Source organism: Pangasianodon hypophthalmus, chromosome 11 (assembly GCF_027358585.1).
Source record: "Pangasianodon hypophthalmus isolate fPanHyp1 chromosome 11, fPanHyp1.pri, whole genome shotgun sequence".
Lineage (NCBI taxonomy): Eukaryota > Metazoa > Chordata > Actinopteri > Siluriformes > Pangasiidae > Pangasianodon > Pangasianodon hypophthalmus.
In genome coordinates this window covers 1,920,535-2,044,287 of record NC_069720.1, presented here as the reverse complement: position 1 = coordinate 2,044,287, position 123,753 = coordinate 1,920,535, and the positions used below count along the sequence as shown (strand labels likewise).

Sequence of the window (123,753 nt, the reverse complement as noted above, 5' to 3'; positions counted from 1 at the left end):
ACCCTAAACATACTGCGAAAGCAACTCAAGACTTTTTAAGGCAAAGAAATGGAATATTCTTCAATGGCCAAGTCAGTCACCTGATCTGAGACCCACAAACAAGCAGCAACTGAAGGTGGCTGCAGTGAAGGCCTGGCAAAGCATCTCCAGGGAGGAAACTCAGAATTTGAGTTTTGAGAACATGGGCTCCAGACTTCAGGCAGTCATTGAGAATCAGAATTTGAGTCTTTGAGCCCCTGAAAATGGAAGTACTTTGTTGAAAATGGCTGTAATTCCTAAATGGTAAATGCCATATTTTTGTGGAACCTCTTAAAATAAAGCTGAAAGTTTACACTTCGATCACATGTTGATTGTTTTATTTCAAATCCACTGTAGTGGTGTATAAATGCAAAATCACAAAAACTCCGTCATTGTCCAAATACTTCCGGACCTGACTGTACATCAGCAACCATTCTATGAATGTTGTATATTTTTACACCGTGAAAATAGCTTGTGTTTGACCAAAATTCCAAGCTAACTAACTGAGTAATATGTGTTATGGTGTCAAAATAAAAGTAAAAAGAAAAAAAGAAAAAAGAAATATGTATGAATGAATCTGGCATCATCCTTGTTAAAGCCCCTGAAAATGGAGGTACTTTGTTGAAAATGGCTGTAATTCCTAAATGGTAAATGCCATATTTTTGTGGAACCTCTTAAAATAAAGCTGAAAGTCTACACTTTGATCACATCTTGATTGTGTTATTTTAAATCCACTGTGGTGGTGTATAAAGGCAAAATCACAAAAACATTGTCCAAATACTTCTGGACCTGACTGTATATAAATGAATATGACCAAAATGGCAAGCACTAACGATTAGCTGCATTTAGGAAAATGAACAAAACCTGTCATTCAGTACTGAAACTGTCCTCTCCTCTGCCATGTTGAAAGTTTAGGACTCCTCCCATCTCAGAAAATCGGGGATCAGAATTATGGTGCATTCAAGTCCTTCTGGGAAGTTTGCCTATACGAGTTGGGAAGTCGTAATTACGACGTCAGGTGTGTTTAAGTCACTTTGGTCAGACCAAGATGGCAGTGTACCTTCTTTTAATTAACTACAAAAAATACAGCAACGTTTTTTAACTCCACTTTTTTTAACAATTCTTTTAACAAAGAATGCACATTAGGTGTGTTTTGCTTTTTTATGTTTTTAATCAATTTATGAAGCCATGTGGACGTCTTTCCAGTAACTAAGAACTCTTAATTAGTATTATGTCAATCAGTATTTATACAGCAGTATTGTACTGTGTTAATGTGTTGAATCATGACCTCAAATCACCTCAGCCTAAGAATGACTCTGAAGTGCATTTTAATCATGAAGAGAGTGTTAAATCAGTATTTAAGCATAGTTTTAATCAAGTAATTAGAGAATAATATTATAGAGAATGTTTTGTATGTGAAATCAAGAAAACTAAGACAAAACTGATGTGACTCTACTCGTGGGAAATCACACAGCACACAGCTCTCATTCATACACTGGATCTTTTCAGTTCAGGCCTGTTCTATCCTTTCTCACAAGAAAGTGTTTTTCTTTACCAGAGTCCCGGAAGTTTGTATCTTTTTCACCAGTTTGACGTTTGTGATTTCTTATGGTGTATTGTTAAGAGTGTGAAGAAATGTTAACATTTTAAAAAAAAATAAACTGACTGACCTTCGCCACGGTTACAGCTAAGACAAAGGGACAGTGACTTAATTGTGGCGAGAGGCAGGTGTGTGAGTGAAAGAAAAAAGAGAAAAGTCCACCTAATGAGATCATTGTTTTAGAACTGTATAAAAGCATGAGCCACGACTATGTACTTTGGATGTTCTGCAGACCATCTCGGCTTTGTTGTTTGATTCAATAAAGTCTATTAATTTTTGGCATCCAGAACCCCTTGTCTTTGTAATTAATTTTCTTGTTCTGATTTGCAGAAGTATTTGCCAAGACAGCCACTGTAAACTTTATCATTACATATTATACTCCCATGCTTTTTTACTGACTCACCCCCCAACTTGGAAACTCAGAGCTCAGAGAAAATATTCTTTCCGACATGTCTTGAACACACCATTAGTTTAAGTGGGACACTTATCAGAGTCAGAATGTACGGGGTTTCTCTCGGAGCAGGGGCTGCGTCAGCCTCAGTTCGCCGTTCCATGCTAAGGAGGCAAGGCCCTGTTATTAATGTCTCTCTTTCTCTCTTCCCTGCAAAGAAAACTGCGCTAGTGTGTGGGGAGAGATTGATGTGCACCGACTGACTTGATTGAAACTGATTAAATGGGTGGAGTGCTCTTGATCTATGGTGTCTGGCCCTGAGGTCCTCGTGGTGACGGGTTGATATCTGCTACGTTAACTAACTTTCTGCACTTAACTAATCAGCAAATCTGTATCAGTGGCAGCAGCACAATGCCTAAAATCATGCAGATACAGGTCAAGAGCTTCAGTTAATGTTCACATCAAACATCAGAATGAAGAAAAAATGGGATTTCTCTGACTTTAACCGTGACATGGTTGTTGGTACCAGATCGGCTGGTTTGAGTTTTTTCATAAACTGCTGATCTCTTGGGATTTGCACACACAACAGTCTCTAGAGTTCACACACAGAATGGTGCAAAAAAAAAAAAAAAAAAACATTGAGTGAGCGACAGCTCTGTGGGTGGAAACACCTTGATGATAAGAGAGATCAGAGGAGAATGGCCAGATTGGTTCAAGCTGCCTGGAAGGAAATAATCAAATAATAACTCAAATAATCACTCTTTACAACCATGGTGAGCAGAAAAGCATCTCAGCATGCACAAAACATCATACCTTGACGTGGATGGGCTACAACAGCAGAAGACCACATCAGGTTCCACTCCTGCCAGCCAAGAACAAGAATCTGAGGCTATCATGGGCACACTCACTGTAACTGAACACTTGAAGACTGGACAAAGACCAGGTGATTTTGATTCTAATCTTCAACTGTCCAGTTTGGGTGAGTCTGTCCAGTATGGTCAGCAACAATACTCGGATAGGCTGTGGCATTCCTGAGACTCCTGAGACTCCTGCCTCACACCCGGGATAGGCTCCGGATCCAGCTCAACCCTGACAAAGATAAAGTGCTTACTATAGATTGAAAGAATGAATGATGAATCTGAAATGATATTCAATTATACTGATTATGCCTTTTTTTTTTTAGAATCAACCAACTAATGACACCACTTTTGATCCCAAACGTGACTTGCTGAAGGAGATAATCCATCTATCCATTTTCTGTACCGCTTATCTTACACAGGGTCGTGGGGAGCCTGGAGCCTATCCGAGGGATTTCGGGGCACAAGGCAGGGGACACTCTGGATGGGGTGCCAATCTATCACAGGGCACAGTTGCACACACACATTCTGGACAATTTGGAAACACCAATCAGCCCACACCGAACGTCTTTGGACTGGGGGAGGAACCCAGAGGAAATCCCAAAGCACCGAGAGAACATGCAAGCTCCACACACACACAGGGCAGAGGTGGGATTCGACCCCCCAACCCTGAAGGTGTGAGGCAAATGTGATAACCACTAACCACAAATGTGCTTACACTTTGCTATGAGGCCCAGTCTAGCAGTCCCAGTAAACCTTTTGACCACTGCGATGTATTTATTTAGATATTTTTTGCCTGAAACCCTCAGATCAGGCCACTATACTGTATGCCTCAAGAACTTACAGACAGAATGACCAGGCAGTAGGAGATGGATTTAAAAAGGATGCTGCAATTGAATAGTCCTTATGTGACACTTGTTCGCTGTTATGTATAATGTTATGTAGCTAAAGTAACATAAGAAGTGTGCACTGTATTACTATTATTATTATTATTATTATTATTATTATTATTATTATTATTATTATTATGGAGCGCTCTTTATAAAGGCATATCTGTGTCTAAATCCTAAATGCCTCCATACTCCCTATATAGATGCTCTATAAAGGGTGAAAGGGCATTTAGTTTGAATGACATCATTCAAAAATCCAATCCCAGTTTACACTCCGAGCTCAGTCCAAATCATGTCTGGCTGGCCTCCAAGGACTTCAGGCAACACACCTGCATTAAACAACGCTGAACTGCTATTGCATCAGTCTCAGCTCTCAGTTCCTGACAGCTTCCTTCCCACCATGTCACCCCCTGGTGACTTACCCTAAGCATCACATACAAGATTAGCCATATTCAAAAGCCTTTTTTGAATGCGTAATGTGAAATTATATTCTGCCCTGAGGGGTGGTGCATCAGGAAGCTACAGGGTCCTTGGCTCCATCCTGAGCTCAGGTTCCTGTTTGTGAGAAGTTTTGCATGTTCTCTCATGTCTGTGTGGGTTTCCTCTGAATTTTCTGGTTTCCTCCTACCTCCCAAAAACATGCTAGTAGGCAGATTAGCTATGTTAAATGTCCCCAAGGTGTGAATGAGTGTCTGACTGGTGTCCTGTGATGGAGCGGTGTTTTATCGACCATGTATTCCTGCATCACACCCAGTTTTCCCGGGATAGACTCCAGATCCACATAGCTTTTCAACTCTTTTAGCTGGGTCTAAACTCTTTTAGCTGGGTCCTAACAGCTTCTTTAAGTTGAATTGATAGCAGTCAAGCACAGTGATGATGGAAGCCAGGTGGACTTGAAGTTGTGCCTTGTGTTCTTTGGTGCTTTGTATCTTCAGTTTGACTGCATTAATGAGCATCTGCAGATAGAAATCTGCACCGTTGGTCCAGTGCTTCAGGGAGCGGGAGCTCATTTGGTTGTCATGCAGCATGGAGTTTTTCAGACAGGTTTTTCAGATGGTGCATCATGTCCAGCGTGCTGTCTTTACTCTCCTTTTCCTGCTCCTGAACCGTGATTATGAGCTCCAGGGCTATGGACAGGGCCACTGCGCCTAAACCCACAGCGTTTGGTACCTTTTTAAAAGCGGCTAAAGCAGAGCCCAGACTTTGCACATAGTCAGGAGTCCTGCTGCACATGTCTTTTAGTACATGAGTGATGGAGTTCTCTAGTTCAGCTGCTGAATTTAATCCGGAGTACTTCACCAAAGAGCCATGAAATACCAACATCAGGTATTAGATCAGATGACTCAGCAGCACTTAACACACAACGTAAAAGATCCTCTTTCTTTATTTCGTTACCCATAGTGTCAACAGCACCACGGTAAAGACAATAAAACTTTTCATTCTGAATTGATCCAGAAATTTATTTAGCGCAGTCCTGGCACTGAGCATCGTTTTGTAGAAAGTTAAGTTGCTTTGCTAAGCGTCTAAAAGCCACGCCCCTGAGATTTATGTGCGGCTAGATTAACCAAGCTTAACCTCAGTGCTACCCCTGCGCTTTTACTTTTGTTTTTCTTCCCCTTTTTGGAGCTATTTAACCCTTCTGTGGTGTTCAGCTCTATGAGACCCATTTTCAGTGGTTAATAATAGAAAAGTCCGCTCAAAACACAAAAATTGTTCAAAGAACTTTTGCCTGACAAATCCAACAAATATGGAGCCTCCTATCTTAGTGCCCATACCAACATGTCATGCTTTTATATCTATATATCTATATCTATATCTCTCTCTCTCTCTCTCTCTCTCTCTATATATATATATATATATATATATATATATATATATATATAGGTAGGGCCTCCCTTTACTCTCAAAACAGCCTCAATTCTTCATGGCATGGATTGCACAAGATGTTGGAAAGATTCCTTTGAGATTCCGGTCCATACGGTCCATCATGAAATTCCTGCAGATTTTTCAGATGCACTTTCATGCTGCGAATCTCTCGTTCTACCATGTCCCAAAGGTATTCTATTGGATTCAGATCCGGTGACTGGGAAGGCCACTGAAGAACATTCAGTTCAATTCACTTTTATTTGTATAGTGCTTTTAAAATCAGTTTGAGACAACTTTTGCTTTGTGACATGGTGCATTATCATACTGGAAGTAGCCGTTAGAAGATGGGTAAATTGTAGCCATGAAGGTATGCACACGGTCAGCAACAATACTCAAATAAGATGTGGCATTCATGTGATGATTGATTGGGCCCAAAGTGTGCCAAGAAAACATTCCCCACACCATTACACCACCTCCACCAGCCTGGACTATTGACACAAGGCAGGTTGGGTCCATGGATTCATGATGTTGGTGCCAGATTCGGACCCTGCCATCTGTGTGCCTCAGTACAAATCGAGATTCATGCTATGTTTTTCTAATCTTCAGCTGTCCAGGGTGGATGATTGTGTGCAGTGATGGCCTCAGAGTCTTGTTCTGGGTGGCTGACAGGAGTGGAACCTGATGGGGTCTTCTGCTGTTGTAGCTCATCCACTTCAAGGTTTGATGTTTTGTGCATGCTGAGATGCTTTTCTGTTCACCATGGTTGTAAAGAGTGCTTATTTGAGTTACTATAGACTTCCTGTCAGCTCAGACCAGTCTGGTCATTCTCCTCTGATCTCTCTCATCAACAAGGCGTTTCAGCCTGCAGACCCTCCGCACACAGGATGTTTTTTGTTTTTCGCACCATTCTGTGTAAACTCTAGAGACTGTTGTGTGTGAAAATCCCAGGAGATCCCAGGAGTTTCTGAAATACTCAAACCAGCCCATCTGGTACCAACAACCATGCCATGGTTAAAGTCACACAGATCATTGGCTATGCTAAATGTCCCCTAGGTGTGTGTGTTTGTGTGTGTGTGTGTGTGTGTGAGTGTGTGAGAGTGTTGTCCTGCGACGGACCAGTGTCTCATCCAGGGTGTATTCCTGCCTCACACCCAGGATAGGCTCCGGATCCACCTCAACACTGACCAAGATAAAGTGCTTACTGTAGATTTAAAGACTGAATGATGATTCTGAACTGATATTCAGTTATTTTGATTATGCCATTTATTTATTTATTTATTTTAAGAATCAACCAACTAATGACACCAGTTTTGATATCAAAAGCGTGACTCGTTCAAAGTGATAATCTGATTTGTAAATGAAAGGTTTTATTGACACAAACACTAAACCACAAAACTCAGTCATGAAGAAAAGCTCCTTGGTAAGGCGTGCACGCGTGTGTGTGCGTGCGTGCGTGCGTGCGCGCGCTGTGGGTGCGTGCGCGTGGGTGTGTGGCTGCGTGCGCGCTCCTGTGTGGGCAATCAGTCGCCTACGCACTGAGGTGCAGATAAATCAGTAAATTCACACGAGTTTCTCAATCTAACACTTTCTCTCTCTCTCTCTCTCTTCTCTCTCACACACACACACACTCGAGATGTCTGACACGGAGCCCAAATCAGCCCAGGATTTAACCGTGGTGGTGAGTAATAAAAATAATAATAATTATTGCTGTTATTATTACTATATGCCTGTATGAATTAAATTAGCTGTAATGTTAGCGTTAACGTAGCTACCTAAGACAGCTAGCTTCCAGGCTATCTACTGACGTCACTAAATATAAATATTACAACATTTCTAGTTAATGTGTGGGTTTGGATGTGTAATTTCTTAGCAAACCACTTAATTAGCGTTTTATTTTGTCCTTAAATATCCAGCGTTGAAGTGTTAGCAGGTAGCGTCTCCTTGGACACGAGAAAACAGGGTTGCCAGATTGGAGCAATCTAAACTCCATACAGCTTGGCGAATTACATTTAATCTAAACTGAATTTTTTCCAAACTAATGTCGTGAAATATATAATATAAAACTTCGAGACACGATTTAGCAACCATACCGTGTGTGTGTGTGTGTGTGTGAGAGAGAGAGAGAGTGTGTTAAGATTTACTAATTCCTTAAGAAGTTTCTCGTTAATGTTAATATAAAGAAATTTAAACATTTTAAATCCAGATCGTTTTCAGATAATTACGTTTCCTACGTCACAGTTTAGACTATTTTTTAATGTATTCGTTTCTTAAAACGAATGTTGATTTAATTAATTAATTAATTTATTTATGTAATTTTTTTAAATTAAATATACCACGTAGTTCGTTTACCGTTTTGGAATGACATGGCAACCCGTCCCAGGGGTTGACGGTTAGTTTTTAATTTGCTTTGAATTAAATTTGAAATGCCCTCGTGGCTCTTTCGTTGTTCGCTTGTTGCCATGGCTACAGCTCCGGCGCGTGGGCGTGGAGATCAGGATGGTTTTTATATATATATATATATTTTTTATTAGCTTTCCTTGCTGAAGACTTGGTGACCCCAAACTCCCACACACACACACACACACACACACACACACACACACACACACTCTCTCTCACTCACACACACACACACACTCATTCACTCACACACACCATTGAGAGATTTCATTTTTTTCTCCCAGTCTCTGTGATTACTTGAGTTCATTCTTGTCTGTTTTATTTTTATCCTTTCTGCTGTTCAGGTGCAGAGTTTACTGCAGCAGATGCAGGACAAGTTCCAGACCATGTCCGACCAGATCATCGGAAGAAATATCCTACATTCAGCCCTGTTCCGGGGTGACGCAGGTTTCAGGGGTGGTGTTTAGATGTTCCTGAATGTTCCACAACATTAAGAGTAACTATAAACGGATAAAAAGTACGAAGGTTGGATTTCCAGCAGCGAGGCTCTTTTCAGGTCGTGTGACAAAACCAGCACGCCACGTTCCCGCCACCTCGTCGTTGATTATTTTCCGACAACGACACGACATGACGGTGCGACGCGTCCCGTCATTGCCCTGAAGTTCATTATTCTCCTATAACCGCACGCCCCGGTGTGTTTTATTCCTCTTATACAACAGCAGTCTGCCAACGATTCGTGTTTGTTTGTTAAATAACGACATACTTCATGCTTTTTATCCGATTATAGTTACGTTTAATGTTGTGGAACGTCCACGAAACAAGTTGGAAAAAAAAAAGTTGAAAAAACAAAAACACAGACTTTAGGTTCTGCAGCAAAAAAACTTATTTATTTATTTATTTATTTATTTTTTAAACCTCTCTCTGAAAAAGACAGAAAGAGTAAACTCGGAAGTAAACTTTCCGAAGATGTCGGAAAACTTCCGGCTTTACCCCGGACCGTTGCAAAGCGCTGACGCTGGAGACTCCTTCCATTAACGTCAAATAAACGTTTCCTCACAGATCAGCGATCGCACACGCGTAAAATCCGCCGCACGAGTCCCTGTGAACGAGCCGTTACTATAGAAACGATAACGTATCAGAACCTGCGCGTTATTAATGATTAAACACGTGATTTGAAGCTGCGCTACCGTCAGAGGCCGCTGTTATAGGAAACTAATCAACACCTTCTGACCAAGAAACGCTGTTAAAGATTGTCCTTAATCAGCACACTCGACGAGATGAGCACCCGCATCGACGACCTGGAGAAGAACATCTCCGACCTCATGACTCAGGCGGGCGTGGAGGAGTTTGACGGAGAGAACAAAATCGGCGACGCGTCAGGAACGGCATGATGAAGACAAAGAGCCACCGATCCAATAAGTGCATGAGGTATCGGTCACGCGCTACGCTCTTACGATTCAGATTTGTACAGATTTGTTTTGCCTGTATTAAAAAAAAAATCATTTTGGTATTAATTCTGACGATGCGGTTTTAAACCCACTGAGTCGTAATGAAGATTTTTTTTTTTTTTTTCCCTGTAAGGTGGTAGAACCTTTATATAATTATATAATTATACAGCGTGTGTGTCATGTTTGTGAAGTGTAAATACTATTTTAAGAAAAACCTCTACAGTGTAGAACGTGTGTGGGTTTTACACTTTCAGTCTCATTCCTGTTCATGAAAAGCCTGAGTTACCAAAAAAAAAAAAAAAAAATGATGTTGGTTAAAAAAAAAAAAAAAAGGAAAGAATGATGAGCCGTTTTTACATAGACTTTGACATACAGTCTGACTGGAAAGTTCCTCTCACCGCCATCCTTCCTGTACAGCAATAAAACGATGACACGGGGTTTAGAAATCATCCAATCACGGCTCAGATATCTCTCAGTGAAATAACTATGCAAACGAATTCACTCCATCTGAACGATGAGCTTTTATTCATTAAAAAAAAAAAACCTTGTATCTGATTATCCGAGTCTTCGCGGCGGAAGCAGAGGTCCAGGAGGTCCAGGAGGTCCAGGAGGTGGAGCTGGATCGGAGCTATCGTCTCCCATGTCGCTTGTTTATTTGTTTTTTGTTTGTTTGTTTAAAATAAGTCTGAGCTTCAAATTTGACTCCGCCCACTTTTCAGTTTTGCATTAAAACGAATTATTTAATTTAGAAGCAGCACTGTTTTGATGGTACAGCCTCGTTTTTGTTTGTTTGTTTGTTTGTTTGTTTGTTTATTTGTTTGTTTGTTTTCGGCCACAACAAAGCTATCAAAGTTCACCTTTTCAAAAAAAAAAGCACTTTTTCACCTCCCAACTAATCAAGTCGCTAAGTCGGGGAGTAAGGAAAAACAAACATGGAGGACAAAGCGTCAAAGCGTGAACCATAAGGACATTTACGGCTGGACTGAAAATATTCCAGCGCCAATATTTTAACGAGGCGACGCAACTAAAAATAACGGCGTGCATATTTTTGGGGCGTTCGCCGATACGTGATGCGACGTCCCGCTTTAAGTCAAATCTCACAAGCTCCTCAAATTAATTTTCTCCCTCCAAAGCTACACCAGTCTGTATTAGCACACCTTAATTAAGACATCGCTGGAATTTCAGCTGATTACAAACATCTAACGTGAAAAATAAAAGTAATAAAAAATTTAACGCCCCTTAGCACAGAGGACTTGAGAACTGAGGAGCAGGAAATGACGATGAAACTGTTTTAAATTAAAAATAAAATCTGACACCTGTAAGATTTGAGCAGTGATGTGTGGGAGGAGTTAAAGCAGGTCTGACTCCACCCCCTGGTCTTCTGACTCCACCTTCTCGACTTCTGACTCCACCCCCTGGACTTCTGACTCCACCCCCTGGTCTTCTGACTCCACCCTCTCGACTTCTGACTCCACCCTCTCGACTTCTGACTCCACCTTCTCGACATCTGACTCCACCCCCTGGACTTCTGACTCCACCCCCTGGACTTCTGACTCCACCTTCTCGACTTCTGACTCCACCTTCTCGACTTCTGACTCCACCCCCTGGACTTTTGACTCCACCCCCTGGACTTTTGACTCCACCCTCTCGACTTCTGACTCCACCCCCTGGACTTCTGACTCCACCCCCTGGACTTCTGACTCCACCTTCTCGACTTCTGACTCCACCTTCTCGACATCTGACTCCACCCCCTGGACTTCTGACTCCACCCCCTGGACTTCTGACTCCACCTTCTCGACTTCTGACTCCACCTTCTCGACTTCTGACTCCACCCCCTGGACTTTTGACTCCACCCCCTGGACTTTTGACTCCACCCCCTGGACTTCTGACTCCACCCCCTGGACTTCTGACTCCACCCCCTGGACTTCTGACTCCACCCCCTCGACTTCTGACTCCACCCCCTGGACTTTTGACTCCACCCCCTGGACTTTTGACTCCACCCCCTCGACTTCTGACTCCACCCTCTCGACTTCTGACTCCACCTCTTGGACTTCTGCAGCAAAGGGTAGCTAGAAAGGTTTGCATTGGGAGAACTTTAATAGAAGAAACGCAGCTTTTAAAATCTTAGTTTTTTTTTTTTTTTTTTTTTTTTAAATAAATATAAACAACAATGCTGCATAATTACTACAAGCTCTTTCAGCACGTGTGGTTTGCTTTATTACTATTATTATTATTATTATTATTATTGTTTTTATTTTTTTTTTAAAAAAATGTCACAATCAATTGATGAACACTCATCTCTTAACCATCGAAACTTTTTATCACTTCTCACTATTACAGCGTACGCAGTTTTGGTACCGGAAGAATCCCCCGTACGTTTGGGGAGCGTCCTGCGATCTGTAGCCTGTGGTCAAATGAGACTGTGATGTGTGACGTCATGGATGTTCCTCTCTAGTTCCTCTCTAGTTCCTCCTTCCCTCCCTCCTTTCTTTCCTCCCTCAAAATCAAAACAACCTTTCGGTGTCTGTGGTGGTATTGATTGTTTCTTTATTCATGCGTCTTGCACAAATCCACGCTGCATAAATCCTACGTGCTGAACTTTAGCGCAACAGCGAAACAGAAGAACATAGATCTTATTAAACGCCTGATGTACTGTGAATTTACACTCAGATTTCCAGCAAATTTCTTGGTGCTGTTGGTGAGATTTTCTGCAAAGACCACCGGAGGGTTGATTACTCGAATGCCCAGTGTGATTACTGTATCTCAAATAAATAAAAGCATGTTTTCAAACCACAAACAAGCTACGTGTTTAAAAGAAGAAGCCTGAGGTAAGAGGTTTATATCGGCTATAACGGTTCGATTTCAGTGTCACAGTGTCGACTTTTCCTGAGTAAAATGTATGACTAGATGTTTAGCTGTTTCTGGTTGCAGAAGTTATAACCTAAATAGTTAAAAAAAATTCTAGCGTAACTTTAAGGCATTAGCATGAGCTTTACGGTATACGCAACAGTCTAAACACTGCTTTTAACATTTTCATATTTTTGTTTTAAAGCCACAGAAATCTGGAAACCATGTTCAATCTCATACTGTCTTTAATATAACAAAAGTTACAGTGACATCATGGGCTTTCTTTCTAAATAGTATTTAATAAATACTCTAAATTTATGATCGTTAGGATTCAAGAGGCCATTATGAGATTATTAATCATATCTTAATGAATCTATTATATTTATAGCTAAAGTCTTAATATATGTCCTTAAACTTATATTAAAACGTTACTGAAAAATATTTGAAGCGTGCATTTTGTTATACTTTAAATACATACATTAATAAAGCTGAGCAGATCCTAAAACACTAAACATTAGAGAATATGTTATTAGAAAACGTAGAGCTCCTCTAGGGTTCTCCGCTTGTCCCTCTAAAGTTTGTGTAAAAGAGCTCTTAATTATCAAACGAACCCCTAAAGAACTCTTTAACACTTTTTCCTAAGAGTATACTTTTTTTTTTTTTTTTTTTTTTTTTTTTTGGACATTCTGTAGTGCTCTGTTAGAATAAAAAATTTCTTTTGTAGGAAAATACAAAATTTTCTGGTAATATTAAGTCTAATTTGTGTATTAGTGCTGGATTTTTTTTTTTTTTTTTTTTAACTAAAGGAGAGTCAAGACACATTGAAGAAACAATTTTATCCTTAAACAAAATGCCTGTATGTGCCCCAACTCCCAGAAAAAAAAAAAAAAAAATCACCAATGAAGCCATAAATTTAAGGGAAACGTTTGTGAAAAATAAAAATCAGGCAAATATGAAATTTTTGTCAGAGACACAGAGCTTCTAAATGAACCGTATTCGACTATAACACTGCTAAAAGTTGCTTTTATGTTGAAAACAAACAAAAAACATCAAAACAAAAGCTTTTATTTACAGAACTCGTTCGATATTAGACGTAATATCCAGTCAATAAACACACGGTTGATGATCTCGGAGTATAATAATGTTACACACCTCAATAACGCGCTGACGCAAATTCATAACATTCCTAATTTGCTCTGTGCATGCGTAAAAATATAAAACCCTATAACATTAACGCTATGCATGATCCTGGACACCATACAATCTGTAATACATATGAATATTTATCACTTAACACCAAATATGGTGCTCTGATCTTTAGCTAGTGCATGCTTAATGATTTATCGGTTTATTGCGATGCTATACAACTCGGTTAGCTAGCTACAGGAAACGTACTTCTGCCATTTACTAGTTAACGAGAATAAAAATGTGATTGTGGTTTTGTTAAAATAGGACATTAACACAAGGGTACACTAAGTAGCATAGGATTAAAGAATTTTTAATCAAATTTTAATCACAGATGTATCAGAAGAGTCTGCAGTTGACTCTGAAAAACACCTCGGAATAAATATTTTTAAATGACGAGATACCTCTGAGTCTGCTCTACGCTTTCTGACGTAGTTTAGCTGGATATTTTTGCTCAGGATATTGTTACGTACATCCTAACAAACGTAAACGTATTCTCTACTAACAATCCAGAATTGTATTTTCATTTCTTTTTAATCTTTAATGATAGTCTTTTAACTAACTAACTAACTAACTAACTAACTTTGCTGTCCAGGTTTTTTTGGTTTGCGGCCCATGATCCCCGTGTTGGCTCAGGGAGATTTTCCGTGCTACATTTTGCCCTTTGTTTTTTTTTTTTTTTTTTTTAATTTTTTTATTTGTCTGTACAAATGTGTAGATTTGTACCGAAACTACATTCTAGAAATAAAACAGAATTGAATGTTTATATAACCGAGACCTTTAAAATCTAAGTAAATGGTCTAAATAGCAAAGTAAATGTACCCAATTTTTAAAAAAAAAAAATGTTTAATGGATTAACTATGACACTTATAATCAAACTGGGCATGTTTAAACAGTAGTTGATTGTGTAGTAAAATGCTGGAGTTATAACAGTACTGTTCCTTTCAACACAGGTGCTACTTATTTTATTATTATTATTATTATTATTATTTTTTGGTGGGTTGGAAATTAAAGATGACTTCTTGAGGAAATTACCTCCATATATATTGTTATATTCATGTATCTTTGACAGATATACTGATTGTTCAACAGGTTGGATGTACTCAATTTACTTGAATCAGTTTACTAAGAAAATAAAAACGTGCTATTTCTTTGCACCTTACACCTGGAATCGAATTTTTCCAGTTGAAGGTGCTGTATTTGGTGCCATCGAGACGTTTTTGGATTTGTAAAAATAATACTTGATTTGTATTATTTTTATCTTACTGTATGTAATCTGTGTTGTGTTTGCATGACAATATTCAGCCTGCTATTATGTTAGAGACAGAGATTCTTTGTGAATGTGACTTGTGGTCATTTTCCCTCCCTGCTAAATAATGCTTAATAAAGGAAATACTCTTTGATTTCTCTCTGATCTTAAATCATGTTTGTGGAGTGAATTTATGATGTATATAGTTAATCTTACCTGTACTTTGAAAGCTGGTGTGATGCCAAAATACATAGACAGTTCCCTCCAAAAGTATTGGAACAGCAAGGTCGATTCTAATTTTTTTTTGTTTTGTGTTGTTTTTTCTATACACTGAAGACATTTGGGTTTGAGATCAAAAGATGATTATGAGATGATGGATCATAATTTCAGCTTTCATTTCCTAATATTTACATCTATGATGTGTTAAACAACCTAGAACATGACACCTTTTGTGGCAGACCACCCAATCTTTAGGTGAGAAAAAGTATTGGAACAGATAGTCTTAAAATAAATAACACTTAATATTCAGTTGCATATCTCTTACTTGCAATAACTGCATCAACTGACACTCAAATACATCACCAAACTGTTGCATTCTTCTTTTGTGATGCTTTTCCAGGATTGTAGCGCAGCTTCTTCCAGTTATTGTTTGTTTTGGGGGGTTTCTCCCTTCAGTCTCCTCTTCAGGAGGTGAAATGCTGCTCAGTTGGGTTAAGATCTGGTGATGGACTTGGCCAGTCTAAAACCTTCCACTTTTTCCCCTGATGAAGTCCTTTGTTGTGTTGGCAGTGTGTTTTGGGTCATTGTCTTTGTCTCTGATGAAGTTCCTTCCAATTAGGGTGGATTAATTTCTCTGTAAATTGGCAGACAGAATGTTTCTGTAGACTTCTGAATTCATTCTGCTGCTACATCATGAGTTCCATCATCAGTAAAGATTAGTGAGTCTGTTCGAGAAAGAGCCATGCAAGCCCAAGCCATGACACTACCTCCACCATGATTGACTCATGAGCTCTTATGTTTTGGATCCTTTCTTTCTCCACATGTTGGCCTTTCCATCACTTTGGTAGAGATTAATCTTGGGTCCAGAACTTTTCTCAAAGTGCTCCCAATGTCTTCTTCAAACGGTGGATTGTGATACCTTCACCCCTGCCCTTTGGAGGTTGTTGCTGATATCACTGACTGTTGTTTTAGGGTTTTTCGTCACAGCTGTCACAATGTTTGTCATCAACTGCTGTAGTTTTCCTTGGCCGACCTGTTCCATGTCTGGTTGTTAGTACACCAGTGGTTTCTTTCTTTTTCAGGACATTCCAAATTGTTGTATTGGCTTTGCTCAATGTTTGTGCAATGGCCCTGATTGATTTTCCCTCTTTTCTAAGCTTCAAAATGACTTGCTTTTCTCCCAGAGACAGCTCTCTGGTCTTCATGTTGGTTTATCCTTTTTAACAGCAACTGCAGTCTTCACAGGCAAAACCCAGGGCTCAAACTAAGAGTAGACATTCAAAGCTATTAATTGTTTAAACAGTCAATCTAACAGGACAAACCTGGGCAACAAGAAACTCCTGTCAGTCACATGAAATTCTGATCTATCATCTCATATTCATCTACCTCAAACCCAAATGTCTTCAGTTTATAGCAGAAATAAAAGAATTGGCCTTACCGTTCCAATACTTTCGGACAAGACTATATATTGCAAAACACATCAAGTCCATATATCCTGCCAATCAAATGTTCTTTCACACGCTGCATTAACAATTTTGGTTAAACTTCATGAAATTGGCTACTCTATAATGATAATAATAGAATAAGTAATAGTAATTGTTGATAAATTGCTGTGGTATAAGTGCAGTAAAAAAAAAAAACTTCAAGATGTGCTGTTATAGGAAAATAATCAACTTTGGTGTTGTAACAGTAATTCTGCTTCTAATTCTGCTGTTTATATTTACTCTATTTACTTATATTTACAAATCTATATTAACTTATGGTCTCATCGATGATAATCTCTACCAGACATTTAATCCTGATTAATGCCTAAATAAAATAAATTAGCCGATCTGGTGTAGCTGCCAGCTAGCTAGCTAGGTTAACCGGCTTGCTAGCTAACTTTACCCTGCTTGAAAAAACATTAAATTTTTATTATTATTATTTTCGCTTATTAAGTTCAAGTTTAAATTCTAGTTAGTAGATAATGTTAGCAAGTATTTTATTTATTTATTTATTTTTAAAAACATACCACTACTTAACTTCGCTAAATTAATTCTTGAATTAAATAGCAAGCTAATCCTAGCTATGTAGCTTCATAGCTAGCCGAGTAATCGCTTTCGTTTCTACTACAAATTATAGCAAGTTTATCATATTTAATCTTTCTGTTATTGAAATATATACACAACTGGTTGGATTTAACTATTAAATATAAATATTATTTATATTATATGTGAGTGAGATTTTTATTTGTTTGTGAAAAGGGTGGAGGAGTTTATGGTCAGTAAAGCTAAATAGGAAAATAATCAACTTTGGTGTTGTAACAGTAATTCCGCTTCATTACACCACCTGATCATTGATTATTATCCTATAACTTCACACCACAGTGTTTTATTCTTATGGTCAAATACTTTTTTTTTTAAAATTAGGGCTAAATTGATTGTATTGAAAGGCACCTCAGTGAATTAAGAGGCATCTGGAAAATTTTATTTATTAAAGCACATTTAAAACAACAAAATGTGACCACAGTACTCGTGTACTAACGCTAATTGCTTTTCCTTTTACAGTTACTGTTTGAATTTTAAAAACCTCTCATGTCACCTGAAAACTTACCATAAGGTCTGTTTTGCGTACCAATCTTCTGAATTTTCTAGATTATTAAACATTTTTGAATGTAAGGTCAGAGTATTTTTTAGTTAGGACACAGTTCATGACAACAATCACGACAACAGCGGAAAGTTTTCACAGAGGCAGAAATCGTCAGTGTGTTTGATGTTATGGAGGAATTTCCTGTTATCTAAATCAATATCATTTGTTAATCAGTATTATATCAAACAGTATCTATGCAACAGTGACCTTAAATCACCTCATGTATTAACTTTTAGAGCTTCATTTATATGAGCTTCATCACTCTACCATTTCTGGTGCATTTAGAAGAGTGACTCTAGGCCTGTGATCCTGCAGGGATGTTTCTGTGAGAACAAACTGGTGTGACCTTGAAGATGGAGTTATTTTAAGGTGAAGGCTAATGTTGTTTTTGAAAAATAAACTGACTGAACTCTCGCCACGGTTAAAACTAAGATAAGGGGACAGTGAAATAATTGTGACGAGAGGCAGATGTAAAAGAAAGAAGAGAAAACTCCATCCAATGAGATTATTGTTTTAGAATTGTTGTTTGATTCAATAAAGTCTATAGATTTTTGGCATCCAGAACCACTTGACTTTGTAACTTATTTTTCTTATTCTGATTTGCAGAAGTATTTGCCACGACAATGTCACTGTGAATAAAATTGGGAAACATTTTACAGTTCGACTTGGAAACCTGACAGACGGAGACGTGACACTTTTCAATCTTCCAGATAGAAATAAGATATTCAGGGAGTGTGTGAACAATACCGCTTGTGTTACTGCTGCTTCTACACACACACAGAATCATGCACCAAGTATAAACCAGACTCTTTAGCTTGGCATAGAGCCGTAACACTACCACACCACCCAGGGGTGGATTATTTTCCTATAACAACACAACACTTTCCACTAGACTCATAAGTCAGTGCAAGGAATATTCCTTTGTTTTCATTTTTAGCCACTTAAGTTACACATCAGCTGCGTATGTTCCTGACACTCTAAAATATTCAAATATTCAAATGTTACAATAGTCCTATATTATAAATCTGGATTTTGAAATAATATAGGATGGTCAAGGCCTGTTTTTGTGGAAATTTGTCTAAAAACTATAGGAATTATTGTGATAATAACTAAGGTTTTCACAAATATAAAACATTGATAAATCTGTGTGTATAAAACTTCATTTCTAAATATCAGCCCACCAAATCCTAATGCATAATAATCCATAGGTCATTTTTCTCAATTTAAATGCAGATTTTTTGTGTGTGTGTGTGTGTGTGTGTGTGTGTGTGTGTGTTATATTTATGATGTTTAAGAATAGTGGATCTGGCAACCCGTTTTAAAAGGACTGCGGTTTGTTTTTACGGAACTACTTTCGTGTTCCTCCGAGTACGGGGTAGTAGTTCTTATCCGACTATTTTATCGCTTATTTAAATATTATGTTACTAACTAAATTAATGATGTTGAATTTTATAACTCACAAGTTTGTGTTTATATGATTTATTTTCCGTTTTTTGAGAAATATAAAGCATTAAGCTCCAGTTTTCGACACCGATTTGATGTGCGGCCTTTTCTTTTTCACGGACGGCCGCCATCTTGAATTTTAATGTTGATTTTTTTTAGTGTAGCTAAGTTAGATATATGTTTATCATTATTTTTTAAGGATTTTAATTACTTAGAATTTGGATCATAGTGAAAGATTGAGGTCTGATTCACCATGGCAGCCAATGACTAAGTGAGTATTTAATTTCTAACAACTTAAAAAATGCCAAGTTAGCCAGATAAGCTAGGAAGCTAACTGATAATTAGCATGCTAATACGCTAAAATGATTAGCGACACAACGGTGCTGTTTATATTTACTTTATTTACTTATATTTACAGATATATCTATATTAACTTACAGTCTCATCGATGATAATCTCTATCAGACATTTAATCCTGATTAATGCCTAAATAAAATAAATTAGCCGGTCTGGTGTAACTGCTAGCTAGCTAGCTAGGTTAACCGGCTTGCTAGCTAACTTTAATCCGCTTGAAAAAACATTAAATATTTAAAAAAAAAATTATTTTCGCTTATTAAGTTCAAGTTTAAATTCTAGTTAGTAGGTAATACGTTAGCAAATATTTTATTTATTTATTTTTAAAAACATACCACTACTTATCTTAGCTAAATCAATTCTTGACTTAACTAGCAAGCTAATCCTAGCTATGTAGCTTCATAGCTAACCGAGTAATCGCTTTCGTTTCTACTACAAATTATAACAAGTTTATCATATTTAGTCTTTCTGTTATTGAAATATATACACAACTGGTTGGATTTAACTATTAAATATAAATATTATTTATATTAAATGTCATGTGAGTGAGATTTTTATTTGTTTGTGAAAAGGGTGGAGGAGTTTATGGTCAGTAAAGCTAAATGTTTTATTTAAAAAAAAAAAAACAACAACATTATGTAACTATGAACAGTAACAAAGCCACGATATCTTCTTATTTAGATGTCATTTTAAACCCTTTTGGAATTTTTTTGGTCTTAAAAAATGACCCAGGTATATCTGTACACCTGTAGCCTAAACAAAATGCCGGGACTTATGAATATTCATGAATATGTAAATCAGGACACGCCCACACGTCTTCCTGCATTGAGATATAATTAACATTAGAGTCATTTGAATTAACTAGCCGGTTATTCATTTAAACTATTTGTCGTTTTCTGAGTGATTTATTTAACATAACGTTACCATGACAGTCAAAACTCTTTTGTTCACTAATTTCAGCCTAGACACGTTGTACTTTTTGTCCGTTTGTGGTTACATTAACTGTTGGTGAAACTGTAAATCATCTCCGTCGTCTTGTCTTCACGTCTTTCTCAGCACAGAGACTCGATGCGACTAACGCGGGCGCTCTGCGGGTATGAAGTGGATGAGTGGAGAATCCAAGAAGAACATGGTAGTAAATGGCAGACGACATGGCAGCAGGTTCAGCGAACAGCCGGGGAGCCAGAGCCGCGCTCAGCATCTGCGTCACAGCAAGAGCTCGCTCAGCAGCCGGAGATGCAGCCGCCGTGAGTCATTTCATTCCCCGTACGCTCCAAACACTCCACGTCTAACGCAGGCGTGAAAATCCAAACCATACGGTGCGTACGGTTCAACAACGACCGAACAACCGCGTCTCTTCACGTCCCTGCAAATAACAACAACACGACGACGTTTAACTCGAGATATTATTTTCCATAATCAGAGTTAATTATTATATTTATTTTTTTTGTTATTCATTATTCTACCTATAATCGAATGGCATAAAAACATAGGATAGTTTTACTAAAAATAAAATAATTAAGCATTTAAATAAATATACAGATAAATAGCCACAATGTTTGTGTACACAATTATATAATAACATGAATATTATGTTTTAAAAGTTCGTAAAATTATTATGTTTATAAATAAATCTGTACTGAAGGTGTTCAGGGATTAAAAAAAAAAATTAGTGTACCTCTATACATGCCAATAATAATAATAATAATAATAATAATAATAATAATAATAAATTATCTTTGTATTCCATATCTAGTGTATCTACAGTATATTCTGTAATAATCACAATAATAATATTAATAGTAATAACAATATTTATAATAATAATAATAATAATAAACAACTGTATTTTATACGGCGTCTTTAAAAAGACCTCTTTTCTCTTTAAAAAGAAAAAATAGAAACAGAAGCATATTGAACAAATCTCATGCTTGTCAATTTTTTTTTTTTTTTTTTTGGTGTAGCTGGTAGCTAGCTAGCTAGGCTAACTTTAATCCGCTTGAAAAAACTTTTAAATATTTTTTTAAAAATTATTTTCGCTTATTAAGTTGAAGTTTAAATTCTAGTTAGTAGATAATACGTTAGCAAATATTTTATTTATTCGTTTATTTTTAAGAACATACCACTACTTATCTTAGCTAAATCAATTCTTGACTTCACTAGCAAGCTAATCCTAGCTATGTAGCTTTTTTTTGTTCCTCAATAAATTTTTTTTTTAAATTTTTTTGTTTCTTCGTAAAAATAATCCACTCTCGTCTAATTATATATGTATTTTTTTTTCCCCAAGAGAATGAAGTTTTTATCTCCGTATTCATTCTGACCAGGATAAAGAGGAATGAATGAATAATTCGGTTATACTTTGGTGTAATCTTTTTTTATTTTTATTTTTTTGGTCGTTCAGGTTTCAACGGTGGTCCGATGGAGGTGGAAAGACGCCACGTCCCGTCGTCAGGAATGACGGCTAAGGAGCTGTGCGAGAACGACGACCTGACCACGAGCCTCATCCTCGATCCTTACCTCGGCTTTCAAACCCATAAGATGAACACCAGGTCGCTAACTTCTAGTGATTTTTATTCAGATTGATTTTATTTATCGTGCTCTAATGAAGCATTTCAGGCATCGATACCCTGAAAATTAAACATATCCAGATTCTTTAAAAGGTTTATTATTATTATTATTATTATTATTATTATTATTATTATTATTGCTTAAAATTGTATGTCATAAGGATTCTAACTTTTTCTAAATATCACTTAAACAGAATTAAAAAGCAAATGGTTGTCTGTCTGTAGCAATACCATGAGTTTTAAAAAAGAAATATTAAATATGTTTAAATTTTTAATGTTGACCAAAATTACAGAAAATATAATTTCTGAACAACGTTCAGCAAATAGCTGATTTCAAAGTTTAAAAAAATAAAACAACCTTCAATAAAAATTTGTTTTACACAAAGTTAAGCACACAAGATTACGTTCGATTGTAATAATGATCGAAGGAATTTGTAGATGAGTTACTTCTTATGTTAATGTTTTTCTAAAAATAGCTCGAAGTTCTGTGAATATATTCGTAAGCTTGGATTAATTAAAATAAAATAAAAAAAAATTGATTTTATTTATGATGTGCTGCTTAACTATTTCAGCCAGAAATGATCGAAAACGCATCCACATTCTTTAGAAGAGTTTTTTAATATTTTAAATTGTATATCTAAATTTTAAATATCTAAAATATCACTTATAGTAAAAGTAAACAGATTGTCCATGTGTAGGAATTTTTAAAAAATCTCTTTCTACTGTGTTTTTTTTTTTTTTTTTTAAACAAAAATTGTTCACATTGAAAATATTTAATATTTATTGCTGATCAAATTTTTTTTAATAGAAGTCTAATTTTTAACAAATTAATTAGCATTATTCTGTACAGATAAACTGATTACATAAGTTAAAAAAGTTAGGAAAAAAAAAAGAATTAAAAATTAATTAAAATTAAAAAGAAAACGCTAAGGCATTCATTCGAGTTTGGCCCAAAAAACTATTTTAAAATTTTTTTTATTTGTTTTTTTTTAATTTGAGAAAATTTGTCTATATGTGAAATTTACTTTTTATTAAATTATAGAATAGTAACAAGCGCTTTGGAAGGAAAATCTTCCAAATGTTTTCCTAAAAAGGCCCTAATTTTTTGTAGATATTCATAAGCGTGAACGTTCTGTGTGAAACGCGTGACGATCTCCGTGTTCTGATTTCATTTCCGTCCAGATTTCGACCCGTTAAAGGAAGACAAGACGAGCTGAAGGACATTATAGAGAGTTTTAAAAAACACAGCGACCTTGAGAAAGCTTACGAAGCTTTAACTTCTGGAGATTCTTCCAGAAATCATCTTCTGTCCAAGACGAAGGCTCAGGAGAAACTTTTCAAACAACACGTACGTCTTTTTAAAGCATGCTGCTCTTTCACGTGTGATGATGATGATGATGATGAGGTTTATGGTGTTTATTATTCCTTTTATATTCCGGTAGGTATTCGTTTATCTCCGCATGTTTGCGAGTGACAGCGGGTTCGAGATTTTGCCCTGCAACCGATATTCATCTGAGCAAAACGGAGCCAAAATCGTCGCAACGAAAGAATGGTACGAGAATAACGCCGACTTCGCTGTCGCTGTCGCTGTCGTTGTCGTTCCCGTGTCTGAACTCGTACTCGTACGTGATCTCTAAGTGTGTTTTACGTTCGTACAGGAAGAGGAACGATAAGATAGAGCACCTGGTGGGTTGCATTGCTGAGCTCTCGGCCAGCGAGGAGAACCTGCTGTTACGCCACGGCGAGAACGACTTCAGCGTCATGTACTCCACCCGCAAAAACTGCGCTCAGCTCTGGCTCGGACCCGCCGCCTTCATCAACCACGGTATCCATCACGACCCGGAAACAGCGCAAACCCCGACACATACACATACACAAACCCCGACACATACACAAACCTCTCACACATACACAAACCTCTCACACATACACATACACAAACCTCTCACACATACACAAACCTCTCACACATACACATACACAAACCCCGACACATACACATACACAAACCCCGACACATACACAAACCTCTCACACATACACAAACCTCTCACACATACACAAACCTCTCACACATACACAAACCTCTCACACATACACAAACCTCTCACACATACACAAACCTCTCACACATACACAAACCTCTCACACATACACATACACAAACCCCGACACATACACATACACAAACCCCGACACATACACAAACCTCTCACACATACACAAACCTCTCACACATACACAAACCCCTCACACATACACAAACCTCTCACACATACACAAACCCCTCACACATACACAAACCTCTCACACATACACAAACCTCTCACACATACACAAACCCCTCACACATACACAAACCTCTCACACATACACATACACAAACCCCGACACATACACATACACAAACCCCGACACATACACAAACCTCTCACACATACACATACACAAACCTCTCACACATACACAAACCTCTCACACATACACAAACCTCTCACACATACACATACACAAACCTCTCACACATACACATACACAAACCCCGACACATACACATACACAAACCTCTCACACATACACATACACAAACCTCTCACACATACACAAACCTCTCACACATACACAAACCTCTCACACATACACATACACAAACCTCTCACACATACACAAACCTCTCACACATACACAAACCTCTCACACATACACATACACAAACCTCTCACACATACACAAACCTCTCACACATACACAAACCTCTCACACATACACATACACAAACCTCTCACACATACACAAACCTCTCACACATACACAAACCTCTCACACATACACATACACAAACCTCTCACACATACACATACACAAACCTCTCACACATACACAAACCTCTCACACATACACAAACCTCTCACACATACACATACACAAACCTCTCACACATACACAAACCTCTCACACATACACAAACCCCGACACATACACATACACAAACCCCAACACATACACAAACCTCTCACACATACACAAACCTCTCACACATACACAAACCCCGACACATACACATACACAAACCTCTCACACATACACAAACCTCTCACACATACGCTGTTGTTGCACAGGTCTGGACTTAAACACATTCGGCTAAATCTTTATTTTCTCGTTTCAGATTGTCGGCCGAATTGCAAGGTAACTTTTTTTTAATCGTAAAACATCATCACGCACTTCCTGAGAGGAAAACACCGCTGAATATCTTTCTTTCTTTCTTTCCTTCCCTCCCTCCCTCCCTATTCTTTCTTTTTCTTTCCTTCTTTCTTTCTTTCCTTCTTTCTTTCTTTCTTCCTTCCTTTCTTTCTTTCTTTCTTTCTTTCTTTCTTTCTTTCCTTCCTTCCTTCCCTCTTTCCCTCCCTCCCTCCCTCCCTCCCTTTTCTTTCTTTCTTTCTTTCTTTCTTTCTTTCTTTCCTTCCTTCCCTCTCTCCCTCCCTCCCTTTTCTTTCTTTCTTTCTTTCTTTCTTTCCTTCCCTCTTTCCCTCCCCCCTCCCTTTTCTTTCTTTCTTTCTTTCTTTCTTTCTTTCCTTCCTTCCTTCCTTCCTTCCCTCCTTCCTTCCTTCCTTCCCTCCCTCCCTCCCTCCCTCCCTTTTCTTTCTTTCTTTCTTTCTTTTTCTTCTTTCTTTCTTTCTTTCTTTCTTTCTTTCCCTCCCTCCCTTTTCTTTCCTTCTTTCCTTCCTTCCCTCCCTCCCTCCCTCCCTTTCTTTCTTTCTTTCTTTCTTTCTTTCTTTCTTTCTTTCCTTCCTTCCCTCCCTTTTCTTTCTTTCTTTCTTTCTTTCTTTCCCTCCCTTTTTTTTCTTTCCCTCCCTCCCTTCCTTCCCTCCCTCCCTTTTCTTTCCTTTCTTTCTTTCTTTTCTTTCTTTCCTTCCTTCCTTCCTTCCTTCCTTCCTTCCTTCCTTCCTTTCTTTCTTTCTTTCTTTCTTTCTTTCTTTCTTTCTTTCTTTCTTTCTTTCTTTCTTTCTGTCTTTCTTTCTTTCTTTCTTTCTTTCCCTTTCTTTTCTTTCCTCCCTCCCTTTCTTTCTTTCTTTCCTTTTCTTATTTTCTTTTGCTCTTTTTTCCTTTTCTTTCTTTCTTTCTTTCCTTCTTTCTTTCCTTTAATCAGTTTGTGTCGACCGGCGCGCGACACGGCTTGCGTCAAAGTTCTCCGAGATATCGAACCGGGGGAAGAAATCTCCTGTTACTACGGCGACGGCTTCTTCGGAGAAAGCAACGAATTTTGCGAATGCTACACGTGCGAAAGGTAACAAAACCTAAACCTTTTTTTTTTTTTTCCTTTCTTTTTCATGTGTCCTGAGAATTTTTGTTTTATTTTGTTTTAATACACACCCGATTAACGCGTGACTCGTTTTCAGACGTTGCACCGGTGCTTTCAAATCAAAAATGGACTTCCCGTGCGGTTCCTGTGATCAATAGCAAATACGGCTTGAGGGAGACGGACCGGCGACTCAACAGGCTGAAGAAGCTGGGAGAAGCGAGTCAGAACTCCGACGTCCATTCCGTCGGCTCGCACACCGACGCAGACACTCAGGATTCACCAAAAACACATTCATGTAAGATCATTCGGCAAATCGAAGCCTTCGTATGACAGCTCACGGTTGGTCTAACTACAGAGTCTAAAGCCTGGCGTGCGTGTGAACGCGTCAACGTTGAAAGCGGATTTTCGCTTCGTAGTTTCAATACTCTGCGTGTCCACTAGGGGGGCAGAAAGGTTAGCGATGCTCTGCAAGAAACATGGATACGGCGTTTTAAACTAGAATGTATAATAAGCTCGCCTACTGAGTACCGTCTCCGAAATGATGTTTATCTATTCGATTCGATTCGATCGATTTAATTCAAGCGCTTTTATCATCACGAAGTGGCGTCACAGAAACCGGATGTAGGTTTAGATCTCTATTAAACACGGCGAGAAAAAATCTCCCTTCGACGACGTCAGGACGAAACCTTAACTCAGAAGGGAACCTGTTTTATTCCACGTGCCAGAAGAACATCTTTATGATTACAGCAGCAGTTCTTAGGTACAAATCTACAGTCAGTGTGGACGATATGATAAAAATATCACATCACGATACCTGAAGGTGTTTATACGATACACTGTATACAAATATCATCGTATATACAGTAGGATATATGTCACAAACTAGCTAGCATTAAAAATGTTATAAATATAACAGTTTATTATGATAAACAAATTTTTTGTCATTTTTTAATATAAAAATAGCAATTTTGTTTTATAATAAATACATAAAATTATGTAAGTATTTAGTAGTGCTGAACAGAGGAAAATTTAAAGATTAGGTACAAAATTCTAACAGGTGAAAAAATTACAAAATTTTGTATAAATTTTGTATAAAACCAACGTCACACAAACAAGAGTGCGGTTATACCGAATATCGACACGCGGCCGTAGCTAATCACAGCCGCGCCGATATCGGTGTAACCGCACGATTGCGAGTGTGATATTGGTTTTATACGATGATTCTATAAACAAGAAATTAATAATGAATAAATGACATTATGAATAATGAATAAGTGGCCAAATTCTTATTAACTGTTTATTTTTGCTTCGTTTGCGGAAATAGATCTCGAAGAATCCACACTCACTTTTTGCACGTCGGCTAGCTAATATAGCTAACAATGATTCGTACATTCCCATTAAAGGTGCTTCCGGGTGAAATTAGCATCCCTTCTATCTTTTCATCATCAGCTGACGAGCTTTCATATTTACATCAATCCTGAAAATTATCGTTTGCCTTGTCCGCTGATGATGTCACTAAAGGGTCTTTCGCACCGCTTTAGTTCCATAACTAAATTTTACGGTACTAAAGTACAGGGCGATTTTGTGCGAACTATTTCCCAGTACCGTTTAAAGGGTTGCATTCGCACCGACAGCGGGCACTAGGAAGTGACGTAAGCCGGTCGACAGCGACGTCATTTGTGCGCGGCGTTCAACAACGGAAACAAAGAACAACAACGTAAACAACCGGAGGATGGAGGACGCTGTGATCGGAGCTGTGTTTTTGTCGTTTCTCGCGTCCATCTATCGCTGTTCTCCATACTTGTGGAATAAGTCGACACTACAGTATGTTTACATGGCGTTTTAAATCATGGCGGGTGAGAGCGTTTTCGTACGCGTTTGGCCAATCAACACTTACGTCACAGATAGGACCAGTCGTGCTGGTTAGACCCTGCTCCGGAGTAGGAGCTCATTTGGTTCTCGAAAAAGGCAGTCGGTACTAAAATCGCACCCAGTTCCGGAGGTGCGAAAACGCCAAAAAGTGGGTAGTTCCACAATTAGTTCAGGTACTATGAAAAGGTTCCCGCGGTGCGAAAGGCCCTGATCTCTACTGTAGTAACCGTTTTGAACTAGGAAGTTGAATTTTACGTTGCGAACACAGAAGAACGGAGTGACATACGCAGTGAAACGTGTGTAACCCAGCACGGTTGTAGAAAATATAAGCACTCTTAGAACACCAAATTAGTGTCGTTGTAATTATTTATTAAATAGTAATAAAAAAGACTAAATCACAAAATCTCAGAAAAGTACAAAAGTCCATAAAAGCCTTGAGTTGTTTGTTTTTCTGTACCGTTCTCTTCATAGCAAGAGTTATTTTTATTGCGATTTTGAGATAAAAGACAAAAGTCGTTCTCGTCCAAGTCTCGTAAATAAACCTGACACGCTGTTAGGATCTTGGACCCTGTCAGTGCACCTCTGAGCACCGTGCTTACCCATAAACCCCTTCTCAGCGTTGTGACGCAAATCCACAGCCGTATAAACCAGACGTAAACCCATGAGCCGTCATTCTACTCATGTTTTCAAGAAACATGACCCGAGAGCCTCGTTGTATTAAATCAGACTTATACCAAATCACCAAGGCGGCGATCCTTCATCATATATTCTTCTGTTCCTCTACAAAGCTTCTGCTGATGCTTTGATCCATGATGACTTGGCAGTGAAAATGTGCTCGCAGCTGCTGTTAGTCCCGCACACCTGTCTGTGCTGTTTCCTTAACAGAGCTCTGTGGTGCATAAAATGTGCAGGATTTAAAAAAAAAAAAAAAAAAAAAAAAAAGGGTCTTTTTTTATACCGACAGCTTTGTTTAAGAGTCGCTCTTAATTTATGTACAGGGTTTATACAAAGGCTTAAAAGTCTTTCAAATCCGTCAACGTTCAGTTTAATGTTTAATGTTTAAAATGGGATTTATTCGGTAAAATGAATAATCTGTTACAAATGGACATTTACTAGGAAACAAATATTCATAGTTTTATTAAAAAGCAAAAAAAATCAAAAGCTATCTTGTCGCAGTTGGATGTTAGCCTCGATGGGCCTCATTTATCAAACTTCTATTAAAGTTGTGTGTAAATGTTTGCGTAAGTCAAACCGAATTAAAACATTTCTTACCGGATTTACAAAAGTGTCGGAAACGCAGATTTTCTTCGTGCTCGAGTGTGTGCGTTGATCACCCGTAAAGTGCAAAGCACATTCCTGATGCGGCTCATTTGCATTTAGTGACGCCCACAAAACTCCATAAAAGGTAACGTGCACAGAAAGCTGGGAGCACGAAATGAATGATCAGGGTAAAACCTGAAAAACAGAAGGGGCATTTTTTTTACTCACTTGAATGATAATAAAAATATTTAATAATGTTAATAATAATAAGCGAGCGCTAAATCTTTAGTCAGCTGAGGTTGTTTGTTTACAGCTTACGGCTCTGCGCAGACAGTCCGGGCCTGTCCTCCGTTTATACGCCGCCATTTCTTCTGTCATAATTGAACGATTAGTTTTATTTATGTTTATTTTCTAATATTCTTCAGTTAATGCCAATAAAATAAAATGACTCGTTTTCCACAAAACGTTTTCGAATGGTACTCTTAGTTCCTGACCTAGAGAACTAGCATGCGGATGTGTTTTTGTTTTCGATCAAGACTCCAAAGCATTTCTATAATTCGCCTTCGGATAAGAGCGTCTGCTAAACGCTGCAAACGAATAAAAATACAAAAACAGTTTAAAATCGAGCGATATTCCAGATATAAAAGTGCAGTAATTCAAGTGAATTATATGATTTGAAGTCGATCAAGTCGAGGTTTACGTTAGTTAGTCGTCTTATGCGTAAAATTTACACAGACTCAGGAGCACGAGTAGGCAAGAGCCATGTACAATCATCCAAATATTACCGGTTTTCTAATAGTTACGTCGTTATACCTTTCAATCTGTTCAACTTCTTTTATGGTGGTTAGAGTTCAGTAAAAGTTCTAAATTAGTAAGAAGGAAATTGACTTTTTTTAATATATAATTAGTGTTAAACATTCTAAAGAAAATCTTTGACGTTTTAGATTGTTCCGATGAAACGATGTAAACAAAAAAAAAAACTTTAGCAGTTTTTGCGTTCATGTTCTCTTTAATTTTTCTCCCATTTATATTCCCAGCTTATCTCAGTGATGTACATTGAGCGTAAACGTTTGCCGTTATACCGGAACAAACCCGATTAACCACCGTGAAAGACGAAAACGAAAAGCTTGCGTATATACTCAGTAAAAATAGATAGCATTTTAAACACTTCATTTAAAGGAATAAACCACTCTGTGTGGTGCTGTTAGAATAAAATAATCAACGACTGGGTGTTGGGAGGAAGCAGAGTCGCTGTGACCACCCTGAAGCTGATTATTTTCCTATAAGAGCAATGTCCCAGAGTGTTTTATTTCCTCTTATACCACAGCAATTCTGCCCAACACTGCATTCTTTTTTTATTTTTAATACATTTTTTATCCTTCTATAGTTACGTTTACTATTATGGAAAAGTCCGTGTTATTAACAAATTATTGTCATATTACAGAGAAACGTAAAAAAAAAAAAAAAAGCGTAAACTCGTCTGTCCTGACGATATCTGAAAATTTGAATCTTTACCTCTGACACTGGAGACTCCTTCCATAAATATGTTAAACAAATGTTTCCTTACAGATCAACAATTAAACACATTTTTAATCTGTTTATTATTAGTGGAGCGTTTGCCGTACAATTCCCTGTGAATGAGCTGTTACTATAGAAACGATAACGGAGCAGAACGAGCGCATTCGTGTACGTAAACCTGTGATTTGCAGCTGCAGTTATAGTAGATTAATCCACGCCTTCTGACCAATCAGAATTGAGAATTCAAAATTGCTGCAGTATGAACGATGTAGTGTGTGAAGAAAAACAGTCGGACAAACATTTCTAATTAAAGTCTTTTTTTCTATTTAGCGTCTAGGAAAAGAACGCCGGCTAGCACGAGGGTAAGTAAAACCAGGAGTCATGATGGACAGTCTCTCTCAAGAGCTTACACATCTACCTCACCTTCCAAACAAAGTCAAGCTAATAGCAGGGTACCAAAGAGACTGAAATCGAAACCCTCCAAGCCTTCGCTCACGAACGTAAGGTTACGGAGCCAAAACCGAGGGTCAGAGGCGAAGACCTCCGCTAAGGAGCCGAAGGCTGCGCTCTGCAGAGACGTCCGCGTTAAAAAGGAGAAGGACTCGCTTCGAACTTTTAACTCGGCGGGATCTAGAGACTGTTTAACACAGCACATCGCGAAGGAAAACAATCAGCCGTCTTTAAAATGTCCTGCAGAATCAGAGAGTTGCTCTTACAGGACTCGAAGGTCGATGAGGACTTTGCATAAGGCGCAGGAAGATGACGGCGTTAACGGTGAACGAAGCACTTTTGAAGGCCAAAACCCGGTCATTAAAACGGAGCCGGCTGACATGGAGGAGTACCTCTCCCACGGCTTGAGGCTGAGCGAGAAAACGCCAGAAGACTTGTACGTCCCGAGAGTTTCTAACTCGCAGCATCACCAGTTTACTCAGCTCCAGCTGGACAGGAGGATAAAAAGTGAGGACGAGCGCAGTGAAACTTTCATGCCAAGGTTTATGCAAAGTCCTAGCGTCAAGGACGTGCTGCTGGGGTTTCCCGAAAGGCCTCGGCATTGCGGTTCCTCCAAAAAGGACAAGTCTAAGGGAAGCAGTCGGAGTTTGGGAAAAGGGAAAAAGAAGCACAGAATTCCACACTACGACGCAGTGATTCTGGATAGCAGCACAGGGATTCCAAAGCTGACCTTGCGCAGACGTAGGGACAGCGGCGAGACCAGACAGGCTCACGTGAACTCCTCAAAGATCAGCATCAAGCTCGGCAAAGACCACGAACGCAACGAGGGAAGCTCTTACGGAGCCAGGTTCAACAACGGCTTCAGTTCCGCGTCCCGAACGAGCTCCAGCAAACTGAAGATCCAGCTGAAACGCGAGGACAGCGAACGCCTGGTGGCGCAGACGTGTCTCAACGGCAGTCACAGGAGCAACCATGTGGATGAGCAGCCTTCATCAGAGGAGGAGAATGATGATGATGATGATGATGATGATGATGACGATGATGATGATGATGATTACGAGGACGATTTCATCCCGCTTCCACCAGCAAAACGTCTCCGGCTCATTCTAGGCAAAGATTCCATAGACATCGATATCTCCTCCAGGAGGAGAGAGGATCAGTCGTTGAGGCTGAATGCATAAGCTCACCTTCAGACTCACTTGTACATAAACTTCAGGTTAACTCTGATCATGTCACTGAAAAGAAAAACATAATTAAAGGAATAACTTGAGCTTTTTTTCTCCCCCCCCCCCCCCCCCCCCAATCTAATCTCTATCCAGTGTGTCTGTAGCATGTGTGTGATTACTGTGGATAAGAATTTGAAGGTTTCCCTGAACAGAAAAATAGCAAATTTAAAATGGCACTTAAGATGGTGGTCTGTGGAGGTCTATGGGCAGATGTCAAGTTTAAAGTACATGACTGTGTAACGTAAATTGAAACCAGCAGTGGAAACACTAAAGGTATGAGGATGAGGTTGATGTGAAACATTTACGCCGTTGCTGTACCATTTACAATTTATGGCTAAACGTGAATAGAATTCACGTGGCAGAAAAGCCAATTCACTGAAGGGGAAAGGACAGATATGAATGATGTGCATTAGCATCATTTAGTTTCTTTCTTTTTGTAAACGAGGGCCTCAGGGTAGAATGTGCTGTTTATCGTTTACCGCGTTTAGCAGTCCAACGAGACACGCTGAGGGGATTGGTGGTGAAATATTTTCTCTCTTTGCATGCTAGGTTATTCTCCATCACTCTGATGAGAGAGATTCTTACCAACATTGTTCTTACGGTGTTGTGAAACTGGAGCGATACAGTAAAAAGTAGTTCCAGATACTTTTAGTTTCCAGATACACACTTTTCTGAAGTGTGTGTGGTATCGTTACACCACCAGAGTCTCACAGCGCCACTGCTTATTTTGTACAAATTGTTTCATAAAAAAAAAAAAAAAGTTCTCTAATAAAGACAGACTTGTATCATTCGCAGATACCTTTAAAAATCGCTTATGTTACTTAAACCATGTAGCATTCAGTTATTAATTAGGTATAAAGTTAGCGCAAATTTTATCCTAGCTTCGCACAAGCAAATATTTACATTCGTATTGTATAAATGATAAGAAGTGAAAACAAGCTGCTTAGAGAATGAAATCTAAACACGGGGCTTTTTAGATTAAATCATTGTCAGAAAAATCATTATGGTCGCCTTGTGGTCACAAGGTTCATTTTGGGGACGTTACAAAAGAATCGTGTTGCTAAAACATGACCTCTTTAAACATTTAAATAATTATTTATGCATAAATATGATGTAAAATTGAATAGTATTTGAGCAGTAAAATCCATCAGGACATCACTTATACAATTTTATTCGCTTTATTAACAAAACAGTTGGCTTACAAAAGGCGGGAAAGCGTTCGTCCTAACGTTCAGAAACCGCGAGTCCGAATCCCAACGATGCCACAGCCATTATCCATGCTTTCTGGGTGGGAGGGGCATACTCTTTCTCTCCTGTCAATCACAGCGACAGTAGCCGATCCCAGGCATCTGTGAGATGATGTATGCGGAAGAGGGCGGATAGCGCTTTTCTCTGTAACGCATCATGAGCAGCAGCCTATGACAAAACAGTTCCCAAAACATCTGCCCTTAGACTTGCGTTATAAGTGAATTTTAAGTAAACAAATTCTTTTTGTTGTTTCTTCTGTAGAAATTCTTGTCTGTCGTAATCACACACAGTATAGATACAGTAGAGAGAGATTGGATTAGAGTATTTCTTTAATTAACGTTTGTATATTGTTAAAATGCACTTAAAATGGACGTTGCTCTTGTAAATATTTTGTAAAGTAACAATACTTGCGTGACATCAGTCTGATGTTATTTTTAAATGGTGTGCTCTGCTGGAATCAGTTGAAGAAACCAATCTGATGAGTCATGTAGCACCATGGGACTTTTTTTTTTTTTTTTTTTTTTCTTTTCACACGTGGATACACTTTCGTACGCTGTCGTATTGTAAGCGTATCTACAGAGCACAGAACTGACGTTGTTTTATTTACTCTGTTGTTGTTTTTTTTTTTGTTTTGTTTTGTTTTTCTTCCTTCTGAAATGTAATTGGTGCTGATTCTCTACGCCATTGCGTCTGAGCGAACAGGTCATGGCGAGAAATGATTTAGTGTGTGAATTATATGGTGTAGGATTTGTGAAATGGCAGACTTCCATGCCATCGGTGCTCATACGTTGGGACTTCTGTGAATTTCTCATCACCAGGTTAACATTCCACACACGATGAGTTTTTATTTTATCGATTCAACGACATTTCAACTCCTCGTTCTACTCCGCTGGATATTTGGATCTCGAATGCACCTCGGAGTACGTTAGAAACTGCGCGTGTAATATTCACGTATGGCATTATATTTTGTCATTATGACAAATATGGGCAAATACTGAGCATGATTCGTGAGCTCCAATGATCATGTTCTCATTCTATACCTCTTCCCTGTAAATGTTAAACCTAATCATAGCACTAATCATCGCTCAGTCGTATTTTTTTTTCTAAATATGATAAAAGGAAAATAGTTAACGGAGATGACTATAGAAAATTTACAAAGTCTCAAGTTAAAGACTCAGATTTGTCGTACTTTTTTTAAAATCACACAATCTGCTGTTTATAATAACTTTAAAATAATATGATGTTAGAGGAAAATAATCAACGATGAAAGCGGTGGGAAGCAGCCCAGCCAGTGCAAAGCGGAAATACGGACCCGACATGGTTGATTAGTTTCCTATAACATCACTTCCTGAAGTGTTTTCTTCTTCTTCTTCTACCACAGCAATTTGTCAGTGATTACATTTATTTCTTCAAGAATGACACATCGTACGTTTTATCCGTTTACAAGTTAGTTCCTGTTCTCACTTGCGTTATAGCAGCTATAAACGGTCGTTCCCTCACCAGCCTCTTGTTTTTTTTTTTTTTTCTTTTTTCTCTCTCTTGAAGTTGACAAAAAAAACGCAGCTTGTCACGATACCGAGAAGCCGCAATGCGTAAACCCCTCTGTTCCGAAGATGTCGGAAAACTTACCCATCGTTAACAAAACGCTGACATTGGAGACTCCTTCCATAAATGATAAATAAACGTGTCCTCACAGATCAACGATTACGCACATTTTTTTTTTTAAAGGAAAAAAAATCCGTTTATTGTACAAATCCCTGTGAATGAGATTTGCACCTGCGCTAATGTCAGAGCTGCTGTTATAGAAAACGAATCAATACCTTCCGACCAATCAGAATCCTGAATTCAGAATTGAACCGCGCTGTGGTTTAAGAGAGATTGGAAGAGAGCTCATTCCTCTGATCGCACACGGTGCCTTGCATCAGGGCCCTGACATCTCCAGTTGTTCCTCTCTGCTGGTCGATGCTGTATTACATATCACAGGACGCTTCGAGATGAACGTGAAATCTTCGTGTCACCAGCAGCAGTGAACTGGACTTCATCCCGTCTTCCCACTAACTGTTTCCCCTCACCTCGCACCTAATCCTCTGTTTCTGCACCGTTTATTATTATTATTATTATTATTATTCTTCATCATTATCCTGTAAAGTTCCCTGTTAAGATTCCAGCTCGACTCTAAGTGTGTATAGTTGTTTATAAGGGTATGGGGTACAATTTAAATAGAAAAGCAAATGTGGCAAATGTGCAAAAGTTGCCCACTATTTAAAACTCGTTTTTATTTAACAGTTTTGAATACTTGAAATGAAGATAAAGTCCCGTTGGGGAAAGTAAGACCAGTTCTGTGTCCTGCTGTGAGTTTGGGTCAGTGTGTGAGTTCTGTTTAACACCCGGAGTCGGATTCACAGAGACTCCCGAAGCTAAACGTATCGCTTAGCTGCCTGATTTAGGAGAGTTTTCATTCTAAAATTAGGGCTAAAAGATATTTATTTTTGTCTGAGTGATTCACAAAGTATTTAAATGCTAAAGGTGCTGATTCAGTGAACATTTAATCCACAGGAATCTTAAATCACTAAAAGCACAAACAATCCTCTTCACCTCCTGCTGGAGATTACGTCATTTAATAATGACAAGCTTTTTAAAGGAGAAAAAAATAATAAGAAAGAAAACACTGATTGTGTGTGTGTGTGTGTGTGTGTGTGTGTGTGAGAGAGAGAGAGAGAGAGAGAGAGAGAGGAAGGAGGGAAAAAAAGTAAGAAAAAACATCAATAAAAAATACGGTGAAGGAAAGAAAGAAAGAAAAAAGCTCTAATAAGAAAAAGAGATAAAAGAAGGAAAGAAAAAACTGCCAATAGGAAGGAAATGAAAAGTTAAGAGAGCAAAAGAAAGAGAAAGAAAACTAATAAGAAAGAATGAAAAAAGTAAATAAAAGAATGAAAGAAAAAGAAGACTTTAATAAGAAAGTACAAATGAAAGAACCACAAGATAAAATGCTGATAAGAAAGAAAGAATGAAAACACTAAAGAGTAAGAAAGAAAATAAAAGAAAGAAGGAAGCAAAAAAAATAGGAAATAATCTTTGTAATAAGAATGAGAGAGAAAGAAAACACTAATAAGACAGAAATAAAAGAACTTTAAGGAAAAATAAAGAAAATAAACAAAGCAGGAAAGAGATAATGAAAACTAAAGAAAGAAAGAAAAAGAGAAAGAAAATACAAATAAGAAAGAAAGAGAAATAATGAAAGAACAAAAGAAAAAAGAATGTAATAGAAAAATCAAAAATGTAAGAATGAAAGAAAATACTAATGTGAAAGAAAGAGCAATAAAGAAAATAAAGGAGGAAGGAAAGAAAGATAGTACAAGAAAACATTAAAAGATAAGAAGGAAAGAAAAGAGCAATGAGAAGGAAAAAGAAATTATGAAAGAACTAAAGAAAGAAAGGAAAAAAACACTAAAAATTAAGAAAGAAAATACATTCATAAGAAAGTAAGGAATAACGAAAGAACTAAAAGAAAGACAAAGAAAAATCTGCGCACATATGAAGCTGAGTTAAAGTAAAACTTAAATTTTTTTTTTTAATTTTGCAATATTTGTTGCAAATCAGGTGTAATGTAGCAGCAGAAGCGGTGACTGAGAAAAGCGGAACATTTTTACTTCTGCAGCTCAAGATTCAAGATTTTTATTTGTCACATACACAATTATATACATTATATAACTCTAAGCTGGCCTACTCCTCTTTAGCTTGTGCATTAAATACTAAATTAAAGTTAAAATGTGAAAATCAGAAATGAATAAGAATAAGAAATAAGATAAGAATAAGAAATAAAATAAGAAATATGAAATATATGTACACATTAACTCACTGTTTCTCTCATTTCTCTCACACTTTTAAGGTTTGCATTTGACTCTCTCTCTTATTGAACATGTGAGCATTCAGAAGATTGTGCTTTGGAATTTTATTTAATTTTTCACAATCGTGATTTTAAAGAATTTTCCTGTAAGAATGTGATTAATCACATCGATCCACTTGGTGGCGCTGTTTTCTCTCTCTAACACTCCAGCGAAGGGAAATTGCAGTGCAGCAGTGCTTTGGTGTTTGCATTTCTAATATTATGCATTTTATTTTGGCATTGTTGCTGAGAAATCGACTCCTAATCAGAGCACCGTGACGTATTCAGATGGTTGAAGGTAAAATATTTGGCAGTAAAACGGTATGAGAGTTAATATTTTGTGCGTTTGCTGTGTAAAGAAGAGAAACTCATCTCGTATTTGTCTGCTGAGGGATTTCTTTTTGTCATCTGCTCTTCCCCGAGGCTTTAACACGCTTTATAAACCGTGATATAATCCTTCTGTGCTCTTTGCCAAAGTCTCTCAGCTCTCTGATTGTGATTCTCACTCAGGGTTGATAATGAGGAAGGAGACACTTCTCTACTCTCTGAAGTGCCCAGGATTTATTTTTCCGCTCTCTCCTCTCTACTGAAAAGGAACAGGAACACACTTTAGCTCTCGACTTTTTCAGTAAAATACATTCAAGTCTTTTTTTAAATAGCAGAACACCATACTGATGGTTGCATTATAACATTTTACTCAGATGGTGTACAGAAAGCTGTGCAGAAAATCCATTTGTGCGCCTTTGCTGAGAAAATTGCTAGTAAGTTGATCACAGCGTCACTTTAATGAGTAAACAGATTTTGTTTGAAAGGAAACCCAATGGGGAAAGTTAGCATCTAAAACATCTAAACATCTAAAACACGTCAAAGTTAGCATAGAAAACATCTAAACAGCCAAAACACGTCAAAGTTAGCATCTAAAACATCTAAACAGCTAAAACATGTCAAAGTTAGCATCTAAAACATCTAAACAGCTAAAACATGTCAAAGTTAGCATCGAAAACATCTAAACAGCTAAAACACGTCAAAGTTAGCATCTAAAACACGTCAAAGTTAGCATCTAAAACATCTAAACATCTAAAACACGTCAAAGTTAGCATCTAAAACATCTAAACAGCTAAAACATGTCAAAGTTAGCATCTAAAACATCTAAACAGCTAAAACATGTCAAAGTTAGCATCTAAAACATCTAAAGATGAGCATTAAAAAAATCTGAGTTAGCATCAAAAACATCGAAAAGTTTTTTTAAATGAAATTTTATAGAAAATCTGAAAAACAATGTGACATTCATTTCGTTTTTGTTTCTGACACTGTATACGACAATGACAATTGTTTTTAAGCATTTTTTATAAAAGTATTTTGGTGTTAAATTACAATATTGGCGGTAGTTAAGCAGTCATATAGGACCTCCAAACCACTAGAAGGCGCCGTGATTTTTTAAAAATAAAAATAGATATGCAAAAATGCACACTTTACTATTAATTGTTAAAAATGTTTTTGTATCAAGCAGTCTCAGTTGTGTGAAAAGAATAGAAACTGCAATTTTTACGTAACTAAATCAGGTTTTCTAACTAAAGTCGGAATATTACGAAGAAGTGGCGATCATGAAGCGTTCTCTCTGTCTCTTTCTGTGGCAGAAAACGCAAAAAAAAAAAATTAATGTTAAGAAATTAATGTTAATCCAGTGGATTTAGTCAGCTTGTTGATGGAATTGAAATGGCTAACTAGCTAGCTAGCATCTAGAGTAAGAAGTGTTAGGCTAACATAAGTCAAGTTGCTAGCACGTTTCTATTAGCAACGAATTCAGCTGCTCGGTTGGTTGAAACGTAAGTCACATGCACTTCTTTCAGAACTATAGCAGCTCAGATGATTACAAACAATGAAGACATTTTTCAGATTTTCCCAAGTTCAAACTTTTCACCAAGTTAATGATCTTGTAGGTTTGTTTTCAGATGCTGTAAGGAGAGGCGTCGTCAGCGTTAGAACCAATGGGTGGCTTCAGACTGTCCAGAAACGGCCCTGTGCGTAAGCCTAACTGTCGCAAGGTCATGAGTTCAAATCCCAGAAGCACCAAGCTGTCTCTTTTGAGTCACTGAGTAATAAATCGTGTCCCTCAACTGCTCAGCTGCATCCTGTTTCAATTTTAAGTCATTTTGGATAAAAGCAACAGCCAAAAACAACTATTCAATTCAGTTTTATTTGTATAGCGCTTTTAACAATGAACATTGTCTCAAAGCAGCTTTACAGAACATAAGAAACAAAAAACATGCAAACAGTCCTAGATGTTAGACAAAATTATCCCTAGTGAGCAAGCCTGAGGCGACTGAGGCGACTGTGGCAAGGAAAAACTCCCTTAGATGATATGAGGAAGAAACCTTGAGAGGAACCAGACGCAAAAGGGAACCCATCCTCATCTGGGTGACACTGGAGAGTGTGATATGAACAATGTCCTTTCTGTATTTATGTATAGTCATGTAGAATTTTATGTGTATATTAATTTGGAGGTTGTTGTCTTCCTCAAAGTCCACATAGGCTTGGCAGCGTTGCTTTGAACACCCAAATCCTCACGAGGCAGAAACCCGGCTGGAGCAGGTCCATCTCTAGATGCCTCAGGATCCTCGTAGGGTTGGCCTCGTCTACTGGAGCTGGCACAATCTCTACGTGCCTCGGGATGGGTAGAAGAAGGGAAACAAGTGGAAAGGAATTAGCGTAGCTGCTGTTCATAATATTAGTAAGCCCTAAATCATAATTTGCAATTAATCAGATGTACTGAAGTATCTACGTTTTGAACTGGGAGACTGTGTCTGAGCCCCGAACACTGTCAGGAAGGCTATTCCAAAGTTTAGGAGCTAAATACGAAAACGCTCTACCCCCTTTTTGTAGACTGTGATATTCTAACTATGACGGTCTATCAGGGGCAGAATAAACCTGCTTCAGAAAGCACACACACACACACACACACACACCACCAAACCCTCATCTGATCATCTGACGACCTGCTAAATGTTTACAGCACCTTCCTGCTGTTCCTGTGAGCCTCGGTTCCAGGTGTTCATCATGTTTTTCAGTTGCTCTGGGTTTCCTGTCTGAACTTTCTTCTCCAACCAAGTCACATTTCTGTATTAGTTTTAAACACAGTGTGGTGAAAAGCGGGTGATGACGAGTATTTATGTTTTTTTTTTTTAGTTTCACACATTCAGTCAGATGGTACTACTGCATTCCTGTTGCTGTGGAAGATAGACCAGACTTCCTTGCGCTAAAATAGCATTTAAACCATCCACGTCTGTAGGCTAGATGAGAAATAAAACAGCTTTGAGACAGTCAGAGGTAAAGGCTGGTGAGGGAACGAGTGTTTGTAGCTTTAACTTCAGTCATGAGAGGAACGAACTTGTTTCTCGGACATTCCATAGCGTTACAGGTAACTATAAATGGATAAAAAGTATGATATGTCATTCTGAAATAAGTTTTTCCTGACAGGGTGGTATGAGGAAGTGGAGTTACGATGAAGTGTTTTATTCCTCTTATACCACAGCAAACAGATATTTAATGACCAATGACTTGTACATTTTATCCATTTATAGCTACCTTTAATGTTGTGAACTGTTTGAAAAACAAGTTAGTTCCTGTTCTCACTTACGTTATAGCAGCTATAAACAGTCATTATCTCACCAACCTCTCTTTTTTCTCTCTTTTTAAGACAAAAAAACTTAGCTTCTCATGTTACCGAGAAAAAAAACGCAAAAAGAAGCGTAATCTCCTCTGTCCTGAAGATGTCGGGAAAGTTACAGCTTTACCTCTGACTGTTACAAAGCTCTGACACTGGAGACTCTTTCCATACATGTTTAAATAAACGTCTCCTGAGCATATCATTTATTGATTTATCTTTTCAGTCTGGTTATTATTAGTGGAGACTCTGCCTTACAAGTCACCGTGAATGAGGTGAACGTTACTATAGAAACGATAACGTATAAGAACACCTTCTGACCAATCAGAGGCCAGAATTCTGTGGTATAAATCAGTCTTAAACCCTAATGATGTTCGCCTGAAGCTCTGCATCCTGTGTTTCTTTCTGTCAGGAGCTCCCACTCTTTAAGCTGTTTTTCGATTTGGTAGATAAATGCCTTAAATCCTGACGTTGTTAGCTGTAACGACTGAAACACTGACCCAGTGCTCCTGTGATGGTGATGGAGATGGAGATGATGGAGACGGGTGAGTTTGTTTGTTTTTCTCCGGCTGAGCCTGTAAATCGTGGTAGTTCCAGTCTCCTGCTGAGCGTGGCAGACCCCCTTTTCATCCCACCTGCCCACCGCTGCACCGTGGGAGCCTGTTGCCATGGAGATGTTCCCAGTTCCTTATCATCCGAAAGCTCCGTGTTATGAAATTGCACAGAGGAAAACGGGAGAATCACAACAAGAACATGAGCTGAGAAGACAAGACATGCAGTGAATTCTTTGACACGACTTGAAAGTGCATGCATCTTTTTATTTATTTATTTATTTGGAATTATGTATTATTTTTTTTTCATTTGTCTAAACACCATCCTCCCCCCATCCTGATTAAATGCTTTAGTCTGTTCTTTCATTTTTCATGCTTGTAGGTGACCTTTTCACAGCTTCCCATCCTGTCTGCTGTACGTCAGATTCAGAGCAGATTGAAGAACGTTCCTGATGACTGGCATTTACTCAAACCTCATGATTTAGCTGTTCTCAACAACTGTCCTTCCTTCTTACAACTATTTCTGATCATCTTGTGTCACTCTGTCACTGCTGACTCCTGCACCCCCTTTAGTCACTCCAGAATTATTGGCACCCTTTAAGAAAATATATAATTATATAAAATGTTGAGGATACTGGAGAACCTCCTTTTTTTTTCCCCTCAACAAAAATTATTTCTAACACTTTCTACGGAGGTCATATGTTTAATGAACCTGTTATAACCTGTCATAAGGCATTATACATCTTGTTATACATGTAGACACAAAGGCATTTCACTTTACTGCAATGTTTATAATGCAATTAGAAATTATCTTTACACATTTGCATAATGCCTTTGAACATGTTATAATGCATTCATAAGGCATTGTACACATCTTTATAATTATTTATGTAAAATAATGCATTATAAGTAGTCCTTATAAAAGCCACATTAGATCTTCTCAAAGTGGGGCTTGGTGATATAACCTGTCATGAACACTACTTACTGTATAATGCTTCATGTTAATGTTCCATAATTCATAACAAAGAGGGTTATAAAGTGTAATGCATTTTCATCACTAATTATAACTACGTATAATGCCTTATGAAAGCGTTATAACGTGACATAAATGCGTTCTTAGTTTATTATAGCTACTGTATGACCTTCATGAGTAACAGAATGCATTATAAGCAGTGTTTATGAAGTTTTATTTATTATTATTATTGAGATTTACATGATATTCACAAGTTATAAGCTAAATTGTATCGCTTACTTGATATAAAAAAAAAAATCAGCGCAGCTCTCAGTGTGTCTACGAATCGACATAATGCACTGCACAAACTGGGGCTGGATTTCTTTGGTATTATTGATATATCACTTTATAAACACTGTTGCTTCTGGTCTATAAATCAAAACAAAATATTCTGGGTCCTGAATACATCTCTGAAATGCTTAAAAATAGGCTTAAAAAATGCTTAAAAAGCCATAAAGTCCTAACAGCTTAAATAAGCTTAAGAGATGTTTTTTACTCTATATTTTTAAAAAAATTTCCAACATCTAACATGTTCCTGGTCAGGTTTTGAGCTTCATAAAAGCTAAAAGCTGCTTCGGTGTGTTTAGTTTGGGTTCAGGTTACTACCATCTGACCTGCACACATGGATCTAAAAGATCTGCTGGGTTTATATTTTTGAGCATTTCCGAGATGTATTCAGGACCCAGACTATTTTGCTTTGATTTATAAACCAGAAGCAACACTATGAAATCGATTCTGTATCTAAATTCCAGTGTAAAGATTTTAGACCTAGAGTAATGTGCTCGGTTCTCCTGGTTTTGGCTCGAACTGTTGCAGCAGCAGCATTTTGAATGAGTTGCAGCTGTTTAATGGTCTTTTTTAGGAAGTGCGGTTAGGAGAGTGTTTCAGACGTCAACACTGCTGGTAATGAAAACTGTGGATTAGTTGCTCGAGGTCTTGTAGGGACAATAAGCCTTTAATTCTGCTGATGTTTTTATGATGGTAAAAATGCCATTTAATGCGCTATACAAAAGAGGGCTGGGTTATAAACACTGCTTATAATGCTAACAATTCATAATGCATAATAAATATAGCTGTAAAGTGTTCTGCATTTTCATAACTAATGATAAGAACATGTGTAATGCCTTAGGAATGCATTATAACAACATGAATGTGTTCATAGTTTATTAAGGATTTGGCCTTCATAGGAAGTTTTACCAGTATTAGCATCTTCTTTCAAAAACATGGGGCAAAATTATTGGCACCGTTAAAGAATCTTTAAAAGAAATGCAACATGTCATCCATGGGGGGAAAAATGTAAATCGCTCTCAGTCTCCAGGAATGTTTTTGTTTGCCCTTTAACCACGTCCAGTTTCCATGAGTTATAAATATCATGACATATCAAAGCTGTCTGGCTACGAATGCAGAATTTTCCCATGAGAGATTCTGCAATTTCACTGATTAATCGGATTAAGTTTCAATTTCTGTTTGTCTAACCATGTCAAAAGCTTTCATCTCATTATCTAACAATTATTGAATGTGCAGTAAGCACTTTATCTCGTTCAGTGTGGCTGAGAATCCGGAGCCTGTCCTGGGAATACTGGGCGTGAGGTGGGAATTCCTCCCGGATGCAGCGACAGCACACACACATTCACACGTAGGCGTAATTCAGAGTCCCTTCCTCCTACCACCACGTTTCTGGACAGAAGGAGTAAACCGGAGAACCCGGATGAAACCCACATGGACACGGCCAGATCATGTGAAGCTCCACAACAATCCTCAGCTTTTTTTGTTCTCCATTTTTTGTTGTTTTTTGAGCACTACACACTCCCATACATGTTGGTTTTTTTTTGTTTGTTGAATCCTCATCCAAGAAGACAAACATGTTTCATAAGCTGTATAATATCCCTGCGTGATTTCTCTCAGCTCTCAGCACGTCTCGAAAACACAGAGATGATGATCTCCGAGCAATTATTATTAAACATACTTCAATTGCGTGGCAGATTTATGATTATGAGAGCAATTATTTAGAACCATGTTGCCCGTTCCTGTTATTTAGGAGTTGAGAGAAGTTGAGAGAGTGAATTCATTTGGATACTTGTGTTTTTATTTGTTAGCACATAATGTTGCAATTCTGCTATATTTTCCTGAACATCTGGAGCTGTTACTGGTCGAGGCAGTGGAGATGTGTTGCTTCATAAAGGTCAACAATCTGTTAAATCCACCTTAAAATACATGGCCTTGGATTTCAGTCCTACAGGATTTTGCGCTTGTTTAATCAATGACATTAACAGCAATTTGTCATGTGATCGATATTTTTTGGCCAGAAGCTTTTAAGCAACATATTTTGATCAAACAGGCTTATCTCAAATGTCAATGGATCCCCTGGGTCTGGGACAACTTCCCGTGTTGTTCCCTCAGTAACAGCAGGGATATTTGTGGCTCCAAGGACATAAAGAGACAGTAGCACCCTTTTAAACAAACTTAGAACTGAATATGACATTCCCAGTGATTTATTCTTTCTTTCTCTCAAGTTTAAGATCTACTAAATAGCCCATTCTCCTCTTCAAAAATCATTATACAGGGTGTCCGAAAAGTCAAGAACCAATGAGAATATGTTGAGCGAATATGTCAGTGTGAACGAAAAACACGATACAGCGGCTAAGACGACGCGTAGAGCGTAACTCTGAACACGTAGAGCATATGCTGTAATTAATAAATACAATATTAAGTATATGTCGTTTTTCTCTGAGCTTCATAACGAGATGAAATCTTAGTCTTAGTCACATTAAATACGTTTATACACAACTTCTGATAGTTTCCAGCGGTATCCATTTTGTAAGGAATAAAACACTCCTTGTGTAGTAAAATATTGATTGTTGGGATACATCCTGAAATGTTTTACTCTTCTTCACCACAGCAATTTGTCGATGATTATAGTTAGTTTTTATTTATTAAAGAATAAACCCTGTTTTTTTTTTTTTAGAAAAGAAAAGAGATCTGTTTATAGTTGTAGTTAATATTGTGGAACGTCTGAAAAAAAAGTTACTTCCTGTTTTCAAATTCATTAGAGCAGCTATAAAGAGTCATTCCCTCACCAGCCTCTCTTTTTTTTTCTCTCTCTTGAATTTAATAAGACGAAAATGTTCATGTTACCAGGAAACCCATAAAGCGTAAACACTGGAGGTGTATGAACTTGGGGTTGAGGAAGAGAGCATAGATTGCGTTGTGTATATGTTACGGAAAAGTCATTTTACAAGTGGAACTTTATAAATCTCTATAGGAAAAAATGTCCATTGATGGTTTAATAAGAAAGTACACAGTCCTTCTGAGACATCCTTAAAGGTTAGAAATACTGTAATTGTCTTAACCAGCCACATGAATGTCATAATTCATGCGCTTTCTGTGTACGAGTGAAACAGTCTCCGTGCTTTACAGTGTACGCTTTTCATCATGATAACGCTGCAGCAGAGATAAATCGTGAATCGTGAAAGAATTTCTTGGTCCTGAGGTAAAACTGGTTTTCCTGGATCACTCAAAACATGCTCGTTTGTGACCAAACAAGTGCTGACAGGGTTGGAAAATCTCAGAACGTGATGATTGCTAAGACAAAAAAAAGGAATAAATAGTGCTATGTCCTCATTGCATCGAAGGACAATCTTAATCATATCATAATCATAATCATATAATCATATAATCTGACTTATAGCATGTGCTCATAACTGATATCACACAATCTTCTGCAGATTTTTAATGATTTTAAGGGCATCATCTTGTACAGCGTGACACACAGTAAACCCAGAAGACTGTTGGGTGTTTTCACACTCTGTAATGCTGCCATTAAATCCCTGGTATTCCTTGAACATTTCGAAATTAATGGCACACCCTGGCATGTCTCTAACCGAACGAAGCCAAGCTGCCAGTGGTTTGTGACTGGTCTTTTGAAATCTAATCTCACACCAACTCTTCCTGAGCTGTAGGTGGTTATTCAGCCACAAAATCTAATAGAACATGTTCCAGGCTTTCATGAAACCGACTCGATGCTCCCACTCAACATGAAGCTTATAATCTTTTATTTATCAGGTACAAGATGTACAAGGATTTTTTTTTTTTTCATAGTGTAGGTGTTACTATTTAGGAAAAGGTATGAAGATATGAAAAAAGTGTGAAGTGTGTGTGTACAATTATTCTACAAAACAGGAATTAAATAAGCTGAATATTAAAAAAAAAAAAAAAAACAGGCAATAAAAAGAAAGATAATGTTATGCATCATGGCTGTGTGCTTTGGGCTGACTCCAGACCGGAGAAGTTTGCATATTATTTGTTTGTTATTTATAGACAGTTAGTTCAGTAAAGGATTATATTATTTAAAGAGCACTCTGGGTGTTGTGTTACACTGAAGTCTTGATATAATTACCTTCTAATCTAGGCTTTGTGTGTCCTAAAGCCTATTTGGCCCCTTAATGAAACCTGAACTTCCCTTCATTCTTTTAATTCTACCTCTAACCCTAGATTTTGCGTGCGTAGAGTTTTCCACTAGAGGAGATCATCTCTGTGCGTATGACGCAAATTGCGGGTGTTTATACACTTTTTAGCTTTCCAAGTGGTCTCAGATTGATGATTTGTGCTTATGTGAACACAACAAATGGCACCCAAGTGCTCAGAGATAGACTCAATATGCTTCATTCGGGGTTCATTTTGTGGTCCAGTTGAGTTTGTGTCTTGTGAAAACAAAGTAGTCCCATTCCGCTTCCTTTGTTTTATTTCTAAACAGCCTGTTGTCCATACATCGCTGGAATTTTCTGTCACATTGCACATAAAAACCAAGTGAAAAAATACTCTAATGGCTGCCTGTGGGATCATCTGATAGAGGCATTGTAGCACTAGCAATTATGCGATTGAGCTTAAGTATATTAGTTTATTGTCACTGTTAAAAACAAGGACATTACAGGTTTGGGAGCGCTAAGAGCCGCTGCACCCATGAACGCTGCTGGACGCTTGTGGTTTTTCACTGCAGTTCTCTTTCTGAGCCATTTTGAAAGCCATTATCCATAATTCAGTGTTACACAGCTGGGCTCTGAGGTCTGAAGATGTCATGGTGTGAATGACAAGTGCACTGAGAGCTCATCAATTGGTAAAATGTCCAGAAAGAGCACCGAGCTCCCTTTTGAATCTGCTTGTATTGTGAACACTGAAAGCATTGAGGTCACTTTCACGTCGACTTTAACGGGACTGAGTATGCTTCATTCAGGCTGTTTATACTGTATATAGAGTTCTTTTGAAACAAACCCTCGTCATGTTGCTACCTAACACTGCTTACTTTGTTGTGTCACCACGGGCAGCCGTTAGAGTATTTTATATTAGTGACGTGACAGAAAAATCTTTTTTGGAAAAACTTGGAATCAAATGGACCACAAAATGAGCCACAGACGAACCCTACTGAGGCCATCTGTGAGGACGGTTCGCTTGGGGAGTATTTTAGAGGAATCTGAGTTCATTTGTTGTGTTCGAGTCATTGATTTGAGACCACTTGGAATGCCAAAAGTGTGAAAAAACCCTAAATGAATGGTGTTCGCTAAATATATGGCAAATCAGTGAGTTGACATACACTATATGGCCAAAAGTATGTGGACATCCTTCCTAATTATTGAGTTCAGGTGCTTCAGCTACACCCATTGCTAACAGGTGCATGAAATAAAGCACATAGCCATGCAGTCTCCATAAACAAACACTGGCAGTAGAATGGATCATACCAAAGAGCTCAGTGACTTTAAATGAGGCACTGTCACAGGATGCCACCTTTGCCACAGGTCAGTTCGTGAAATTTCTGCCCTGGCCAACTGTAAGTGGTATTATAATGAAATGTAAGCTTCGAGGAGCAGCAACATCTCAGCCACGAAGCAGTAGACCATGCAAACTCAGAGCGGGGCTGTCAAGTGCTGAAGCATGTAGAGCATAAAAATCTCCTGTCCTCCGTTGCATCACTCACTACACAGTTCCAAACTACCTCTGGAAGCAACACCAGCACAAGAACTGTGCATCACGAGCTTCATGAAACGGGTTTCCATCACCGAGCTGCTGCATACAAGCCTAAGATCACTATCAGCAATGCCAAGTGTCAAGCACAGTGTAAAGCACACCATGTTCTCTGGAGTGATGAATCATGCTTCACTATCTGGCAGTCTGATGGATGAATCTGGGTTTGGTGAATGCCTGGAGAACGCTACCTACTGAATGCAGAGTGCCAGCAGTATAGTTTGGAGGAGGAGGGATAATGGTCTGGGGCTGTTTTTAAGGTTTTGGGCCCCTTAGTTCCAGTGAAGGATAATGTTAATGCTACGGCACACAAAGACATTTTAGAAAATTGTATTCTTCCAACTTTGTAGCAAGCGTTTGGAGAAGGCCCTTTCCTGTTCCAGCATGACCGTACTCCTGTGCACAAAGCGAGGTCCATAAAGACGTGTTTTTCGGTACGGAGGAACTCCAGTGGCCTGCACAGAGCCCTGACTGAACACCTTCGGGATGAACCGGAATGCCGATTGCGAGCCAGGCCTTTTCATCTAACATCAGTGCCTGACTTCACTCATGCTCTTTTGACTCAAAGGGCACAAACTCCCTCAGACACACTCCAAAATCTTGTAGAAAGCCTTTCCAGAAGAGTAGGGGCAACTCCATATTAACGCCCATGGGCTGACTCCAGACCAGAGAAGTTTGCGTACTATTCTTTTGTTATTTATAGACAGTTTGTCAAGTAAAGGATTATATTATTTAAAGAGCACTCATGGTGTTGTGTTACACTGAAGTCTTGATATAATTACCCTCTAATTTAGCCTTTGTGTGTCTTAAAGCCTGTTTGGCCCCTTAATGAAACCTGAACATCCCTTCATTCTGTTTAATTCTACCTCTAACCCTAGATTTTTTGTGCGCAGATTTTTCACTAGAGGAGGTCATCTCTGTGATCATCTCTATGACGTAAATGGAGGTTGTTTATAATTTTTTTTTTTTTAGCATTCCAAGTTCTCAGATTGATGATTTGTGCTTACATGAACACAACGAATGACCTCACATTCCTCTAAAATGGCCCACATGTGAACCGTACTCAGAGATAGCCTCAGTATGCTTCATCTGAGGTTCCGTTTATGGTCCACTTGAGATCATGTCTTATGGAAACAAAAAAGTTCTACATTTGTTTGTTTTTATTTCTAAATAGCTTGTTGTCCACGTGATAAAAAGGTACTCTAATGTGAAGAGTTTATGCAGTTATGTATTAATGCTTATGGACTGGTTATGGACGGGATGTCTGACAGATGTATATAGGTGTGATGGTTGGGTGTCTACATATTTTTGGCTATATAGTGTACATAAAGAAAGGTGAAAGCTGAGGTGATGAGACGACAATACGCAAACAACTAGTTTTACAGTTATTTACAGTTTTTTCAGCATCGAACACACATTCTGTAGTTTGGAACAGTTCTGAAATGGCTGACATTGTGATAAGTGGAAAAAACTACACGGAAATGGGGCTAAAACCAAACCAACCAAACAAAAAGGGGCTTGTATTGTAGACATTACGGTCCTTGAGCACGCGCCTGCCCGGTCCCCGCTACAGCGTGCAGTACGGTAAGCGTTGCGCTCGTGCTGGATTGCCGTTTGCCAAAGTGTGGTGCTGCGATGTGAAAGATTTGCTCGCAACCCGGGGATTGTGTGTGTTTTCCTTCTGTCGTGGAAGTGCAAGGTAAGTGTGTTGTTGTGCAGTGGTGGTGGTGGTGTTTTTGTTGGGAAAGCATTCTGCCCTTTGCTCCCTGGAACTGTTTATTTTTTTTTTAAGGGGAAAAGTGGTAACAAATCGTACTTTTGTTCAGCATGTTGTCGTTGTTGTTGTCGTGCACGTCGTGCAGATTTTCACTTTGTAACGCGACAGTCACAGAAGATTAGAGACCAAACTTGCACTGATAGTTTCATTTACAAGCTTTACACAACTTCACATCCATCCATCTGAAGGGCTTGCAGCTCTCTAAACCACATTTCCTTCCTTCCTTCCATTTTATGTGTGATAATTAACTAATTAATCAAGTAATTAATCAATTAATTGGTATTTTAATATGATCCATTTTAATCAGCAGAGCTCTTGTGGATCTAAACATATGGTAGTGAAGATCCTGCCAATATTTTCCCTTCACTTCATCTGTATAAGATCTTGAGCCTAGTTAGATATACAGAAGAAGCAGACTATTAAATACTGATATTTTTATGTAATTCCCAATCCTTTTTTTTTTTTTTTTCTGGGGAATTCTGTCTACAGGATCAGGAACAGAATAAGCTGCTTGTGAGGAATGCATCCATCCAGTCCCATCTGTTTTCCCCTTGTTTTTAAATGTGATATCCACATCAGAGCTCTGACTTTTGGTCGATAGAGATTCAGAGAGTCCTCGCGGAAACTGAGCCCACTTTCTCAGGAACATCATTTGCATCTGATGTTCACCTGTGAGATCTGTGTTGCGACACACACACATAGTACAGAAATACAGCATTAGATCAGAAATGTATCAGATCTGTTACTAGTTCAGTATCGGATCCTTATTATGTGATTTTGACGCTCAGTTTATGTCATTTGGGCATCATAAGGACTATTCGGACGGGATTAGTTTCCATATGTTGCCAGATGACGTGTGTAGGAATTATCAGACAAGGGCGTGTCTTCACGGTGCACTGATGGCCATAAGACTAAAAATTCCATGCGTACTGCACGCACCTCATTTTAATGCAAAACTGGTTGTTTTCGTCCTTTCGTCTGCTTCTTGTAGGGGGCGTGGCCACGTGAGGTCACATGACCTTAACATGTATGTAGGCTGTACCTGTGCTAGGAACTCAGTAACCCTGTAAACATCACTTCTCTGACACATCCTCCTATATTTGATCTTTCTGCATTTTAAACTTGTTTTTGTTTTGTTGTAAAAGATTAGAGGGATTTATCCCGTGCGAATAACAGAAACATGTCCGGAAAACTAATCCCTTCCGAATAGTCCTTATGATTCCCACGGGATATAATGTAATCTTTACCAACATGTCATTCAGAGGGGAGATATATGACCTGGTGTTGTTCCAGCTCATTTTATCAACGGTAAAAAAAAAAAAAAGACGTGCACACAAACACACACAGACCGTTAAAAAAAAAAACACACATCACAGGTTCGGGCAGGAATAAAATCTCAGAGATACTCAGGTAATAATTGTAATGATTGTGCCTCCACATGTAAAACTAATCCCATCTGGATAGAGCTTCAGAAGTAGTGACTTTTCAACTTTATGTGAAATATAATTGTACTTTTTGGATCTTCTCCTGTGATTCATTTACTCACCCTAAACTGGCCTGTGTGAGAATGTTTTAGCTTTACTTCATTGATGGTGAAGTCTTGGGATGTTTTCACATCTGTTAGTCCATTTGTCGAATCTGAATCAGAGCAAAATTGATTCTTTTGATTTGTTTGCTCTTTGGTTAGTTTTGGTTTCACACTGTATGTCAATAAATGCTGGCTGTATAGTTAAGAAAATGCTAGCGGAGGGGTGTTTAGGGCTGAAAACGTCCTCGTAAAACTCTTTCATTGATCAATTCTTTGATGTATAAAGTTAAACACACCTTTAACAAGTCCATGTAGAAAATGAATCATAAAAATCACCCGAGCATGGCGAACATTTTGTGCACAACATCCAGTGTTTATTTCTCTTTTAATTCTTCACTTAAAATCTCCAGAACATGAAGGTTCTGCAGCGCTACAGCTCTGTCCTTGGGCTTAGTTCATGTCTCATGTCTCAGTTTAGCATCTAGCAATAAATCGACAAAAAAAAAAATTACGCAATGTGTTTGATTCACTTCCTGCAGTCAAGTCGATTCAGAGTCACATTGTTTTTCTCACTAGAGTTCAACAGAAAGCACAGAGAGAATGCCTCACTCAGAAGCTCTCGGGATCTTACCCGAGTGTGACCGCTGTGTTCTGCCTAAAGAACCGCAGCGAGGCAGAGAACACACCAAGGTTCTGTTCAAACCCACTAAACACTATGCATGTGAAAGAACCCTCTGTGGTTTGACGGTCACAGCGATAGAGGCTTAGCTGCAGGAATTTGGGAACATTTTTCAGGTCTTGGTGAATTATTTACTTCCTGAGCTGAGGTCAGGTTTGTGCTTGGCCGTGTCTGAGTGTGAGAGAGGGCGTGATGTTATCCAAGCTGTTCAATCATCTGGGTTAGTCTCAATATGTTCAGTTATTCTTTAAAATAATCCTTTTTCTGATAATCATCAGGATCATGGATCCTGAGAACTTCATTTTAGAGTAAACATTCCCTTCTCAAGACTTGAGAAGTCTCCTCTTTTAAAAACAACATTTCAGACCGAGTCTTTCAGATGGCGTAATCGCTGTTTCTATGGTAGTCATTATTTTTCAATTAACTTTGTGGCCATGAGTGGAAAATGGAAGCTCTTGGCTCTACTGTGGCTAATCAGTGAGGGAAAAAGTGATTTTCTACAGAAAGAAAAAAAAAAAGTACACACTTTCCTGTGTACTGTGGTTTCGGTCGCTGCCTTGCAAGAGCACAAGGCCACTGATTGGCTGCAGGTCAGATTTATTTCCTGCGCTCACAATGGCTGGAAATGGGCCTGTAACACAGCAGTAATTATGTAGTTATATTTAAAGTGACCTTGGCTTGATTTGAATTGAAATCCCTTCATCGTCTGTGCAGAACAGCCGCAGGTAGTAAATCACGCGGCTTTGTGTCGGTCAGAAAGCCGGAGAGCTCGACATGGAAGGCCTCTGCTCTGAGTTGGTCAGTCTCCGGAGCAAAGAACAAAACAACAAGTGAAATGAATGTCCTGTGTGTGTTTTTTGTGTGTCGTAATTTCAGGATCCATTACACCCCGAGGACTGACAGTTTGCCTCGTATGCCGCTTGAGTCATTCCCCTGAAATGTCGACAGTGACGAATGTTAGCGTGAGGGTTAATCAGTGCCAGAGAATAGCTCCCTCGACGTGTAGGCTAGCTGTGAAAATCAGAGGAAGTCAAATCTAGTTTTTTTTTTTTTTTTCCCCCACGTTTTTTTCCCCAAAGAACGTGACGCACTGTTGAGAAGACTTTGCCTGCAGGTAAACAAGCCCTGTCATGTCCTGTCTCTTCATGTGGGCGAGTCTGGGTCAGGGAAAGAGAGGAGTGTTACACAGAGATGCACAACAAATTGAACGGTTTAAAAAGCGGTCTAGAAGCCGGCACTTGGAGATCATTTCCACCAGATGGTGCAGCACCTGGGATGAGCCTGGACTCTGCGTGACCACTAGGGGGCAGGAAGAGAAAAACCGCACGAAAGTCGTAGTTCACTGCATTAGAAAGAACAGATTAATTAGAAAGAAGTTTACTTCATGATCACACGTTTTTACTGTATGATTGTAAATCACTGGTTATTTTCGTGATTTTAGGTAACGATGACAGCTGGTCAGAGAGTTTTCGAATTTTCTTCACAATTCGAGACGAGATAAATGTGAGCGTGGATATCATGTATTCAAAGACAAGATAAGTCTTTTCAGGCGCTATAATGACAGAAATAGGAATAATTATTCCGAAGCGCTGCTGAGTTCTGGATTCTGATTGGTCGAAGATTGTTCATTAACCTTCTATAACAGCAGCTCTGGCAGGGTTACAGCTACAAATTACAGGTTTATATACATTAACACACTCGAAATAATAGGTTATCGTTTCTATAGTAACAGCTCCTTCACAGCGACTCGTACGGCGGACACTCGAGATAAACGCGTGTAACCGTTTTCTTTTCAAAGGCGTTTATTTAACATTGATGGAAGGAGTCTCCAGTGTCAGAGCTGAAAATTGAAGGTTTCCACCATCTTCACGACGGAAAAGGTTACGTTTTTTTTTCTCAGTAACAAAAGATGACAAGTTTATTTTTTTTTTGTCTTATTGAAAATCGAGAGAGTGAGAGAGAAAAAGAGAGAGGCTGTTGAGGGAACTGTTTATAGCTGCTATAACGTACGTGAGAACGGGAACTAAATTGTCTCACAGACATTCCACGCCATTAAATGTAGCTATAGATGGATAAAACGTACAACCTGTTGTTCATTTATAAATGAAAAATCATAATTGCTGTGGGGTAAGAGGAATAAAACACTCGGGGACGTGCTGTTATAGGAAAAGGTTCAGGTCGGTAACAGTAACTCCACTTCGTCACGTCACGCCCTTTTATCACGCACTTCTTCACGTCACGCCCTGTTATTATTTTCCCATAACAGCACCACAAACGAAATGACCTCACACTAGTACATGAAATCTGTATTTATTAAATTATTGACTATTATTTGAAATGGTCTAATTTTCGCAGTGCTATCTTTTTAAAAAATTGTGAACACTGATTTCAAAATATATAAATATGGTAGTAAACTGAATAAAAGAAGAAATAATCATATGGATGCATACTGTGATGTGTTTTATGTCCTAAAATGACCTAAAACTTTACACACACACATACACACACACACACACACACACACACACAGAGCCCTGTGTAAAGCTTCCTCCGGCTCTGGTGTTGTGTTGATTAATTTATTTATTTTTGCTGGAAACTCCGCGGAGGGAGCGTGTTGTGCTGCGTGAAGGGGAACATTAACAGCCTGCAGGTTAATGAGTCCTAACTCCGCCGGATGTTTGGAGCACCAGAGGATACCTGTGCGAGACGGGAGATTTCTGAGCCTGGCTTTTTATTTATTTATTTTGAATTCAGGTTATGTAAGCACACGCATAAAAATCAGCCAGGGAAAACAAGCCTTTACGACTTTTACCTTTTGTTGTTTTTTTTTTTTTTTTTTTTTTAAGCAGAGTGGTTAGAGATTACCAAACTCTCTTGTTGTCTTTCTGTTTATTGAAGTCAGCGATGAAAAAGCATTGGTTTTTTTGTTGTGTTGCATGCGGTGTGTACGTCCTTGGTCTCATTTGCATCCGCTGCATTTCATCTATGGTTTCCTTTGTAGAACCCAGTTAGCAATTTGCATAATGGTTGGATTTTTTTTTTTAGCTATACTCCTCATGACCCAGGAATTAAAAATCATCCAAGCTTGTCTGTTCTTCTCAAAAATAATGAAAATTTGCTACATATCACAACATCACGACAATGAATCTGTGTCAAGTAACGAACAAAACAGTTGGGGTTGTGCTGTTAGAGGAAAATAATCAACAAAGAGGTGGTATGATGAAGCGGAGTTACTGTTGCAGGCCGCAAAGCACATCCTGAAGTGTTTCATTCCTCTTCCATCACAGCAGTTTTCCAATAATTACAAATGTTTAATTTATTTAAAAATAACGCATCATACTTTTTATCCATATATAGTTACGTTTAATGTTGTGGAACGTCCGAGAAACAAGCCCCTGTTTGCGCTTACGTTACAGCAGCTGCTTCTCTTTTTAAGTTCATACGCAACTTTTTCACGTTATCGAGAAACCATAAGTCCTGAAGATGCTGGAAAAGTTACAGCTTTCCCTTTGACTGTTACAAAGTGCTCACACTGGAGACTCCTTCCTTACGTGTTAATTAAACATCCACAATTAATCCACACCTTCTGATCAATCAGGACGAACAATTCAGCAGAGCTGTGGGATAAATCCGACACTAATAACGAGGTGGCATTGATAGGTGCAGATTAAGCAGATTTATTTAGCGGACACAAAGTTGAAATATCAGCGACTTGAATTTCCATATTTCCTTTTTTTTTCTCCCTCATGATTAAATATTGCGTTTTAAATCTGTGTAACTCAGCCAGGAAATTCTGCTCGCTTTCTTCTCGAATACATTAGAAGGAAGGAGTTCAATATTCAGGTCGATACTCGCTGCTTTTCGAGACTGCGTCTGTATTACCAGCCGCAGAGTGCAATAAATCCTCCCAAATTTCATTTTAATTGAAAAGAGACGCAGTAATTACACAATGTCCACTTTATCAAAAGTTCTAATGTAGCATTTCTAAGAAAAGCTAATGAACTGTACGTTCTCTGAGCACCTAAATGGATCCCATTTGCTTTTTTTTGCTTGCTTGTTTGCAACGGACCTGTTTAAATGGGTTAAGAGCAAACTGCAGGACGGCTTTGGCCTTTACATCTAAATTAAACTGATTTCCACTGACATGCGGTCGGGGAAAGTGGATTCGTTGTCCTTCCTCAGTCAGACTGATAGATGTGCGAGAGGGGTTTTCAGACTCGAGCCTAATTAGCCCTATGGATCCTTCTCAGACACCGACTGTCCAGAAAAGGCAATTCGATAAATGAACAGGTCCAGTGGAAACCGGCCATCGCCATTACTGTCATTGTGTAGAGACAGATTTAGTTCCTGGATGTTTTACAGATGTGTAAAAATATAAATAAATAAAATCATTAGCATTGAAGTAGTAAGCGTGTATGAGACAGGGTTCTTGTGCTGGAAATCTGTGTCTCCTACCTAATTATAATATTTAAATATCTGTTAATGAGAGTTAACAAAGGGACGTCGGTGGAGGAGAAAATATCTTTAATGCCGTGGTGGCCATGTGGTGATGTTTGTGCTTGACAGACGTAATCGAGTGAAGTAATAAACACACTGTAAACACTTGAGCTCAATATCAGCTTATCTGTCAGTTAAGATATTTTCATATTATATTTGCTAAACCAGTGAATGAAATGCAGTTGAAGAGCAGCAGCTGCTATAAAATGAGTTGTGTAATGGAGCACTTATGATTTGCCGTGCACAGTGTCACAGTGTTAATCTACAAACCCGCTGGTTTTAAAGGAACGTTATTGGAAATGTATTGTCTACCACATGGACTAAAGATGGCTATGGATGTTCTTCCTTGTTGAAGTTCCCTTTTGAGTCTGGTTCCTCTCAAGCTGCTTCGTCGTGTCATCTCAGAGTTTTTTCTTGTCTCCGTTGCCTCTGGCTTGCTCATTAGGGATAAATTTAAAATTTATATCCGGATTCCAGCTTTGTGACAGTGTCCATTGTTAAAAATGCTATAAATAAAATAAAAATAAAATTGAATTGAACTTTATCTTGAGCATCCTGCTTCCTATCTGCCCGTCCGCCCCCATCTGCATGAGAATAAAACCACCCGCTCCTGTCTTCATGAGAGTAAAAACCTCCTTCTCCTGCCTCCATGAGAGTAAAAACCGCCTCCATAAGAGTAAAAACCTCCTTCTCCTGCCTCCATGAGAGTAAAACCACCTCAATGAGTGTAAAAAGCTCCTTCTCCTGCCTCCATGAGAGTAAAAACCGCCTCCATGAGAGTAAAAAGCTCCTTCTCCTGCCTCCATGAGGATAAAAACTGCCTCCCTGAAAGGAAAAACCTCCTTCTCCTGCCTCCATGAGAGTAAAAACCTCCTTCTCCTGCCTCCATGAGAGTAAAACCACCTCAATGAGTGTAAAAAGCTCCTTCTCCTGCCTCCATGAGAGTAAAAACCGCCTCCATGAGAGTAAAAAGCTCCTTCTCCTGCCTCCATGAGGATAAAAACTGCCTCCCTGAAAGGAAAAACCTCCTTCTCCTGCCTCCATAAGAGTAAAAACATCCTTCTCCTGCCTCCATGAGAGTAAAAAGCTCCTTCTCCTGCCTCCATGAGGATAAAAACTGCCTCCCTGAAAGGAAAAACCTCCTTCTCCTGCCTCCACGAGAGCAAAAACCTCCTTCTCCTGCCTCTATGAGATTAAAAATCGCCTCCATGAGAGGAAAATGCTTCTTCTCCTGCCTCCATGAGAGTAAATCCTTATTCTTAAACTTGTAAAAGTAATCCAGGAAATGAAAAAGCATGGCTGTACTGCTGTAATATAGGAGTAATATAAACTCCAGCACACTGAGGCTGGAGATGTGGAGTCATTCCCTTCCTCACAGCCTCCCCACTGCACATTTTCTGAACGTATTGGAAGAAAAAAGTCTTGAAAATGTGTGTAGATTTTAATTGAACTGCAGGAACCCTGTCTGAGTCAGATAAAAGCCATACCCACTGTTCCTGTGATTCAGTTCATTAAATTCACAAGAGTAATATAGTGAGTGTTAGACCAAGGCCTCCGTATTCATCACGAGTTCATATGCTGCATTTCACTTGAGTCAGCAGAGTGAGAGGGGTTTTTATTTATTCATTTTTTGCCATTTGTTTAGCTTGTGATAACAGTTCCCTCTAGTCGACTGAGCAGTAGGTTGAGAGCAAATACAAATACTCGGACTTGAAAAGCAGATTAAACAGATTACACCGACTCCCCTTGCATGAATAATAATAATTTCATTATAATAAAGGGCTAAAGGTTGTTTTGCTTTTTCCAAGCGTCCATTTTGTGTTTCACATAAAGCTTATGTTAAATAGTATTTCTGAAGAAAGACTCTATGCTGTGTTAATTATCCTTTACGAACAACCCGGCTGTTCAAAATTAGATTTAGCCTGTTTTAGGTGCAGTCAAATCAAGCAGTAATTAAAGGTGCAATAGGCAATTATTTTTTTATTCATTACTTGCAAGAAATAACCTGGAAGATACACATGTAGAACATGATTTAAAAAACAGGCTTAAGCCATGGATACAGCAAAAGTGCAATGAAATCAAGTCGCTATGAAAACCCATTTGGAAAACTGACTTCCGGTCCGGAATGCTGGTTTGTGTTTGGATGCACTTCCTGTCAGTCATTTTATAGACACTATTCTCTACAGGCCACCGTAGATCCTATGGGTGGAGCTTCGTGATCAAGGACGGAGTGGCATCAAGGAGTAAAAAAAAAAAAAAAAGATAATAATAGACTAATCTTACATAATGCACCTTTAAAGAACACAGGATATACCATATATGGACATAAAAAGAGGCAATCTGAATACTTCATATAGGTATGAATTGATTTCTTGTTAGAGTATTTATTCCAATAATCAAGATAAAGTTTTTGTCCAGGACATTTTGAATTTTTATTTCAGAATCAGGGGTTCATTCAAGCGCTTTATCTTCTTTATTTCCCCGTTTTTGAATATATATATACATATTGCTTTGAGAGGCGGCAAAGTGTGAAATGTGTTTTTAATAGACTGAGTGAAAGCCGTGTGAGTGATGTGTGCCTACACACTGCTGCATCAAGTTCTGATGATGTGCCAACGATGTACCAGCGCTCCATGCTGTTGATGAATCACCGCTGAGGCTGGAATATGGAAATGAACGTCAGCCCCGGATCGTTGCAGCAGAAACGCTCTCCATCGCGCTCCATCGCTCTCCATCGCGCTCCATCGCGCTCCATCGCTCTCCATCGCGCTCCATTTCCATTAAGATGTCTCTGAGCAGCTCTCAGGTTTTAAACGGAGTGCAGACCTTCATGACGGAGTTCTGTTTGGTTACAAATCAGGAGAGTTCTTATTATCATCTGCATTAGCGCTGGGCGATTTCAGGGCCACTGTTTAAAAAATTAAAAACAAAAGCAAGATTTTAAGAATAATATTGTAATACTCTGGAAAAAAGTCACAATATATTAAGAGAAAAAAAGTCAGAATATTTTGAGAAAAAAGTAATCATCATTCTTAAAGTTTTTCTTGAGATTTTTTTTTCCCTCATAATCTCATTATGATTTAGTTTTTGATTTGGATTATGGTTTTTCTCAAAATATTACGACTTTATTCTTGAAATATTGCTGCTTTTTTCTTTTAATCTCATACAGCGTACTACGACTTTTGTCAGAATATTGCGACTTTTTTCTCGTAATATTGCAACTTTATTCTCAATATATTGCGACTCTTATCTCGTAATGTAAACGATTTGCCTAAAATTTGTACAAAGACACATTTGTACAATGATTTTGTACTTAAAAAAATTTTTACAACAGCAGCAGCTGACCAATGTGCTTTACAGCATCAAATAAAATAAGTAGTAAATAAAACATAAAGTAAATAAATAAAATCACAGCTAAAAACCAAATTACATCAATGACTCTGTTTTAAATTATGACAAAATATAAGAAATAGAACCAGGATTGCCATCAAGTCAAAAACAGAGATGAAATATCAAGGGACATTGAAAGCGATGGAGAAGTAATGTGTTTTGAGTAGAGATTTAAAAACCTGTGAAGTAGGAGCAGATCTAACATGAACTGTAAGCTCTTCCAGAGTTTAGGGCCTACAACAGCAAAGGCACGTTCCCCCCTTTTCTTTAGTTTAACTCTGGGAACAGTGAGCAATCTAAGACTAGCTGATCTAAGAGCTCGAGCAGGGTTATGTAAGGAAAGCAGTTCAGATAAATATGAAGGAGCTAAGTTGTTTAAAGACTTAAAAACAAAAACAAGGATTTTAAACTCCACTCTAAAGCGCACAGGGAGCCAAAGCAGAGAAGCTGGGACAGGAGGGATATGGGTGAATTTACGTAAGCCCATTAAGAGAGATACGTTAAATATTAGTGGCCTTTCATTGCTAATCTGTGTGTGTGTGTGTGTGTGTGTGTGTGTGTTTTAGTGCTCCAAACCTAATAGAAAATAAGCTTCAATGACACATACTGTTGTTTCCTCCAGAGAGCATTTGTGAGCTCTCAGACCCCTTTAGATGAAAATGCAGAAACTCCGCACGCTTTCACCGTAGACCTGTTCCACTTTTCCTCCGGCCGGCCTCGCATCATACACGGCTTCAATATGAATCAAGAACGAGTGTTCGTTTTCTTATCACATTCTTTTCATCACTCTCTACTTGTTAACAGTAGATTATACAACAGTTAGTTCCGATCCACGAATCTGATTGGACGAGCGGCGTTCCAAGAGTGTTGATGTTTAAAATAACGACACTGGGACACGTCGCTGTTTGTATCACTCCGCTTATCTGTTTATTTTTTCCTGCTAAGTGAAATTCCTACTCTAGCAATAGTTCGTTACTCTGAAACTGTTACTACACTTACAGTCAGTCTGTGCGTTACCATGGCAACACGCAACGCTCTGTCCAGCTGTGGCTACTTTGGGAGCTATTTTTGTTGCCGAAAAAAAGTAAACAAAACATTTTACACACATTGTGTCTGAAATATCAGTTTCTAAAAACTAAAAAACGTGTCTAGGAAGAACAAGCTAGTTTGCTCACATCCTGTTTATGTGCATTAATTAGCTCATTAATGCTAGCTAATGAAGTAGTCCTGTGCAATTTTTTTTTTTTTTTTTTTTTTTTTGCATTATTCCAGGTTTGTTTTTGTTTCACAAAGCTACGAAGCAATGCCACAAAATAATTAGCATTAGCCAGTTCGATAATGTTCGCTTTATTTTAGTGAGAGAGTTACCGAATTAGCGCTAGGTTCGGGTGATTACGGGAACCGAGGGAAAAACCCTGATGTTTTTAAAAACTGTGACGTATTTTCATGCTGGATATTTTACAGATGGCTGCTATTTCTCCTCCGAGACCTGGAAAAGGAAGTCAGAGTGTGCGTGAAGTTGTGTAACAAGCATCAAAATATTCTCTACTCCTAAAAAATTCCTCGTTCTTAGCTGCCCCACGCTAACTCTTCTCCTTTCTTCAGCCTCATTCGAACCAGCCACTGATTCGATCGTGTGATTCGCATGCCACAGATTCCATCCACATCTGCCATGACCTTTTTTTTTCTTAGCTGGAGAGTTTGTTGCCATGGCGAAGGGAATGCAAGTGAGGAAAAAAACCTTGATGCTGGATGTGGCACAGATCAGGATGCTAATCATATCTCTGATAACACCTTCACCTGACAGTCGTGCGTTCCTTAAACAGTGGGATGTTAATGACCGAACGAGTGCAGAGCAGTTTGTTTAAGATAAACGAATTTTAAGAGGTAACCCAAGCGACGAGATTAAAAAGAAAAAAACAGACGCCAAACCCAGGAGATGGACTGCTCTGTCAGTGGTGGGCAGGACGTGTTCTGTTCGCTGGATGTTGGCTGATCTATTTTAATGCGCTCTTTGACGTGCAGTAGGTGTGAAGCTGGTGTTAGAGGAACACGTGGTGGTGAGAACGTGTTTATAATGACGTGCTGAGGCACTTCCACTCCAACATAAACCATTCTGCTAACACAAGCTCACAGATAAGTGAAGTCCCTGGGTTATGTCAGAGCTGTTCAGAAAATCACCTCAGATTTATAAAGTTTACATTTCTCTAGCGAAACAGCTGAAGCAGCGTCGCGCCGGCGTTGACCGTTTAATCCTGCGCTGTTCGACGGAGTGTCTGTTTACCTCTTGTACAGACGACGATCTGTGTTTCCTGTTAATATTTAATCTCTGTAGAAGCTCTCATTTTGCACATTTTCCACATTTAACGCTCTGATTCTCGATAACTTGATAACAAGTAAAATAGGACTGTTTATTGACACCCACGTTTATGTCACATTACACCACAGGACTGCTGAATTCTCGATTCTGATTGGTCAGAAGGAGTCAAGTCATTCTAATACGTTATTGTTTCTATAGTAAGAGCTTGTACTTGTACAGGGACTTGTAGAACGGATGTTTATAATCCACTGTTCACAAATGGATGTTAGGAGACGTTAATGTAACATTTATGGAAGGAGTCTCCAGTGTCAGTGCTTTGTAACAGTCAGAGGTAAAGACATAGCTTTAAGTTTTCGGACATCTTCAGGACAGAGGAATTTATGCATTTTTTCTGGCTTCTCGGTTAAAAAAAAAGACGTCAGCCTGCGACTGTAATAGAACAACTATTAGAATGAGAACGTAGCTGCTGTAACGTAAGCGAGAACAGGAGCTAGCTTGTTACACGATGCTTTGTTAAATGTAGCTAGAAATGGATAAAAAACAAAATTTGGATAAGACAAAAAAATTGATTTTGAAAAGTTTTTTTTGTAACTGGAAGTGTTTATGATGTTTACATAAACAGACATCTATTTTTTTTAGGGTTTATTGTTTCCTTTTTGTACTTTTATACTTTATTCTATTTATTGTGTTTATTATTTTTATATTTATTATATTACTGTGTAAGTGAAAGAGTTTAACAGAGTAAAAAAGACTGTGGTCATGTTTTCAGCATTCAATTTTCCTGCATTGTTTTAAAGTGAATTGCTTCCGAAAAATATCCAAAAAATATAATTTTAAATAAAGCTTAGTAGTTTTTAAAGAAAAAAATATATCGGATGGGTATCGATATCGGCTGATACTCGAGGCTTCAGTATCGGAATCGTGCCATTTTTATTCCTCGTACAATCACAGTGACGTGACTGTGTGGATTTTTTACACCCACTCCAAACACGTCAGTGTGTAAAAGTCAACGAGAAACGGAAAGCTCAGCGCTTCAGATAAGAGCGAAAGAAATGAATGACAGCCAGCCCGTGATAATTAGAGGTTGATTATCAGGGAAATATCAGCCACAAATGTGTGTTTGTGATCTTATGAAAAGCACAAAGTTCACACCGTTCAGTGTTGCCAAGCAACTACGTACTAACATTTGCCATTGGGATAATGAGAGATGAAAGAATAATTGGATGAGCTGTCGTGTCAGAAAGATAATAATAATAATAATAATGTATCACCACAATGGAAGTGATAGCGTGGTGAGAGTCTCTGTTGGCGAGAGCGTTAGCGAGGGGGAAGCGGGACGGCGGTCACTCGACAATGAGTGACAGGTGTGAAATCAACAGGTGCCGGTGTTCACAACCAGGTGGACTCCTCGTTTTGGCCGGAGACTGCACGGCGTCTGTGTACGTCAAAGAAATATCCATCATTTCATCATCTGGTAATGAAAAACGCATCCTTTTTGTATTATTGCTGCAACAGGAAGATGGCGTTAATAATTCCTCTGAAATGATGAGGAATTTCAGAATCAGTGAATATATCAACAAAAAGACGTGCAAACGGTACTTTTAGTTAGTTTAATTTGCAGGTTAATTCGGCAGGATTACATATTTTGATAAAGGAAATGATGAAATGGTGCCATGTAAATTCCATGGATTAAAAAAAAAAAACTGAAGATAGTAAATTAAGGCTGGGTGATATGATGGAAATATTGTATCATGATACTTGAAAGCATTTCCCAAAGGCAAAGCCCCCCAACCACCACCAAAAAAAAAAATAACAACAAAAAACAGTAGTGCTTTTAATAAATACATTTATTTTTAAGAAATAAATAAGAAACGAAGATTTATTAGACCTTTGTGAAAATATTTGACGGAATATCTTGCACCATTTGAGTCTTATTGAATGAAACCATTTTGTTCAGTGTAGAAAAGCAAAAAGGTGAATGAAATCCCTGCAACATGACAAGTTGGGGTAATTATTTATTTATTTATTTGTTTGTTTATTTTTGGTTATGTTGCTGCTTTATTAAAATTGGAAGTCTCTAAACCTGATCTTTTGAAAGGTTTTGATTTAGTTCAGTCTTTATTTGGTTGAAAGCGCTTTTTTTTGTTTTGAATTATTATATTCCATCAGCTCTACAAGCCCATTGTGCGTGAACACTGAGCTGTTGTGTTTGTAGTGAATGTCCCGACACATCCGTCTCGTACGCTTAGAGCGGTCTGAGAGCGAGAGCGTCAAAGCCCCGATACATTTCAGCCAACAGATCTTTCTGTTATAAACGCTGAACATCATAATGGGCTCTTTTTTCATTCTGTTGTGATTCATTTTTTTTCCCCACATATTTCTGCTGTTTTGCATGAGAAGACTCGTTGCTATTTGCATGGGATGGTGTGTATGAAAAGGCTTTTCTGTAATAAAGCATTATTAACTGGACAACTGGACGTTTGCATATTGGATGCCAGATCTGTTATCATAGCTGACTGTCTCGGTCTCTGAAACTTTTTTTCTTCTAGAGAATAATTTATGTTAAAGATCCTCCTCCTACACAGGAGATTTGCAGATCACAGTGTGTGTGTGTGTGTGGTAGAGTTTGCGGCTGTATGTTCAGGAAATCCTTATTTCAGGGCAAACTTTCTTGCATACAAAGGTCTGGATAAATGTCTAACATTAACTTAACCGTTAGCGATAAATTTACGGCTATAGGTAAATAAGATAATTTGAATTTGCAGTTGCCCAGCTGCTCATGGGAACTCTCATTATGCAGTGAAAAGAGGTGTCAATGCAAGTGAAGGAGGCCCTCATTAGGCTGAAAAAACAAAACAGACGTATCAGAGAGATAGCAGAAACTTTAGGAGTGGACAATTGAACAATTTGGTACATTCTTAAAAAGAAGGAATGCACTGGCGAGCTCAGCAACACCAAAACGCCAGGAAGACCACAGAAGACAACTAAAGTGGATGAATGCAGAATTATTTCCTTGGTGAAGAAAAACCCCTTCATAATGTCTAGCCAAGTCAATAACACTCTGGAGGAGGTCGGGGTATCATTGTCAAAGTCTACAATCAAGAGACGCCTTCATGACTGTAAATACAGATGGTTTACTTCAAGATGCAAACCTCTGGTAACACTCAAGAACACAAAGGCCAGATAAGACTTTGCTAGAAAACATCTAAAAAAAAAAAAAAAGCCTGCCCAGTTGTGGAGCAAGATTCATTGGACAAATGAAACCAAAGATTAACTTGTACCAGAATGATGGGAAGAGAAGAGTATGGAGATGGAAAAGAAGGGCTCCTGATCCAAAGCATACCACATCATCTGTCAAACATGTGGAGGCAGTGTTATGGCTTGAGCATGAATGGCTGCCAATGGAACTGGGTCACTGCTGTTTATTGATGATGTGACTGCTGATAGAAGTAGCAGTATGAATTCTAAAGTGTATAGAGCTATACTTTCTGCTCAGATTCAATCAAGGGTTGCAAAACTGATAGGACTGACAGATAATGACCCAAAACATACTGTGAAAGCAACCCAAGGACTTCTTAAGGCAAAGAAATTAAATGTTCTTAAATGGCCGAGTCAGTCACCTGACCTCAACTCAACTGAGCTGCTTTTCACTTACTGAAGACAAAACTGAAGGCAGAAAAACCCACAAACAAGCAGCAACTGAAGGCGGCTGCAGTAAAGGCCTGGCAAAGCAGCTCAAGGGAGGAAACTCAGCATTTGGTGATGTTCATGGGTTCCAGACTTCAGGCAGCCATGCACTGCAAAGGATTTGCATCCAAGCATTAAAAATAATCCTAAAATTTGTAATTATGTTAGTTTGTCAAATTATTTTTGAGCTTGTGAAAATGGAGGGATTCTGCAAAAAAAATGGCTATATTTCCTAAACGGGTAACAACCCCTTGAATTAAGGCTGAAAGTCTACACTTCAATCACCTTTTGATTGCTTCATTTCAAATCCATTGTTGTGGTGTACAGAGGCAAAATTATGAAAATTGTGTCACTGCTCAAATACTTATGGACCTGTTTGTATTTCTCCAGACGACAGATGTTTGATGTGTCCATTCAGATCAAGAAGGTATAGCACCATGTTTTAGGTGTTTCTGGGCAGTTGTTTTTGAATAGTCAGATTATATGAAATGCTACAGAAGTTTACGTGCTGCTTCTTGAAACGCTCACCCTCGTCCCAGCGAACAGCTCACCCTCGTCCCAGCGAACAGCTCACCCTCGTCCCAGCGAACAGCTCACCCTCGTCCCAGCGAACAGCACGTCACCATTTCTTTGTCACAAGCACATCGTTAGGAAATGAGTGCAAAGCTCAAGTCCGGATGTTTGCTTGAATTATTTTTGCATTGCCGTGCTTGCAAGCCAACCATTGTTCACTATCTGACAGGAAGTTTTGAAACGCTACTACATATGCTTCTGCATTCGTAAACATTCAAGTGTGATTAAAGGTCCAGCCTGGAGTTTTTTTTATTACCTTTCCAGCCACTGTGAACTTTTCAGCTTAGTCTGATCTGTCAGTCTGAGTGCGCTGATGTGTTTCAGAAAGATAAACAGTCTCTCTCTTGGCTTCTCTCTTCATTACACCGAGGGCTTAAGAGCCGAGCGCCACGCGGGATCGTTACATCACGAATCTGAACGCGGTTCATTAACACTAAGCTGATGATTCATTTTAAACAAGCTTTGAGCAGTGAGTACAGAGAGTGTCTGAAAATATTTATAGAATATAATGATGTAGAATAACGAAGATAAGTTAATGTTCTACGCTATTTAATTAGTGTGTAGTTTTTGGTCGTTTGCAGTGTATGTGTTAGACAAATTATTTACTTTTAGTACAATTATTGTATAGTATTGTGATTTTCTTTCTCTGCTCAATTACATTTGGCTTTCATGGGGACTTAAAGTCAAATTATGTTATTTCAATCCCTTGTTTATTATATAAGGAATAAAACACTAATCAACAACAAGGAAGTGTGATGAAGTGGAGTTTTATCCTCTTATACCACAGCAATTTGCAGACGATTATTATTTTTATTATCGTTATTAAAGGATAATTTTTTATCCTTTTTTTTTTTTTTTTTTTTTTTAAATTATTTAAAAAAAAATACATTTATCGTTACATTTAATGTCGTGGAACGTCCATGTCAGAAGTTAGTTCCTGTTCTCACTCAGGTGATAGCAGCTCTACATGGTCATTCCCTCATCAGCCTCGCTTTTTTCTCTCTCTTGAAGTAAAAAAAAAAAAAATGCAGCTGAGGAACCGCAAAACGTAAACTCCTCTTTCCTGCAGATGTTGTAAAATGTTACAGCTTCAGCTCTGACACTGGAGACTCCTTGCATAAATGTTTCATAAATTTACCGGAAAATTTTGCCATAATCAATGCTTACTCCTGTTTTTTATTCTGTTCTTTATTATTAGTGGAAAATCCGACGTACGAGTCCCTGTGAACGAGCTGTTACTGTAGAAGCCATAATGTATTAGAATAAGCGCATTAATATAAAGCAGTGACGTTGCAGTTATAGAAGGTTAATCAATACCTTCTGACCAATCAGAATGCAGAATTCAACAGCGCTGTAGGTATTAAACATGCTTTCTGAGAGAACGAACGAACCGAACGTTTGAAAGAGTAGGACTGTGATTAATTGACAGTCCTTTCTTTCTTTCTTTCTGTTTTCTGTTCTTTCTTTCTTTCTTTCTCATTAGAGTAAAGCCAAGTGGAGCGTCTACCTCTTCCTCTACGCCATGGCCTCCAAACCTCACCCTCCGCTCATGAAGAAGCACAGTCAGACTGACTTAGTGAGCCGCCTCAAGACTCGGAAAATCCTGGGTGTTGGAGGAGAGGACGATGATGGAGAAGTTCACAGATCAAAGGTAAAAAAAACCCAAACAATTCACTTTTCTCTCTGAGCGCAGGTTTAAACAGGGTACCGGTTTGTTTATCCTGCTCCAAACAAGTGGACATAAACCACATGGTTCAAAGCTCCACCCCTGGAAGCATGATCTTTAATCACAGACGCAATTCCAGAGTAGCAGAAGGCGTTTAGCGAAATATAGCAGAATATATATACATACAGCTCCTATCTTCAGCACTTCCACATCAGAGACTGATTCAAATGAAATTTTGATTTGTCATAAAACAGCCATTTTATGATATTTCCGTTGTTCACTATACTAAGAATGAATTAATATGTTTTGATAAACAACATGGAAAAATATGTTGATTGTTAAACAAGCAGTTATCGTTTCCTGATCGCTGCGCTTATATTTACTCTGTATGACCAAAATGTGTTTTGTACCCCTGACCTTCATATCCATATGACGTTCTTCCCTAAACTCTTCTTAGAAAGTTTGAAGCACACAGTTGTATAGAACGTCTCTGTGTGCTGTAGCATTACAGTTTCCCTTCACTGGAACTAAGAGGCCCAAACCTGTTCCAGCATGACAATGCCCCTGTGCACAAAGCGAGCTCCATGAAGACATGGTGTGTGAAGGTTGGAGTGGAAGAACTCGAGTGTCCTGCACAGAGCCCTGACCTCAACCCCACTGAACACCTTTGGGATGAACTGGAACTGGAGCCTCCTCGACATCCCAACATCAGCGCCTGATCTCACTAATGCTCTTGTAGCTGAATGAACACAAATCCCCACAGCCACGCTCCAACATCTAGTGGAAATCTTCCCAGAAGAGTGGAGCTTATTATAACAGCAAACACAGGGGAATAAATCTGGAATGAGATGTTCAACAAGCACACATGGGTGGTGATGGTCAGGGGTGCACAAACTTATCGGCTCTGGATTCAATAGCTCTGTACATCGAGAGATATATTCGACATGCTGCCTTATAAAGTCAGCTATTCAGCATAAAATAGCGCATTTTATTAAGTGATGTGTAATAAATATTTACATTTAATCAAAACTGCTCCATCTTCTGTTAAAAAAAAAGTAACTTTATCTAAAATCAGTAGAGATTAGAAGGGTTAAGAATAAAAAAAATTAAACATCTCCCCCCATAAGTGAATGTGTTCGCATACTCTAGTGTACTAACTTGAGAAAAAGAAGCGATGGCTTCGACTAGCAGGAACTGGAAGCCTTTAAAGTCTGGTGTTTGACTTCCCACTTAATTACAGTGCTGATGGTATGAGTTGTGGATCAAAACATTACATTGTGCCGAATGTGAAACTGAAATTTGCGAAACAGCCGTTTAAAAGAATGCTATTAAAACATATCCATTTCAGTTCATTATGTAAAACACTAAGCTTAGTGTATTTCCATTACCTCTGTCAGGACAAATCTCTCTCTCCGAGTGCTATTCGAAGGCAGAATGCTCACATCCTGAATGTTGAAGATCCCATGGTCTCTGTTTAATCACCTAAAATAAGTCTGATTTTTTTAATATATAGTGAATGACCCTCATGTAGCTCGATGTGTCGCTAAAATGGCTCTAAAAATGTATTTCATTTATGGCATGCTAATATTTTCACATACCTTTAAATATGTGATGTTTTATTGTCCATATAGTGCACTGCTAAAAGCGCTTCTTCATTTGACAGAATTCAAATAATCGATTTTGAAACAAAATGGCTGCCCACTCTCCCAAACAGCCAAGTGAGCCGAATTCAAGACTCACACATAAGTTGTTTTTTTTTTTAGTAATTAATGTGTGAAAACGCACCATTTTGTCAGTCATGAAGGATTCCTCTGACTTTAAAGGACATTTTATTGAAGCGTTCTGATTTTAGTCAGACAGGTCCTTTAAGGAGATGTTAGATACGATATCACCAGAAAGAATTTTTTAAAATTTTATCCCAAATTAATTTGAAATCACTCATATAGGTTCTTAAATTTCTCACTATGGACTATTTTATATTTTTTACTATTTAAAGTATTGTTTATTTATTTATTTATTTATCCTTCTTGCTTTCTTTCTTTCCTTCCTTCTTTCTTTCTTTCTTTCCCAGCCTGCCCTCCCTTCCTCGTTTCTTTCTTTCTTTCTTTCTTTCTTTCTTTATTTCAAGACAAGTGAGAAACGTTAGCAGACGTTAGCAATGGACATTGTCACAAAGCAGCTTTACAGAAATATATAAATTCAGGATATAAATTTTTGAATTGATAAATTTATCCCTAATGAGGTGACGGTGGTGAGGAAAAACTCCCTGAGATGACATGAGGAAGAAACCTTGAGAGGAACCAGACTCAAAAGGGAACTCATCCTCATCTGGGTGACACCGGATAGTACGATTATAAATCATTTCCTCTATAACTGTGTACTGTAGAGTCACAAAGTGCAATTGTGTAACCAGGAACTTCATTACAGTTTTCACATGAAGTCTGTTTTCTTGAAGTTATAAACAGTTCACTGATAGAGACTTGAGTGAAAAACTGTTTGTGGGAATTGCAGTCTTAAAGCCGTCATAGCAACTGTGGTCCTAAGCCATTGTAGCAAAACTGTTCGTATCAATTGCAGTCCAGAGCCATCTTTATGGTTTTTAAGTGGTACCACCCTCAGTGATCTCATGTATCTTCAGGCTGTACGTGTGGGCCGTCCTCAGCAGCGGGTGATTTCCAAGTGATGAGAACTCCAACCAGAAGTAGGGCATCAGGATGGATCAGGCAGGTCCGGAGAGCAGAAGGCGTCAGGATCACCGGCATCTCAGGAGTAGCATGTTTAGCGAGAGAGAGAGAGAGAGAGAGAGAGAGAGAAAGGGACAGAGAGGGAGAGAAAGGGACAGAGACTGAGAGGAAGAGGGAGAGAAGGAGAGAGCGAGAGAAAGGGACAGAGACTGAGAGGAAGAGGGAGAGAGAAGGAGAGAGAGGGAGAGAGAAGGAGGGAGAGAAAGGGACAGAGAGGGAGAGAAAGGGACAGAGAGGGAGAGAAAGGGACAGAGAGGGAGAGGAAGAGCGAGAGAGAGGGACGGAGAGGGAGAGAAAGGGACAGAGTGAGAGGAAGAGAGAGAGGGAGAGAGAAGGAGAGAGAGAGAAGGAGAGAGATTATTAGGTATGCTAATTATCACATAATGGTTAAGGACAATGTACATTGTGTGCAGAGTGCAAGCACAACATGGAGGATTATGGGTAATTCACAGTGGTAGAAAAGCACTAATAGAATCTAAGGCACTATATTATACCGTGTTTATCTTCAAAAAGTTTTTTTTTTTTAAATACAGTGTCACATCAGGAAGACATGAATAATATAGTGTTGATTTTTCATCAGAGATATTTAGTACTGTGATGTTTTTTAACAAAAAAATTTTATGCCTACATTGATGTTGTGTGAAAAATAAAGAAAACAAAATGTGATATATTGAAGAATTGATTAGAATTGATTACCCCCCCCCAACACACACACACACACACATCCCCCAGCTTTATTAGATGTAATCAATGCCTGTCTTTCTCTGTCTGTGGCCGGTGAGAGACCCTGTGACTGACCTGGCAGGAAGGTCAACATGAAACACGGGTCGTATTCAGAAGCAGCCACTCTCCGAGCTTTGTATTGTTCATCATCATCCTCGGGGTTCCAGGCGGCTTGAATCAAAGAGAGCACCCATTAAATCTCGTCTCGCTCGTCCCCTTCCTATTGAACACGGACGCAGACCTCGTGTCCCTGTGTAAATACAGCTTCAGATAGAATTCACTACCTTTTAATAACAAGATGAAGGTAGAAGAGTTATCTCTCTCTCACAAGCATGTGAATTATTCATGGTGTACTACAGGAAATCAGCTGCGACCACAGCAGGAAATTTATGTGGTTTGTGTCACATTTTTATAGTAGTGTTTTTGTGTACTTCCTGTCAATCACAGTGTTTTCTCGTCAGGCTTTAATATGCTTAGAACGTGACTGAATGTGTAATCTTGACTTGGTTGTAAACTCTCGCTGCTCAGTGCTGAGCCAAGAACCGTCGCATGTACCATCTTGTTGTAAAATAAAATCTTTTAGATTGACGCGAGGCGTCCCACAAGGCTGAGAGAACGGCTCTGATAGTCTTAGTGTGTGAAATAGTTTGTTTAAGGAGGAAAAGGATGTGGTATCCAATTACACTGTTGGATGCCGTCATGATCACGATGTGAGATGTTCAGTTTTACAATCGAGCTTTTCAGTGATAGTTCATCCTCAATTACAGTCACAGTCTGCACTGTTTATTAACTTTTTTTTCAGGCTACTAGCTAACTACGGCAGGTCCGGATGTCATTTTACAAGCTTCAAACACTCGTTGGTGTTTCTGAATACTCAATCTCAAAACAACCCTTAAAAACAAACCATGTACGTTACTGTATACATGTTCGTTACTGCAGTTGAAAATATATCCAGTAGGCAGTGACGATAGCGCAAATTAGCCATGCAGCAAATAACACAGAGGTAGTTTTAAAACTCCTTTTACTATTGCACAAACAGAGAATCAATATCGTGAGTTCAAACAAATAATAAGGCAAGATACTGCATCCGACTATGCGAGATACAAACCACATCAACAATAGCATATTTAACCCTATCGTCTGAAGATCGTGAAGTCAGATCCCTGGCTGAGAGCCAAGATAGCAAAATTGTCTTTGGCATGCAGTGACACTAGCCAGTTGTAGGCATCTGTGAGCTCATGTATGCGGAAGAGGGTAGATAGCGCTTTCCTCCGAGTGTGTGTTACGTTGCCCTGTGGTTTGAAAATACGCAGTCAGCTGGCTATATGTGTCTCGAGCGAAGCACATGTTAGCCTTCACCCAACTCGCCCACAATGTGAGAGTCGTAGCTGTTTAGATAACTGTGTAACACCGGCAGAAGGGTGAAGGGGAAGAAATTAAAAAATAAGGGTCATTAGTGTTCAAGTTCGAATGCAGTGCCTCAATATTGCATTATGTTTTACTTTTTTTAAAGCAATAATACATTTGATTTGGTATGAAACATTTTTTTACATTATCAGCATCCTACTATTGCCAAAAGCTTCAGTTGGGAATTAACGGTTTACTATTAACAGCAATGCAAAGATCGCAAAAGTGTTGTTCATTTTTTTCTTGCTCTTTTCTTTCCTGTTGTTTTCCAGTTTAAGAGCAGTGAAAGTACAGGAATTAGAGAGTCGATATTACAATGAGAGAATTATATTTTGGCATCGTCTGGGACAGTTTTGCATCGTGGGAATACAGATCTAACCCATTAAACCAGTTGGGAACAGTGAAGCCCCAGATAAGAGCACAAACTTCAGTTTTGTTTCCATCTCTTAGCTTGGCTCTAATATATGTATGAATTGCACCAATTTTTAACCCCAATGTATTTTTAACTTGCATCGCAGGAATGATTGCGCTTTGGCATTCCTACTTTTCCCCCCAAGCACTGCTGATGAGATGAGATGCTTGCGCTGCTGGAGAAACAACACTGCAGATCTTTGGGCAATCAGACGTCCTGATTAGCCGGTGCTTTTGTAGCGTTTAACTATAAATGGCTCTAATTTTATAGTTAAGGTCATACACTTCTTGAATCTATCTTTGGTAAGCTCTGTTTAAGTGATAGATCTTTAGCATAACAATTTGTTCAAACCATCAAAAGTTTATTTTGTACAGAAGAAATGAAATATTATATATACGCTCTTATTTCTTTAGGAAGTTTTTCCTAAAGGCCCCAGGGCGTAATTATTGGTACATAGATATTACAGCTGATCACCATGGAATTAAATTTGTGTCAAAAGTATTGAACATAAATTTTCAAGAAATGAACAAAAATATACAATGAGAAAGAAGAAAAACACTCTGAAACAGAAAACAGTGAACTCAGTGGCAAAAATTTAACATGGTCTTCAAATAAACAACATTCTTTGTTAATGGTTTAGGAAGGCAATGCCAGAGTTTTCATTTACGCTTTCAAAGTTTTTGTTTACGCTCCGCAAGTTTACGCTCGCCATTCTGGCACAAACTTCTCCTGTGGGCGGGGCTTAACCTCGATGTACTCTCATTGGTGAGAGGATTTGGATCGACAGCTCCCTGACCTGGAAGTAGAGACTTCAGTGGTGTGAAATTTGTAGAGAGTTCTGGATGCGGTTCTCTGTATAGTTATAATGTTTGAACTTTGTAGTGGAAATTACTTACTTACTCAGTCAGTATATTAGTTCGTAATTAATATTTGAGGTTTGGGTAGTCTCATATGACTATTTTTTCGAGATGTGCTCTCAGGAGCGTCTCTCCTTCCAGGTCAGGAAGTTGTCGATCCAAATCTCACTAGCCATTGAGAGAAAATCGCTCTTAAGCCCCGCCCACACGAGGTTTGTGCCAGAATGGCGAATGTAAACTCTGGAAGCGCATTCATAAACCACGATTAGTCAAAAGGAAGCTTAGAAAACTGTTAACAAAGAACGCTGTTTATTTGAAGACCATGTGAAATTTTTTGCCACAGAGTTCATTGTTTTCAGTTTCAGAGCGTTTTTCTTCTTTCTCATTCTATATTTTTGTTCATTTCTTGAAAAGTTTATCACAAATTTAATTCCATAGATCACTCAAGAGCACAGAAATGATTATGATCAGTCTACAGAATGTCGCTTTGTGTTTGAAAGGTATTGATGGTTTTGAGGTTACGGCGCTTCTTGGCATCAGTATGAGATTTTAGGACATGCCGAAATGTGTTTTACAGGCTTGGTGGTGTTTCTGAACGAGTACCTGAATACCATCATTTCTCGGCCTTTGTTGTGCACTTCTATAAGGAGTAGGAAGGTAAAGATTCCAAGAAACTTCCAAACACTAAATAGAGAAACGAATACCGGAGTCAAAAGTATTTTGTTCGCTTTAGCGAACAAGTACATTGGAATTTAGCTAGAGAGCAAAAACCTATAATGCTCAAAAGACAAGTGAAGGAACATCCAGACCTAAAAAACAAAAGAAAAGTCCACAATAACATAATATATCCATGAAACAATCGCGATATGTGGTGAAGGCAGCATCAGTTCTGCTTATTTGTTGTAGATGGCTTGTTGAGAAAAGTGTCTGCTGTTGGGAAGAAGTCGGTTCAGGTTTCTATAGAGCGGGACCATTTCCCTGAAACAGGCAGTTCCTCGGGTGTGTGAGGTCCATGGTGATGTTCTCAGCTTGCTTCTTGGCTCTGATATCATGCAAATCCTGAATTTTCAGCCTTTCCATCATTTTTTGGCATTTTGCCACAGCATGAACGTAACCTGAGGTGAAAATTGGCCATTTTTCTCACCTAACGTCAGAAGAGAGTAAGCGGTACTTCAGCAAAGGGGACAAAATGGACTACTGTGATTCTTATGTACTTAAACTGGCAGAAAATCTTCCCAAATGTATATTTTCCTGATATTTATCTCTAGCACACGCAACCGCTCTCCCTGTTCTGGAACAAGCCTCAAAGCATTTAAGAGCACAGAAGTCTCCTGAATGGGTGAAGGATCCCAGCGTGTTGATATCGGCTAACTGACTCACTTTTGCTATTGTTAGCAATACTTCCTGCTGAGATAAACCTCCCGTAGCTCACACGGCTACAAGGAAGTGTGATAAGGAGGAGCTGAACAGCCGATTATCAGTATAACTGAAAATAAAATCATCTTACTAAAGCACAGATTCAATAATTCTGATGCAGTTCGTCTCCTTGCCGTTCAGTCCTTAAAATGGCCGCCATTATACAGTGTGATGTCACATGAAACAAAAGGACAGCACATCTGCCCTGTATATGAAGTTGTGATATTTGGGTATATTGATAGTCTTGGGTCATATTCTTCTTTTTCTTTCGGCTTTTCCCTTCAGGGGTCGCCACAGCGAATCATCACTCTCCACCTATCCCTATCTTCTGCATCCTTAACACTTGCACCCACTAGCTTCATATCCTCATTTATTACCTCCATATCCCTCCTCTTCGGCCTTCCTCTTCGCCTCCTGCCTGGCAGCTCCATGTCCAACATTCTCCTACCAATATACTCACTCTCCCTCCTCTGAACATGTCCAAACCATCTTAATCTGGCCTCCCTAACTTTGTCCCCCAAACGTCCAACATGAGCTGTCCCTCTGATGTACTCGTTCCTAATCCTGTCCAACCTTGTCACTCCCAAAGAGAACCTCAACATCTTCAGCTCTGCTACCTCTAGCTCTGACTCCTGTCTCTTCCTCAGTGACACTGTCTCTAAACCATACAGCATGGCCGGTCTCACCACTCACTTGTACACCTTCCCCTTGAGTCTCGCTGATATTTTTCTATCACAAGTCTTGGATCATACTGTTTAAGAAAATAAAAATCGTATTTTCCGTTACCTTCTGTGGAGTGATTGGGAAGAAGGTTGTGCGGCGTTGCCGTGATACGAGTTTAACAGCAAGCCGTCTCTAATTTTAACTTTTCTGTAAAGCTCGATCAACACTCACACCCACAGGACCAGCACCAGGGAACGCTCACTTTCGTCATCCCAAAATATCCCACCACAACACCCATTGCTAGGTGAAGAAGTACTCCTTTATTTCTTTCCATCATAAACTGCCTGACCCTTAGTTTAGTAAAGCAGTGTTTTTCCAGGCCACTCTTTATTTATTTATTTTTTTATTTTGGACCAGGCTCAGATTTTCCTGGCTGCAGCTCCACTAAAACCCCTTCAATCCTCATGTAATTCCTCCTCTCCTCCAATCACCCCTTCCTAATTTCTCCACTTCTGCCAAAATGATCTTTACGTAAGAGCATTTCGTCCAGCGTTTCAAGTGTTTTTGCTTTTCTCTCTCACACACACACACACACACACACACACACACACACACACACACACACACGTGCCGAAGCTTTTATCTGAGCTTGATAGCGCGAGGCGCAAACCAATCCTCCACTCTTATCGCTCTTATGTTTAATATGTCGCTGAAATAATTGGAGCTTTTTACGCAGCTCTCCCTTCCATCTTCAGAGCGTTAATCAGAAAATAATAGGAAGAAGTAGCGTCAGGATCCTCATTAATCTTTTATGGAGCACATCCAAGGCGCTGAAGTAAATTTGAATAATTGGTTACGAACATAAAATGTTTGTTTTGGTCCATTTAGTCGAGACTTTATTCGTTTATCTTTCTTTTCTTCACCACATTGATGCCCGGCTCCAAGATTGAACGTATGCATGAAATATTTCGACATGCGGCCTTCACTTGCATCGCTTTTGTTACAGAGTAATTGAAACGTAATTGCGATAAATGATGTGTGTGTCTTCTAAGGGAACACGTAAACACTTCACCAAGTCTGTCTGCTATCTTTTAATAAGAGAAATAAATTTAATTAGTTTGACAGAATTGTATTTTTAATTCATTCTTACAGGATGCTATTGTATTAGAGGTGTGCAGTTTTGACGAAAATATCATATCGCAATACTTTTCTCAGTTACGATATTTAGATTTTGCTGGCAAAACAGTAATGCCACCTTTACAAAGCAAATTATTAAATTATATTCACACTTCAGTGTTACAGAAACATTGATGATAATGACGGCGCTGTAAGAAAAGTGAATTGGGACTAGGGTTATTCGATATGATTAAAATATCGCATCGCAATATTTCGAGACGCTTTTACGATACTCAGCATATAGGTTTCCGAACAAACTGCCAGAAAAAAAATTTGTGTTACATTTAAAAATAAACCTTTACAAATATAATAATAATAATAATACCTTTGATAATACCTTTATTTATTGTCTACATTAATAATAGTAAAAAACTTTAGCAAAGCTTCTTCCAGGGTTTGTAATTTTTATTATATAAAAATTTAAATAAAAAATAAATAAATAAAGATAACACGATCCTCATGATATCTCAGAAAAGTGTAATCGCAGTTTACTCATATCTCCAAGTGCTAATTTGGACGCTGTTGAATTCCGGACTCTGATTGGTTGGAAGGTATTGATTAATTTTCTATAACGGCAGCTCTGACAGTAGTGCAGCTGTAACATAAATCACAGGTTTATATACATTAATGTGTTCGTTCTGATACGTTATCGTTTCTATAGTAACGGCTCATTCGCAGGGACTCGTACGGCGGACGCTTTACGTAAACGGATTAACGAAGAAGGAAAAACGTGTGTAATTGGTAAATGATATAGTTGAGCGTTCTGTAAGGAGACGTTTATATAACATTTATGGAAGGAGTCTCCAGTGTCAGCGCTTTGTAACTTTAAGTGTTACGACATCAGGACAGAGGAGGAGTTTACGCTTTGTGAGTTTCTCATTAATACAGCAACAAGCTACGTTTTTTTTTTTTGTCTTGTTAACTTCAAAAGAAAGTGATGTAACAGAAATATGGTAACAGGAACTAACTTGTTTCATGGACGTTTCACAACTTTAAACATAACTGTAAATGAATAAAAGTATGACTTGTTCTTTAATAAATAATACATTATAATCATTGGGAAATTGCTGTGATATAAAATTTTATAGGAAAATAATCAACCTTGGGGTAGTAGTAACAGTGACTCTGCTTCATCACACCACCTCACTGTTGATTATTTTCCTGTAGCAGCATGACACGGAGTGTTTTATTCTTTATATGACGTCAGATTATTAAGTTGTACGAATAAGAGCGCTGTTTCTGGACAAACACACAAAACCTGTTTGAAGACGCTTGAGGAGTGTGTGTGTGTGTGTGCTGGTCTCGCTTTGTGTCTTTTTATCTTTTTTCTAAAAACTCTGCATTTCATCAGTTTCTCTAGATCTAAGCACGGAGTTCCAGAGAAAGCACAGTCATTATGTCCATAATGAGGCATTTTAACCTTCTTCCATTTCCATCACATCTCAAAGAACAAACCAAAGAGAAAAAAAAAAACACACTTCTGTTCTTGGACGTTTTTTTTTTTTAGCCTGATGTCAGCATGATATCAGTAAATCTGAATTGTTTTGAGAGTTTATAAAAACCCACCGGGGAGTGACATACTTCCTCTGTGTGTTTAGATTGTCTTCCTCTTTAGACAGGCAGCTGGAGAATATCCGTCTTTTCTGAAAATTCCAGAAATATCAGAAACGCTTCAGAAACTCTGTCGGGGAGTTTAGAAGTCGCTCCGCTCCGCTTAGAGAAATAAACATACTATGTGTTTTTGTTTCTGTGCCAACTCGCTAAGACACTGTACATCTGGCCCATCTCTGTGACAGTGATTTAATTTTAATAGGTTCCATTTCCACATATTCCAAATATTCATCTGAATACAGGATCGGCGAAATGATCAAAATATCACCTCACGATTCTACGATACACGATATCCATCACCTAGAGGTGGCACGATACAACTATTTCATTTACGATACCGATCTCAAAACCTTGAGCCGATATCCAATATATAGTTTTTCCTAAAAACACAACTGGCACAAAACTGCAACTTTTTTATTAATTTGCACGCTTTCACATGAAAATCACTTAAAATATATAAAATATAAAATATAAGTATAATAATTATCAGTCTTACCAAAAAAAAAAAAAAAGAACAATCAAGTCTCTTGTATATAAATATTTCCAGTTTCAATTCCAGACTTTTCCATTTGTTACAGGATTGGATCGAATTTATTTATTCCTTTTTTTCCCCACAAAATTTTTGGGTTTTTTTTCTTGCCAAATTAATTTATTCTTTTTTCCTCTGCTGAATTTATCTATCTATCTATCTATCTATCTATCTATCTATCTATCTATCTATCACCAGCAAAAATTAATAAAACAAAAGGTTAGTGGTACTTTATTTAAACAAATCTGTAAAAAAGTTAAATACAAGTAAAAGATGAAGTACAAAAACTTGAACACCAAATCAGCTGCTTCTAGTCAGTTTGTAGTTTAAAAAAAAAAAGATATCATGATATCCATGATATCTCAGTATCTTTATCACGATATAGATTTTATATCGTCGTATCGCAGATTCCTGATCTGAATATGAATCCAGTTCCTGGCTCTTAAGATCATTTTGTAACCAGGATGGAGATTAATGATGGAGACGAAGCTACTTGCAGTAAGTTTCTGTGTAAATCAGCAGCTTTTACAGCAACTGCATGCTGCAGGCGAAGCCGCTGTGGTCACATCCGGGGGAAAAAGGTGGCTTTTTTTCTTTTTTCTTCTTTTTTAACTAACTGTTTGTTTTTATCACTGCCTGCTTGCGAGTGTTACACTCCTGATTTCTAGTTAGAAACTCTAAAAAAAGGGAATATTCTTACTAGTTCTGCATGATATGAACATATAATATTGATATTTTTAAGAATTTTGTCACAATACACTACTGAGATATTTTTTATTATTTATTTATTTATTTATTTATTTATGTATTTTTAATAATTACAAACTGACTGGAAGCAGCTGGTTTAAGGTTCAAATTTCAAAAAAGTGTCACGTGACCTCAGTATAACTTCACCTCCTAAATAGTTTGCAGGAGCAGAACGTAGTGTTCATGAAAATCAAATTGCTTTCGAGAGAACTTTCTGAGAAATGTGTTTGATAACGTGAGTTTGATAACGTGAACCTCGATTGATTGTCTTCGAATTGTATAATTGTCGATGAGTTACTGCGATTTTATATATGAAGTACGCTCGAGTTTAGATCATTGTTTATTTAAATTATGCACAATCAGACTAACGTACATAAATAAAGTAATATAAATCATATAAATAAATATATAAGCAGATCTAATAAAACTGCAAGATTTTGCACAAAAATCAAATTTGAAGTAGTTCATTTTTTGTTTTCAAAATGACAAAAGAAGTGGTTTAGTGTTTATCACCTTCTATCTCACACACCACACCCAGGAGGCGCTCTTTCACTGTTTAGTCGCCATGTTGTCACACTGGAGTTTTGTGGGCGTGGCTAATTGTAAATCAGCTGTATGGTGAATTCATCGACCTACTCACATGAATATGAGGAAAATCAGCCAAACGTTCATAAATCTGGAGGAAATTTAAAAATTAGTTTTGCATAAAAATTTTAAACATTCTCACAAATGTTTTTAGCAAATTCGGAGCAAAGAGTGTAGGTACAAGAAACGATCTCATTATCTTTCTTCTTGCTTTTTCAGATCAGTCAGATGTTGGGTAACGAAATAAAGTTTGCTGTACGAGAACCCATAGGCCTCAGGTAAGCTGATGTCTTTTGAAGTCAAGACCATCCTTCCATATCTGTGTGTGTGTGTGTGTGTGTGTGTGTGTGTGTGTGTGTGTGTGAGAGAGTGTGAGTGAGAGACACAGCTGATGGTGTGCTGATGAAAGCTTAGGAATGACGGCACTTTTCTCAGTAGTGGGTCTTTTCAAATCTCAGCGAACACCTGAGTGTCATCTCAGTCCTGAAATAGCATGTCTTTTTTACGTGAAGTGTTTCTCATTACAGACTCTGGATCTTCATCTCTGCAGTTCTGTTCACAGCTACGGCTTTAGTGGTGAGTGGTTTGCACGCATCGACCACCTTCGTATAATTTAGTTAAAGTTTTTTTTTTTAAAAAAAGTATATTTCAAGGGTATTTCAGGTGTAAAAATTAGTAACTGGCGCAGGCGTCCTACTCGTTCTACTTGTTTGTATACAGTGGGATCTGAGACCACATTTTTATTTCATTTAAAATTGGAAATAAACAGAAGGTTTTAGAATTTCCAAATATTTCAAACAAAGAAGATAAATGTTCAATATCTTAAATATTTAATATTCAGGATTCTCTACTCTTTCTAAGTGCCTGTTTAAATGTAAGCAAATGTGTGTTATTGATGTTGACCATGTTAACTGCTTCGTACAAAAGGTCAGATTTCCCTCATATCTAATCTCTTCTATTGAATTGAATTCAGTTCAGTTTTAACACTGGACCTTGTCACAAAGCAGCTTTACAGAAATATATAAATACCGGATATAAATTCTCAATTTATCCCTAATGAGTGAGCCAGAGGTGACGGTGGTGAGGAAAAACTCCCTGAGACATCATGAGGAAGAAACCTTGAGAGGAACCAGACTCAAAAGGAAACCCAAACTCATCTGCGTGACACCGAATAGTACGATTATAATTCTGCTCATGGCAATTGCAGTCTGTCACAAACTTCAAACCTGGGCAAGGAGGAGGCGGGAACCGAGTGAACTCGAACATTACAGAAACCACAAACATAGGACAAATATAAAACACGCGTGCATCTCTCTCCCTCCCTCAGGCGTCTCCAGCCGCTCCTTTATCATTCTGATTAGACACCTGAGTGCCAGACGTGCGTCCTCACAGCCTGGCCCCTCCCTCCTCCTCGTCACACAGTCCTAAGCCATCTTCATGGTTTCTAAGTGTATCTTGAGGCCATTATCAGCAGATCATGATGTCCATCAAGTTGGACGATATAAACGTCTGTCGGAAAACGTGGTGTCTGCAGCTTTAAGATGGACAAAAATAAATGGTCTTGTATCTCGTAATAAGTTGTTTTTGTATCCTGTACAAACCTTAATAACCTGCTGTGTGACTTCAGAGCAGAGCAACAAAACCTCTTTCTCTTGTCCGTGCTGCTGAACAGATAAAGCCGTGAAGGTCTTGTGAAACAGCGTGTTGTTTATCGGGGAGACGTCGCCATACAAGAATTCAGAAAGTATCTCTGCTGCTGTTCAACACCGAGCACATGCACACGCAGGTTATTTCAATTTTATATGAGCTAAGGACTTGTTTGGTTTACTTCAGCTCTGTAAGTATTCCTGAACTTTTGTAATGAGAAACAAATCCAAATAAACCGACTGAATGTTAACGCTTGCGACTAGCAGCTACAGGCGACTCGTAACCAGCTTCGATACACGATATGTGTTACGTGTGTCTGGCCACGCCCCCAAACCCCCCACAGTAGCCATGGGTGATAGTGTAGTCAGTCAGCGATAGTTAGGAGGCATGATAATACGATTATAGACATATTCCACACGAGCTCACAAGACTGCTCGGATGATCTTGTTAGCAGTCTTGGCGCTGATGCATGCTGTGCTGTGTGTTTCAGGCCCTGGCTTTCCCCAATCAACTCTACGAGATCGTCTTTGAGCTCGCCACCACTAGGATCTCCATCAGACTCTATGGAGGAGCTCTTCTGAGTATGTCGAGGTTTTTTTTTCACTGATCTGAACCTGCCGCATCTGATTATGACACGATTATACCAGGATCTCTTTAGTTACAGGTTCTCTAGGTAACTTGGCTGATGATGGTGCTGAACAGATTGTGCTTCATATTTTGACAGATTTGGCAGCTGTTAAATAAATGCCCGAGAAAATGACGACGCAAAGCGAGACCCTGATACTGAAATCCCACTCGTGTTGAGCTGTGAGGAATGTGGGCTAGGTTATAAGCTGGATAAGATGGATATAAAGATTTGGATGACAGGGGGAAGTTGGGTGACATATAAGTAAAACAAATAAATATTTAAATATTTAAAATACAGCATTTTAAGGACTTTTCAGGGTTCCTAAGGACACTGTACAGATAAGTCACAATACATTATTAATAATAATAATAATAATAATAATCAATCAATAGATAGATAGATAGATAGATAGATATTAGAAAATATAGCACTTTAAGCACTTTTCAGGGTTCCCAAGATTATACATGTTCCCAACATTATTCAGATGTCACAATACATAATAATAATGATGATGATGATGATGATAATAATAATAATAATAATAATAATAATAATAATAATGTTGATAAATTCTAAATAAAGGAATAGGAATAAAAGCAACAGTAATAACCCTGAAATTGTTCATATTTATGAGATGATAAACTGATTAGAAAAAAATATTAGAGAGCACAATAAGATAGATGTGTATGAATCATTAAGTCCAAGAGATGTTTTTTTTTTTATTATTATTTAAAATGGTGATTAGAGGTGCAAGCATGGCGAGGGAGTCTTAAAACAAACATATTAAACAATTATAATTTATTTTAGTGGTTTAAAATGCCGCGTTTATGCATTCGATTGAAACAGGGGAGCCGATAGACTCCTCATTCACTTCCTACTGCTTGTGTGTAAATTTCCAAAAATGTCAGTGCTGTATTGTTTTTTTTTTTTTTTTCACACTCCTGCTCTCCGACAGATGCGTCTCTCTGACAATCCTCACAGTATTTATGTGAGTGACAGTGGAATGTCGGCTCGTCTCATTACCTCTCGCTGAGCAGCGGATTCACAGCGAATGTTTTCAAGCCTCGGCAGACACGCGAGATGCCCCCTTTTTTTTATTTTCCCTGCTGAATGAATGCCGGATTGTGAGTGGTATAAATATTTGAAAGCCTGAGCTTTTTAAAAATGGATGACTCCGTACTGTTCCCACTCGCTCTCATGCAGAGCAGAGTTGCAGCAGTGGGCTTAATAACAGCAGCCGCTCCCCCGCTAATCCTGGGTCATTTTCGGGAGGCAGCGCTAATCAAACCCCGCAGGAGGTCCAGTAACGTAACGATTATAGTGTTTTGGTGGAAGGGGGTGAATATTTCCTGCGAGGAAAAACTTGAGATCTGATTATAAAAACAAGTCCATTTTTTATTTCACACAGAGAGAGAGAGAGAGACGCAGTGCATTCTCCTCTCATCTGTTTAGATTTTGTCATTCCTTAGGGTGCACATGCAGAATTGAGCACTAATGGGATTATATGCACTATCTTTATCCGAGTGTTGCCAGGACGCAGCGGTTCTACATGTACACACTCGTTATTTAACCCTTTCATGCGTAGTGTCCATGCTAAAAGCTGTTCTTAGGAAAATGTGATAAAAAAACAAGTAGAAATGGCACATCAACTTTTTCTATACCAGTATCCTTGAGTATCAGCTGATAACCAAAACCAATCCGATACCATTTTAACTGTTTACACTACTAAGCTTAAAAATGTTTTTTTTTTTTTTTTACTGAAACACTTCACTGTTAAACTGTGTTAAAGGTGTAAATATAATAAAAATCAATCCTAACAACGAAAAACCAGGAAGGTCTCTTTAAATATAAATACTTCCAAATTCAAAAAGAAATTTCTTTTCCAATTTTAAGTCCAATTTTTGCCGTTTGCTGTGTAACAGGATCCGATATCCGAAACGTTTTCTCTGATATCCGATCCGGCATCTTTTGCAGGGCGTCAGATTAAAAAAAAATAAAATAAATGCTGTCTAGACTGTTTACCTTTCTTAATGTCTCTGGTATATCTTTGTTTTCATTTGTAAAACTTTCTACACAAAATCACAAATTAAATAAAAAAGAATTTTTCCTGGTCCCGCACTCCAAAGAACGCTTTGGCTATTTTAAAACTTTTATTTTATTTTAGAATAAAACTGATTCTTTTTTAACTTCCAAAGCACCAGTCAGGAATATTGCTATATTTTGTTTAAAAATGATAATATCTATATTTTTTCCCTAGAATCAGTGTAATATTTTAGACCCTGAAGGTTAACAGTTTTTAGGTATTTCAGGTATAATGTTTTATCCTTTTCTTACTCATCGTATTCCGACATCCATTAATCCATTTTTGTAACATAAGTGATATTTAGACATAGCCAAAGCACAGATATGTTTTTAAATACTTTTGCATGAAGGGGTTAATTTATCCAGCCTGTGCATGTTCGGATTTTTTAGCTCGCGTTATGTAACCATCCCTCCATGAGCCTTGGTGACTCCTCAGCCAGCTCAGATGATCTTTATTTCATAACTGGCACAAAGCAAGGTGTAGCAGCTTACGGATCACGTGAAAGTCGGACCGAACGGCACATGAGACGTGCAGGGGCCGAGATAATCTTTGTTGCCAGATGGTTTATAGGAGGGGGCAGAGAAGCAGCAGCTGGTCTCCGTGTTATCCATATCCGGCGTTATGGGAGGAGATCAGAGGGATTCTCCACGTGTTCCTCAGCCCCTGGGCAAAATCATCAAAAAGCCCACACATCTAAGACTCAAGCTTTCAGTCTGAAGCCTGCGTGTTTGGCCTGCTTTAACACGAGCACTTCATAGCGCGCGTGTGTGTGATGATCTACTTGATGATGTACTAATCAGAGATTAGTGTTTGACCCTCACCATTAGTGTTTGACTTTTTCTCAACAGGTATCTCGTTAATCCTGTGGAACGGCCTCTACACGGCAGAGAAGGTCATCATTCAGTGGACTCTGCTCACTGAAGCGTGCTACCTGGGTGTACAGTTCCTAGGTAAGATGAAGGTCCCACGTAGGTGTGTTTGCTATTTTAGTTTTCTTCCCTCGGACATGGTTTCATCCAGATCAACCAAAGAGCTAGCTTTCTAACATTCGTTTTACACACTTATATAAAGAATAACACACTCTGTGTCGTGCTGTGAAAGGAAAATAATCAGTGACGGATTGGTGTGATGAAGCGGAGTTACTCTTACCATGCTGAAGTTGATTATTTTACTATAACAGCATGTCTTGAAGTGTTTTATTCCTCTTACACCACAGCAACGTGACAGCGATTTTTATTACAAAAAGACACATCATACATTTTATCCGTTTATAGTTACGTTCATTGTTTTGAAAAGTCAGCAGCAGCGTTATAGCAACCATAAACACGCGTTCCCTCACAGCCTCTCTTCTTTCCTCCCCCTGAAAGTTAAAAAAGTTTCATGTTACTGAGAAACCACAAAGTGCAAGTTCCTCTGTCCTGAAGATGTCTGAAAAAGTTACGTCTTTACCTCTGACTCTTACAAAGTGCTGACACTGGAGACTCCTTCCATAACATACACACTTTGATTTTAAAATCTGTGTATTATCAGAGTAGCGTCTGGGCTACGAGTCCCTGTGAGTTAGCTGTTACTATAGAAACGATACCGTATCCGAACAGCGCATTAATGTATATAAACCTGTGATTTGCTGCTGCACTACTGTCAGAGCTGCTGTTATAGAAAATTCATCAACACCTTCTGACCAATCACAATCCAGAATTCAACAGCACTGTGGTATAAGAAATAGTACGTATCAAGTATAGTAATTTGTATTAAGTATAGTATTGTACTATGAACAAATTGGACCACATTTCCATAAATATTCATCAAATATATTAATGTTTTTACAACTTTTTAAAACATTTTTGATATGAATATACTGCTTTGATCAGAGAAGATGTAATCTTGGACATGTTTCGACTTAAGGCCTGATTCTGTCTGTCTCTCAGCTCTCACTTTCTCTCTCTGCAGCATAAAAACTAAAATGTGCACTCTGGCAATATGCCACCTCACGTCCAGGGCAGTGTACTGTAAACAGTTGGGATTACGGCGCCCTCTGCTGGTTCCAGCGTTAACCGCTGTTGCACACTATGATCACACGAGGGCGGCATAATGATGTCATGACCTAAATTCACACGCCACTTGGGCTCTCAGCCTTCTGGCTGCCGAACGTGTTTCATTTTCACTTGGCGTCTCTTTTTCATCACGTGAGCCAGCATTGTGTCTAAAGCGATCGTGTCTTCACAGTGACATCCGTCTCGCTCCTGGAGATGGGCACGCTGTCCAACGGAGCCGCGCTCCTCCTCCTCAGTGACGCCGTCTTCCTCGTCATCACCCTCTCGTACTACAGTCAGCTCAGCCGTCGGCCCAAGAAGATCTGAGATGCACCGGCTCGTGTGTGTGTGTGTGTGTGGGGATAATACGAGTATAACACTGAGTGCACATTACAGGATTTGTCTTTCTTGACATGTTTACAAGATTAGTGACTCAGGTCACATGAAGGATTTTGGTTTATTTTGTTATTACACAAATTAATCTTGATGTTTATTGCATCTACGTGAATATTAGAAACATTCTCCGCTTGGATGGTCTGCACTCAGCATCACATATCCTCCACGCATTCACGCTCGCCACCTCGCTAAATTTAATAGTTCTGAACGGTTCATAATTTAGCTTCGGATTCTCAGAGTGAGCAGTATGGTAGCAATGTATCATGGCACTTATATAAGATATAGTTATATAATATATCACAGTATTTGGTTTTGATAGGAAAATACTACCAAAGATTGAGATTATGAAGTTCAGAGTTTTTTTTTTACCCATAGTTTATAAAAAAATTAAAGTCTATAACAAGGAAAAGGCACAAGAGTGAAATGTTCGGTACAAAAATTGAGATTTTAACGTTCAGTCAGCTAGGTAGAGTAACAACAGAGTTATAAAACCACAAGCATCTCATAAAAGTTTATCACAATTCCTCCTTTATTCCTCCTCGTTTATTTGCAATGATTAAGGTTTCGTGTTTCTTAGCGGTTATTCTGCGTAAACTTAATTTAGCCATGTTTTATTAACAGTAACTTATGAATAAAAAATAGTTCTAGATAAGTTAACCTTCTTAGAAATTTTCTGTGGTTTTTTCTGGAGTGATTACAGCTGTCCAGGTCATTTTTTAAAAGGAATTTTTGGCTCTCGAGATCTCTACACTGGCTCTTCGGTCCCTCGGCTCCAAGCAAGATCTGTTTTTAGGATTAGCTCTTAAACACTAGACTCCTGGCCTACTTCTGCTTCTGCTTCCTCCAGCTGAGGGTTTCTGTACTATATGACACATAACCACATGAATTCGACTGATTTGATGTCATTTCACACACATGGATACATCACTAACCTAATATCAGCGTTTATAGACAAGATTACAACATGCTTTATTTTTTTTTAACGCATATGTCATTTGTCCAAAGTTTCATTTGTTGGTCATAGGGACGTAAACAGAATTATTCAAGACCCTGATTCGCGTAGATGCAATAACAAGGCACAGCCTCCAGAAAGAAACACTTTATAAGCTCTCTGGACCGAAAAATGAGTCCCGTCCATCAATAGCAGCGCTTTATTGTACAATGTCGGTAGTTTGAGCACTTAGACTCTGAAGATTGCTTTTTGCGCTTCGTGTCTGAGCAAAACACAACACTGACCCTCCCACGTTCCAGAGTGATGACTAAAGTGTGTAGGACCAAATCTGTGTGTGATTTGCTCATCAAAGCACTTTGACTGTCCTGTAAAATCATCAACACCTCAATTTTATAGAAAACTAGTGGGATTATTTGGAAGAAGAGGAGTGAAGGAGTGAAATACGCCACAAACTCTTAGCTGAATTGCACCCAGTCAGTGGAAGAGGGGGCCAAAACTTACAGTGACTGTCTCAAAACACTTGGCTTCCTGAGAGAGATGAAACCAAGTATTAGGGAAGACTTTTTTTTCCCCCTCCAAGGAGCTTATGAGACTGAAATCAAATCAAAGCTTTAAGCTGTGCAATCAATTTTCAGACTGATGGTTCATCACTTCCTTTTTTCTTTCTTTCTTTTTTTTTTTTTTTTTTTTTTTTTTAAATAAATTGCATAATCCTGTACTGTGTGCTCAGTTTATTAAGGCTGTTTTTACACTTGGCCTGTTTATTTTTAACTCCAGGCACATGTTTGTCATGCTATCCCATGGGAATCAGCTGCTTTTAAAAGGAGCTGATGCTTCTGGGGTTTTTTGTTTTGGTTTTTTTTGTCACACTAGAGCTTCCACAAGTTGAAAAAAATTCAGAAGTGCTTTTTTTTTTTTTTTTAACTTCCTGACCAATCAGATCACAAGTTGAGGGGCAAGAAAGAAAAACACAAATGACAACGTGCTGGTGGAAGTATTAGTTAGTGACTGAGTGGATATGAGGAGGTTAGGACGTGACGTCACGTTTGGTTTCTGCCTCCAAAGCTACAGCGAAGACAAACAACCTCCTCATCTCCAGAGTTGCAGCAATCCTTATTCCATCTGATTACTGAGAATAATAAAATCTACAGAGCAAGTGAGGCCAGGCTAGGCTGAAAAGGCCAAGTGTGAAAGCAGCCTTGGAGAGTTTGGTTTGTGAAATGACTCAGCACAACATTCATGGTTTACTGTAGCTCTTCTATCAGGACCAAACAAAATCTGGTTTGTGTAGCACCTCGTCTCTCTTGACACTTTCACTTTTATCATGCGATGGCGTACAGATACAGAGTGATGAATTTGGGAATGCAGGGGAATTCCTGGTCAGGGCTTCTTCAGGTGTTTTCCTCAGCATGATCTCCTTTGTTAATGTTTGTGCACTGGGTAAAAGAGAAACTTTCCATTTTAGAGATTTATTTTTCGATAGTATGCTTCACTAGAAGTATGTATATAACAGATTAACTAAAGATGTACTGTTATCCAGCGTGTAGACTTCAGACCTGCCAACCTGCGCCGCTTCCCCAAGGAAAGCTCTATCTGCCCTCTTCTGCATACATGAACTCACACTATTGGCTAGTGTCGCTGTGATTGACAGGGGGGGAGAGAGTATGCCCCTCCCATCCCGAGAGCACGTTTTGCTCTCCTGAACTCGTGGCTATGGATGGCTGTGGCATCGTCGGGATTTGAAATCGCGATCTCCGAACGACAGGGCGAACATTTTTCTGTTGCGCCGCTCGGGAGTCTGGAGCACCGCGTTTCAACATCAGAGTACACTTTCCGCACTAAACCCCAGATGAGCCAATCAATAAATGAATCTGGAATGACTGACAGTTGTGTAGGTGTTACTAACCCTCTAGAAACCCCGCCCCTTCCCTATTATCTTACATTCTCTGACTGTACATGGAGAATGTTTTGAGTTCATTAACATGAAATAAAATCTTAGCTAACATTAGTGAAGTATATAGCTAACATCAGTCACTATAATTATTAGGGATGACACTGAATATTTTCGTCCATTTTCATCACCATTTTTTTTTTGGCTAACAGTGATTAAATATGTCAAATCTAACATGTTACAAATCATTTTAATGCTAATGATCATTAGGAAGTGATTTAAATATGATGTTTGCTGTCTTGCAGCAGTATTTAAACGTCGTGGTCAAACCTGTTACAATAATGTAGCTATACAGTGTTTTTGTGTTAACAACCAGGTGATTGAAGGAGGTCTGGTTTTAGTTAAGATGTAAACACTCAGAGTTTTACATACACACTTTATTATTAATTGCTGCACAAAACATGTTTTTCCTAGAATAGTTTCTGCCTTAGACACGTGATTTACTCGACTACGCGTTATTCCTCTTTAAGGTTGGCAGGTCTGATATGTTGAAATGCCATTTACATTCGGAACAGATCTGTTATTATGGTGAAATTAATGACAGTTGTGGTAGTTTTAATGGAAAATAGCAAAATGTCGATTGTAGATCTGTTCTTGTAAACAATCACACTTTGACGCAGTTGAACAAGTTGATGCAGATCTAGTTTTAAAGCACAGTTTGTTAAAATAAGCTCAGAACGGTGTTACCGTACACAGAGTGCAGGTTCTGTATAGTTTGGAAATCATTGAATTATTTGTGAATGGAGCATTAAGTGCATTAACTACATTAATTGATGAGTATTAAGAGTGAGAACAGTTTGTACGTTTATTTTACCTGTATTAATTAGTAGGGATATTTGTGATTAACGTAGAGCACTGATCAGGATAGAGCTTTGATTTTCGAGGTGATATAAACATGTAAACATTTTTTTTCTGGAGATTGTGCTGCGTAGTCGTAGTGTAGCAGTACAAATGTAGCATTAAAGTAATCTATAAATATAACGGAAAGAAAAAGGTTTTACATTTGTGCTGTCCATTATGTCAAATTTAATCCACATTAACATTAACACTTTCTCAATTTCAGCCGCGTGTTGTAATTCTTCTTATTTATATCATTTCTACAGTAACCTGCTGCTCTTGGAGAATTAAGTGGTTTTTGACTATAATTATATAATTAAATGTTCTAGTTGACAGAGATGGGTGATTAAATGTTCTGCTCTTATTTTAGGTCAGTATAAACCGATACCTGTTTTATCCGGGCAAATTAAATGGTTATTGTTAATCAGTTTTTTTGCAGTTTTTGTTGTGTTTCAGCAACTTTTTCTTTTTTTTTTTTTACGATCCATAGCCATGGTCAGTGAATGTATTACTTTTTTAAAAATCACATGACTTTTATCAAGGTTGTTATGGTTATTATTTAGTTATCATAAGAAAGGAGTTAAATCTCAGTAACTAAAACCAAGTACAAATAATGTTAACTTTAATCAAAGTACAATTTTAATAACCAGGACGTGTTTCACTGTGTTTCAAATCTACATCTGTGTGTGAATGAAAATCAAATAAATTAGCATGATGGTACATATTTGCATTATTGTTCTTAAAATGAAATCTCTCCTGTGATCATAAAGGAAATGACTTTTCTCTGGCTGCAAAAATAGTTTGAGCTGTAGTAACCAAAAATTTTACCATGATTTCACCATATTTTCAGTTCTAAACACAACTTCTGGGTTATTGTGTGTTGAATTTGTGTTGTACAGTTGCTTTGCACGGTGACTTTTAGCGTCTTGAGCACAGTGTGCTTTCACAAAAACGACACGGCCGTTACTCTGCCTCTTTACTCCTGATTGTGTTGTGTGTTTTGTTTCGAAAAACTATGTACATATGAGCATACCTAGAGTTCTGTATATACTTTTGTAGCAAGAATGTGAAGTGCTTCAGAAATAAAGATACAGTTTTGCAAATGCCTTCAGTTGAAGTTTGGCTTTTTTTCCCCCCAAGTTTAAAAAAAAATTAATTAGCAAAAAATATGCTTTAACAGTTTGATTTATTTGTTTGGCAGAAACTTTTCTTTCTTTCTTTCTTTTTAAAGTAATGCAGAATACCCGAGTCTTGTGATCTGTTCGATGTGCTGTGAATTTACAGGAACATGACTGTTTCTTTGAAATTAGTCACTGTATTAATAGAACGGAGGAAACACAGAGCCACTGGGATTAATGTGTTATTTTCCCAGATATTACCAGGAGGCACCATCAGTTTCCAGCTCCTGATAACTTTCCGGCTATCGCTACAGACCTCCTCCTCCTTCCTGATAACAGTGCTGTCAGTGAACTCAGTGAACAGTGAACTCAGTGTGGTGATCTCACGGGGGTTTTTCCTCATCCTGTCCTGTAGGGGTGGGGAGATATGACATCTCAATCATATCTCGCTTCTCTGAGGCATTTCTATTTTACATATGCGTCACAGTATTGCTCGTAATATCAAGTAATTTAGAAATAATAATACATTTTTAATTTATAAAACAAGTAAACAAATATTTAACACTGAAAAGAAAAAAAATTTACAAAATTTTAACATCACATCAGCTGCTTCCAATTAATAAAATTAATAAAAAGATATCTCAGAAACATTGTGTATAGTGACTAATTTAGAACAATATCAGTATTTTGTCATCATATCGTCCAGCACTGAAGCTAGCTGAAACTTCTGCAACAGCCGTCTTTACCTGTACGAGGAAAACAATCCAGCTATGCTTTCTTACTTTCCGTAAAGTTAAAGAAACAGTTTACATTTTTTACATCTTTAACTATTTTGAAAATACCATTGTTTGATTTTGTACAAATGAAGTCCTATGAAAAAAGATACAGACAAATGGTAAACCTACAACAAACCTAATCTCTAAACCTTCATAGCTTCTCCTACGAATCAAGTCATGTGACTCAACATGGTGATTAAAAATGTTAAAACTTATAGGCAACATTTTTCTTTACATTTTTTTCCCTTTACTGTACTGTTGCCTTTTCTGTTTGGTGAAATAGCTATCTGGATGTCGTATTTTCTGCTAAGATGACTCGCAACGCGTTATAATGTTACAGTGTTTGGTTAGTAGCATTTTTGTGGTGCCATGTTGAATGTTTAGCGCCCTCTGCTGTTTGCAAATGCAATGAAAACATAAACAAGCCTTCACCCCTCTGTGCCCAGTCTCCACTCCGCCTGAAAAATTCTGATCATTTCTCCTTCTCTTAAAGGTTTTATGGAAAAATATATATAAAATATGACCCATGGAGTGAATGTTATGTTTTGAAATGTTATGTATGACAATTAAGTACGTTATTGTAGTTGCACTCAATTTGCTACAGGTTACTGTACTATTGTTTTGTACATAAGTCAATATTGCACATAGAGATATACTGCATATTACTGCTACATGTGAACACATTACTGTCTATAATACTGTTTTGCACAAGTCAGTATTGCACATGTTACTGTACTACTGTTTTGCACAAGTCAGTATTGCACATGTTACTGTACTACTGTTTTGCACAAGTCAGTATTGCACACTCACACATACAGATGTACATAATCTATATTTCTATCTCTGAAACTTTATTTTTTACAGTTTGCACTTGTCTTGGCATTCATTGTGGACAGCAAAGAAAGAATTTCATTGTACAGGGAAACTTGCTTTCCTCACTGTGCACATGACAATAAACACTTTGAACTTGAACTTGAATGACAACAGCTAATACATCATCACCTCACCTCCTACAGCCTGAGAAGCACTTTGCTTGCACTGCGGAAAATTTATACTGTATGTTCATTTTTACATCTACTACTGTTAATGAAGTTACAGTGCAGCTACTTCTTGGAATCTTTTTGTAAAGAAGAATGAGTTGGCATTTTTAAGTTCCCCCTTTTTAAGTTCCCCAATTTTCTGTTTAATTACGTCTCGGCTAATTTTCACCCACCAGTTAGCTCTTGCTTATCTTACGACAGCTACCAGTCCGGGAACGAGAAGGCTATCACGTACTTCCTCCGAGACACATGAAGCCAGCAACCACTTTTTTTTCAACTTCTGCTCATGCCCAAATACGGAGTGGCGTAACACACTCTGAGGAAATCACTATCCACCCCCTTCTGCATACATGAGCTCACAGACACCCATGATTGGTTAGTGATTGATAGGGGAGAGAGAGAGAGACAGAGAGAGAGAGAGAGTGTGCATATGCCCCTCCCAACCTGAGAGTACGGCCAGTTTTGCTCTCTTGGAACTCCTTGTCGAGCTTGCTACCTCCAGATGATAGGACGAACGCTTTTCTGTTGCGCCTCTCAGGAACCCGATGTTTAAACCAAGTTTAAGCTTTCACATTGGTTAGCGATTTCCTACATTACTCACAATGCCATACGACTACTCGTTTCAATATAAAGAGATCGATGCGGCGGCGCTTTAATCTTTTAGCCTGCACCTTTATTCTGCACACGCTGCTCAAACAGGTCAGCTTCAAAAACCGCTAGTTTCCTGCCAATACCATCTTCAACAGCATCGCTGTCGTCATTTCGTAGGACGCTAACTAGCCAAGCCATTCAGCTGCCCTCATATAGCCGCAATGCATTCTGGGACATTTGAATTAGTCAGACTTTTGCATCAATGCCTCCTTGAGACTCCACTGTAACTGCGCTAGCGATAACAACGTCTCCCTGTGACGTCAGAGCGACATGCAAACTGCTAACCTCTTACAGAAATGCAGCATTAACCCAAATATTAATTAACACCAGAATCACTAAACACTAAATCGCTATTACAAACAAAATAAAATAAAAAACATATACACTCACTGACCACTTTATTAGCAACACCTGTACAAATTTCAGTGTTTTGTGCATGATGAGATGCTTTTCTGTTCACCATGGTTGTAAAGAGTGATTATTTGAGTTACTGTATCCTTCCTGGCAGCTTGAATCAATCTGGCCATTTTCCTCTGACCTCTCATATGAACAAGGTGTTTCTACCCACTGGGCTGTCATCACTCACTCGATGTTTTTTGTTTTTCGCACCATTCTTTGTAAACTCTGGAGACTGTTGTGTGTGAAATTATCAGGAGATCAGCAGTTTCTGGAAAAACCCAAACCAGCCCATCTGGTATACCAACATCCATGCCATGATCAAAGTCACCAAGATCACACTTTTAATTCATTCTGATGTTTGATGTGAACATTAACTGAAGCTCTTGACCTGCATCTGCATGATTTTATTCTTTCCACTGCTGCGACATGATTGGCTGATTAGATAACTATGTGATATGAATGTGCAGTTGTCCAGGTGTTCCTAATAAAATGGACGGTGAGTGTTTGTGTTTCAGGGTGGATTTATTTTTATTTTTTCCCTTTAATGCATGTTCTTGGATTGAACTTCTCTGAGCTATGTGTAGGCAAGTTATGCAATGTGTCAGAAGTTATGTATGTGCCGTGGAAATCAGCGCACTCTCGCCCTCCTCCGTTTCCGGTTTTGGAGGAGGTGGCGGGGTCACGGTTAAAGCTCGAGCGCGAGCGTGTAAGTGTGTGCAAGTGTATGCATTTGTGTGTGATGACTTCCTACGCTTCCCGTGACGACCTTCTACCGCTTGGTGGAGAGCGCGAGCGTTTCGGTTGTACGAGGGAGTTCAGTTCAGCATACTGCCACATTGTACATGTGCATGAGTGTGTGTGTGTGTGTGTGTGTGTGTGTGAGAGAGAGGGAGTGTGTAAGAGTGTGTGTGTGTGCGCGTGTGAATGTGCATGAGTGTTCAGTAGTCACCAACAACACACTCCTTCCTGACGCTGGCTGCAGCGCGCGACTGACAGCTGTTGGACTCTTCTCCATTTTCTTTCATCATTTGCAACAAAAAAAAAAAAAAAAAGAAAGAAATAATAAAATAATAATAATACACGTGAGTATCACAAACTATCTGAGAAAGAAAAATGGAGGATTTGTTTGTACTTTTTGGAAAGCTTTTCGTTTTCAGCGCGCGCTTCCTTGATGTAGAGAAAATCGTATGGTGGTGTGTCGCACGCGCGAAGTTTTTGTTTGTGTTTGTTTGTTTGTTGCTTTGAGAGCGCGAGAGAGAACTAGAGACGCTGATGTGGCGCGAGCGGCGCTCGAGGCGCTCAGTGATCTCTGAGGTAAAAAAAAAAAAATTTAAAATAACGACAGAAAACAGAAAGTTTTCTGACTGAAAGTCAAACTAGAGCTCGACGTTTAGCTCGTTTTCCACAACGTGTACATTTGTAGTCGCAGAAATCTACAGTATCAGACGATAACCTAGTTTTGTTTAGCTTTATTTTCATTTTTATTATATATTTTGAATGTTTTTTAACGTCATATTCGTGTTGAAGGGGATGTGAGGGGGGGTCATGTCATCTCCAGTTTTAAAAAAAATGACAAAACTAATCTTCTTTGTAAAACTACCATCGTGTTTTTCATTAACCTTTGGACTAAAGTTGTTGGACGATATCACTTTGAGCTGTCTGTTATCGATTATAACCTTCAAAACCATCTCCTTTTATAAGCAATGCAATGATTTGGGTGGTATTTTGTCATGGCTAGGCGATATCACACATAAAATCATATCACGATATGATACACGATATGAATCACGATATTTGGTTTGATTAGCTTCTGTATTGAAAACTATTCAATATGTTTTTCAACAGTATGTAAATGAATGGATGGAAAAATGAAACAACTGGTACAAAAAAAACAATAGGAGTAGGTGATATGACAAAAAATATCATAATCACGATATGTTTCACGATATATAGGTTTCCTAACAAGCTACCAGCAGGACAGTGGTGTTATGTCTGAAAATAAACCTTTTAAAAATTAGTTTGATGATACGTACTACTCATTACTTAATGTGTACACGAAATATCACTGAAAAATTATGAAGAAATATTGTAAAAACAAAAAATAGATATTATTTTACAATGTAAAATTTAGAAAGCTATCAATTCTGCTTCCAATGTTTGTCATTTTTCTTTAAAAAATTTTTTTTTAAATGTTTAAAAAGATATAACAATATCTCAGAAAAGTGTATCCTGACGTAATTTATTATACGATATCGATACTCTATCATTTCGCCCAACCCTATTCCATATTTGTGTAATGAAGTTATACAAGTACGGACACATACTTAACACTTAGAAAAGGGCTTTTAGTTTGTTTTATAACCCTGTGGATTAAAATTTTTAGTTGATATCATTTGAGATGACTGTTATCAATTATAGACTTAAGATTCTCCTGAGGTAATTAGTGTTATGTCGTTAGCAGGCTAGGAGCTAGCTGGTATTTACTGTACTTTTTTTTTTAAGGATATCGTAAATTATATCATATCGCATTACGATGTGTCACCGATACATGATACGAATTGTGATATTTGGTTTTGCTGAGGTTTTGCTAGCATTGTTAGCCTCTGTGGAAATCTGTAAATTTAGAAATTTTCATTGGAAAATGAAAATAATATGTAAAATGAAACAATTTAATGCTACGTAATATTAACATTTCTGCATTATCAGTTATAAGTTATAAAATCTCAGACGATACTTTTTTAATATTGTTAACATTTTAACATATTGATATGATTCAGATTTGTACTTGATGTGAATCCCAACTCCTAAAAAAAATGCTTGATATTTGTCATAACATAACATTTTTTTAAAATTTTAAATTAATGTTTAAATGTATTAATGTAATTTATGGGTTGTAATTTTAGAAAGTGAGATTAATTTTAATTTTTTTTTTGTGAGATTGTTCGCGGAGAGTTTGTTTCTTTACCGCCATTGTGCCTCAGTGTCTTGACTCCTTGTTAAGGTTTATTTGTGGTCCACAGGGGGCCGTAAATATAAATTATGCTAGCTACCAGACTACAAAACTAGCTCTATTTGCTATTTGTGAGCTCGTCAAGCTTTTGATTTAATCAACACCACAGCTAAATACCGGCTCTGTGTGTCAGCTTCTTCTTCTTTTTTTCCCAGTGAATTAATGGGACATCTGTCACTGGGGGTTAATGCCCTCCTTATGAGGTGGTGGTGGAGGGAATGCTTTTCTGAAATGTAGGTCAACTCCGACTTTCCAGCAGAATCTGGCGTTGGTTTCGCTGTGAAGTTCTAACATGAAACACATGTTTCGCTGTTGAACACAGTTAGTCGTATTTTAATGCTGTTCTCTCCCCCTGCATGATGTAAACTGTGTACATTTCAGTAAATGTCCCCTAAAATGGTGTACCCTTGAAGCTCATGTTTTCATCTTTCACTGTAAGTCGACACGGCTATCAACAAGCTTTCAGCAGCAAATGTTCCAGTTCGACTGCATTCCATATTTGTTTTATTCCAACAGGAAGTTTAGTTTGAGTGCCTCTTTTATATAGTGTAACTGCAACCTTTTTTTGCTAAGATATTTTTCCCCTCCAGAACTCAAAAGCATGTTTTTGTTGTTTCTACAGTATCTAAAATCTCATTTAGTGAGATTTCTACCAATCACGTCTAAGATTAAAGGATGACGACGTGGTGCTTACAGAATCTGCACACTAAGCTTGCTAGCTAGCTGGCTGAGCTAATGTCATTACATTGTACATGATAATCTAAATACTGAAATCTTACTTGTGGCTAATGTGCGCTAGTTTACTAGCAGTTAGCTAACCGGCTAGGTATGCTAGGTAAGGTTAGTGACATTAGGAACAGTGATTCCTAATAGCCTAATTTGCATATTCATGCATATTCATAGACTATGACTTTAAAAAAGACTATGCAGTTTATTATTCTACGAACATTATGTTTAATAGTTTAAATGGCATGTTCATGGGAGCTTGACTATCTTGACTACAACTAGCTTTATCCTGTGTTCACATTTGCAAATGACAAAGTGACAGGCAACTGTTAATTCTTTTTAAAGTACATTTACTGTGATTTCAGAGACGAGTAACGTTTTTTTTTTTTAATTGTAGGAAAATTCTGTATGATGGTGTAACGCAATGTGATGCGACGTTTTCCTAAGTGCCACACTTACATCTTATTCTTTATTTCATACCTGCAATTAATTCCCAGAAAAATGGAAGAAAATCTTATAACCTATTCTGTTTTATCTTGTCATATACGATCTTTCGTTAAATGTGTATAGAAACATTACGTTACGAAGAAAAATAAAGCTTGGAAGGAAGTAGCAGAGATCATTGGTGCCTCTGGTGAGAGTACGGAGCTAGTATAGTTAGCTTGCTTTGCACGTAGCATGTAAAGTCAAACAACCGATTTTCACACTGATGAGTGCGTTATTTAATTTGTGTTTAGCTAGTTAGTAAAAATCCAGACAGTTGACTTGAATGATTCCTCGGACCGATCCTATGGCACGTGTCCAATGTTTCTTCAGTTCCCTGTTCCCTGCCCACAACCTGCAATTAGTTCCTGTTTACTGTTTGATACACAAAAATGGAAGAAAACCTTGGTTGCATCATATCCTGTCACATACAAATATATGACCTCTCGTTAAATGTGTATAGAAACGTTGCGTTTGGAAGGAAGTAGTAGCAGAGATCGTTTGTGCCTCTGGTGAGCGAACGTAGCTAGTACAGTTAGCTTGCTTTGCTAATCTGAGAACGAAGCCAGAACGTGACATTCAATCTCAAACGGCGATTTTAATACTCATGAGTGCATTCTTTTTTATTTGTGTTTAGCTAGTTAGCTTTAGAAGCATTCATTTTCATGTTGAAATAAAAAAAAATAAAAAAACGCTGGATGGTGCACGCCCACACACGACAAGCCACAAGAGGCTTGTCACTTGCAAGTGTGAACGGACGTAGGGTTAAGCTTTTCCTCTTGGCCTTTTGAGGACCGGTTTGAGAACCCCACTTCATCGGAGTGACTACGAGTCGTTGTCTTCAGGTGCCAGAATCAGTTCCTGCCTCACGTGCTCTCTTTCTTTCTTCCCCCGTCCTGTTTACATGCCATGGAGCGTGAGAGTGTTTGCTTTCTCAAGAGGATCCACTTGTGCAGCTCGTTCTTTACCCTCCCGTTCCTATGGTTGCCGTAGGAACCCGTCCGGCATTCATGAGACTGAATTAAGTCGTCTGGGACGGAGAGAAAGAATGGACGGGCTTTAACTAAATGGCCGTGCAGTCGTCCGGCTTTCACCGGGACTCGGGTCGGGCCATCTGTGACAGTGTGGCGTTGCTCGCTGTCAAGTTTAGCAACCGATATAAAGCAGTCTCGTTTGGCTGGATGGAGAAGCTTGTTTTCGGGATCCTTGAACGATTTTACGCTGCTCATTTTGGAAGGGTGGAAAAAAAAGCAGAACTCATTGTGTGGCATGGTACATTTAAGCCAGTGTGCGTCTTTAGTGTGTGTAGAGTTTCTCCTTTTGTAAGCTGTGAAAAGCGTCACTGAAAGCTGCCATTGTTGTTGTGGGAAATCAAAGCTGGCCCTGTCTCTCAGCAGGGCGTGTGTGTGTGTGTGTGTGTGTGTGTGTGTGTGTGTATGGAGGGGGGTTGGCAAAAGGAAAGGCCTTGGGGTGTTAACCAGGGCCTCAGTGTATGTCGCATGCTGATGAACTTCAGCTCGTCTGCCCCCCTTAGAGAACTTTTAACACTCTTTCCAGATGTTTTTAAAAGTCCAGATGTCCTGACATGCACGCCTGAAACATATCATACGTGCTTTATGTCACTTCATTAGTCCTTCATTACCTCCTTATGAACAAATGTCAACTATGACAATATCCAAGAAGAGAAACAGGATCTTCTCTCTCTCTCTCTCTCTCTCTCTCTTTCTCTCTCTCTCTGTTATTAACCTGATTAATTTTTTTTCCTTTCTTGTCTTTTTTTTTTTTTTATTATTATTAAATGGATGCTGACACATTTTAGAGTGAGTCGTTCCCAGAGGTTGGAGCAGTTGCATGGCTGGTTTATCCACTCATGGAAGAATAATGGTGTTCTTTTCTATTACTGTATTTTCAACATCTCAGCATTGACGTGTTCAGGACTTCGGATTCGTTTAGTTTAGGAAGGGATTAGACTTAGTCACGTGTGTTTTTTGTCTTTTGTCTTTTGTGTAGTTTTCGTCTGGTTGTGACTGGTATGGAAAAGTATGATAAGGAGTGTGGAAAGTGTCCTACTTTTTTTTTTTTCTCCTGCAGGAGTGTCAGAGATAAGCGAAAAACGAATTTCAGGCGGTAACATGATACTTCAGACCTTCACTCTTCCCTTGCTCAGCATATGGATAAAAATAGCAGCACTTTGAAAATTCTAACATAGCCACGGAAATGAGCCGAGGACATTTTATAAGGTTGGAGTGGAGTCTGTTAACTCGACATATTTGTCACATTTGCTAAGTCAGAACATCAGAATTTTGTGCACTTTGTGGGAATTCTGAGCTTTGAAGAGGAAAATCTTCCACAAGATGACCTAAATACATGCTAACGATTATTACTGATGACCGCCTTTTATTTTCTCAAGCTGTCTTTGCTACTCTAAACCCCCAGATCATAATCTCCACTCTTTCTAACTCTTTCTGTTTTATGACTTTATCAGAAACAAGCCACAAACAAGCCCTTATCATTCATCGTCTGTGAGAACAAGACAAAGATTTTAGCTGTCCATCAAACAAGGGGGCGGGCAAACAGGAAGTACTGAAGTCTGTCATGCTGTCGTGTTGCCATTTTTGTTGCCGATATACGGTCAGATCTATTAATTATTCGTTTTTCTGTTAACCGGTTAACATACTGCATTACAGTTACATCATCGTTGGGTCGATTTAAAATTGACTTGGCAGATTAATTTAAAAATGTTAATGTCCTGGTTCTGTAAAAAAAAAAAAAAAAAAAAAAACATCCTCCGTAAACAAACAAATAAATAAAGGCATCAACTGACCATCTTGTTAAACTATTTTAATAAATAAGTAGTGGAGGTAAATACTACGTTGTTCAAACGCAGAATTAGTTCACAAATACTTGTAACATTCGTCTTTGCTAGAATTTATTGGCTCCTTGATTTCAAAGCAATGTTTCGACTTTTACATTATCAAACTCTACAACTACGAATAAACAAAACGACTCAGTGCTGTCTGTCATAAACTCGTCTCTGTTTTTTTTCCAAACTGCGTTCGTTCTTTCATGCTCCTCCTCTGGCCAATCAGTGAGGAGGTGGGCGGGCACTTCGGTTTCGAACGTATTAAATAATCTCTTTATTCACAGATTTGCTACCTCCTGCACTTTTAAAACACCGGTTTCTAGTCTTTTAATGTCATGAATCTGTACAGATTCTCTGTAAGTACTTTGTACTGTTGTGCCTTTGAACTGTTTGTAAGTCGATGTGGATAAGGGCGTCTTTTAATGATTGTTTATAATGTTAATTAATAACAATACGACAAAAAATATCGTAGCATGATTTTCGAAGGTGTTTCTAAGATACACGATGTGTATAGGACATATAGTTATGCTCACTAACTGATAGCAATACAGCAGTGTTGAAAAATAAGTCATATTTTTAAAAAAGTTACTTTTATGTTATAAAAAAAATAACACTGAAAGAGAAATAAAGTCAGAAATAAAGAGAAATCTGGAAAAAAAAATTACACTTTAAAAATGAAGTAAAAAAAATGATAACGTGACATCAGATGCTTCCGGTTAGTTTGTAATCATAAAAAAAAAAAAAAACGATAAAAGATATCACGATATCTACAATCACAATATTGATATTGTATCAGTATGTCGTCTAGCTCTACTTTCACGTGTACTATTGTTTAAAAAAAATAAATCCAACAGTAATTAATCTGGAAGGGGTTTAGTTTTGGGATTTTCTTGGCAAATCAACAGGCACAAGATTTGAGGAAAGATGAGAAAGTGTAAGAGTGTCTTTATTTTTCTTTATTTTATTTTCTTTCTTTATTTTTTTGACATGGCTCGATTCAAAAACAAGTGACACGATGAAAAGCCTAAAAACAGGAAGACAAACAAATAGAGAAATGTCCAGAATTTGGAGGGATTTAGAAAAGAAGAATGAAGGAGAATGAAGGAGAACGTGGTGTAAGTAGGGAAAATATCCACATCGTATGAGGAGTTTGTTTACTGGGACTTTGACGTTTTATGTGAACGCGTGCATCGGAGTAAAATCTCATGTAAATGATGGATAGAAGGTAAAATGCTCATCATGTCCCGGGTTACGAGTGTGAACTCTGTATAACTACCAGAATGACGGAGTGCGTTTCACTTTGGGTCACGTCTGACGAGCGTTTATGAAACGATTTTGTTGTGAAATGATTTTGTTTGCTGATTGTATACTTTCCCGACATACTGAACGTCTTCACGAGGGACACAGCACAAGTGTCTCAGGGTTTCCAGGGTCTTCTGTCACCTGGTGTCTTTCACTGATGTAAATGATGACACAAAACGCTGTCATCTCAGCCTCGTGCATAGCCGTGTCCTCGCTCTCCTCAACACAGCTGCGTCTTGTTGCTTTAAGTTGTGCTGTGAAGTCAGTAAGTGTGTCATACAGCGCTCAGACTTGCTTTATAACACTAACTGAAACACGATGTAGGTCATTGCGTGACTGCAGTGTCATTTACAGACACCAGGAGAAAATACTGAACCATCCTTTGGACTCTACTTCTGTTTATTTCTCACATTTATCTGACTTCTTAATCTTGTATCTGCATTCTGATCCATCTTAACTTTGAATTTGCTCTCGTTTATCCACGTCTCATAGCTTTCTATCGTTTTATCATTTATAATGTTTTGAAAATACAATGTCCTGAAAGTCTGTTCTGTTTTTCTTCTCCATTTTAGAGTCAGCAAAATGGGCAAAGGTTGCATCACAGCCACCAAGTACTTTCTGTTTCTGTTCAACCTCCTGTTCTTCGTGAGTATCGTTCTCTTTGTCTTTGAGACTCCACGACCTTGACTTCAATAAATAAATAAGGAAATCCTGTAGCTGTGGGTTGGCGTGAGGTTAAACGTGTTTATCGTTGCAGTATTGTTAATGAATGCAGACACTTATTTTTTTTTTTAAAGGTTAATGTGACTATTAGTAGTGATTCATTCAATTCAAAAGACTTAACTAGCATTATTATTATTAATCGTTATTAGCTTACGGTTATTTATAGACGTTTTGTGTATTTTAACTGGTTTCAGGTGGGCGGGGTTTTATTCTAAGTGGGTGGTGTTATGTTATAGCATGTGTGAATCAGAGCTGATGTGTTTGTCAGCTTCAGAAACTGATTTGACCTCGTGACTTGCTAACATTTTAGTGCCTTCCTTCTTTATTTGTTTATTTATTTTTTTTTTACAAGGAGCAGGATTTAGCAGCCACGCTAGACTACTAACGATGTTAATGCTAGTCCTCTGGTTATTTAATAATGTTCAGAATGTTATTAATGTGAGAGTAGGCGGTACAATTCAATGTTTTTAAAAACCAGCTCTAAGTTTGCACCAACCCTTTTTTTTTCATTCATGCATATAAAAACAAAACAGAAAAGTTTCACTCTGTCACTTTGTTTTTGTCACTCATGTTTCCAGAGAAACACCGAGGTCAATCGTTATATAATCCGACATGCCCGAACATTTCTGATGAGATAGTTTTTCTATAGAGTTTAACTAATTAAATTGTAGTTAAGGGCAGAGGCTTTAAAGAAAACACTCCACCCTGAAACACATGAAACATGTTTATAACGAAATATTTCTGATGTGTTTAGTGATTCTGATCACTATGATAACTGTGATAATTTGTTACTTTATGATATATTTTTGTTATTCCTGTAAGAAGCAGTTAGCAGTTGTGTGTCACGCTGATGTCACTAGCGCAGTTACAAACGTGTTTAATAAGAACAAAAACCGAACAAACAAAAAAGAGGCAGAGATTCTTCTTAGTCACTTTTTATTTTCAAGCAACATTCAGTGTCAGATTAATGAGAAATCCAGCTTAGAACTAGCGGAGATGTTTTTGCAAACGCTGTACTCAAAGTCCCAGAATGCACCACAGCTATATGACGACAGAGACATGGCTTGGCTAGTTAGCTAGTTAGCGTCTTCGCAAGCTGATCTGTTTGAGCTGAGTGAGCAGAGGAGGATATAAGAGAGCTGGACAGACCAAAACACACACTGTTTAAATAAAGATGAATAAGGCGAAGGCGAAATCTCACTACACCACGATCAGCAGGTCGTCAAATGGCATTGTGGGTAATGTAGGAAACCGTTAACGAAAAATTCGACTCAGTTGAATTGCTAAATATATTTTGCATGCCGTTGAAGATCACATGTTAATTACGCAGATTAATATCTTTCCGGGAGGATTATTTTTTTTCCTCTCGTCCTTCCCACTATCAAGTTTTGCATAAAGAAGAAACAGGTTTTTGTTTTTTTGGATTCTCTAGTTTGTGCAACCGCCCTTCCTATTTTGAGGAACTGCTCATTTTTTCTCCAGCTATTAGGCAGGATTTATGATTTTAACAGTCTTCTTCATCAGCCTCATCTAGCTATCTCTCTATCAATCTGTCTCTCTGTCGCTCTCAAGACGTTCCTGTAATTACAGAGACGACAAGCGCCCGGTTCTCTGCGGGTCCCTGCATCCGCCCCCACCCTGAGTAAATGAAACCTTTTACCCAGGCGTACGCCCTCTAAATCACAGGCCTTCCTCATCACGTCCAAAAAAATTCTGCAGGAGCCTGTAGCATTATCCCTTGCACATACGTTTGGATCAAAGCTGTGCCACAGGAGGACGATAAAAGCCCCGAGCTGTTTGGGCTTGAAGTCGTACTGGGAATGAAAGAGTGAAACAGTGGAGAAGTTGATGGATTACAGACTTCATTACTACGAGGTGTAGCACCAGTTATTTCAGGACCAGCCTTTTTATTTTTAGCAACTGGGATCTGATACTAAATATATCAGAGCCGAGTCTCTCCTCAAACACTGGATCGGTACCACATGCTGTCCCAAACCCGACCCGATCCTCTCACGTACTTTAACATATTCTGTATTCAGCATTTTATTACATTTACACCTCATGAACTCTGCATTCTGATTGGTCAGAAGATGTTGATTAATTTTCTCTAACAGCAGCTCTGACAGTAGTGCAGCTGCAAATCACAAGTTTATATACATTAATGCGCTCGTTCTAATACGTTATCGTTTCTATAGTAACAGCTCGTTCGTGCAGATAATCTAAGGCTAATAATAAACGTATAAAAATAATAAACGTTTTATTTAACAAAGGAACTCGTATGTAATCCTCGATATGGTGACGTTTTCTTTATGTAACATTTATGGAAGGAGTCTCCGGTGTCAGTGCTTTGTAACAGTCAGAGGAAAAGATGCAACTTTAAACGAGTTTACTCTTTTTTGCGTTTTGTTTGTCTTCTTAACTTCAAGAGAGAAAAAAAGAGAGGCTGGAGAGGAAACAACTGTTTATAGCTGTTATAACAGAAGTGAGAAGAGGAGCTAACACGTTTCATGGACTTTCCACAGCGTGAAGAGCACGACATATCGTTCATTAGTGAAGGAAAAATATAATAATATAGAATCATTGGCAAATTGATGTGGTTTAAGAGGAATAAAACGCATCAAGACGAACAACAAATATAACAGTGTGCAACACGAAACAGCAGAGCTCTTATAGCCTGAAACAGGAAGTGCTCAGTGCAGGCCCTGGTGTTGAGCTGAACTGTGACCTGGAGATTGATGGGGTGCGTTTAGGGCAGGTTATGGTGTTCTCGAACAGAGACCACATCCGCTGCAACCTCCTCCTCCTCCTCCTCTTCCTCCTCCTCCTCTTCCTCCTGCTGCCACGCAGAGCCACAGCTTGATCAATCCCAGATGTTTTAGTGTTGTACTACAGAGGAGAGAGAGAGAGAGAGACACACACACACGGCTCCTGAAAAAACCTATGGTTAGAACTTAACTTCTTAGTGTCTCCAGTACACTCTGGCAGAGTGTATATATACACACACACACACACACACACACACACACTCTTTCCTCATTTTGTCCCGTCCAAGTAATTTGGAGCGACCAGCTTATAAATTTAAAATGTGAGGCCCTGCTTTTCCCCCTTTCTCTCTAGTTTGTGATTCATTTTCTCTCTCTGTCTTTTTCTCTTTCTCTTTCTCTTTCTCGCTCTCTCTCTCTTTCTCTGCAGATCTTTGGAGCCCTGATTATGGGCTTTGGACTCTGGATCCTCCTGGACAATCAGAGCTTCATTGCAGTCTTGCGTAAGTATTTTCAGCGTAATCAAAGTGCACTCGACCGTATGATAAGAAATCCAGTCGTTCCTCTGGATCTGCTCCGTGCACAAGATCAAATATTTCAGTTCAAATAAGCTCATGTTTTGTTAACTTCAGTAGAACGAGTCCTTTTCATTTGCTCTGCATGTCCTTGTAATTTCATTCTCGTTAAGAAATGATGAGAGGACCCACTCCTTTTTTTTCTTTGGTTCTTTTTTTTTGCTCTCTCATTAGCGGCAGCTCCCGTAAGCTCTCGTCCTGCCTCTCTGACTCATGATGTTGTGACTCGGTAGTGTAGGACCTTTTTACGTGACCATCTGTGTCTGATTTTGCCTTTTTTGTTTGATGAACGCCGTTCCTTGGGCATCACATGTTGTAGGCTGTTAGAAGGATTCTGTAAGAATTTCTCATCACCTCCTTTGTGCACTCGCTCACTCGGATTAACACAAACATAAACACACACCCAAGGACAAAAAAAAAAGACATATATACACACACTGATCTGTTTTCCATCGTGAAAGCTGTTGCAGAGAGGTCAGTGGGTCTGTGTGGAATAGAGCCTGGGTTCACGAGAGGCACGAATAACCGGGCTGGCAGCACGAGGGTGACGTAACGCTACCCGAGGCAGCGTGCAGGTGCTGCGGCCGCGCCACACTGGTCTCATTTAGCAACTCGCTCATTAGCATGCATGACGTCAGCTCTCAGATCCATGTTAGTCATCGGCATGAACGAATTTGATGAGCGATTCTATCTTAGCAGGAGAAGAATAGAGCTGTCTCTTTCCACACATCAGCTACGTCAAGGATTCCACATGGCCAAAGGCTCGGTTGGCACGAGGTTACGCTTTTGATGATGGCTCTGGACTCAAACTGAAGTTAATGCAGAACATCTCAGAGCTTCAAGCACGCTTACTGTGAACACAGCCAGGGATTCAAGCCTGCCAACCTTTACAAATTTGCAGAGGAACATTTTTTAACATCGGACTACACTGTTAAGAGTTATCACTCAAAGATACACAACAAAAAAGTCTGTCATCTTTCCTCCACCCCTGCAAAAAAAGCAGATAAGCCAATCGACATATAATTCTGGAATGATTGACGGCTTTGTAGGTGTTTTGAGCTTTCTGAGATTAATGCTGCAATCCACTGTACTCAGGGAAAAAAAACTCCGACCTGGAGCAGTCGTTCAACTTGGAATTTCCTCCTAACCCAAGTTCTCACACAGTCATCACTGAACACAATTCCCTTTGCGTCATTATCCACTTTATAAAAAACCTACTTCGTCTGTAGCTTTTCTGTTGTAAAAAAAGAAAAAAAAGATGTTCACTTACATTATACGTCATTTCTCTTCATTAATCGCACCGAAATAATTCATGTAGCTCTTCTTAATGTGTACATCAAGCTCAGAGACTAGACAAATATGAACTTGCTCTGGGCGTCCATGTTTTTCCAAACTGACGCACTGAACACTTTTAGATCAGAACTTGGGAAATTCGATTGCGGCATAACTGGCACCCTATGGAAGCCCCGCCCCCTTTCCTCGCACCTCTAGTAATATCGTCTCGTCCTGCTTGAAATATGCAGCCTCGATTTCTGTCGTGATAAATGGAAAATGTTTTAAGTTCATTAATATGAAGTAAAATCTATTAATGTGTGTTTGACTTGGAGAAGATTAAACAAGTATACATCAGTTAACTATTTTTTTAGGGATGCTATTAAAATATTTTGGCCAAGAAATGACTTTTTGGCTGAGAAAGTGGCAGGTTTACGATGAAAGAGGCACTTTTTTCAGACGAAGAAGAAAAAAAATGGAAAAAAGATTAAATCGGGCTACAATGAAATGTCAGATCTGACAGTTTACAAATACTTTTAAAGGTTACGACAATTAGGAAGTGATTAAATCATCGTTTGCTGTAATGTGTGGGGTTTTTACGGTAACTCCCAGGTGCTTGAGATGTTAACATATAGACACTAGAAAAGTTTACATGAGCACTTTCCTATTGATTACTGTACTTAACATCTTTTTCCTAGAATAGAAAATAAACTTTTCAACTGTAAACTTTCCTCTTTTCCAGGGTGTCTATATCTTAATTAAAACGGACGAGCTGGTGGTTACCTTATAACCTTGTATATATGTGCACTCAGAACCTTAGACAAGTAATTTGTGAAAGGACTAATGATTTCTAATCGCCAGTTTGAGTCAGGTTCCACTCAAGATTTCTTCCTTATGTTGTCTCAGAGAGTTTCTCGCTCTGATTTGTTTACTAGAGATCTAAATCTACAGCCTGGATGTAAAGCTGCTTTGTGGCAGTGTCTATTGTTAAAAGTGCTATACAAATCAAACTGAAATTGAAAATGAACCATGCATCTGGAATCGACAATGCATCTGCTAAAATCGAAGCTGCAGAAATTGTTGTAGTGAAGTGGATGTTGAGGTTCCACAAGATAAAAGCAAAACATTTACCGAGAACATCTACTCAACACTTGAGGTCGATTATTTTTAGTCATCAAACACTAGCATGACTCAGAGTGCACTTCACAAATCGCAAATCAACAAGACGGCGAGGTATGTGAGACTTTTTCTATGACGAGCAGCGATAGAGGTGTGATAATGGAGGGGGAAATAATTTTCAGCGACAAGTGACATTTGAATATAGATTTTTTTTTTTAAAACAAATTAGGTATGACTCAGAAAAGAAGTGACAAATCCAAACGATCTGCTCGAATGATTCCTCGGACTGATCTTATGGTCCTTAGGCATTTCTTCAGTTCCTGGCTCACAACTTTAGTTCCTAACTGCCATTAGTTTTATAATTATAACTGTGGTTTCATCTTATCCTGATGGATATGATCTGTGATTAAATGTATATAAAGGCATTACGAAGAAGCTTGGAAGCATCAAACAACCAATTTTCACACTGATTAGCATATTATTTAATTTAATGTAATTAGTTTGTTTTAGAAGCTACACTATATGGCCAAAAGTTTGTGCACCCCTTACCATCACACCCATATGTGCTTGTTGAACATCTCATTCCAGATTTATTGCTATTATAATAAGCTCCACTCTTCTGGGAAGCTTTCCACTAGATGTTGGAGCGTGGCTGTGGGGATTTGTGTTCATTCAGCTACAAGAGCATTAGTGAGATCAGACACTGATGTTGGGTAAGGAGTCTCCAGTTCCAGTGCATCCCAAAGGTGTTCAGTGGAGTTGAGGTCAGGGCTCTGTGCAGGACACTCGAGTTCTTCCACTCCAACCTTCACACACCATGTCTTCATGGAGCTCGCTTTGTGCCCAGGGGCATTGTCATGCTGGAACAGGTTTGAGTCTCTTAGTTCCAGTGAAGGGAAACTGTAATGCTACAGCACACAGAGACATTATATACAACTGTGTGCTTCAGACTTTGTGGCAACAATTTGGGGAAGAACCTCATATGGGTATGAAGGTCAGGTGTTCACAAACTTCTTGCCAAATAGTCTATTTATGGCTACCACCGTTTCCCATCAGAACTTAAAATAGACTCCGAACACGACCTGTTCTCAACCATGAGCAGCAAAGTACAAGTGACGCGAATGAACGTATGTGTTGTAATTTTTCTCCTTTTTTATTGACAAACAATGATAAACCACCATGAGAGTGTTTCTCCACCATCCTGTTTGGAGCACGACACTCCAAACAACTGGCTGTGTACATTACACCAGAGAAGCCCTCAGGGTTCACATTTGGCACAGTGAAATGCAGCTATGAGTGAAATCTGAGCTGTTTTTCAGTTGGGCGTTTTGCCTAACGCAGTAACCTGTTACTGTTAAACCCTTATTTCACGTTCGCTCAGATTTTCATTTTTGGGTTTGATCATTTGCGAGTTAAAGATTTTTTTTTTTGTTCCTTTTGTTGTTTAATTTAATGTCTGTGTCATAGAACTGTTCATGACCCACATACGTCTGGGTCAGAGCCTCACATCTCACGGTGAACGCGTCCACATCTCACGTTTCCTTCTCCACGCGCCATATTTCACCAGACGGACACATTCCTGCAGTTAGCGATAGCTGGCGGACGTTTGTTGGTTCTCTCAGGGATCCCTTGTCTGTCGAGCCACCCCCCCTTCTCTCTCTCTCTCTCTGTCTCTCTCTCTCTCTGTCTCTCTCTCTCTCTCTCTCTCTCTATTTCCATGGGAGGAAAAGAAAGCAAGTTTACAGAACGCTATTGTTTCTCTGATCCAGCCGCTAGCAGCCCTCGCAGTCCTACTGATCCCCAGAGAATCATCACATTTCCGCTACGCACTGACCTACCGAGGCTGAACATACACAATGCAAAGAACACGTGTGTGAAACTGCGTACAGCTTGGGAACATGGTCACGTCTGCAGATTCCCTTTACAGATTCTCCCAGCCATAAATCGTAGAAAGAGCCCTGCTTTCATTTTCCATTAAAGCTCGGTTCTCTAATGCTTCGAGGTCGTCGTGTTGAATTCAGCGGTTAAGCTTGTAGAAAGCAAATTGCTTTGTTGTACGAGTTCTTGTAAGGCTTTAACATTTATTTGGCTCTTGTTGCTGGAATTTTATGGAGGCAAACCATTGAGAATAATTAGCACCACATGTTTTTTTTTAATGAAAAGTTGTTTAGATCAAAGAGTAACACGTTCTATGATCTGTAATGAACTGTGACCTAGAGCTGGGTGATGTGACGATACAATATCGACATCGTGATAAATTGTAGATGCGTAGTAGGGATGCATAGTAGAGAATCCTACTATGAACACATTCATAACATGTTATAATACATCCCTAAGGCATTATACACATTTGCTATAAATATTTAAGAACATGGACGTACTATACTACATAGCAAACTTTATTTCTCATTACGAATTCTTAACATAATGCATTATACGTAGTTTCTATAACACTGTATATATCATATGTCACCAATATGACACTTATAAGGTGTTATAATCAGGTTATAATTTCATATGACTGTTGTTAATCCACACTTGTAAATATAATGTATATATTTAGTTACTTGTTAAAAAATCAGAGCATGTCTCAGTGCATTCTCAACAATTCATATTGCATTACTATAAAGTGTAATGCAGTTTTATATATATAAGTGAAACATGCCTTATAAATGCATTATAACTTGTTATGAGGGTGGTGTGAGGAAACACAGTTACTGTTACCACCTGAAGTTGATTATTTTCCAAGGCTATAACAGCACGTCTAGAGTTTTTTATTCCTTTTATACCACAGCAGTTTTGCTAGCGAATACAATTTTTAATTTATTAATGAATGACACGTCATACTTTTTATCCATTTATTATTACATTCAGTGTCTGTGAAACAAGTTACTACCATTTCTTCCTGTTATGTTACAACCTCTTCTTATTTGTCTCGCCCTTGAAGTTTATAAGACAAAAAAAAACGTGTAGCTTGTCATCTTTTGCTACCGAGAATCCGCAAAGCATAAGCGAAAGCGAAAATTATCACAAGTTACAGCTTTACCTCTGACACTGGAGACTCTTTCTATAAATGTTAAAAAATAAATGTCTCTTTACTAAAAAGTTCACCATAGCAACAGTTACGGGTTTGACTTTTTTAAACAGTAGCACATTTTTAAAATTGGTTTATTATTAGCTTTAGTTTATGTCGATCGTCCTGTGAAGTCCCTGTGAATGAGCTGTTACTATAGAAATGATAAAGAGCACATTGTGATTTTCATCTGCAAAAGTACAAACTAATCACCACTTTCTGACCAATCAGAATTGAGATTTTAACAGCTCTGTGGTGTAATAGGTCATGTGGCCTTGAAGGAAAGTGTTACCAATCTTTGTTCTCTTTTTAATTACACATACATTTAGTCAATGTTTGGAATGTGCTGATCAACTGGAGCGGAGTTTCATAAGGCTCTTCAGATCCGTCACCGTGATTGATTGAATCGTTAACGTCTCCTTTGTGTTTGTACGCTCGTCAGAGAGATAACAGACACACTTTGGACTGGTACCGCTGATTACATCGGGTCATTATGTCACACTGTTGTGTCCTAGCTCTTTTTTAGAGTGACTGTACACTGCGCTATTGTTCAGAGAGGCGGTTTGTGGTGATGGTGGTCTCACCATGGAGCAGGCGTAAGGGACAATGGGTAGGGTAAGTAGGGACGGCTGCCAATTGAATGTGAAAGTGTGACGTCATTGGGGTTTATCAGAGAGGTTTAGGGGCAACTCCACACTTCCTGCGCCTTTGCCGTGGAACCATCGTCACGTCATCAGCTGGTATGTTTGAGTCACATCGAGGTTCCTCTTCTAGAGCTCTGATGTCCCTTGTGGCCTTGATGATTACATCAGCCGAAAGTGATACCTATCCCATGTGGTTTTCTTTAAAAACTACTAAGCTGAATCACTTTACAGTTAAACTCTTTCAAACACAAATCACTTACTATGCAAATATACCAAAATTATAAAGTGTAAATATAATAAAAATCAATCCTAACAAAAAAAAAACAAAAAAAAAAAAACAATCCGGTCTCTTTGTATGTAAACATTTCCAGGTCCAAAAATACATTTCCTGGATTTTCCAAATGCAATTCCAGTCTTCGCAATTTGTTTGAAGATTCAGTATCTCATGATATGTTTGTTTTCCCCAATATCTAATCCAATTTTTTTCCAATATCCAATACTGGGTGTTCGATCAGTTTCATCTCTACTGACGGTTTAAAAAGCTTTACAGAGATGAAAAAGTCATTCACAGAATTATCTTTTTAAGAAAGATGAACAAACTTTGTTTCCTTTTGTTTTATCTATAAACAAAAATGTTCAAAGATTTTGTTATAACAAATAAATATTTCCTTGTGTGTTTTTAAATGTATCAATGCCCTGATGTCGTGAAATTGTTCAGCTCGGTTATCATAAGGTGAAAATGTCAAACCGTAACACTCCTAGCCTGGATAACGTTCTGATTTTTCCCACTACAGTCTGCGAAGTGCTTTACATAAATAAAGTAAAGAGTAAAAATAAGACGAAGAATGAAACCATAACAGATATGGTTAATATTCTGTAGAATTTAAGCCAAACTAGGAATCACAGTGAAGATAAATGGTTTAGTGGGGGATGTTGATTGAGCTGCGATTGAGCTGCGATTGGTCAAATGTTGAGCCCCGATTAATCCTAGGTATTGATGATAATCCTGTCTCGGCTCAGCGAATGTCACACGGAGCACTGGATAAATCCTCACATCACACTAAGAGTTCTGTTAATCCAAGCTCAGATTAAACTCAGAGTAAGATTCTCGGTTGTCAGTAACTCCTTGAAGCGTACGGTTTAATTTAGCGCATAATCCATGTCCGGAGAAAAGGCTGTGACCTCCTGATCCGAGCCCGAGCGTGTTTTGTATTATAACTGAATTAGATGTGGACAGCAGAATAAAATGGTTTTCACTGAAGTTGAAGTAAAAGCAGTAAAAATGTGGTTGTAATACGATCATCTGCTACTTCAGAAATGTCACATGGAAACAGATTTCTTTTCCACAGTTGCTCTAAAGGGCCTAAGGCCTCACTTTTTGTTGGTTAAATAGAGAAATATCCAACCACAGTGGTTAAAAAGTGACTCTTTAGCGATATCTGTTGCTGGGAAACATCTGAGGCAAGATCTCGACATGCTTTGAGACGTTTTGTTGTGTGTTCACATGCGAGATCTATGTGGCGTCAGTCAACAACACACTTTCACAGATCTGAAAATATGTCAGATATGATCCAGCGAATCAGACCACTTTATAATGCTTTTGTACTTCTATACCTGGCATACTTGTATTTCAGTTACTTAAAACATTTATATTCCAATGCATTCGCATATTAATTAGGTATAAAATTTGCATGAATTTTATTCTAGCATCAGACGAGCAAACATCATAAAATGGCACACACGACTAAACTGGATGCTTGTACATGTTTCTGTTCTCATTTGAGTTAGGTGAATAAAAGTGAAATATGTGCTCTTAAATAATTCGAAATGTGGATTTTCGCTGTCAAATGCGTAAACATTGTGTAAATTTGAATAGTATTTAAATAGTGAACTTCAGTTGGACAGCAATACTATAATTATGAAATCTAAAACTATACAATTATCTAGCACTAACGTACTAACACTAACTTAACACTTAGTATTCGAATGCATTTGAATATTAATTAAATGTAATATTTTATACTAGCATCAGACGAATAAACAGTCAAAACACGGGCGGTGAAATCAGCTGTTTAGACGACGAAATGCAAACAGTTTCCACGTGGCGCTTTTCAGCTCTTCGGGAGTTGTGATGTCATCACGTTTGTTATTTTTTCCTAAATAAAACGACAAGGGGCGTGTGGCAAAACTTTACGGAAACGCATATTTCTGTAGACTTGCGTTAGATGACTACAAGACAAGTCGAATAAATTTGAATGTGAATTTTAACGTAAATTCGAATAGCATTCAAATAGTCAAATTCATTTTGACAACACTAATACATACAATTATATAAAATCTAAATAAAATAAATAAAACCAACTTTTATGTAACTTTTAATGGCTTTACAGCAATTTTGTGGCAGTCGTGCAACTGTGCTGGAAATTTCGTAATACTCCCCGTATTGACAGGCCAAAGCGTTTTGAAAACTTGTTTCTATAAATCTGTTAGGCGACTAAAAGTAAAACATTGGAATCTTAAACAGTTTGAAAATGCATTTCACCTTTGAATGCGTAAATATTATGAAATTCGAATAGTATTTGAATAGGGAAATTATTTTGACAGTGAATTACAAGAAGTTACATTAAAAATAATCTAATGTTATGACAGGAAATTACATCAAAGCTAAAAAAAAAAAAATAAAGCTAAATATTTAACACAAACTTACTTTGGATGAAAATGCATTCGATTATTAATTCGATATAAAATTTGCCTGAATTTAATCCAAGCAAACATTGACATTTGTATGGTATAAAACCTGTGATGTTAAAAATCGGTTGTTTAGACGACGAAATTTAAACAGTTTTTACAGTTGAATGTGAATAATTCGCTAGTTACGTGGTCACGTTTATTTTTTAATTTGCTTGCTATAACATCAACACTTTCGATAACCGTGTGATTTAGCGGTAACCATGCTAGCGAGCTGGAAAATACGTCGTACGCAGACTTCTTGAGATTTCCTTGTGATCGATACTGCCCCCTGTTGACAGGCCACTTTATCTACGTCACATGCGACAAGGCGCATTTTGCCTAAACGTGTACAGACTTTTTTATAGACTTGTGTTAGGCAAGTAGAAATGCATCGAGACTCTTCTCATGCATCGAGACTCTTCTCTGTTCTGGCACCAAGGTGGTGGAATGAACTTCCCCTAGATGTCCGAACAGCTGAGTCACTGGCAGTCTTCAAACGACGGCTAAAGACTTACCTCTTCATAAAATACTTAAATTAGCACTTTCACAAAAAAAAAAAAAAAAAAAAAAAAAACCCTCCCCAACAGAGTTTTGGACTGATGGTATTCCTAGTTTGTGACCTACCGAGCCAATATCAGAATGTACTTGATAGACTTCAAAGCACTATTGTAAGTCGCTCTGGATAAGGGCGTCTGCCAAATGCCATAAATGTAAATGTAAATGTAGAAATAAAACATGGTACCTTAAACATTTGAATGTGTGTTTTGCATAAATTTGAATATTATTTGAATATGGAAATGAGTTCGAACAGCTCCATTGTCTGCTGATTTACATCTTCGTACCGTTTTGTATTTTTGTAGAGGACTCATCTACAGAACTGAAGGTGGGCTCCTACATTGTGATTGGTGTCGGTGCCTTCACCATGCTGATGGGATTCCTGGGCTGTCTGGGAGCAATCTATGAGATCCGCTGTCTGCTTGGACTGGTAACACACACACACACACACACACACACACACACACAGACATACAGACATACACTCATATACACAAATATACAAATGTTTCATAATGTTTCTGCATGTTTTTGTTTCTTATGTTCTGTAAATCTGCTTTGAGACAATGTTCATTGTTAAAAGCGCTACACAAATAAAATTGAATTGAATTGAATAATGCAAAAAAAATCACTTACTATAGAAACTTTTTGTTAAACCGTTCAGTTTGAAGGTAAATAAAGAGATTTAGCTTTCACATACACAGTGTTTAGCGAGTTTAAACGGAACCCTGGTGTGTTCTCCGACTCGGTGTGGTTCTTTAGGCGGATGAGAACACACTCGGGCGATCACGCTCGGGTCCAAGAACATAGTGTGAGGAGTTCTCGTTCTGCTTCCAAGAGAACTCTACTGAGAGAACGATTCGACTCTGAATCGACTCCTTGCAGGAAGTGAATCAATTTTGGATTGCTGTGATTTTTTGTAGATTTTTTTTTGCCAAAGTGAGACAAAGGACAGAGCTGTAGAGCTGCAGAAATGCCAGAATAAATAAATAAATAAATAAATAAACGCTGAACGCATTACGCAAACCGTTTAAACGTTTTATTTATTTAATTATTTATTGAGCACCAGCTCCAAATTCTTTGTGTCCTGTTGATTTTTGTGATTTCTACACGTAATTGATGGGTAAAAGTTTGTTACGCTGTTTCCATCGTCATATTTCACACATACACACACCTCAGACTTTTTTTTTCTTTTTGTTTCGTTTGGTTATGTGCATTGTGAAAGCAAACCAGCTCAAATAGCAAACGAGTCAGAAGAATCAAATTCGCTCTGAAAGCGATGTTAGCGATCAGACCAGTTTATATACACAGAAATTGTATGCTTTATTTATACAATGTGGTCTGCCTGGTGTGCCACAACTATGAAAAGAACATTAACCCTTTATTTTAATAACTGGTAGCACCTTCTTTAGCAGCAAAAACATCCACTAAATGATACCTACAGCAGCTAATCAGATGTTTACTGCCTAAAAAAACATTTTTCACTTCATCAGTGTGGATTTAACTGTTACTTATTAATGAGCGTATCATAATAAGAATTTTCAAAACGGCTTTAGTATCTCAAGGGAATCTAAAAAGTGGGACATTCACAGATTATTCAAAACACTCATGTTAGTATGAATGTGACACGACGCACGTGAGCTGTTCGTGATCTAATCCCGAGTGGATCGGATTGCACGTGAGACTTTGTGAATCAGATTTTGTGCACAGACATGCATCATTAATCTCCTGATGACTCTCTCTCCCGCAGTACTTCACTCTCCTGCTCCTCATCCTCATCGCTCAGGTGGTTGCTGCTGTCCTCATCTTTTTCCAGCGTGATGTGGTGAGTGACGTCATCGCCCAGGCATCCATCTTCTGCCTTGTTTATTTATTTATTTATTTTTTAATACCCCGAAAGAATGCTCCACATGGACATATGCTTCACATGTGCCTCAGCTGGAGGCATTAGAGTCTCAGGACTGAATTTTCCAGTATGGCTTCCATTGCTCGGGTTTATTCGGGTTACCAAACCAAAGGGAAAGGAAAAAATAGCGCTTGAGGGAAAATGATCTTGCTCAGAACTTATAAATACACTGCCCCCTATTGTACACACGGGGTAATGACACATTACATGTGCAGGGTGGTTGTGGTTTGGTTTTTTTTTTGTTTTTTTTTTTAAAAAAAACCCTGACATTATCAGCAGAAATTTCCCCACTTTGGACTTTTGTTTCAACTTCCACTTTCGTCTCAAGTGTTAAAAAGTATGGGATTTTTTTTTCATCATCACCTTTGTCTTCTCCTTTCCCTTTTCTGCTCTGAATTAATGACTCTGTAAACATGCCGTGAACTAAACCTGGGTAATGTGACGATGTTTTTCATTCCCAGGATGCCATAATACCACTTTATCTTTTCCCACACCGATAACCGATACATAAACCATGAATATCAGGCGATATCGATATCCAGTGATTTTTTTTTTTTCTTCTTTAAAAACTACTAATGTTTTTTTTTTTTTAACTGAAGCACTTACAGGATAAAAATACACAACTATAAACACAGCGTACACAAAACCGCAGTTTCACACAGCAGTCGTTTTCATTGCAAATATAACGAATAATAATATAATAAACTGTAAAGTACAACTGGAAGTCTCTTTATAGGTAACATTTCCAAGATTTTTCCAACCTTTTTCGTTTGTTACAGGATGGAATTTTTTTAATTTTCCGCTTTTCTGAGATATCGAAGGCATTGTGATAAGTTCTTATAAAAATTTTTTTAGTATTACATCAACTACAAACTCTGATTTATGTTAAAATGTAAAAAAGTGAAAAGTATTGAGTCTTTGAAAAATTTTGTCTTGAGTCCTTTCAATTTATGACAGATTTCTTTTAATTTGTCAGCTTTTCAGTGTTAAATAGTTATTCGTTTTTGTATTTTATTGTTTGTTGGCAGTGTGTTAGCAAACCCATATATCGTGTTGTGATGTTTGTCACGTTGCATCATCCCTAACGCGACAGGAATTTTGTTTGCACCGCAGGCGAGTTTCCCGAAGCCCAGATGTTTCCCCTGTGCTTCTTTGTTAACTTCTTTGTTTGGTTTTATCTCTTGTTGTTTTAAATCAGGTGCCTCAAAACGGGTCAGGATAACAGTGTAGGATCAATAATCGACAAGATGGCTTCCTATTTCATGGCTATAAATTGGCTTCTCTTCATACATGAGATTCCCAGTAATGGTACAATTAGTAAAGTAATTGTACTAATTGTACTTGGTTAGATTTCTCCACTCTGATCTGAGCTACTTCTTCTTGATGAATTAATCAGCACTGAGGTTTCAGGAACATCTCTCTCTCTCTCTCTCTCTCTCTCTCTTTCTCTCTCTCACACACACACACACACACACACACACACACACACTGTGATAGTGGGATTCTGCCAACTTCATGTCTTTCCTTGTCCATGAAGGGAAACATGTGACCAGGATCTCCAGTAAAGCAAGTATTCGTCTTAGAGACAGATATTATTCCAGATTTATGTAGCTATTAAAGAAAGATTTGGATTAAAATATAAAACACTCTGCCAGCTGGAGACTAGATGCATAACTGCAGAGCAGGAGATTTTCCTGTGTAAATATCCTTCCAATATGCTTATTTTCTCTCATGTTCACATCGCGCAGAGGTTTGTGTGGTTCAGAGCGAGTTCATGTCAGGTCACTTTTTTTTTTTTTTCCTTTCTGAGTTTCGTCTACAGTCAGCTAGTTTTTTTTTGCACCCTTTAAAAGGATGGAAAGTTTTTGTGTAAAAAAACCCAAACAAAACAGTTTTTGATTCATTCTGAGAAAATAACTTTATCTAACCAAAAAAAAGTTCTCATAATAACTTTTAAGAAACAAATTTTTTTGTATTTTCTCTCAAAAGTGTAAAATGAGTCAGAATGAGTGATGATGACTCTAAAAAAAATATTTTAAAAAATGCATGCAAACATATTCATTCTTATTAAAAAAAAATAGCGTACTACTTTAAAACTTTGTTTACTTTATGTATTACTTTTTGCTCATTTTCATGACAGGTGCCAATAATTCTGGAGTTGATTCTGTTTTAGTTTGTTTTGGTTTGAAATACTCTTTGTTCTGTTTTGGTTTTGTCTTTCACTGGCTGGTGCAGTGTTTCTCGTTCTTGGTCCTGGATTTGATTTTGTAACAAAATGATTTTCCTCTTGTTCAGGACAGTAAATTCTGGAGGACTTGAACATGATTCTTTTAACACACTCTTAGTTTTGAACGTGAACTAAAAGTCGTAGGAGCTTCTGAAAGGAATGCAGCTGGTGCACGTCTGTGAAGTCACTTTTGGTTTTCCCGTTCTTACAGCTGAGGAAAACGACATCCAGCATCGTGACCAAAATTGTGGAGAACTACCAGGGACAGAACAAGACCGCAGAGCAGGCCTGGGACTACATTCAGAGGAGCGTGAGTAAAGAATAAGCGAAGAGGAAAATGTCGGAAGTGATGCCTTTCAGTCCAAGTTGAAGGCTTAGTTAGTGTTCTCTTGCCTTGAAGTTCCAAAAATTTATTTTTTCTGTGACACAGAAAGCGTTGTGTCTCTGACATTGTGAAATTTAAACTAGCAATTAACACGACAAGTTTAACTACCCGAGTAAACCTTAAGCTGTCATGTTCAGGTAGACTCACAGAACACTTCGCTAAGCAAACCTTCATCCTCCATTTTAATTTTTCTGTGCATGCATTCTATGGAGAAGGTTTTGTGCCAGAGTAAAATGCACAATGGAAAAAAAGATAATTAATTAAATAATTAATAATTAGTGACGTGCAGAAAACGTGCCATGCTGAAAAGCAAAACCTTTGTTGCACCGCTCTTACGTCAGCCGGGGATTGCGTTTTAAGAATTAAACACGGACGTTGTGTTGCATTTTATTTCACTGTGCCATTCCATTTAAGAGAGAAAAGCAAGGAAAGTGTAAAATCCAATACACAAACTGTATCACGTTTCATTAGAGATCTGTGGAAAACGTACCACACTGAAAAGCAACACCGTTGCATCGCTTTTACATCGATTGATCACTACAGTGAAAAATAATCAGCAAAGGATTGTTTTGTTTAAGAATTAAACGCTGACTTTGTGTCAGAAGTGAATGTAATTCCCTGTTTCATTAGTGCGTTGTAGTTGTGCAACGCTGAAATGCAATCTGTCCAATCACAGCGCTAAGAGAAGAGAAGTGCGGAAGTCCTGAACCGCAAGGTGTGAAAAATGTTTTTCAAGGGTTATATAATTTGTTTGACCTACCAACTCGTTATTTCAAGATAGATAGATCTTGTTATTTTGACTTTAACAAGTCGTTATTTTGAATTATATTATATACAATTATTGTCAAATTAATGAGATAATAGCTTGAGAAATTAGTGATGACTTAGCAAGATAAAATAACAAGATATAATGAGTTTAGTAAGTCAAAATAACTA

General features: G+C 38.3%; 4 protein-coding genes across 5 annotated transcripts in view; all 4 read left to right on the top strand.

The window, feature by feature from the left end:
- The first annotated feature begins 7,119 nt into the window (after positions 1–7,119).
- On the top strand, positions 7,120–14,923 carry LOC113536731 (heat shock factor-binding protein 1-like). The gene is made up of 4 exons (XM_026930861.3): positions 7,120–7,300; positions 8,367–8,433; positions 9,292–9,450; positions 11,811–14,923. The coding sequence occupies exons 1-3, from the start codon at positions 7,256–7,258 to the stop codon at positions 9,411–9,413; spliced, it is 234 nt and encodes a 77-aa protein (XP_026786662.1). The 5' UTR covers positions 7,120–7,255; the 3' UTR covers positions 9,414–9,450; positions 11,811–14,923.
- A 3,998-nt stretch (positions 14,924–18,921) lies between these two features.
- LOC113536364 (histone-lysine N-methyltransferase KMT5B) lies at positions 18,922–32,651 on the top strand. The gene is given in 12 exon segments (XM_034308902.2): positions 18,922–19,312; positions 20,452–20,642; positions 21,797–21,944; positions 23,145–23,310; positions 23,405–23,514; positions 23,621–23,787; positions 25,129–25,148; positions 26,110–26,124; positions 26,126–26,247; positions 26,360–26,401; positions 26,403–26,557; positions 31,243–32,651. Coding segments are annotated over 11 exon segments (2,397 nt in total). The 5' UTR covers positions 18,922–19,312; positions 20,452–20,491; the 3' UTR covers positions 32,544–32,651.
- A 17,876-nt stretch (positions 32,652–50,527) lies between these two features.
- On the top strand, positions 50,528–93,585 carry tp53i11a (tumor protein p53 inducible protein 11a). 2 transcript variants are annotated; one of them, XM_026930629.3, is made up of 7 exons: positions 50,528–50,663; positions 68,899–69,066; positions 82,171–82,229; positions 82,479–82,527; positions 84,089–84,179; positions 87,158–87,259; positions 88,536–93,585. In XM_026930629.3, exons 2-7 carry the CDS (start codon positions 68,938–68,940, stop codon positions 88,667–88,669), a joined length of 564 nt encoding a protein of 187 aa, XP_026786430.1. In that variant the 5' UTR covers positions 50,528–50,663; positions 68,899–68,937; the 3' UTR covers positions 88,670–93,585. The 2 variants fall into 2 exon arrangements, with proteins under 2 accessions (XP_026786430.1, XP_026786432.1); XM_026930631.3 differs by lacking the exon at positions 50,528–50,663 and adding an exon at positions 67,243–67,884.
- Positions 93,586–97,327: 3,742 nt separating this feature from the next.
- The window catches only part of cd82a (CD82 molecule a), a 30,202-nt gene continuing 3,776 nt past the window's right edge, over positions 97,328–123,753 (top strand). Inside the window, exons 1-6 of the mRNA XM_034308795.2 lie at positions 97,328–97,544; positions 105,419–105,491; positions 108,762–108,834; positions 118,605–118,729; positions 120,050–120,124; positions 122,644–122,742. Coding sequence (XP_034164686.2) covers positions 105,429–105,491; positions 108,762–108,834; positions 118,605–118,729; positions 120,050–120,124; positions 122,644–122,742 — 435 coding nt within the window. The 5' untranslated portion in view covers positions 97,328–97,544; positions 105,419–105,428. The remainder of the gene's footprint in view (positions 97,545–105,418; positions 105,492–108,761; positions 108,835–118,604; positions 118,730–120,049; positions 120,125–122,643; positions 122,743–123,753) is intronic.

What these genes read in the sequence shown, in the direction of transcription:
- tp53i11a (XM_026930629.3), top strand. Translation starts at nt 68,938, where the DNA reads ATGGCCTCCAAACCTCACCCTCCGCTCATGAAGAAGCACAGTCAGACT. An exon ending in GAGAAGTTCACAGATCAAAG is followed by an intron (nt 69,067 to 82,170) that starts GTAAAAAAAACC and finishes TTGCTTTTTCAG; the next exon opens with ATCAGTCAGATGTTGGGTAA. An exon ending in CCTGGGTGTACAGTTCCTAG is followed by an intron (nt 87,260 to 88,535) that starts GTAAGATGAAGG and finishes GTGTCTTCACAG; the next exon opens with TGACATCCGTCTCGCTCCTG.
- LOC113536731 (XM_026930861.3), top strand. Translation starts at nt 7,256, where the DNA reads ATGTCTGACACGGAGCCCAAATCAGCCCAGGATTTAACCGTGGTG. An exon ending in CCCAGGATTTAACCGTGGTG is followed by an intron (nt 7,301 to 8,366) that starts GTGAGTAATAAA and finishes TCTGCTGTTCAG; the next exon opens with GTGCAGAGTTTACTGCAGCA. An exon ending in CGACCAGATCATCGGAAGAA is followed by an intron (nt 8,434 to 9,291) that starts ATATCCTACATT and finishes TAATCAGCACAC; the next exon opens with TCGACGAGATGAGCACCCGC.